The 121,896-nt window shown below is 52.2% G+C and overlaps 9 protein-coding genes across 20 annotated transcripts in view; 4 read left to right on the top strand and 5 right to left on the bottom strand.

Annotated features, from left to right (window-relative positions):
• The first annotated feature begins 7,209 nt into the window (after positions 1-7,209).
• Positions 7,210-19,531, top strand: AARS2 (alanyl-tRNA synthetase 2, mitochondrial). The gene is made up of 22 exons (XM_081140899.1): positions 7,210-7,690; positions 9,016-9,207; positions 9,734-9,879; positions 10,089-10,256; positions 10,801-10,945; positions 12,356-12,501; positions 12,720-12,828; positions 13,214-13,252; positions 13,338-13,449; positions 13,945-14,078; positions 14,537-14,681; positions 14,906-15,078; positions 15,202-15,315; positions 15,415-15,555; positions 16,458-16,595; positions 16,674-16,783; positions 16,909-17,017; positions 17,286-17,408; positions 17,664-17,774; positions 18,347-18,430; positions 18,542-18,652; positions 19,074-19,531. The coding sequence occupies exons 1-22, from the start codon at positions 7,250-7,252 to the stop codon at positions 19,236-19,238; spliced, it is 3,156 nt and encodes a 1,051-aa protein (XP_080997025.1). The 5' UTR covers positions 7,210-7,249; the 3' UTR covers positions 19,239-19,531.
• Positions 19,532-21,811: 2,280 nt separating this feature from the next.
• DRC5 (dynein regulatory complex subunit 5) lies at positions 21,812-38,519 on the top strand. 2 transcript variants are annotated; one of them, XM_081141409.1, is made up of 6 exons: positions 21,889-21,940; positions 25,187-25,270; positions 31,075-31,441; positions 32,443-33,011; positions 35,409-35,858; positions 37,152-38,519. In XM_081141409.1, the coding sequence occupies exons 3-6, from the start codon at positions 31,171-31,173 to the stop codon at positions 37,359-37,361; spliced, it is 1,500 nt and encodes a 499-aa protein (XP_080997535.1). In that variant the 5' UTR covers positions 21,889-21,940; positions 25,187-25,270; positions 31,075-31,170; the 3' UTR covers positions 37,362-38,519. The 2 variants fall into 2 exon arrangements, with proteins under 2 accessions (XP_080997534.1, XP_080997535.1); XM_081141408.1 differs by lacking the exon at positions 25,187-25,270 and having other exon boundaries at positions 21,812-21,940.
• TMEM151B (transmembrane protein 151B) lies at positions 37,832-45,701 on the bottom strand. Its single transcript, XM_081141407.1, has 3 exons — positions 45,519-45,701; positions 42,983-43,423; positions 37,832-41,801 (listed from the first exon to the last, which is right to left on the bottom strand). Exons 1-3 carry the CDS (start codon positions 45,639-45,641, stop codon positions 40,674-40,676), a joined length of 1,692 nt encoding a protein of 563 aa, XP_080997533.1. The 5' UTR covers positions 45,642-45,701; the 3' UTR covers positions 37,832-40,673.
• Positions 45,702-50,429: 4,728 nt separating this feature from the next.
• On the top strand, positions 50,430-57,579 carry NFKBIE (NFKB inhibitor epsilon). Its single transcript, XM_081140832.1, has 6 exons — positions 50,430-51,008; positions 53,641-53,743; positions 54,466-54,688; positions 55,690-55,778; positions 55,941-56,207; positions 56,978-57,579. The coding sequence occupies exons 1-6, from the start codon at positions 50,641-50,643 to the stop codon at positions 57,041-57,043; spliced, it is 1,116 nt and encodes a 371-aa protein (XP_080996958.1). The 5' UTR covers positions 50,430-50,640; the 3' UTR covers positions 57,044-57,579.
• Positions 57,580-58,633: 1,054 nt separating this feature from the next.
• Positions 58,634-62,048, top strand: SLC35B2 (solute carrier family 35 member B2). 3 transcript variants are annotated; one of them, XM_081141541.1, is made up of 4 exons: positions 58,634-58,779; positions 59,280-59,473; positions 59,665-59,819; positions 60,521-62,048. In XM_081141541.1, the coding sequence occupies exons 1-4, from the start codon at positions 58,769-58,771 to the stop codon at positions 61,454-61,456; spliced, it is 1,296 nt and encodes a 431-aa protein (XP_080997667.1). In that variant the 5' UTR covers positions 58,634-58,768; the 3' UTR covers positions 61,457-62,048. The 3 variants fall into 3 exon arrangements, with proteins under 3 accessions (XP_080997667.1, XP_080997668.1, XP_080997669.1); XM_081141542.1 differs by lacking the exon at positions 59,280-59,473 and having other exon boundaries at positions 58,636-58,779; XM_081141543.1 differs by lacking the exons at positions 58,634-58,779; positions 59,665-59,819 and having other exon boundaries at positions 59,314-59,473.
• Positions 62,049-62,137: 89 nt separating this feature from the next.
• On the bottom strand, positions 62,138-68,426 carry HSP90AB1 (heat shock protein 90 alpha family class B member 1). The gene is made up of 12 exons (XM_081141531.1): positions 67,897-68,426; positions 66,423-66,572; positions 65,750-65,956; positions 65,493-65,652; positions 65,204-65,337; positions 64,783-65,091; positions 64,210-64,375; positions 63,825-64,015; positions 63,564-63,711; positions 63,160-63,428; positions 62,573-62,906; positions 62,138-62,483 (listed from the first exon to the last, which is right to left on the bottom strand). Exons 2-12 carry the CDS (start codon positions 66,570-66,572, stop codon positions 62,374-62,376), a joined length of 2,178 nt encoding a protein of 725 aa, XP_080997657.1. The 5' UTR covers positions 67,897-68,426; the 3' UTR covers positions 62,138-62,373.
• Positions 68,427-79,537: 11,111 nt separating this feature from the next.
• Positions 79,538-92,572, bottom strand: SLC29A1 (solute carrier family 29 member 1 (Augustine blood group)). 9 transcript variants are annotated; one of them, XM_081141538.1, is made up of 14 exons: positions 92,433-92,572; positions 87,167-87,286; positions 85,993-86,072; positions 83,926-84,007; positions 83,616-83,818; positions 83,374-83,513; positions 82,917-83,051; positions 82,733-82,830; positions 82,511-82,589; positions 81,955-82,052; positions 81,646-81,754; positions 81,350-81,435; positions 80,564-80,763; positions 79,538-80,178 (listed from the first exon to the last, which is right to left on the bottom strand). In XM_081141538.1, exons 3-14 carry the CDS (start codon positions 86,019-86,021, stop codon positions 80,067-80,069), a joined length of 1,371 nt encoding a protein of 456 aa, XP_080997664.1. In that variant the 5' UTR covers positions 86,022-86,072; positions 87,167-87,286; positions 92,433-92,572; the 3' UTR covers positions 79,538-80,066. The 9 variants fall into 9 exon arrangements, with proteins under 9 accessions (XP_080997664.1, XP_080997661.1, XP_080997662.1 ...); XM_081141535.1 differs by having other exon boundaries at positions 87,177-87,286; positions 92,433-92,566; XM_081141536.1 differs by having other exon boundaries at positions 85,993-86,075; positions 87,177-87,286; positions 92,433-92,536.
• Positions 92,573-93,999: 1,427 nt separating this feature from the next.
• Positions 94,000-94,398, bottom strand: MYMX (myomixer, myoblast fusion factor). The gene has a single exon (XM_081141548.1). It carries the CDS (start codon positions 94,335-94,337, stop codon positions 94,083-94,085), a length of 255 nt encoding a protein of 84 aa, XP_080997674.1. The 5' UTR covers positions 94,338-94,398; the 3' UTR covers positions 94,000-94,082.
• A 21,839-nt stretch (positions 94,399-116,237) lies between these two features.
• Positions 116,238-121,896, bottom strand: part of CAPN11 (calpain 11) — a gene marked incomplete at both ends in the record, with an annotated part of 13,482 nt that continues 7,823 nt past the window's right edge. The window contains 16 exons of the mRNA XM_081140605.1: positions 116,238-116,264; positions 116,423-116,481; positions 116,963-117,079; positions 117,172-117,250; positions 117,679-117,747; positions 118,017-118,081; positions 118,181-118,238; positions 118,318-118,386; positions 118,491-118,530; positions 119,134-119,345; positions 119,640-119,651; positions 120,462-120,634; positions 120,836-120,996; positions 121,155-121,229; positions 121,423-121,508; positions 121,604-121,687. Coding sequence (XP_080996731.1) covers positions 116,238-116,264; positions 116,423-116,481; positions 116,963-117,079; positions 117,172-117,250; positions 117,679-117,747; positions 118,017-118,081; positions 118,181-118,238; positions 118,318-118,386; positions 118,491-118,530; positions 119,134-119,345; positions 119,640-119,651; positions 120,462-120,634; positions 120,836-120,996; positions 121,155-121,229; positions 121,423-121,508; positions 121,604-121,687 — 1,386 coding nt within the window. The remainder of the gene's footprint in view (positions 116,265-116,422; positions 116,482-116,962; positions 117,080-117,171; positions 117,251-117,678; positions 117,748-118,016; positions 118,082-118,180; positions 118,239-118,317; positions 118,387-118,490; positions 118,531-119,133; positions 119,346-119,639; positions 119,652-120,461; positions 120,635-120,835; positions 120,997-121,154; positions 121,230-121,422; positions 121,509-121,603; positions 121,688-121,896) is intronic.

The raw sequence follows: 121,896 nt of genomic DNA, 5'->3' as shown, positions 1-121,896 counted from the left end.
TTAACATAAACAACACGTTTTTATGAAAAATATTTTTTCAAAAAAAATAGTGAGAAGAGAAGCACTGTTTTACATTTTTTGCAAATCTCTTTAATTTCTGGCTTAAAAGACAGATGAATTATCATATCTACTCCTGCATTCAATCTGTTGCGATGTGTTGTTTTGGTTGGTGTATACAAAGAAAAGCAAACCTCATATAGACATGTAATTGGAAAAGGGAGGACCTTGGAGACCTCCTGAATGGGTTCTGGGACACCCCCACAAAGTCCTTGTACCATACTTTGAGAACCACTGTTTTAGGTATTACAGTATACATCTTTAATATTTCAGAGAATAGCTAGAGTAAATATTATACCACTTCATGTAAAATGTAAGAACTTTGCAACTATAAAGTTCCACTTACCATACCCATCCTTTATGATATATTACATAACATAAAGCACAGGAGGAATAAATAGACCTATACAATTGCAAAATTCTTTTGCTTTAAACAGTTCAATATGTTTTAAATAAATTGAGGGGAAATGATAGCTTCTTATGTCATTTCTTGTGTTCTTCATTCACCTAAAGACTCAACTTTCTATCTGGTAGCATTTCCCTTCTGTCTGAAATATTTCCCTGTGGTGCAGTGTGCTGACAATAAAGTCTTAGTTTTTATCTGAAAATTTTGTCTTCATTATTTCTTTTTTTTTTTTTAAGATTGAGGAAGGGAGAGGGAGAGAAACATTGATTCGAGAGCAAAACATCAATCAGCTGCCTCTTGCACAACCCCTGCCAGGAATCAAGCTTGAAACCCAGGCATGTGCCCTGACCCAGCTGCCTCTTGCACAACCCCTCCCAGGAATCAAGCCTGAAACCCAGGTATGTGTCCCATGCACTGAAGGGAATCAAATCAGCAACCCTTCAGTGCATGGGACAACAACAACTGAGCCACACTGGCCAGCGCTGTCTTCATTCTTGAAAGATATTTATGCTGGATAAGAAATCCTGTGTTGACAGCTTTTTTCTTTCAGCACTCTACAGATGCCTTTCCACTGTCTTCTGGTCTCTATTGTTTCTGATGAAAAGTCAGCCAACAAATTTTTCTCTTGCTAAACTAGTGACTATTTCTTGTCTCTTTTCTCCACCTTAATGTAACAAAGCTTCCAAAGGAGGGAGAAAGGGAGAGAGTAGCCACATATTATATATATCATTTATGTTTTAAGATTTGAGTCCTGATGCTAAGGTTATTAAATAAGATGGGCGCCTATATGGATAACATTTAGAACTCAAATACTGAACAAGGTTCAGGACTTGAACCATTTCTCTGCAAATACCCTTACTCATGCCTGCCCTCCTCCATCTATCACTCAGGTGGCAGAACCCCAGATCTAATTACGTCCCATTATCCATCTACTCTGAGCACCTAAGTATGGGTAGCAAAAATCCCACTGTGCTGATTGGTCTCAGTTTAAATCAATGACTTCGGATCTTAAAAGACAGGCCAACACTGTCAGCTAATCCTACTATACTTCCCCAGCAAATCTTCTATCAAGACAGCAATTTCATCTCTTCACCTCACTACATATTTATTTGTTAAGGAATAGATGCATAAGGATGAGTACTCCCTTGCTTTCCCAGCCCTAGGTCCACTGGCCTTCAGCCTTTGTATCCAGATCTCCCTCTCCTATTATAATGAAAGGAGTGTCCCTGCTCCTGACTATGGCTTATTCCCTCTACTTTGTACTGAATTTTTCAATCTCTTCAAATGCTTAAAATCTTTGCTACTGCAATAATCCTCTCATTCTCTTGCTTTATCAGTTTCTTCTAGGTACTGGCTGGATCATATCCATCTGCCTACAAACTAGCCTTAATGTTGCTATTCTTAAAAATGAATAAACATGCTCTCTAGAAACCATAGCTCCTTCCAGCCTCTCTTTTTTTTCTGCTTCTCTTCCCAGCAAAACCCCTCCAGAGTTATCTATATTTCCTGTCTCCACCTTCTCACCTCCCCTTTTCACTCACTCTGATTAGGCTTTCTTCCTACCAGCCCACTGAAACTTCTCCCATCTTGCCCAATCCATTGGTCAGGTTTCTGCTCTCATAACCTCAACCCTTAGCAGCACTTGATACAAATGGCCACTTCTCTTCTCAAACATTATCTTCTCTTCTTGAGACTTTGATGTGACCACACTCTTTCCAGTTTTCCTCCTTACCCCCACTACTTTCTCAAGCTCCCCTGCAGGGTCTCTCTTCCAGCTCCTCAAGATGCAGCCCAGGATCTGACCCTCCTCATTTCTCCTCCATCCCGTGCCTCCACTAGGTGATCTTATCTCAGGACCACCAATGTACTAGTGACTCCCAAATCTATAGCTGCAGCCCTGATCTTGCCTCTGTGCTCCAGACTTTTACATCCAACATCAAGTGACATCTCCACATAGGTGTCTAAACTTTAACTTAATACGTTCAAAGCAAACTCTTGATTCCCTTCCACAGACCTGCCTGCCCCTTTCCCATGTCAGTGAGTGGTACTACCACCACCCAGTTATCAGATGATAAACTAAGAAATTAGTCTTTTCCCTCTTTCCCTGCATCCCGTCCATCAGCATATGTAGCTCTATCTCCACATATAGCCTGAATCCAACCACTTCTTCATATCTCCACTGCTACAGTCCTGGCCATTACCTCTCTCATGGGCAGCAACATCATCCTAATAGGCATTCCTGCTTCCCCTCTTGCCCCATAGTCCATTCTCTCTCAGTGGGATTATCTTTCAAAAGCATAAAGCAGCTCATGTTGCTCCCCTGCTTAAAACCCTCTAATGGAACATTCTGTCTGTAAATATATAGTCTCCTTATCTCTGTCCTCTATAAAAACCTAGAAACAATAACCAGCCCAGTAACAATGAGCATCACTAGGTAGTTCTGAAATATAATTTCCCACTAAAAGTAACCAGAACTTTTGGAAGTGGCTGATTCCAAGTCTAGGGCAAGAAACGTACAAAATGAGCCAGAAATATCTTACCATAACAGAAAATAAGGACCTATCAATGTTTATCAGGGTGACATCAAAAGGACTTGGAAGCTGAATCAAAGAGGTTCCAACTGACCAAAGATGGAACAATTTGAGTTTTAACAGAGATAATGATTGCAATGGATTGAAACCATGAAATATGCTACAACCCAGGAGTTCATAATGATATCGATAAATATAATAATAAGTCACCTTTGAAGCATGATAAGAAACAAATTCATTATCTTAAACCTGGTAACTAAAGAGAGAAGAAGCCAAGCATTTACCCTGCCTTTTCTGTACCTTAACTGTACCACTAGTGAACAAATAATATTAAAGAAAGCGCCTCTTTATAGAAAGGTTCCAACGAATAAATGAAAAAAGATGTAATAGAATTAGAATAGCACCATGTTGCACCCTCCAGTGAATTAACAGATATAGGCACTTTGTATAAGTGGCTGCTAAGGCCATAAAGACAACCAGACATCGCTGTTAAAAGAGCACACTACCATCTTGTCTTGTCAAAGGGATCCAAACCTGTGTCTGATCAAGTCTCTAGATCCAGGCACGAACCTGCGTGAAAGAGAGAAGACAGAGGAACATGCTGAGTGAGGTCAAACCTGCCTGGCCCTGAAGTAGATACACTCTAAGGAAAAGAAGGGGAATAAGAGGGAACCTACAGATTAAAAGACTTAACATGCATATCAAGTAAGCTTTTTAAAATAATAGACAAGACTATAACATCGAAGGGTGGATATCTGAGTGATAAAATTACAAAGGCACGTAAAGTCGTGATTACTGTGAAAGTCAGGGGAGTGGTCACCTTTGCCAGGAGGGAGGTGGTTGGGGTGAGGGTAGATTCCCTGCAGGGCTCCTGAGGCGGTTGCAAAGTTTTTTTTGAGACCTGGATGGTAGATACAAAGATGTTTGCCTTCTAATAATTAAGCCGTTCGTTAGGTTGGTTGACTTTTCTACATCTGTGTTTTATTGTGATTTAGAGAGAAAAAAATTTTTTAACGTCTAATACAGGGGTTGGCAAGCTTTTTCCAATGAGCCAGATAGTACTTATTTTAGGTTTTGCTGGCCAGGAGGCGAAAATCGAGGCTATTGTGTAGGTATTTATTTAACCATTTTAAATGTAACCATTAAGCAATGCATAAGGACAAACCCGAGTATTGCGACCCTCGAGGGCCCACGAATCCTTGAATTTCCGATCCCAGGAGGTTCCCACCCCTGGAGCGTCGCGATCCAGGTCACCCTGCTGTCCCCGGATTCCCGCGAGAGCAGCTCCGCTCTGCAGCCGAGGGCCCGACGACCTCCGCGTCTCTTAGCAACAGGCGGACGCGACCACGCGTCTGTGGACCCAGGGTGGGGCGGGTGGGAGCGAACACGCATGCGCGCGAGGAGTTCTCGGCTCCACCCCCCAGCTCTAGCTAAAAAGGGAGATCCCTGGGGCACCCAAGCCCTGGGAACTGGACGCACACAGAACTCCGTGTCCCGACTCTTCCCGCAAGTCCTCTACCACACCCTTGTCACTCAAGTATGGTCCAGTAGACTAAGTGGCAACAGCATCACCTAGGAGCCTGCTAGAAATACAGAATTTGCACCTAACCCCAGACCTACTGAATCCCTGTCTGTATTTTTAACAAGATCCCCACCCTTATTAACATTTCACAAGTGTTGCTTTTACAATCCAGATAAGGCAAAGCCATAAATAAATACATCACCTCTATAGATTGAACTTTTAACCCTGACACTAAAAGACAGCCTTTATGACTTATAAGAGGAAGTTCCCAAAGCTGAGTTCTCTGTGCTCAGCAAGGGCGAAAATTCCAGGAAAGAATGCATCACTGACCTCAGGTTCCTGCTCCCAAAGCCAGTGGGGGAAACCAGGAAGGACAATTTCCATTCCCTGAGTAAGGGATAACATCGAAAGAGAGGATTCAAAGAATGGGCACCTTGGAACTGCAAAGTAACTAAGTCAAATGGCAACATAGGGGTGATCCCAGACACAGGGAAGGCACCCAGGCCCAGCAAACAGCTCCCAGGAAACAGGCCCCACTTTCATTTTAAACCTCAAAATGAAAATCCTACTAATACTAAATCAGTGGGTAATTACTCCTGAGAGAAGTTCCCAGGTCAATAACTTCCCAGTGTGGTAAATTCTCTCCATATCCATCTATCTTGGGAAACTGCAGACCTTAAGTTTAACTTCCTCATCAGATGACTGGCAAATCAGAATAGAAGCATCCTAGTCCTAGAAGAACCACTTTGCTTCACTGGGAAATATTAAAAAGAAGAAACTTACTTACCAAAGAACACCACAAAGAAAAGAAAATGATCATCTTTTTAAAAATATATATATCTTTATTGATTTCAGAGAGAGGAAGGAAGAGGGGGACAGAGAGAGAAACATCAATGACTGGGATCAAGCCCACAACTCAGGCATGTGCCCTTACTGGTAATCGAACTGTAATCTCCTATATCCTAGGTCAATGCTCAACTGCTAAGCCAAGCCGGGCAAAAATGATCATCTTTTAATAACAAGGACAAAATAGTAAAATGAGAGAAAAAAACCCTCTCCAAACAGAAAACACCTCAAAAAATGCACTTCTAAGAATCCAATGTACATGCTACAATATGGATGAACCTTGAAAACATGCTATGTGAAAGAAGCCAGTCACATAGGACCATATAACGTATGGTTGCATTTATATGAAATGTTCAGAATAGGCAAATTCATAGACAGAGAGTTGATTAACTGGTTGCCTAGTGCTGGGAGGGGTTGGGGGATTAAGTGAATGGCTAAAAGTATGGGGTTTCTTTGGGGAATAATGAAAATGTTCTAAAATTAATTGTGGTGATGGATGACAGCTCTGCGAATGTATTAAAAGCCACTGAACTACACCCTTTAAATGGGTGAATTGTATGGTGCATGAATTATATTTCAATAAAGCTGTTTGGGGAAAAAAATCCATGGCTCCTAGATCCACATTTGTCTAAAAACATCAAGTTCCTACTATAATGCACTACCTTTCTGGGCAAAATCTGTACAGAAAATAAAGTTGACATCAGGACTAGGTAGAGGCCCCAGCTAGATTTCCCTAGCAAAACACTCCCATCTTAGTTTGGGGAAGAATTTCACAGTCTTGTCACAAAATTATCAATCTCATGGAAATCCCCATCTGGCTTTTAGGTTCCTGTTTCAAAAACACTGGAAAAACCAAAACAGGCAAAACACACTTTCAAAACACCTTTAATCTATGTGGGAAAGAGAAGAAACAGGATCATGGGACAGATCAGAAGACAAAGTTAAGAATTCACTATCATTAAAGAAACTCGAAGCAAAAAAAGAACTACACATTTCCCAAGGAAGTTGTGTTTCAAAAGTCCCTAAATAACATAATTCACAAAGAATGGTAGCCAAAAGAACCCACCTGGATGGCTGAGGCCTTGTAAGTGACTACACTGACCTCAGTTCTTCTACCACTATTGGGTTTTCACCTTGGCAAATTATCTTCTCAGCCTGTTAAATTTCCCAAACCAAGAGCAGAGGGAATCATGAGAAGTCCCATGAGGAACCTGGGCTGCATCCACAAAGGCCTGTGTGGGCCTCATGGTCACAGCTGTCACCATCGAGAGACAGACAGAGGGGGAGGTGAAACAGGTATCTCTTACCCTAAAGCAAAACACACAAAACTCTAATGGCGTTGGGATGCTTAGGGAGGGAGAAATCTCTACAGTCATTGGCCAACAGCTTCCCCCTGCCCTGACAAACTGGACTCTCTCTAATCCCCAGGAAAATAAATTAAAAGACCAAATGTTATTAATCAATTAATAATGGAGCAGGTGCTGTTTGGCTTCTGCCTCTCTACTAGACTGCAGTTCTAAAGAGTCTGCTTCAGTCCCTCAGAACAAAATGGCCATTTCCAATGCCAACCACAGGGAACTAGCAAGCGTCTAGAACAGTGCCTGACACATAAATTTGTTGAATGCCTCTTGAATGAATGCTGGATTTTCCTCTTTGGCACTCTTGCCTTCTTTCCTCAGCTTGGAAACACACACACACACACACACACACACAAAGTTCAATCCACGCCTGTTCACTGCAACTCCATTTGTACCCAACTTTGTAAAATTAATAAAATTAACAATTACTGTTACAATATAGATTTCTGGAGGGCAGGGATTTTTGCTAATTTTATTACTAACGTACCTTAAGCTCCTGAAACAATGCCTGGCGCATACTAGGCTCTCAATGAGTATTCGTTTAATGCCGAATGAACTGAGGGCCTACAAGCATCCCCTTCACAATCATTTCCACAATGGCTGCAGAGGCTGTCTTGAGTCCTCCCACCACCAGGGGGCGCTGCAGGAAACGCCCAGCTGCCTTCTCACGCCACCTAATATCCCCGAGGTGCCCTTTGACCCCGTGAAGGCTCTGCCCCCAGTTAAGATGGCGGCGTCGGTGGTAGCTGCAGGTGGCGGACTGCGGCGGGCCCTTCGCAGGTCGCCCTCGTGGCGGGGCCCCAGCCGTCGGCCGCTCTCATCCGAGCCCCCTCCAGCCCCGGCGGCGGCCGTGCGTGACGCCTTCCTGAGCTTCTTTCGGGACCGCCACGGCCACCGCCTCGTGCCGTCCGCTTCCGTGCGGCCCCGCGGCGACCCCAGCTTACTTTTCGTCAACGCCGGCATGAACCAGGTGGGGGCGGGGTTTGTGACCTTCGCGAGAGAAAGGCGCTACGGGATTGGGCCAAAGAAGCAAGGGGCGGAGCTCATAGCTTTGCGGGGAAAGAGGCTATGGTTGGGCCTCAGGGGCTGGGGAAGACTCGGCCTGGGAACTTCTAGGTTTGGAATTGAGTTTTAGGCCCAGAAATGGTGGGTGTGGAGCCCTGTGGGGGCAGGCTGGTGGAGGAAGTCTGGCTTCATTTATTCATTCTTTGAATGAATAAAGATAGCATTCATTACTTGAATGTGGTGTTGAGCACATACTATATGCTAGACTATGTTCTCTAACCTTTGACTTTGAGCACTGATTACCCTCCCTCGACTTGGTTGTGTTCATCTGTAAAATGGGGGGGGGGGGCAGAGGGGGAATTGGCTCACCTTAGAGGCTAAGGTTTAACCAATTTAATAGGGATTTAAGATCCCTATTAAATGCTGACATTGTTAGGCATGCCCAGTGCCCTGTGGTCTCAGTTTTTTTTGTTTTTTACTTGTTTTGTGTGTTTTTTTTTAAATCTATCTTTATTGATTTCAGGAGAGGAAATGAGAGGGGGAGAGAGAGAGAGATAGAAACATCAGTGATGAGAGAGTCGCCATTGATCGGCTGCCTCCTGCACGCCCCTGACTGGGGATCGAGCCCACAACCCGGACATGTGCCCTGACCAGGAATCAAACCCCAGTCGCCTGGATCCTAAGTCAAGGTTCAACCATTGAGCCTTGCCCGGCTGGGCTGTTTTTTGTTTTTTAAATATATCTTTATTAATTTCAGGGAGAGAGAGAGATAGAAACATCAATGATGAGAGAGTCGTCATCGATCGGCTGCCTCCTGCACGCCCCCAGCTGGGAATGGAGCCCGCAACCCGGGTATGTGCCCTGACCGGGAATCGAACCGTGATCTTCTGGATCCTAGGTCGATGCTCAACCGCTGAGCCACTCCCTACTGGGCGTGGTCTCAGTTTTGTACCCTGAAATTATTGGGTGTGGCTGAAGAAGCTGAGATGGAGGATGCAGCCATTCATTGTCCCATTTCCAGCCACCAACCCATTCCTCCTCCTTTTATCTTGCCTGTTACACTAGCAGAGGATCTCTGTTTCATGATTTTTCCCCCCATGTCTGACCTACACACACACTAGAGATGGATGCCCCTGGGCTCCCAGGTTGCCTCCTTGGCCAAGACCACACTGCACATTCAGGGGCACAGTAAGCCTTCAGTCTGAACAGCCATCTCTGACCTCATTCCCCATATTTCTCTTCTAATGAGGGACTGGGATATCCCTCTGCCCACTTCTTCACATGTTCCAGTTCAAGCCAATCTTCCTGGGCACTGTGGATCCACGAAGTGAGATGGCAGGCTTCCGACGTGTGGCCAACAGCCAGAAATGTGTGAGGGCTGGAGGACGCCACAACGACCTAGAGGATGTGGGCCGAGACCTTTCTCACCATACCTTCTTTGAGATGCTTGGCAATTGGGCATTTGGGGGTGAATATTTTAAGGTGAGTCTCCAGGAAGTCCTGAAGTTAGGAAAGGGTCCGAGGTCAACCAAGAAGGGCGTTAAGATTAATCCTCTCACCTCCTAGAGTTGGCCTAGGCAGACGCATACCAGACGCAGAGGCAAAGTGCAGGATGTGTAATAGGAGTGTCTCATCTCCCGAATAGGATTGTAAGCTCCTTGATGGCCAGGACTGTGCCTCCTCCCTAATGACTGGTCAATGATTGTATGAATAAGTAGACAGCAATACTAAAACGCATGAGCTAAAAACCATCCCAGGCAAGAGTGGTTAGAGGATTTCATGGAGAAGGTAGGATTTGAAAGAAAGGCGGATTTAAAACAGGGACGAAGCTTTTCGGGCCGGAAAAACCTCAGAGGAGTGATCATGGCTTGTTTTAGAAACAGGGTGGAAACACAGTGGAAATGGTTTTGTCTTAAGCTGAGAGCTGAGCTCATGTGGCTTGATTGATGCTTCAGTGGGGCTTCTTACCCATCTTCCTCTTCCCTCCCCATGTGGGTTTCCACTGCAGGAGGAGGCTTGCAGCATGGCCTGGGAACTGCTGACTCGGGTCTATGGGATCCCCAAGGACAGGCTATGGGTCTCCTACTTTGGTGGTGACCCCAAGGCAGGGCTGGACCCAGACCTGGAGAGCAGGGACATCTGGCTCAGCTTAGGGTAAGCTCACCCTCCCTAATGTCCACTCCTGGAGGGCAGGAGGCCTGGAAAATAGAGACTACCAGCATGGCCCTCAGCATATCCCAGGAGACTGTGGGGTCAGTCCTGTTCCTCCTCTTGCTCAGCTTGATGGAGAGGCTCTCATGGCAGAGAGGGTCTAGCTTCTGGGTTTGTCTGTCTCCTCAGCACCCAACTGGCTTTCTTTCCAGGGTACCTGCCAGCCGTGTGCTTTCCTTTGGACCACAGGAGAACTTCTGGGAGATGGGGGATACTGGCCCTTGTGGGCCCTGTACTGAGATCCACTATGACCTGGCTGGTGGGGTAGGAGCCCCCCAGCTAGTGGAGCTTTGGAATCTGGTCTTCATGCAGCACAACAGGTAATGGGATGCCAAAGCAGGAGAATCGCTGCTGGAAGTGAGAAAGATAGCAGTCAGGAGACTTTGATCCATTTCTTTTAAAAACACACTTAAATGGCACTTACTACGTGCTAGGCATGTTTCTAAACACTTCAAATAATAACTGATTTAATCCCAGTCTTTGCCCATAACAGTTTAAACTAGTCACAGCTGTCCTCTGGCCTCTGCTGTCTTATCAAATGATGGAGTTAAACTTGATGATCTCTAAAATTTTCTTCCAGCCTTGACATGCCTCTTTCTAAGGGCAAAAAATTCTGTCCCATAAAGGGGATGTCTGGGTCCAGGCAGGGGCCCAAGGGTGGGATGAGGGCAGAGATCACCCTTTATGAGAAAGGACAGGACTTAAGACCATCACTGTCTGTGTTTGAGAGAGGGGTGGGGGGATTATACTGCCTCTAGTTCCTCCCTCTGTCAGACCTCTCCTAATTCCTCAACTCCGCTTGAGCATCTGCCTCACACCTGTAATCCTGTGCGGGGTCTTACCTTGCTCACCTTCCCTGGCCAGAGAGGCAAATGGAAGTCTGCAGCCCCTGCCCCAGCGGCACGTGGACACGGGAATGGGCCTGGAAAGGCTGGTAGCTGTGCTACAAGGCAGACGCTCCACCTACGACACGGACCTCTTTTCCCCGCTGCTCAATGCTATACACCAGGTGAGCCTGCCTCTTCCCTTCCAGAAGCCTCTCTGGCCTGCTCATCACCAGTGCTTTTGGAAACTGGTCTTCATGTAACACAGCAGGTAATGGGGTGCTAAAGCAGGATGATACCCTGGCTGGAAGTGAAAAAGGGAGCAGCTAGGAGAGTGGTGGCAGCTATACTTCTAGGAGTTGGCTGACTGTCAGTTTGGGGCAGTGGAGGTGACCAGGCTATATGTCTGTCATCCTCCAGCAGGCTAGCTTGGACTTGTTCACATCACAACTCAGCAGGGTTCCAAGAAGGAGAGGAGAAGCACACAAGGCCTCTTGAGGCCTAGGCTCAGAACAGTGTCATTTCCACCACATTCTGTTGACCAAAGCAAGTCGCAGGCTGGCCCAGATTCAAGAGATGGAGAAATAGATTCTCTCTCTTGATGGAAAGCAACTGTAAAGTCACATTGCTAAGTGTCATGCACACAGATAGGGAAGGATTGTGGCCATTTTTGCAAACAGTCTATCCCAGAGAGGAAAGCTAGAGTCCAGTCTTACAGAACTAGAAGTCCCAAGTAGGGCTTTTATTCTAATGTGGTGAGCAGGGCTTTAAGTGGGGAGGAGCATGATCTGACTGACACTTTTAAAAGACCACTCCTGTTGCTGTGTGGAGGATGGGCTGGAGGGAGATGAGTAGAAGCTGAGAAACCAATTGGGAGGCTGTTTTATACTCCAGGAAAGAGATGATAGGGCATGGCTTAGGCTAGCAGTAGCGGAAGTAGAGAAAAGTTGATTGATTTGAGAAATCTCATGGCGGTAGAAGCAAAGGCCCCACTGATGGATTGGATGGGGAGGGGAAAGAGAAGGCTGGCTCCCAAGTGTTTGACTTGAGCAATGAGTTGAACTGTAGGACTATTTGTTCAGAGGGGGCAGCTTCAGGAAGAGACAGGTCTGGAGCTGCATGAATCTAGCACTCTGCTCTGGAGCACATGTACACACAGCTTATACCGTCCCTGTCTGCCCCCCATAAAGCCTGTAGAGGCAGGTGTAATGGAGAGCTCCTGGAGTCAGGCAGGCCTGATTCAAAGCTCCAATCTGCTCCCAATGAGTTGTGTGGCACCTAGAGCCTCTGAGCCTCTGTTTCCTCTTAAAACGAGCATAGTAATACCTCCCAGAACAGGATGTTTTGGGGATTCGACATCATGTCATCCAAATACCCATACAGTTCTGATAGTAGAAGTTCAGTAAATGACCACACCTGTGATTATTGTTAGTATGAATGTGGGCCCCTTGCGGGCAGTCACTGACTCCCACTCATCTTTGAAGCGTCTTCAGCCAGGCCATTCCGATGTAGTTGACGTTAGGGGTGATAAAGAGCATCCCACCTGGGCCAGGTCAGGCAGGGCCAGCAGCCATGTCTTCTCTCCTGCTTTCTAGGGTTGTGGGGCACCCCCTTACTTGGGCCGGGTAGGGGCAGCAGATGAAGGCCGCACAGATATGGCATACCGTGTGGTGGCTGATCACATTCGCACACTCAGTGTCTGCATCGCTGATGGCGTCTCCCCTGGAATGTCAGGCGCCCCGTGAGTCTGAAAGGACTGCGGAGAGGGGCAGGAGCAGCTGGGGCTTGCAGGGGAGAGGAGGGAACAGATGAGAGGTGGGTCTGCTTGAGATGGCAGGAGGAGCTGGGGAAGGGAAAGGGCTTCAGGATGGGAGCACACACTGGACCTTGCCCTCCCCACTCCCCATACTGCTGACCAGGGGCTGGTAGGGGTTTATATCTGTCTCTGAACCCCTCTAGGCTGGTTCTTCGTCGGATCCTTCGTCGAGCCGTGCGGTTCTCTACAGAGGTGTTGCGGGCACCACCTGGCTTCCTTGGCAGCCTGGTACCGATAGTGGTGGAGATACTGGTAAGGACAGAGCTTCCTCACGCCTCTGGGCCTCCCTGGGCACTCACGGAGCCTGCCGCTGAGCCCAGGCAGTGCCCCCAGCCTGGGCTTGCCACCCTAAATGTCTACCCCAGTGTCCTATCAGAAGCTGAGAAAGCTGGACTTGCTTACAAAAAGCAGGGAGCCTTCAGGAGGCTTCCTTGCCCAGGCTGTTAAACATTTGACCTTGGAACCCCTTCTGCCTGTGCCCCACCCCACTGGGAAACTGATTCCCATTTGGGTCCCTCCCCTGTCCATCAGCCCTCTGAGCCTCCGGAACAGGTGTCCTCAGAGAGGCCCAGGGTGTGGAGGTGGAGAGCAGACTGGCTGTCTTTCACACCTCCTCAGCCCTCGTTACCTCCTCCAGGGAGACACTTACCCAGAACTGCAGAAGAACTCAGCCCAGGTACTGGATTCGGATGGGGAGGGACGGGCTGACAAGAGAGTAGTGGAGAGGCTCTCGCTGCAGTTCTGTCCCGCCCCTGGTTCAGATCGCTAACCTGGTGTCGGAGGACGAGGCAGCCTTCCTGGCCTCCCTGCAGCGGGGTCGGCGGATCATCGATCGGACTCTGAGGCGCCTGGGACCTTCTGATGTGTTCCCTGGTGAGTGGGGTGCCTTGCCAAGGCATGAGCCCCTCAGGAGAGCCAGGGCAGGTGGAGGAGGGAGCTCTGGGCCAGGCCTGTGCCTCACATCCACCCCCACCTCTCATGTCCCTCTCCCTATACTCTTTGCAACACCCACTTCTCTATGGTGGAAACACCACCCTGCTTCTCCCCATTTCCCCACTTCCTCACTGCCCAGTTGGCCCTGCCTCAGTCTCTGCTTTCTAAGACTGGCTTTATGCCTAGAATGAGCTTCCCTCCTACTCTGAAATGACGGTTGCCAAGGGAGTACCCTGGGCTACCCTCAGCTCTGGTCTTGGAGCATGAAGCCTAAAGGTGATTCCTGTCCTGGGCCAACCCAGTGTGGGGAGAGGGCACTTGTGCTTGGCCCCTGGTGAGGTTAGAAAAGCCCTGGCCCTTCTCCCTCACTTCTCCCCATCCCCACCCCCATCTTGCCCCTCCCCGCTCAAAACCCCTTGTTTTCCTTCCAAAAAGCCGAAGTGGCCTGGTCCTTGTCAATGTCTGGGGACCTGGGGCTCCCCTTGGACCTAGTAGAGCTGATGCTGGAGGAGAAAGGGGTGCAGCTGGACTCTGCTGGGCTGGCACGGCTGGCCCAGGAGGAGGCCCAGGTAACAGGCTGGGGCACCCCCACCAGGGTTCCTTTGGGACAGTCAGCCCATTCCCCACCGCTGAGTTCCTGGGGGAGGATCTGCGGCTATTGAGGAAAACAGGAGGCTGAGCTAGGTCTGTCCTTCACTTCAGGTCCCTCCCACAGCCCATAGAAAGGAACACTAGTGCAGTAGGCTAAACAGAGGAATGGAAGGGGAGAGGCCAGCACAGCATCCTGGGAGGCATCTCCAGGGGCAGAATTTGGTGAGAGAGCCCTGATCCTGAGACCCCGCACAATGGGCGGTTCACCAGCCAACCCAGGGTCTCTAGCAGCCAGCCAAACCCTGAGCGCTTATTCCAGAGGGGCCTGCAGGGTCCACAGAGCAGTGTGGCAGGGGCAGGGCTCTTTGGAGGCTCAAGGCCCCTTGCACTCTCCATGCACCCCTTCTGTACACACACACACATACCCGTCCTGCAGCACCGGACCCAGCAGGCTGAGTCAGTTGAGGAGCAGGGACTAAGGCTTGACATCCATGCGCTGGGGGAGCTACAGCGCCGAGGACTACCCCCAACTGATGACACCCCCAAGTACAACTACTGCCTTCAACCCAGCGGGGGTTATGGTGAGAGGCTGGACTGAGGCCACAGGCTTGCCTGACCGTGATTGGGAGGGATGGGCAGATGGTTGCCCTACGTATTCCCCGTGGGAGCCACCAGGGGTTGCTGTGGCCCTAAGCTGGACTTGCCACTCCCCAGCCAGGTGCCTGTTGGCTTCAAGTAAGGCACAGACCCACCTGTACGTCTCAAACCCCTGCCTAGCACTGACAACCATTATTTGCCTTGGCAGAGTTTGGCACCTGCGAGGCCCAGGTGCTCCAGCTGTACACAGAGGACGGAACGGCCGTTGCCTCCGTGGGGAAAGGCCAGCGCTGTGGCCTCCTCTTAGACAGAACCAACTTCTATGCTGAACAGGGAGGTCAGGCCTCAGACCGAGGCTACCTGGTGCGGGTGGGGCAGCAGGTGAGCCACACACACACACAGGGTAACTTCTGCAGGAGGCAGACCTGAGCGGGAAACGGAGCCAAGGGGAGGGAAAGGCTACAGGTAGTCACTTTTAGCACCTTGGCCCCTGACCTTCCCCAGGATGTGCTGTTCCCAGTGGCTCGGGCCCATGCCTGTGGAGGCTTCATCCTACATGAGGCTGTGGCTCCTGAGTGCCTGAAGGTGGGGGACCGGGTGCAGCTGCATGTGGATAAGGTAAGGACGCCACCCCTGCTGTTCTTGATATCCTGCAACCCCTTTACTCTTTCCACCCCCCACTATCACCCAGAACCCTGGGTGACAAAAGCATTTCAGGCCTGGCGTCTGGGCTGCATGGAGAAGCACACGGCCATCCACCTGCTAAACTGGGCACTGCGGCAGGCCCTGGGCCCTGGCACAGAACAGCGAGGCTCCCATCTCAATCCCGAGCGGCTACGTTTTGACGTGGCCACCCAGGTGAGCAGGGCACAGAAAGGCAGGCTCAAAGTGAAAAAGCCTGGTGGTGTGGGGTGTCTGGCCAGTCTGAGGGCCTGGTCTCCCTGTCATTCAGTCAGTATGGGAACTTGGGTGTGTGTCTTCCCATTAGGCTCTCCTGCACAGCAGGGGATCAGCTAGGCAGTGTCTGGAGTCCTCCCTTCACCCCAGCCACCCATCTTCCTTGTTCCTGCTGTCACCCAAGCCATTCTTGTGCAAAGGAGCTGCTCTTTCCCTTCTCTGCCACCATTTCCCTCCTCTCTATGCATATCTGGCTCAATATTTCCTCTAGGAAGCACTCACTGGCTAAATCCCATTCCACCTGACTACTTCCTGCTCCACCGTCTCCCTCGTCCTGTACTTCTCTTCCATTGGGCTGCCCCTTGTCATAAGCCCCTTGAGTACAGAACCTCCATTTTCTGCTTTAATCCTCACTCGATATGTTTATTGATTTTAGAGGAAGGGGGTGAGAGAGGAAGAGAGAAACGTCGATGTGAGAGAAAAGAGAAACATTCATTGGTTGCCTCCGTACACAGCCCTATGGGGTATCCAACCTGCAACCTAGGTATGTGCCCTGACCCGGAATTGAACCCGCTGACTTTTTTGGTGTATGGGACGATGCTCCAACCAGCTGAGCCACCCGGCCAGGGTTCTCCATCTACTTTTAATGCCTAATGAAAGGCCTGCAGCTTTCAATAGGCCCAACTCCCAGGTAGCTTTCTAAAGAAAAGAATTGTTTGCTCCACAAATGTTTATTGAGCACCTATTAGGTTCTAGCTAGAACCTGGGGGTAGTTCAGTGAACAGTGACTGCTTCTTAATGCGTCAGCTGTAGGCATGGGGCTGACTGCCAATCAGTCTGTCCCTTTCCCTCCCATCTACCAGGCCCCGTTGACCCCAGAGCAGCTCCGGGCAGTGGAGAGCACTGTGCAGGAGGTCGTGAGGCAGGATGAGGCCGTGTACATGGAGGAGGTAGCCCTGGCACGCACTGCCCATGTCCCTGGTCTGCGCTGTCTGGATGAGGTGAGTTGGGGGAGCCCCCTTGGTGGTGATCACCTTCCCCCCACAGGCCTGTTAACAGACCTGTCCTCTCACCCACAGGTGTACCCAGATCCGGTGCGGGTTGTGTCAGTGGGAGTGCCTGTGGCCCATGCACTGGACCCAGCCTCTCAAGCTGCACTGCAGACTTCTGTGGAGCTGTGCTGTGGGACGTGAGTCGCCCCCTTCTGCCTACCTTTGCCTGGGGCTGGATCCTCACCCTTCCTTGATTTGGAGCTCAGGCTGCTCTTTCTCTTCCATAACCCCCTGACTTCTTCCTCCCTGCCTCTGCCCACAGGCACTTGCTGCGCACGGGGGCTGTAGGGGACCTGGTCATCATTGGAGAGCGCCAACTCGCCAAGGGCATCACCCGTCTGCTGGCCATCACTGGGGAGCAGGCCCAGCAGGTTGAGCACTTCAGCAGGGCACAGGAGACTGCTGAGTGTGGATGGGGGCAGGGGCCACATACAGTTGATACTCTCGGGCTGGGGGATGCCCAGCAGCAGAACCAGTGTTCCTACATGTGCACTGCTAGCAGCTGGCAGCTGTTATGTTTATTTGGTGCCTTGATTGGTACTGATTGTTAAATATTTCTAATTTGGCCTTGAGCATCAATAGGTTGAGAGCCTCGAAAGTAAGCCAAGCAGCCCTAACCATCCTGTTCCCTCCCTGCAGGCCCGAGAAGTGGGCCAGAGCCTGGCCCAGGAGGTGGAAGCAGCTGCAGAGCGGCTGAATCGGGGCAGCCAGGATGCGGTGGAGACTCAGCGGCTGTCCAAGGACATGGGAAAACTCATTGATGTGAGGGTCATGCCCACCATGAAGCTGCACACACAAATATGTGTCCTGGTCCTTTGCCCTTCCCCATGCCTCTCTGAACCCTTCCAGTCTCTCCCCAGCATTCCTGTTGGACTCCAGCTGGCCTCAGTGTTTGTTTGTCATTTGTCTGCAGGGTGGGATGTGGTAGGTGTGGTCTCTTCCCTGGCCCTGCTGATCCCTGCCTCAAAGGCTGTGGCTCAGAGAGGGGCAAGGATGATGTGCTACTTCTGGCCATAGGCCGTGGACACCACTGTGATACCCCAGTGGCAACGGCGGGAGCTGCAGGCCACACTGAAGGCACTGCAGCGGCGTGCCAACACTGCTATTCGGAAGCTGGAAATAAGGCAGGTAGGAGGGGATTTGGCTGCACCCATGGGGGCAGATACCAGGCACACGCAACAAGGGTCAGAGACACTCTAGTAGGAACACAGAGGAGCCTCAGGCCTGGTGTGGGGATGGGTGCCAGCTCCCTCTCCTCCCAGCTGGACACCATCACCAGACCCCCACTTTGCCAAACTATCTTCCCAGCTCCGAAGCCTGGTTCAGGCCCTCCCTCCAGGAAGCTGACTGATTACTCCATTCAGCCCTAATTACTCCTTGACTGCATTCTCCTTCCTCCTGCCTCCTCTCATCCATCTGTACTTCTGCCTTAGTCCTTTCACCTTCAGTGACCTATTTGTCATGGCCTGGAGCTAACATGAAAGGGAGGAGGTGAGGAAGGAGAGGAAGGACTCACTGGAACCTAAAAGAAGGATACCATTTCAGGCAGGACCCCTGGCCCCCTCTGCACAAATCTGAAGACCTTTGCTAGGGGGGAGGAGAAAGGGAAAGGGAGGGGGTTCCTGGACTGGGGCTCAGTTCAGAAGTGGGAGCCAGCTGCCTTCTGGCCTGACCCCTATGCTGTCCTCCCTGTCCCACAGGCTGCACAGAAATCACAGGAGCTGCTGCAGCGGCACTCAGAGGGACCCCTGATTGTGGACACAGTTTCCACTGAGTCCCTCTCAGTGAGTATTGGGGTTGGGGGTAGCCACAGGGCCTGGGGAGGGGAAGTCCTGATGGGGAGGAAGCTGGGAGTTGGGGGGCTACAGGATCACCACCTGCCCTCCCTTGCCCAGGTGCTGGTGAAGGTGGTCCGGCAGCTGTGTGAGCAGGTGCCCAGCACGTCCGTGCTGCTACTCAGCCCCCAGCCCCTGGGGCATGTGCTGTGTGCCTGTCAGGTGGCCCAGGTGAGGGAAGTGGGAGAGCAGCCCCCACCCCGCCCATCTCTAGTCCAGCCCTCTGATTCCACTCTTTTTATTCCTCTCAGACAAGGGAGCCAAGGCTGGGTAGAGGCAATCTATGAAGACACCCCAGGACATAGATAGGGCCATCTTCTTGTCCCTTACCACCACACATCCCCACCAGAGAGGGTTCCATGAGATTCCCTGATTACCACCATCCCCCTCCAGGCTGCACATCCCTTGCAAACATGCATCAACTTCCACACACATTCCCAACCCAACCCTCACCTGTCTTCACCCCATTCCCCCATGTGCCTGGCTGGGGAGGGGGCTCTAGTCACCTTGACTCCACTCCCAAGGGTACATTGAGTGGATGGTGGCAGGGACGGCTGCTCTACAGTGCTGCCCCTTCTGTTTCTGTCCCCAGAGTGCCACGCCAGCTTTCACAGCAGAGGCCTGGGCGCTGGCTGTGTGCAGCCATATGGGGGGCAAGGCCTGGGGCTCCCGAGTGGTGGCCCAGGGCACTGGAAACACTACTGATTTGGAAGCTGCCCTCAGTACAGCCCGAGCCTATGCCCTCAACCAGCTCTGACCCAGGGACTCACATAGACTAAAGAGACTAACAGTTACTGGTCAGTTGCTGAATGTTGCAAGAACCAAACAGACAAAACTTCCTGAAGGAGCCCTGAAGGAACCAACAGAACCTCCCTAGAGGCTGAAGCAGAGGACTAGACGCTGGAGGCCCAGCAGCTGAGCTGAAGAGGGCCACCCTGGGCTGGGTCCTGCGTGGACACGGAGAAGTGGGCCCAGAGACACACCCACTAGGTGAATGTGGAAACATGGGCTGTCCTGGCTGTGACTGCTCATTAAAAAGTATTTCCCAGAGGAGAGGAAGTTCCAGAAGGTTTTTTTGCTTAAAAAGAGCAGACTTTCCCATCCTGGCATGGGTGCCCCATCACCAATCTGAGTCCTCACACTGGGCTGAAAGACCACCCAGTATCCACATCAAGGCCATCCTCATTGCCACAATGCTCGGTCAGGCTCTCTATGCCAGCCTGTCCTAGGCATCCAGAAAGGCCTCCTTGGCCACCAGGATCCAGAACTGTCACGTGAAAGTCACTATAGCAGGGCAGATTCTCTCTGTATCACTTAGTTCTTAAACAATAGCTTGTCTTACTGAAGGCCCTGGTGATTTGATGATAAAATGAGTAGCAGGTACTGGTCAGCTCCTGAGAATATAGTGAGAACCAAACGGACAAAACTTCCTGTCTTTGTGGAGCTTACTGCTAATGGGAAACGGGCAATAAAGAGAAAGAAGAGGGTGTCTGTCCATGATGAGGTCTGAAGAAAGCAGACTGGGGATCAGGATGGTGGGGTAGTGGTATTTCCGTGCTGAGAGGTGACACTTGGAAGAGCTGTCCAGGCTGAGGGAACCGCCAGTGCAGAGGCCCTGAGGGGGAGGAGGGCAGCACAGTCAGCTGGGAGAGTGGCAGGTAATGGGGTGAAAAGAGCAGGAACCAGAGGAACACTACTTTTTAAACAAGTTGCACAGCATCTATCCCACACCTGAGCTGAAGCTGAAAATTGGCAGCTCAGAGCAGGAGGAAGCCAAGGGATAAATAGAGGCAGCCCTGTTTCCCTACCAGAATGAATCTATCAAGGACCAAGTCAGATGCTGGAGCTCCACCTCTGTTCCCAAATCCTGAAAGACTTCAGGGAACCCATCTTTAAGTCAAAAACTCCCTGGCTGCCAAGTTCTGGGGCTGTTTAATTAAAAGTATTATAGCAGAGCAGGCCCTGCTAGCATCTTTTCCTGCATGATTTCTACTTTTGAGGCACCAGTGATCTGTTGGTAAATCACTGGTGAGGGCTTCAAAGGGACCTGAATCCCTGGTGCCTGGCCCTGACCACTTACTTGTTCAGCTCTGTGGAGTTGCAAAGCTTTGCCTCCAAATCTTGGCAACTGTAGTAGTAGTGGTGCTGATAAAGGCCCAGCCTTTTACACATGGATGCCAAGATGAGGCATGGTACCCCACTTTATTAATGAGTTAACCGAGTTTCTAAGATGTGAGCTTATCCAGGCTAACCAGCTAGTACTGTTGACCCTTGAACAACCCAGGGTTTGGGGTGCCAACCCCCCATGCAGTTGAAAATCCAGGCATAACTCAGATCAGTCCTGCATGTGCGGGCTCCCAGCCACACATCAAAAAGACATAATCATTAGCACAGCTGAAATTAAAGCTGAACTCCACCTCCTGTGAAATTTCCCACCTCCCTGGTTGCCTCTCCTCTCTTCTTTCTAGCCAACCCCCTGAAGCCAGTCATCCGTGCCCCTCAGGGACACCACATCCTGTCACTCAGGGCTGGGGGGAGGATACCACATCCTGTGACCCAGGGCTGGGGTGGGGGCATTGGCATCAGGCGTAGACTTGTGTGAAGGAGGCTGTGGAGGCTGGAACCTTCCTGCTCGGTGCCAGTCAGCCCGTTCACATCGTAGAGAAAGGTGGGGGTGCCACTCTGCAGGGACGCTGCAGCCCACAGCTCTGCCCCAGGGGAGTTCCAGCGACACCTGCAGGTGCCCTTCCACCCTCATCTTCCAGAAGGGACCCACTGCTAATGCTTCCCCGGGACCGTCCTAACATCCACCACCCCCACGCCCATTTCCACACCAAAGGTACCAGGAAGGAACCGCACTCCAGTCCAGGAGCCCTGCCCGGGCCCCCACTCCTCACCTCCCCCCACAAAAGCCCACCGGTTCCTAAACATGTCCCCCAGAAGCACAAAGCGTGCCCCACAGCCACAGTTTCCTCTGCCCGCACGGCGGCCGCGCACCAGAATGGGCCAGAAACTTCCCGGCATCAGCTCCGCGCCCGGGCGCATAACGACTGTCAGAGGCCAGCCCTGCGGCCGGCGGGGCGCTCCGTGGAGACGCGGGGCGCACGCGGGCGGACGGGCGCTGCGCCGCGGGACCTGACCCGCCCCCTGGAGACGCGGGGCGCACGCGGGCGGACGGGCGCTGCGCCGCGGGACCTGACCCGCCCCCTGGAGACGCGGGGCGCACGCGGGCGAACGGGCGCTGCGCCGCGGGACCTGACCCGCCCCCTGGAGACGCGGGGCGCACGCGGGCGGACGGGCGCTGCGCCGCGGGACCTGACCGCCCCCTGGAGACGCGGGGCGCACGGGCGCTGCGCCGCGGGACCTGACCCGCCCCCTGGAGACGCGGGGCGTCCCTAACGACCGGCGGAGACGACGCGGCAGCCTGCGGAAAGGGGAGCGCTTGGGGCCCCGGAGTCGGTGAGGCGACCTCTGGGAGAGGGGACACTCAACCCTGGGTCTCCCCTGTCTGACTGAACTCTCTCTGCCCCCATTCGCGCCCCCGGGACGCCCTCAGCCCTCGGGGGTCCAAAGCCCATAGACGGCCCCAGCCTTGGCTCCCACATTTCGCTTGACCCGAAAGGGCAGAGGCACCCCACACCCTCCTATTTGAAGTGAGACCCGTGCCCCCTCCCCTGCCACAGTCACTGTCTGCAAACTGGCCCAGAGGCTTAGGGTTTGCAAGTAAGGGGAGGGGGTTACCGTGAGGAGGAGGAAGGGGAAAGTGGGGCGTCGGTAGGGCACGGAGGAGAGCAGTCATAAGGGCCCCAGCCTTCTCGGAAAGGCTGAGCCCCACCCCGGCTCCTGAGGGCCGCAATCCCCCCTGCAGGTCCAGAAGCTTCCGCACCTGCCTGCATCCCACAGCGGGGCTCGTCTCCCTTGGTTACCTGGGGAAACGAGGGCCTCTTCACCCCAGGCGGTTGGGGGAGGGCCTCTCTGACCTTTGGGGCTGAGCTTCCCCCTGGGGTGCCTGAGCCGCTGGCGGGGATGAGCGGTGGGGAGTGAAGCCGCTGGAGTTCTTTTTAAGACAACAGACCTAAGTGGGCAGGAGTGAAAGGAGGCCCAGGGCTGTGGTGAGTGTGCTGTTTCAGGGCCAGAGACCAAGCAGGCTGGGCCTGGGCTCCCTCAGAGAAAAAATTTTGCCCCTCTTTTGTGATGCCACTAATTGGAAACTCCCAAATGGGAATTTGGGAGTGACCTGGCTGAAGTAGGGTCTGACAGGGTGGGATGAGAAAGATCAGGGAAATGTAGACAAAAGCCCAGATGCCTGGGGTGAAGGACAGTCTGGGTTTGATGACAAACAAGAGGCACAGAGGAGTGGGTGGAGCACTGGGGGCCCAATGGGAGCTTGTGTCAGGTAGCCCATCAAAGTGTTCAGGGGTCACAGTGTTCAGGGGCACATAGATGCTCATGGGCCTCTCAGTTCAAAGGAAGAGAGATGAGAGATGAGGTCCAGGGGTGTGATGAGCAGGAAGGGGAGATGGCTTCCTCCAGCATCTTCAGCTTTCCCATTTGGGCCCGTGGGAGGAGCCTCTGCCCAAAGTGTTTAGATTTAACTGGGGACTTCAGAAGGATGGAGATGATCTGAGACCTCCTCTGAGAAAGGGAATGTGCTAGGGATTTAAGCTCTGAATCCTAGGCCTGAGAAGCATGTCAAGGGCAGCATGAGCTTTGGGGCAGGAGAGCACAGTTCTGCAGGATTCTTGTAGAATTCTTGGGGTTGCTTCCTAAATGCCCCAGACTGGTCGTTCACAGCACTTTCCGGTGGGCCTCCCACTTTCCCTGGCTCATGAGTTCTCTCGTCACCATCTTGTCACCAGGTTGGAGTGTGGGGCTCCCCCTTTTGGTGCTGACCTGAGGAGCCCAGGCTCCCCCACCCCCTAAATCACTGTCAGGCACAGGGACTTTCCACAGAACTGGATGGTTGCCTGCATCCTTCAGCCCTTAAGCTGTGAGCGAGCAGTCTAGAGCATTTAGGGAGCAACCCCAACATCTCATTATTTGTTATGCTTTTGTTCATGGAAGTAAGAGGTCTTCAGACACATCAACTTAAATCTTAGCTTCTCCACTTGCTAGCTGTGTGAAGCTAGTAAGCAAGATTTAGCAAGTTACTTAATCTTTCTATGTGTCTGTTTCCTCATTTGTGAAATGGGGATAATGATTATAACAACAATAATAATCCTCAGTAATAAATTCGAAGACTTAATAAACTTGGGTAAGGCATCTAACATCTTCATCATAATATCTAACACGTATCTTGAGTGCTGGCTCTGAGCCCAGCACTATATGAAATGCCTCGCGCGCATTAACTCCATAATCCTCCGAATAAGCCTATGAAGTAGGTACCATTAGTTGCCATCCCCATTTATAGAGGAAGAAATGGAGGCTTAGTGGGGTAAAATGACTGGCCCAAGGTCTCTCGGATGCTGGGGAGCAGAGAGGAGATTTGACCTTAGGCAGTATAACTCCTGAGTCCTTAGCCAGCTGCTACACTGCCTCCTGCTGTGCACATGCTGTTGAGAGCCTCCAAGCCTGTGAATAGCAGTAGCTCTATATAGGCAAGGACATGGTTTCCAGAACACTTGTCTAACAGACACAAGCCGTCAAAAGTGAGGACAACTCTGCCCTCTCACCTCTCTCTCTCCCCACCCTCTCCCTCCCTCTCTCCTCTCTCACTCTCCCTTCCCCTCTCTAAGCATGTCCTTGGGTGAGGTTTAAAAATAAAAATAAAAAGGCCCTGGCCAATGTAGCTCAGTGGTAGAGCATCGGCCTAAACACGGAAGGGTTGGGGGTTCGATTCCCAATCAAGGGCAATTAAACCTGGGTTGCAGGTTTAATCCCTGGTTCCAGTCAGGGAGTGTGGGGAGGCAACCAATCTCCCTCTCCCTCTCCCTCTCCCTCTCCCTCTCCCTCTCCCTCTCCCTCTCTCTCTCTCTCCCCCCCCCTCTCCCCTAGCCTCCCTCCCTCCCTTCCACTCTCTCTAAAAATTAATGGATTACCCAAAAAACAAATCTTTGGGTGAAGATTACCAAAAAAAACAAAAGGACAACCCTGGCCAAACTGGGGCATCTCGTCACTCATATTACCTGCGCCTGCGCATATAGAAAGCAGACCTCAACACCTGACCCTTTGAGGTATGGCCTGAGTGTGATGTCAGGACCCTAGACCCTGGTTGAGGACACAGGGTGGGTACCTGGGGGACGGAGGATTGGCCTTTCTCCAGGGATTGCGGGGCTGGGTTGGATTGATGTTAGAGGCATAGCATGGGAAGCCCAACAGGCCCATGAGACAGGCTCCAGGAGATGAAAGGTCGTTGGGCATGTCCCCACTTCCCCACCCAAGGGCAGGGTCACTGGGCATGTCCCCACTTTCTCCATCCAAGAGCAGGGTGTGCCCTTAAGTGAGAACATCAGATGGTGGCACAAGAGACACTCAGTCCTGGAGGCTCCAACCTTCTCTCTGGAATGTCAGAGACAATTCCTGCCCTGGAGAAGAACCCGAGTCTTGAACACACTTCCAGCCTTCAAACTGTGGGATTCTCTGACTGCCCTGGGTTCCCCAGGGAAAGAAAGCTCTGTCACCTCTGGGGCTATCCTCTATGGGACCTTGGGAACTGTCTGGATGCCCCTGGGCTCCTGGGTAACGCATGTCTACCCATTCCTGCAGGCTTCCAGAGAAGATAGTGCCACCTACTACCACTCTCAGCTGAACACTGGTGATGCCCGGGCCAGATTAGGGCCGCCCTGTGAAGTAGGTGGAGTTATCTCAGGCCTCCTGCACTCTCCTCCTGTGCGCCCTCCCCTGCGTCTCCCCACTCGGTGGTGCATTTTCCTTCCCCACTTTCTAACTTTGGTTTCGGATCTGAAACTCATTCACACTGAGGCGTGGGTGACTGATAAGAGGACGTATACTTTCTGTTCACTTAAACTGTCAGAATCACATATCAAATGACTTCTACATTTTTTAAAGTTTGCAATGTTAGTGTCAGTATATATTTCATAATTTGCTATGTTTGACCCAAAATAATGGGATACATTTTTTAAAAGCAGTTCAAGGTTAACATATGAATATGTGCACATGTATGTAATATTAAGATTTCATTTAATGGAAGCAGGAAGTGGATTTTAATGTAACAGGGATGAAAGCCTTTTGTTAGGGGCCTGAAGTTCCCACAGTGGGGTGCCAAGGCCTGGTTGATCTCTCAGCCTGGGAGGACCTCAAAGTCCCTCTCTGCATGAAGGTAGGACCCCTACCTCCCAGTGAACATGCTTTCTTCTTTCCGAGTGGAGAGCAAAGAAATGTGGGGAAGGGGACACGGCAAGAGATTGTGAAAGAGCAGCGCACAGCGTGAGAGTCAGCAGCCTGCCCTCAGGCCCTGGCCAAAGCCCTCCTAGATGTCCCAGGACCAGTCATTTCCTGGTCTGGTCCTCAGTTTCTTCATCAGCAGAATGGGGCTACGAAGCCTGCCCTGCCTCCACTGTAGAGTGCTTGTAAGACTCAGACGACAGAAGAGTTCTGAAAGGAGCTGGTAACTGTTAAGTGCCAAGCAGATGTTGGTTGCTGATACTGTCCCATGGCTGGAGAGATGAAAGGTAAGACAGGAGGCTCAGGATTTTCATGGGAAGAGGCCACAGGAGTTAGATGTCAGGCCCTGTGTATAATAACCTGGTGCCTTTGGCCCTTTTCGGCCACCCCATTAAAATATTTCATCTACTGATTTCAGATTCCCCATAATTTAAATCACCGAACAGTGAGCCTATCGAAATGGTCAGGACCAGGACTCTTCAGAAAGGGGCAGAACCCAACTCATAGCTTCAGCAAAAGGGACTTTTGAGAAGAACCAAGTTAGAATTTAAGGAATCTCTGAGGACTCAGGCAGTTCTGGGGCCTCAGGGACCAGGGGACTGAAGGCAGCCAGGTGCTGTCTGTTCTGCGCCCACTCGGCTGGTCACCTGGCCTCATTCCTCCTGCTGTGTACAGGTCCTTTCCCCGGGAAAGGAAACAGCTGCCCACAGTAGGGGATCCCTATCCTTCAAGGACATATGTCTCTGTCTACTTCCACTTGGACAAACCCCAAGGAGGACTCTGATTGTCTTGTAGCAGGTGGCCACCCTGAACCATTCGCTCTGACCGATACAGGATACTCCTATTGGCCAGAATCTAATAGCAGAACAGGTGGGGGAGCCCCAAACAACGGCGACCTCACTTAATGCAGACCGGACACTGGCCAGGGACCAGAGATGAAAATGAGTAGCAAGCAGTCCCTGCACCCAGAGGAGCTCCCAGTCTAGCGTGGCTGTGGGGAGAGTGGTCAATCAGATTGCTGAAGTGACACAGGTACTGGGGGTGTGATAAAGGGACTGTTTCGGAGATGGGGGACAAAAAAGGCTGGAAGGCTTCAGAGAGGAAGTGGTGCTTGAGCTCAGACTCAAAAGGAACCCTGCTTCTTAAACTGAGACGGTGGGAAAGGCATTCCAAGCAGAGGGAACAGCATGAGCTAAGGCTGGGCAGCATGAATGAGCCTGAAAGTGTTCCAGATGCCGGGAGCTTCCAGCCGCAGAGTGCCTCCTCTATGGAGCTGAAGAAGCTGAGCTGTGCCCAGTGAGTGGTGGTGAGGCCACCAAAGGGCTCATGCAGAGGCCTGCCATGCAGCTATGGGAAGGCTGGATGACAGACCCAGGTGCCAGGCAGCTGAAGCTATGCTCCAGGCAGACAGTGAGGTCCCGGGCTACGGGTGCTGGGTGGGAGGTAGCACCGAGGGGCTCCAGCAGTAACCAGATGCAGGGGGCCGGAAGGAGAGAGGTGACTCCCTGGAGTCTGGTTCAGGCATCTGGGTGGATCGTGCTGCCCCTGGCCAAGGTTGGGAGCCAGGAGGAGGAGCGGCTTGGGGGAGGCACTGACTCTCTTTCAGGACAGTTGAGTTTGAGGGAGCTGGGAGGCAGGCCAATGGGCCTGAGTCTGGAGCCCAGAGGGGAGTGAGAGCTGCGATCAGGAGTGAGGTAGGGCGACAATGCAGAAGCCTGAGGAACCACAACACCTGAGGAGTGGGCAGAGTGTGAGGGGCCTGCACTGGACACTTTGAGAAAGAGGGATGAGAGAGGAGGGAGGGGAGCCAAGAGGTGGGAGCCTTGTGGTTGAGAGGGCAGGGGTCAGGGTCATGACCTGTCAGGGAGGAGCCACACCTTATATCATTTTTATAACATTAATAACAGGGAGACAAAGAGTTTGTTCATATCCTTTTGCATATACTTCGTTTTTTATTTTAGTTGTTTTTGATAATAGATTTTTTTTAAATCATCTGTAACCAATCATTCTCCTTAGAAGAATCCTGTGTTGGGTAGTAAATTGCTTGCCAAAAATATTTCTGTAATATCTTTTTGTGAAAAATTCAAGAAGTTGTTAAGTGAAAACAATCAACTATAGGATTAATGGTTTCAACATTTGCCTTACAAAGGACATCAGGCCTGGTGCTGTGTGGAGGTTTCTGTAAACATCCCAGGATGGTAGGGGCTCTGTTATACCAGTCATGCCTGCAGAACCTGTGGAGGGATGCTCTGCCTTTTCCTGTCCTGGAGGCAGCTCTGGGCTCTAGGACCAGCCCTCAGGGAGAAATGTTGGGTCCTGAGACAGTGAGGCACCAGTCAGTGAGGCTGGGTCCACTCAGTTCCCCAGGGCACACTCCTGGGCCCAGGTGGGGTTGCCCGACACGTGACCTCCCAGGAGGAAGGATGGCACTGCCTCCCGGGTGGTGAGGCCTGATGTTATGTGAGTGACGCCTGGAGAGCCTGCTCCAGGGCAACACCCGCCAGTCCCCTGGGGCTTCCCCTGCCATGCTGGGCCCTGCTCCCTGGGTGTGCTCTCAGGCTGTCTTGGGATCGCTGGGACTGAGGGGAACGTTGCTGCCAGGACTTGGGGGAGCCCAGGAGCAGAGCCGGCAGGGACAGGGCTAGCCTGCCGCCTGCCCTCTCCTCTTGCCCGGAGGGCAGGCCCCTGCACCCTCCCAACCAGCCCCAAACACAGCTGCTACAACCTTGGCCTTCACACCTCCCCTGGAGACAGGGAACGACCTCACTCAAACATACCCTCTCAGGTTAGCACTCAGGGAGCAGGTGCCCACCGGTTTGCTCAGTGGTTAGAGCGTCAGCCCAAAGACTGAAAGGTCTGGGTTCGATTCCGGCCAAGGGCACTTACCTCAGTCGCAGGCTAAAGGCAACCAGTCAATGTCTCTCTCTCACATCGATGTCTCTCTCTCTCTCTCTCTCTCTCCCACTGTCTCTGAAAAGCAATGGAAAAAACATGCTCAGGTGAGGATTTTAAAAAATAAAAAATAAATAAAAAGAAGCAGGTGTCCAGGGTACCCTGTCTGTAGCCTAGGACCCCCCTGTCCTTCCTAGTGCTTCACCCTCCACACATACCCTTCGGTACCCTTTCCAGATACTATCATACTATTCAAATATTTTAGGAAGACACTGCTATCCCATTTTACAGATAAGGAAACTGAAACTCAGATAGGTTAATGACTTGGCCAAAGTTCACACAGCAAGTCCTGGGCAAAGCCAGAAATGCAAAGTCATCTGTTGCCTCTAAGCAGCACCCCTCCCGGCCACACCCTCCAAGGGGACATTAGTCAGAAAGCACCAGCTGGTTATTCCACAATTCTGGCCCCAATCTGTGACTTTGCATTTGATTTGCATAAGGATGTCACAAATACATAGATGTCTTCCCTACACCCTCTCCCCCCCTTCTCTTTTCCTCTGTCTCACTCATGTACACACACAGAGCCAGGCTCTTCCTCCTTGAGATGCCTGGCTGGCTGGTGAGCACCATCTGGTCTCTTCCATCTGCCAAGGACACCTTTGCTGGTTCAGAGCATTCCTTCCCACCGGTCACTACACAGGGCCCCGAGTCAGGGAGCAAATCTGAGGGGAAGCTGCCTGGAGGAGTTGCTGCGTGCTGGGCAGCCCCATTTCAGTCTACAGTCTCAGGGCAGGAGGCAGGGACGCACAAGTGGGGGGGTCCCCAGCCCCAGATACAGCCTCTGTCTTCTGTCTTCAGCCCCAGATTTAGCTGCCTTTTCACCTCCCACGACTTTCTGCTGCCATCTGGAATGCTGGGAGGCTGAAGAACTAGAAGGAAGGCTGGGCTGGGAGACTGAAGGGAGGGACCCAGAGCTCGAGCCCTCAGAGGGGAGGAGGGAAAGAAGGTGCCGGCACCCAGCTCCTCACTCCTTGCTCTCTCAGCTGCACTGTCCAAAACAGTAGCCACCAGCTACTTCCAAATTTGAAGGCTTTGTATGAAAAAACAAATGTAAAATATCTCAATAAATTTTATTTTGATGACATATTTACATGATAATATTTTGGACATATTGGGTTAAATATAAAATTAATTTCACCTGTCTCTATTTACTTTTTTATTTTATTTTAAATATATCTTTATTGACTTCAGAGAGAGGAAGGGAGAGGCAGAGAGAGACAGAAACATCAATGATGAGAGTCATTGATCGTCTGGCTGCCTCCAACACGCCCCCGACTGAGGATCGAACCCCGATCTCCTGGATCCTAGGTCGATGTTCAACCACTGAGTCACACCTGGCCGGGCTCTCTTTACTTTTTTAATGTGGCTACTAATACACTAAAGTAGTGTATGTGGCTTGCATTACATTTCTATTGGCTAATGCGATTCTCAACCCATCCTCCAGGCCAGGAAGTTGCTGTTCTGTAAAATGCTTTCTGCAGGGAGCTGTTTTAAGCTAAATGGTTCTTTCTTATACCTTGGTCTTTTGGCAATACACACTTCCACCCCTCACCTTCAGAGGAGCAGTACAATGTAGGGGTAAGAATATGAACTTGATAGACTGAGTTTAAATCCATTCTTGTTTTTGTTTTTTTAAATATATCTTTATTGATTTCAGAGAGAGGAAAGGAGAGGGAGAGAGAGATAGAAACATCAATGATGAGAGAGTCATTGATCGGCTGCAGCCCACAACCCGGGCATGTGCCCTGACCGGGAATCAAACCCCGATCGCCTGTATCCTAGGTCGACGCTTAACCGCTGAGCCACGCCCGGCCAGGCCATTCTTGTTATTTTTAAGCTGTGTGACATTGGGCAAGTCAGTTAACCTCCCTGCGCTTCAGTTTCACATCAGAAAAATGGGAATAATACAAGTGCCTATCTCAAAAAGGCTTTTGCAAGGATTAAATGAGTTAATATGCATACTAAAAAGAGTGTCCAGGATACAGCAATTGCGGGTAACTGCCGTGTAGTTATTATCTAAAATGTGAGGCTGTTCCTTGCTACAGTTTCAGGTGTCAAAGTATACTATGCCTCTTTGGGTGCATTCCCTCCGCTCAATCATCTTATTGGGAGGAGGCATCTGAAACTCAGAGAGGTTCAGTAACTTGCCCAAAGCCACACAGCTAGTCAATGGGATTTGCATCTGGATCTGCTCTACTCCAGAGAATGACCCTTAAGAACCACTCTGTGCTACCTCTCTTAATAAATGCCCACCGAGACCCTCCAAAGTAACACCTCTACCTCTCCTCTGGCTCCAGGTTCCCACCAGCATCAAGGACTCACCAGTCTGAGAAACTTCCTGTGACAAGGCCATCACCAAGGGGTCACCTGCCCCTGTATTGCCAGTCACCAGCATGCAGGAGATCTTAACAGCAGCGGCAACTTCAGCTCACAGTCGGTCCTTAATCTCCAACCAGGACCGATCTTCTTCTGCAGCTTTGAGCTCAAGCTTGAAGCCCTCAAAGGTCTCAATTGTCCCACCCTCCTTGAAGTCCAGGGGCCCAAATGCTGGGACCAATTTACGTCGGATGCGCAGGATCATCGCCGAGGATGCTGAGTGGTCACTGGCCATCGTCCCCCTGCTCACAGAGCTCTGCATTCAACACATTGTCAAGAACTTCCAGAGTGAGTCTGTCACTGCCTGGAGCAGGAGGGAGAAGGCCAGGAGCGGGGCAGGGTGGATGGGGACTGCCTGGAGGAGAAGCCTCATAGGTTGGGTCCTGGGCAGCCCCTGCCCTCCCACACAGAGGCTTCATCCCCTCTCAACACTTCCCTTTCCTCCTGCAAGACAGTTTCTCCCACTGTCCCCACTTCCAGGCCCCACTAGACTCCTACCCACAATGTGCCCTCCATGCCTATGCCCTCTCCTCGCCTTTCCCACTCTCTCCAACAAAACCCAGCCCAAACCCTATCTACCCCCTCCTCCAGAAAGTCCTCCCTGGTTGACTGGCCTTTATTCTCTTGGAATCTTCTGTGGCCTGTATAGGTTCTTGGTTTTTTCTGTACTCTGAGCGCTGTAAATGCTAATCCTTTTCAAGGACAAGTTGCCAGCCTCTCCTCCTGGATGGGGAGCTCTCATTTTGAGATGACAGGGCCATCATTTTGTCTGCAGCATCTGTCATCACCTGGCTGACAGCATCTTCACTGGACTTATTTGTTGTCTGCCCCCCTCATGAGAGGGAGTGGCTTCCTCTGTCCCCTTCACTCTTGAACCCTCAGCACTTAGAATAGTGCCTGGCACATAGCAGGTGCTCAAAAAAATTTTTGTTGTTGTTTTGAAATTAATGAATCAAGAGCCTCTGAAGTCAGGGACTGTTGTTTCCAGCGGACTGGCTGATGACTGAGGGTTGGGCCTAAGATTCTACCTCAGACTGGGACTCCCCGTGACCAGATGCTAAGATGCCAGCTTTCAGGCCAAGAAGACCGCAAAGCCAGGGGCTGTGTCTTCCCCCTCAGATTGAAGCCTCCCTCAGAGGACGGTCTGCCTTCCCTCTCAGGCTGGGGCTCCCTGAGGGCGGGGCGGGGGGTCCCCTTTCCTTAGTGCCCCCCAGTCAGGCCCAGCCCAGGGCACCAAGTGGTGGTGTCCCCAACACTGTGATCCTGTTTTCCTTCCTCTGTTACCACAGACAACCCTATCCTGAAGCAGCTGCTCCCAGAGGACCAGCAGAAGGTCCTGAACCACCTGTCCCCTGACCTGCCGCTGGCCGTGACCGCCAACCTGATCGACGACGAGAACTACTGGCACCGCTGCTGCGAGCAGCGCTGGCCCGTGTGCCACTTGGACTGCCGCGGCGGCAGGTGGAAGTGCGCGTTCTTCGAGCGGCACCTGGAGAGCCTGATAAAGCTCTTCATCCCGGGCACCACGGACCCCGCGGTCATCCTCGACCTGCTGCCGCTCTGCGGAAACTACGTGCACAGGATCCGCGTGGACCAGTTCCTGCCACCGGTGCAGCTGCCGCCCCCGCCGCGCGGCGGGGACCAGTCCGACTCTGGCAGCGAGGGAGAGATGGAGGAGCCCACCATGGACCACTACCAGCTGGGTGACCTGGTGGCCGGCCTGAGCGAGCTGGAGGAGCTGGACCTGGTTTACGGCGTCAAGGACTGTGGCATGAACTTCGAGTGGAACCTCTTTCTGTTCACCTACCACGACTGCCACTCCCTGGCGGCTACCATTAAGGCATGCCACACCCTTAAGGTACCCTGTGCCCCTCGGCCTTCCTCCGTGTCCTGTCCTCGGTGGCTCTCTGGTTTCCTCCCGCCCCCTCTTCCTCTCCCTTGGCTTTCCTCATGTTCCTCCTCTCATTTCCTATTCACTGATCGAGTGTCCTTTCGTGCGCCCCGCACCCAGCTGGGCTCTGGAGATGCGGGGATGGGCACCCCACTGCCCTCCCAGGTCACCCGCTGGTTGGTCATTCCCCAAACATCTGCGCTCCAGGCCCTGTCCTAGGTGCTGAAGACTCAGCGTTGAGCAAAATGATACCATTTGTCCCCTCTAGAGTTAACGGTCTGGTGCGGTAAAGAGACACTAATCAGCAATCATGTGAATGTAAAAATGCAACTAGGATATTTGCCACATTTAGAAAAACAAAAAAACAACTACAAAAAAGGGCGTCCAGTTAAATTTGAATTCCAGATACATACTGAATGATTTTTTTTTTTTTTAGTATAAATATGCCCTAGATATTCTGGTTGGAAGAGGGAGAGCCTGACGGGAAATCAGAAAAGGAATGAAAGGGGACAGGGCGTTGTGTCACCAAGCCAGGGGAGGCGTATGCTTCGAGAAGAGGGGGTGAGCAGCAATGGGGCGGGGTGGAGCTGAGGACTGGATTTAGCAAACCTGGAGGTGACTTGGGGCGGGGGAGCCATGTCAGTGGAGTGCCAGGAGCACAGGCCAGATCGGAGTGGTTTATGGAAAGAGTGGGAAGTGAGGAGACTGGATGTCTGTGATCAACTTTTTCAAGAACTTGGCTGTGAAAGGGGAGAAAGGTAGAGTAGAAATAGATGAGGGGTTTGGGTTTTCTTAAGAAGAAACTTGCATGTGTTTAAAAACCAATGTCGATTTCCATCCAATTGCAAGAAATGGGTTGAGTCCAGGACAGAAGCACAGGTTCATTGACTCTGGAAGGTTCCTGAGAAGGCAAGAGGGGTGGGATCCAGGACTGAGGTGGGGCGGTTGGCTCTGGGCAGAGGGGAGAGGTGGTGTGGTGAGATGTTGTGTTTGGTATACAAAAATGAGGGGTTCCCATTCATTGGTTGCGGAGGCAGGAGGAGATTTACCTGCTGAAAGGAGGCTTTAGGGTGGCCCCTGAAATTTCAGGAGGCTGGAGAAGGTTGAAATTGTTGTAGATTATAAGAGAATATGTTGGCCAGAGAAATAGAGTTGAATGAGCACACAGCATTGAGGGCCTATTGGTGGTTCCAGTGACACCAACCAGTTCTGTCACATAGCATTTCCCATCTCGTCAATTGCCTGCGCATAAACATGCAGAAAATAGAGAGTGGGCTGGACCCAGGGTTGGAGCTTTTCCAGAGAGATGCAGTGAAAAGGTGAGAAAGACAAAAGACTCTTAGCTGGCTAAGAGGGACATAAAGATAAAGAAAGGAGAGGACTAGCCCTGCCAGTGTGGCTCAGTGGTTGGAGCATTGGCCCGAGCACCAAAGGGTCTCGGATTTGATTCCTGGTCAAGGGCACGTACCTGGGTTGCGGGTTTGATCTCTGGCCCCAGTCAGGGCACCTACGGGAAGCAACCAATTGACGTGTCTCTCTCACATCGATGTGTGTCTCTCCCTTTCTCTCCTTCGCCCTCCCTCCCTCCCTCCCTTCCACTCTATCTAAAAAATAAAAGGAAAAAATATCCTCGGGTGAGGTGTAACAACGACAACAGAAAGGACTAATGGATAGCGAAGGGGAAAGGACAGCCACTCCGAGGTCTCAAGGGAGAGGAAGTAGTGGAACAAGTCAGTAAGGAGGGAAAGGAAAAAGGTTCCCACCTCCCATATTCATGATGCTAATCCTACGCCCTTTTAAAAATCTTTTTATTTCATCCCATGCATTTCCTGGCTCTCATCCTTCCCACTTTCTCCTGGTTCTCACCCTGGCAATTGCCTTCAAAAAGCTCCTCTCCTTGCCATGGTGGATCTTAGCCAGCTGAGGGGGGTGCAGCGAGGGGCTGCTGGGTCAAACAGACCTGGATTCAAAACCTACCTCCACAGCTTAATCACAGTGTGACTCTGGGCCATTGAAGTGTCCACCCTAAGCCTGCATCTCCTGTCTATAAGGTGGAGATCATTCTGCCTCACTGGGATGCTGAGGGTGAGAGAGAATGGTTGTGACATGTTCTAGCAGCATGCCCAGCACCTAGTAATTTCTTGAGAAATGGTAGCCTTTCCCTCCTACGACCTGCCACCAATTTTGCACCATTCCGCCATGCGAGGTAGGCCTGCCCCACCCAAGAGCCAGCCAGGAGGCCAACACAAGGTGAGCAGAACCTCAGGCCTCCCTGTGGCTCCCCCCCTCTACCTGCAGAAGGTAGGTACTCAGGCAGGTTACCCCTGGCTCCCAGGTGCTATGGGCCCTTTAAACTGCCCACAGATCTTCAGGCTGACCCGAAGCAAGGTGGGTGACGACAAGGCACGCATCCTAATCCGAAGCCTCCTGGACCACCCGGCCCTCGAGGAGCTGGACCTGTCACACAACCATATTGGAGACCGTGGTGCGCGTGCGGCTGCCAAGCTGCTGAGCCACAGCCGCCTGCGTTCGCTCAACCTGGCCAACAACCAAGTGCGTGCCCCTGGTGCCCAGTCGCTGGCTCACGCCCTGGCACACAACACCAACCTCCTTTCCCTCAACCTGCGCCTCAACTGCATCGAGGATGAGGGCGGCCAGGCACTTGCCCATGCCTTGCAGACCAACAAGTGCCTCACCAGGCTGCACCTTGGCGGCAACGAGCTGTCCGAGCCTACGGCCACACTCCTCTCCCAGGTGCTCTCCGTCAACACCACACTCACCAGCATCAACCTGTCCTGCAACCACATAGGACTGGTGAGCCGCAGCTCCTGAGATGGGCAGGAGAGGCCCTGGGGCCTTGGGGGTAGAATCCGGTTGTCTTGGGGTACTTACCAGGTGATTGTTAAGATCACAGCCTTACCTGGTTCAAATCCCAGCTCTGCTATTTAGCACTTTGGAACTCTGTTTTCTCATCCATAAAATGGGGATAATAGTAGTATCTACCTCTAAGTGTTGTTACTAGGACTAAATGAGTTATACTTGTAAAGCAAGCAACCATTGCAGGCACTGGCCAGGTCTCCAGTAATTGCTAGTGTTACTATTACTCAGGGTTATATACTATGCTCAGTACCCAATGTCTACTAGTTTTCCTTTAACCTTCACAGTTATCTAGTAAAATGTTCCTTCTTAACCCCACTTTACAGATGGAAAATTGAGTCTCAGAGACGTTAGTGAGTTGCCTGAGAGCATCCAATCAGCAGAAAGTAGCAGTGCTGTGATTAAGCCCAGGACTGATAGAAAGTTGGGGTCCTTTCCAATGGACAAATGTCTCTCAAATTTTCTTGATCAAGTCACAGAGTAAGAAATGCAGTTTACATGACTGCCTAGGGAACATATACATGAATATCATATAATTGAAACTTGCTGTTACGGCTTGGTATATCTGCTGAGGTTTTCCTTTATAGTCTACTTTATTTTTTAAATAAATGCTTCTGTTTTACATTGACTTTGCCACATGCTATTGGGTCACAACTGTAGAACAGCAGCATTCTGCCTCCTGACATGAAATTCTTTCACATTAGGCCTAGTCTGCCCAACCCCAGAAGGGGCTGAAGCGGTGAGGAGGAGGGGAGGGGGGCCCTCTATGTACTTCAGTTAGGGCCCTTCACCTTCTACCAAACCCCCTGTAGAACAGTCTTGCTCACACTCACTGTCTTTAGAGGGGGTACACTTGGCTACAAGAAACAAAGAGCTTAGTCAGGAATTGGCTTAAGCAAGAGGAATATTCATTATGTCCCATTATCAGAAGCCCCAGGCGGGGGGTTCTGGGGTGGGAAAGTTCCTTGGCTCAGTACCAGCCTGTGCTCTGCCCATCCCAGCCACTTGGCCATGGCCTCTCTGGGCTCCTCCTGTGGCCCCAAGAAGTCTGCTTCAGCTCACAGAGGACAGAACAGAGTAGAAAACGTCAGCGTGCTGCACAAATATGTTAAGTACTGTCTTGTGAAACTTCTGTTCCACTCACATCTCTATATAAATGTGTGTATGAGTGTGTGCGTGATCCTGGGTAGTGATGGAACAAGTGACCCTTTCCTTGTATTCCTCTCCCAGGATGGCGGGAAGCAGCTCCTGGAAGGCTTGTTAGACAACAGGACCCTCCTGGAGTTTGACTTGCGCCTGTCCGATGTAGCCCAGGAGAGCGAATACCTCATTGGCCAAGCCCTGTGTGCCAACCGTGAAGAAGCCCGCCAGCGGGCCCTGAATGCCAGCCACTTCATGTCATCATTCATTGCCAAGGGCCCTGAGAACCTTGTGGGATAAGATAGGGGACAGGGCTGGAGCAATAACCAGACCCGAGTCACTGTCCCATCCCCACCCCTCATTTCATGCCCCACCAGGTATAGGGAGAGGCAGAGAGAACTCTGGGGGACTGTGCCTGCCCAGACTCTCCCACGGGGCCACCTGTCCCTGACCCCCATCCTCACCACTTTCCTCTTTATTGAACAGATCTGTGACCTCTTCACCTACACACACACACACGTCCATTCTCCCTGTCTCCAGTCCTGCTGCAGCAGAACTTTGCCTGGCTCTTCCACCCTCGCTCCAGCAGATGCCACCTCCCTATTACTTGACTCTGCTTAAGTAATCCATTTCTATAGGCCATGACATCCCCTAGCCCTTCCCCACAACCTGGGAAGGGGGAAACAGAGGTGACAGGAAGGACTCAGGCAGGCCTCCCCAGAGAGCTTCTCATGGGAGTGAGAAAGTGGAAGTGCCACGCCGGGAAGGGAAGTCAGTGAGTCATCCGAAACTTTATTTTCCACCGGTTTGATTTGTACAATCTTTGCGCTTGGAAATCCACGACAGAAAGGCCACAGTGTGATGCACCCAATTGACAGAGACCTGTCTTCTCCCCAGCCAGGCCCAGCCCACCCCACAAGCCCTTGTGCCCAGGACACATGGAGCCTTCCAGGTGCCCTCCAGGAGTCCCCATCACTCTGTGGCTGCCCACCCCGGAGCCACGCCCACAGAAATCACATCAACCCATGGGGCCTCAAGAGGACCTAATGGATTCCAGCCAAGCCCCATCACCCACCCTCCTCAGGCTAAGGGGCCCCAGAACCTCCAGATCTGTTTTCAAAGGGTGGGTTGTGGGCTACAATCACAGTCTCAGGGTGCCTGCTCTCTGGGGACTCCTTCCAACAAGCAGGAGCTGAGCAGAGCACCAAAGGGGGCTTGGGAGTGACTGCACCTGTGTGCCTGTCCCAGCAACCTAGAGTCTGTGCCTGACCCCCTCCAACAGTTCCAGAGTGCAGATGCGTAGGTGTGAGGGTGTGTGTGAGTTGTGTGTGTACATGGCCACAGCTGCTAGCAGAGGTTCTAATTAGAGAAACAAGAACATTCAGTGTAAAGTTTAATTTTAGAGATTAATTAATTTTCTGGTTTTCCTTTTCCCTGGCAATCAATAAAGCTACCAGGAAAATAGACAAAAGAATTGGTTTCTAAGTCTGTGCGTGTGTGGGAGGTGAGGCTGTCTGTGTGAGAAGACCTAGGCAGAAATGGTCAATACAGACAAAAGTAATAATAGGGCCCCCCTTTACTTCCTCCCAGCTCAGGCTCTGTCTCAGAAATGAGCCTGAGGGAGGAAGAGCTGAGTTCCTCCCTCCTCGGAGCCAGGAGGTGGCCAGGCTGCCCCCACACAAGGGCAAGACCTGCCAGCTGGCCAAGAACTGGGGCCTGAGGCCACAGCTCACCATCTGTACCTCACAGATGCCTGCTCAGAGGACAGAGGGGTGCTCCAACCGCCAGGCCCCCGAGGAGCACAGACTCAGGGTCCAGGCAGGTTCAGTGCTGGCAGGCAGGTAGGCACTGCTGCCCAGGGAATCATAATGGGCAGTTGTTCCCTCCTGCCCAAGCCTGCCCTTCTCCGGCCTCCTCTCCCTTCCCATTCAGCCATCGCCACAGGAAAATAAAGCTCAACCACAATGGTCCCCACAATCTGTGCCTCCCAAGTTGCCCCCAGGAAAGGAGGGCAAGGGAGCCAGAGATGTTGCATAGGTGGAGGCCGTGCCCTTTGCAGGCACAGGCCTCGCTTGACTGGAGGAAGATAGGAGAGACTGCAGGAGGCAAAGAAGGACCTCTGATGGCTCAGGAGAAGTGAGAAGCATCAGGGGTGAGCAATGTCAGGCTTCCCAAGGGTTACGCTCTCCAGCTTAAAATATGAGCTCAATCCCTAGGCACTAAGTCTGCTGGGAAAACTTTAGCCGGGCGAGTTGGAAGGGGGGCAGGGTTGCACACAGACATGCACACTGAAGCACATCAGGGTGGGAGTGGTGGGGAGTGAAGGTGATGGCCAGAACTTCCAGGGAACAGGATGTGGGGCCAGGGCGCTGTGGTGGTGGCAGGGTGCCCCTTTGAAGACCCTGGGGGACACAGCAGGGCTTCTTCAGGATAGGGTAGGATGAAGGGGTGAGCAAGATTTAGAGAATTCCTGACTCTGACCCTGCCACTGGAATTGAGTTTTTCTCCAACTGCAACTTGTGACAATGTCCTCAGCACTGCAGAGGCAATGTGTGTGGGCTGCCCCCCTCAAAGACACGCCCTCCTTTGCAGGTCCTCTCACTCCACCTTCCACTGCCCTCTCCTCTGTCTCCCATCTGCTTCCAGAGCCCCGCACTGTCACTCAGGTCTCTCAATCTCCCCACTCAGTCATTCACCTTGGCCAGCTTTAAGGAATGCGGATCGGGTGGGATCTCACCCTCTTTGAAGGGGGTGCCCTCCCAGAACCCAGGCGAGGAGGCTGCTGCCCAGAGGACTGAGAAAGGACTGAGATACACTGCCCTGCCCCGCCCCACTGGCAACAGCTCTTCAGAGCCAGGAGCAGGAGGGAGGGAGGAGGGTGATGTCTGTGTGGTAAGCAGTCTCTCTGGGACCCAGGCTCCAGGGGACCAGTGAAATAAACAACAGTGGTGGGAGTGGCAGAAAGGAAACCCCCATCTTCGGGGTACTCTCCAACACGTCCACGGTTTGGAGATGGAGTATTGGTTTTGAGATTGGGGGGCTGACACCTGGCCCCAGCCTCATACCCACTGAATTCATTAGCTGGTTGGAAGCCAGCCCTGCTGTTCACCAAACCACCGCCCCCTCAGTAGAGAGAGGCCCTGGGGAGCCAGGCAGAGGAAGAAGGAAAGCCCCAATTTCCCTTCCCCACAGCTTCTGAACCTCCCCAGCTGCACCGCAAAAGCCTCTCACTCGAGACGAAGCCCAACGCGGGTCCCACAGCACAGTCGCACGTAACAGTCAGAAGACCCGTTGGAAGGCTGAACGGGAAATCTCGAGTGTGCGTGTAGGAAGGGAAGGGGTCCCCTTAGAAACTCAGGAGCTGAGGCGGCTCTGCCCCGGTGGGGTTCTCCAGGAACTGCCAAGCCCCCTCCCACCCATGTCTCTTTATGTACAGGGAAGGCGGGGGTCTCAGCCCCACGGGGCCTGTCCGGCTCCCCCTCGCCTCCCTCAAACCCCCTCCGTGCTCAGCACCGCCTACGTCATCACCGTGACCCCCGCCCTGCTACAGGCGGGGAGCACGGTCCGGCAAGGGGCAGGAGGGAGGACAGGGGGGATGCCGCGAGCCACTGGTCACAGTGAGGTCTCCACGCAGGAGCCGTGGCGGTGCAGAGGCCGGTGGCTGTGGCCCAGGCACCCCTCCTGCCGGTGCACTATGAGGACCGGGAAGTAGAGGGCGTCGTGGTAGGGCGGGGGCGGCCCGGCCTCCTCCTCGTCGTCGTCCTCGTCGTCCCCCATGCTGGCCTGGCTCGACAGCCGCGTCTGCTCCGTGGGGCAGCTCGCCTCGTTGACGCTCCCGCTCCGGCTGCGCCACAGGCAGCTGCGCCGCGAGCCGTAGAGGCGGCCGAGCGAGAAGCGGCTGCCCCCGCAGCCCGGCCCTCCGCCGGGCCCCGGGCCGGCCCGCGGGCTGGCGCAGATGCTCAGGGCGCTGCGCGAGAAGATGGACGAGCTGCTGACGGCGCGCTGGCAGTGCTCGCAGCTGCGCCGGTAGGGGGCCACGCCCGCCGCGCCCGGGCCGCCCACCCCGCCGTAGCGGCACGTGGGCGCGTAGCCGCCGGCCCCGCCCCCGGCGCCGCGCGCCCCCAGCGCCGCCAAGTCCATGAGCACCGCCTCGGAGTAACTGGGCACTAGCTGCTGGTTGGAGCGGATGTGCCACTCGAGCTCCGTGCTGTCCACCGTGTTGACCCGCGGCAGGCGGTGGGTGAGCGGCGGCAGCAGCTCGTCGCTGGGGCTCAGGCCGCCGCCCGCGCTGCTGGCGGAGCCCGGGCCCTCCAGGCCGAAGAGCTTCTCCACGTGGTAGTGCGCGTAGGCCGTGCGGTACTCAGCCAGCACGCGCAGCGGCCACGACAGCGTCAGCAGCGCCGCAGCCCAGAAGGCCGAGGAGCAGGCGTACCACGGCGGCCTGGCCGGGTCCGGGAAGGCCACCATGAACTCGCGGAAGTCCACGTTCTTGAGGTGCATGCCCTCGCGCGCCTCCATGTAGTCATCCAGGCCCTCGTTCTCGGCGAAGAAGCGCGCGCGCTGGCACAGATACGCGTTCTCGGCCTCCACGCTGGCGAAGCTGAAGCACTTGGTGAAGCGCAGCCGCGTGGCTGGCGCGCCCTCCAGACCCACGAGCGCCTTGGATACGTCGCGAACGCCGCAGCGCGCGTAGTCGAACTCGGCCTCGGCCACGTGCGTGTTGACGCGCTCGTGATAGACCTGCGGTGTTGGGGAAGGAGCCGGGAGTCGCTGGTCTGCTCACCCTCCTCCACCCCATCGCTGCTCTTGTTGCCTGGTCAGACCCTAGGCCTGTCCTGGTTTTGATCCTGGTAGGAGCCTGGTAGGATCATCTCATCTGGCTATAGAGAAACTGAGGCCCTCATCTTAATCAGGAGTTAGAGATGAGGGCAGGAATCATCCCTATCTGTGTGTTCTAATTTTAATTAAACTCTGCTTCCTTTGGGGGTCAGGCCGTGGCCTCTGGCTTGCCTGACCCTTTGCCTCTGTTTCCATTGTCCCATACAGCCCCCTCATCACCACTGCCTGCCTGTCTTCCCTTTTACAAGTGTGTTTCCTAATGGGCCCTCCAGAGGAGCTCCCTGTCGAAGGCCTTTTGTCTCTGGTCTCCCTGTTCACACCTTAGCTATCAGCCAGCCTCCCTCCTGATTCTTAAGGTCCCAGGCTTCCTCTGTTTACCAATCCCCAGACTGAGAAGGAAGTCACCCTCATCTGGGAAAATCTCCTCCTCTTCATCCAGGGCTCTCAATATGTCTAATCCTGGAGGGTCTAGAAAGTGCTCATTGACCATCCCCACCACCACAGCTCTCCATGTGTCTCCCATGCCTACCTCCACCTTTTTGCCAGCTGACCCCCACCTCTGGGAGCCTTGGACTTAGGATCCAGGGCCCTGGGTTTGAGTCTAGCACCACTACTTAGAAGTTGCTGACCTTGGGCAAGGACCTGGTAGCAGCCACCTCACTAAATAGGTGAGGGCATGCTGTGAGAGTGTGCATGTGAAGCTGTCTCCAACCATTAAGCACTAAACAGAATAGACTGTAGAGCCAGACTGCCTGGGTTCAAATCCCAACTCCCTCACATACTAGGTGTTTGACTTTGGGCAAGTTACTTAACCTCTCCAAGCCTCGGTTTCCTCATCTGTAAAATGGGGATAATAGTTACCTACCTCATCTGGTTATTATGAGGGTTAAATAAATTAGTTGATGTTTGTAAAGTACTTAGTTTGCCGTTACTACTATGGTTGTTACTGCCCTCCTGTTGCAGTGCCCACAAGAGCTCACTGCTTTCTCTGCTCCACTCCCTGGGGCCAGTCAGGCAGGATGGGAGCAGATGTGCACCCTCCTCCCATCTAGACTGACCTGTGCTCCCCTCCAGCCCCTCACCTGGGTGGTGGTGTAGGCATCTCCGTTGCGGTATCGGGTGACTTGGCGGGTGCGGCGGACATAGTGGTAGCTGATGGCCTTCCACCAGATGCAAGGTGTGGCCTGCTGCATTCGGCCCACACGCTCCCGAACACTGCTTACATCAACACGGTGCTGCAGCTCATGGCGGGCTTGGCAGTGCCAGCACTCCACCAGATAGACCGCATACAGCATGAGCAGGAAGGCCAGGGGGATGTAGACATAGCCGTTGGAGCAGGGGCTGTCATGGTACATGAGGCTGTTGCCCTGATAGGCGCTGCTGAAGGTGAGGCGGGTCACTGTGGTGACGTGGCACCAGGCCACGGCCCCCAGGCAGCCGTACATGAGCAGGGAGAGCAGCAGGCACTTCCAGTGGGACTCACGGCAGAGGGACTTGGTGAAAGAGGGCTGGATAGGACGCTGCTACTCACAGGGACAGGAAGAGCGGCCGAGATGAGAGGGAAGTGAGACAGTGGCAGGACCCAGAACAGAGATGGATGCAGGGATGGAGGGGCAGAGACCAGCATCAGAGATGACAGGCAGAGACCAACAGGGATGTGGAGAGAACATGTAAGACCGAGAGGGGAGTCAAGGAACAGAGATAACACAGAAGTGACCCAGAGTGAGGGGACAGGAAAAGGGAACAAATGCCAATACAGAGAAGTGCAAAGAAACAGACATCCCAAGAAGCAGAAAGGTATCAGCGCCACAGATGGAGAGAGGAGGCCCAGGTGGCAAAGACACAGATGGATAGGATAGCACCCAGAGAAACAGAGTCCAAGGACAGACACAAAGATGGCAATGAAACCGGAGAAAGTGTGGATGGGGAAGACAGGGGAGGACAGACAGGCATCAGCGAAGGCAGGTCTCCAGCCCAGACCCCTTCCAGGTGTCTCACTGACATCACCTTTCCACTTAACAGGTGGGGCCCTTACTTCAGTCTATATTGTGGAGGAGCCACTCCTCTTTAACCCATCCACCTCCGTGTCCCTCACAAACAATTAGCCTCATACCTCCTTCGGAGGGGAGCCCACGTTCTGTACCCCAGGCCCTCTGTGAGTCTCCCTCCGGTACCCTAACATCCTTCCCGTGTTCTAAGATGGGAGGGAGGGAGCTGGTGTCCCTAAACAGAAAGCATTCCAGGAGCAGATATCTAGAAGGGCAGAGGCCTGTGGCAGGGGAGAGGGGATGTGTAACGGGTTCGAGGGTAGAAAGGAAGACATTTGCAGCTCAGCCATTTGTCAAGCGGGAATGATTTTTGGTCCTCTCTGGGGGCCTGTTAGCTTGTTAGAGCACTTGGCGGGTTCTGTCCCACAGTCACCCCAGTGACTTGTTTACATGTCTGGCTCCGCCACTAGACTGAGTGTTCCTGAGGGCAGGGCCCCATCTCTTTGCATCCTAGCTGCCTACCATGGTGCTGGCACTCAATAGCCACTTAATAGATGGGTATTGAGTTGGATTTCTGGTGGTGCCTGGGCTTTCCCACTCCTCCTCCCTGCTGTCTAGCTTTAGGAACCTCACACACACCCTCCTACTGAGATCCTGACATTATTTCAATTCCCAGAACCTGACCTGAAAGCTAGCCAGGAAAAGAAGGGGACAGTAGTAACAGGCAGTGGGCCCTGGATCTGGTGTGAAATCAAAGGAAAGATCTGAAAGTGCAGAGAAGTAGGTGGACTAGGAAATAGCACACAGCATAAACAAACCAGATCAGGGAGTCTTGTCCTTGGGAGGGGGTGTGTGTGCATATGTGCACTTAACTGGGTGTGCACTTGTCCCAATGAGAGCACATCTGAAAGGGGCCCTACCTGCAGGCCCACCTGCCTGTGTGTTTCTGCCCTAGTGCAGGGTGCATGTGTGTGCACAGATGTACATGGGAGATGGGGATGCTCCTGGTACTTTCCTCAGTCTCTTTGTCTGGAGATTCAGAGGACTGAAGAGTAGGCCCCCAAGTAGGGATATGCTTAGTACCAGCACTCTGAAGGATTCCTGGGCTCAGGGCCCCCTGGACGGGGGGCTGCATGGCCAGTGGGAGAGAGAGGTGCACGCCCCCCCCCACACACACTCCTATTGATGAGGGTGGGGGGAAGGGATGGGAGGTTAGATGGGTGTCGTCTCTCTACACATTTGACCTTCTTAGGACCCCAGGTCAGGTAATACTACCATTTTCCCCTGATATTCTCCAGTCTCTGTAGCCCCCACAGGTCGCCCTTCCTGGCCTTCAAAAGAGCATCCCTTCTGTGATATAGGATCCTGGCCACTCTCCCCACCCGGATCCGCCCGGGTCCGAGAGGCTCCGCCCCTAGACCCCGCCCCCTGCCCAGGACCCCCGAGCCCCGCCTCTGGCGCAGCCCCTTCCCCCGCCACCGCGGACAGCTCCCGCCGCCGGGTGGGGACGGCTGCGCGGGACTGCGGCGGCCGCGGCCGGCTCTGCTGCGGCGGAACCGCCGGGGCAGCCGCGGCGGGGGATGGGGCCGGGCTGCGGCCGCGCCCGGGAAGGGGCTCCTCGGGCTCTCACCTCCTCTCGGGCGGGGCCCTCGTCCGCCGCCGCCGCTGCTGTAGGCTCCTCCGGGACCCCGGGGCCGCCACCGCCGCCGCCGCCGCCGGCGCTCTCTCCCGCGGCCGAGCCAGGGGGGGACATGGCGTAGAGGGGGGGCGTCGAGCTCAGGGTCTCCCGGGGGGCTGCCGGGGGCCGGGGGCATCCTGCGCGGGCCCTGGGGAGGGGACGGGAGGGGGCGGGGCCCTCGCTGCTCCCCACCCCCCGCAAAGGGGGGAGGGGACCTGTAAAGGGCACCGGGGGTAAGGGTCTAGGGGCTTGGGGTGGGCAGGCGGGCTGAGGGGCCGGGCTGGGGGGGCCGGGGCCGGGGGCGGGTGTCACCTTGAGGCCCGCGCGGCGCCGCTCCGCCTCCCGCCCGCTCCCGCCGCCGCCTTTTGTCTGAGCCGAGCTGAAGCCAGCGCGCCCCCCCCTTCCTCCCAGCGCAGGAGCCCCGCCCCCAGCCCCCCAAACTCCGCCTTCCCCAAGCCTACCTAATAACCACCCCTAAAGAGCAGAAGCAACAGGGGCTCCCCACACCCCTTCCCCACTCCTGCCCCTGCTAACTGCGCGTGCACGCGCGCGTGCACACACACACACACACACACACACACACACACCAGCATCCTAGGAAGATCTGTGAAAGTGAGTCTTGGCACCCTAGGAAGATACTTGTTCCCAGTTGGGTGGTAAAGGGTTAAGGCAGGAGCCAGATTTAAGAGGCTAGACCCAATTGAACCTGTGTGGAATAGGGCAAAAGGGAAAGGACTGAGCTCTACGTGAGAAAGGACTACCAGAGGGCAGAGAGGACAGTGGAACCAGCCTTCACAGACTATCTTACTTTCCTAGAAGTGCAGCCCCAGAGAAGCAAAGGCGTGTGTACATTGCCCTTTGCTGGAGATCAGGAAACCAGAGTTCTAATTCTTAATCTTGGCTCTTCCACTGACAAGTTGCATGACCTTGGGCAAGTGCCTTTCCTTCTCTGAGCCTTAGTTGCCTCATCTGTGCAGTGAGGAAGTTGACTGGAGAGTCTCTAAGGCTCTGACCTTCTCTGGGTGTAGGAGGCAAAAATCACAGACCACAGGCCAGGCTGAGGGATGCAGGTAGCCTACACCTTTATGCCATCCACCCGCACTTCTTTTCCCCGCCACCCCTAGGACAGGAAGAAAGGAAACTGACATTCATTCATTCCTGGATGCATCCATTCAATAAACAAGTATTGGGTTCCTACTGTGGGCCCTGTTCAGAAATGGAACACACAATGTCCTGCCCTCAAGGAGCCCAGCCTAATGGGGAGGGGGACATGGAAACTAATTTTGCTAGAATAGGATAAAGGCTATGCATGATCAATCTGTGTGCACAGTCACTGTGGAATCCTACTGTGTGTCATGTGCTATCCTGGAGTCTTTGACATATAGTAACTGTTTCCCCATTTACCCTTTTGGAACTGAGGCAGAGGGAGGGTGAGTGACTTACTCAAGGTCACCTGCTAGTACTCACAGAGCTAAAATCCCCATTCAAAAGTCCATGGGGATATTTAGGAGCAGGCAGTTAGTTTGAGGTAAAGCCTGGATATCTGATCTTTGGCGATAGAGAACAAGCACACTTATCTGCTGGGATGGCCCTACCCCTCACTGGGGCAGTAGGGCCACTGCCTCCACTCTCCAAACACTCACCCCCTACTGCTGATCCTGCCTCCGTTTTCTTACTGTTCCCTTACCAGGGGAGGTGAAAGTGACTCTGTCCAACAATTGCTTCAGAACTAACCAGCCTGCATGATCCTCCCCAGATCAGTGAGTCCATCTTCCCTGCCCAAACAGTGGAAGGTGTGCTCCTGAAGAGACAGGGGTTCTCTTGCACTCCAGTGGCAGAAGAGAAATCTCACTTGGTGACTCATTCCAATGTCTCCCACCCATGCTTTTTAGAAAGTCGTGCCTCACAGCTAACTCTGACCCTTCTACTTCTGGTTTCCTCCCCTCCCACCTAATTCAGTCCTCACCGCAGACAGAGAGCAGAGGTCCTAACCCTGACCTTTCCTAACCAGATTTTAAAAAACCAAAAAACCTCACACTCCCCATTTAGTTGTTATAACCTTTCTGGTGTCCCCCACCCCACAGCCTTTACTTTCTCACCTCAGGGGGCTTTGGAAGAGAGATAGCCCAACTCCTTTTGGCCAACCCCAGAGCTCCCAAGAGATAAAAAGAACACCCCCCTTCCATTCACACACATTACTTTTTCTTGAAAGCTCAGGGAAAAGAGGGGTGAAGGGAGGGGGCTTGGAAGGAGCCAGCTGACCAGCTGGTCACCATGGCAGCCGGGCCTGCTTCCAGAAGATGAGCCTGGGGGAGGGGGGGGATGGAGGCTAGGAGTGGCAGAACAACCAAGAGAACTAGAAAACCGACTGGGGAAGTGGGGAAGAATCGGAGGGGCCCAGCCTCAAAGAAGACTGGGGCTGAGGAAATGAAGTCAGGGCCCTGACCACACTGTGGCCTGAGGCAAAGTCCCCTGGCCATGTTTCCAGATGATACTGCATGGTTCTTCTCCCCATTCCTGAAGTTTCCCCAGAAGGGCTCCCTGTCAGAGTGTAGACTAGGTGCAGGAAGCAGTGAGTGACTCAATGCTGACCTCATGTGGCCAGAAGAGGGGCCGCCACACACCTGTTATGGTTCAGAGCCTGGCATGGGGCTGAAAGGAAGTAGGTTTTTCCTTCAACCTCTGTATAAATGAGAGTTGCGGTCACTGAACATTCCTGAGTTCTTGTGTCCTTGCAAAGGGCTCAGATGCCCCAAGCCCTTTAGGCCTTCATAAAGGAAAGAAAATTTACTGAAAAAATTTTAAGTGTTGGATTAGGGACAGGAGAGCCTGGCTCTGCAATTTGTTTGGCCTTAGGAAAGCCAACTCACATCTCTAGGCCTAAGCTCACCAACTTTAAAATGGGGATAATGCCAGATTTTAAACCCAAGTGGCCTGGGTCTGGAGTTTATGACCATACTTTTGCTCCAGCTTTTGAGGATGGGAGAGGAACGTGTCAGGGGAGGAAGTTGAAAACATCTGAAATCACACTGACCCCACGGGAAGGAGATGTCTCAATTTCCTTAGGCTATTCCTTCATGGCTTCTTACTGCCTCATACTCAACACATCCTCCCTCTCTGGTCCTCCAGGGGGATGGAGAGGAGTAGGTCATATCCTCCTGTTTGCCCTTCCCCTCTCTTCTCTTTACTAACCCCCTCCCCCCAAGAGGCTAGGTACTTCTCTTCTCCCCAGACCTCTTTCCTTCCCATTTCCAGTTCAAATGGAAACTTCCCTGTCCCTCATCCCACTGAGTAGTTGGCCCCACTGTATGCTCCCACAACACCCTGTTCTCACTCCTGTCTTACCGCAATCCCTGTGTTGTAATTGCCAGGGTGCTTGGTGGCTATTACTGTTATTGTGACACTTGGTTTTGCTTCCAGCAGAGAGAACAATGTCATACATGTAATAGAAGCTCCACAGCCCTAGCTGATTTGGTCCAGTGGTTAGAGCGTTGGCCCGCAGACTGAAGGGCCCTGGGTTTGATTTCTGCCAAGAGCACGTACCTCGGTTGCAGGTTGGTTTCCCTGCCCTGGTCCGGGTGCTTGCAGGAGGCAACCAATTGATGTGTCTCTCTCACATCAATGTTTCCCCCCCGCACACACACTCTCTACTCTCTCTGAAAAACAATGGAAAAAATATCCTCGTGTGAGGATTAAAAAAAAGATGAAGCTCAACCTATGCCTGTCAAATGGATGAATAAAATGAGGTTGCATGGGGAGGGCAGTAGGGAAGCTGGTTAATAGTTGTCTACACTCACTCGAGCGTTCTTTCCCCAATGCCAGAGATAGAAAAGATGCTCCCTTGGGGATGGTCTTCTAAAGGCATTGTTGGCCCATGGTCGAAGGCACTTTGGGTAGGGGGTAAATCATGGGCACTGGTTTGGGCTCATCATGTGGGTGGGGTTTGCCTATAGCCTCCCTGGGCCCAGGGAAAGCAGGGACAGGGAAGGAGGAAAGATGTGTTGGTGTTGGGCTGGAGCTGGGGCAGTCACCTTAGCAGAGTATGGCCCAGTGTGTCTGGGCCTCCCCATCCTGGCCCCACCATGAGGAACTAATCTTCCCTGACAGATGGGGGTAACCAGATGTTGCAACCACAGAGGCCAGGGTTTCACCCCTGTGAAGAATGACCATTCTGCTTTTTTAGAGAACAAAAAGCATGACCAAACTCCTTCTTTTAGACACCAGTCTGTCTGAGAAAACCCGTTTTTGAAAAACACATCCTCACGCCCAATTCTGTGTGATCTGGCAAGTTGACACAGGAGACCCTCTATCCGGGACCCATACATACAGTGGTTGTCCCCTTTCCCTGCCCCAACTCCTGGGCACTGGTAGATGGGAAAGCAAGAGAAACGGAGAGAAACAGGTAGGACACAGGAAGCAATGCTGCCCATCCCACCAGCCACATGCCCTCACAAGATGCCTCGTTTGTACGATTGATAAATATTTGACAACCAATGAATGAATACGTGAATGAATGGAAACAATGAGTGAAGAAATGGAGGAAGTGAAGGAAGGAAGGATTGCTTGGGATTATGAATGGAAAAGAAGGAAGGGGGAAAAAAGCGAATGCATAAATGAATCGAGGTGATGGGTGGGTGGGTGGGTGGGTGGGTGGATGGGTGGATGGACGGACGGACGGACGGACGGACGGACGGACGGATGATGAATGGGAGAATTAACGCCAGAGTGAGTCAGGACCGGGTAACCCCTGAGTCCCAGCCAACGCAGAGGGGGATTCCGGGGGGCGGGGCCTGTGCCCGGAAGCGCCGGCGGGGGGCGGGCCGAGGGGCGGGCCGAGCGCGCGTCAGACCGGGCATCCCGGCTTCCCCGAGCAACCCCGGCGGCGGACCCTCCAGCGCTCCGCGCCTCTCCCACGCTCCTCGCTGACTCCTCGGACCCCAGCAGCCCGCGAAGGAGGCCGTTCCGGGCCGGGAGCCCGCTCCCCAAGACGGACGTGGAACCCGGAAAGGCGGTGCGGCGGAGCCCGGAGCCGGATCCTGCCTGGACTGGGCCCCCGCGGGCTGGCGCCGCGGGCATGTCGGAGGCGCGCAAGGGGACCGACGAGTCGGACGAGAACCAGTATGATTCGGGCATCGAGTCTCTGCGCTCTCTGCGCTCCCTGCCCGAGACCACCCCGACCTCAGCCTCCGGGCCCCCTGGCGGCAGAGGCCCCCAGTCCTGGACCCATCCTCGGGGAACCGCCAAAGAGCCGCCGGAGAAGGAAGACGCCGACGGGGAGAGGGCGGACTCCACCTATGGCTCCTCGTCGCTCACCGAGCCTTTGACCTTTTGGGGGAGTCCTGAGACCGAAAACCCGTCCCCAGGCTCGCCGCTTCCCCCAGCTGGGCCGCTGAGTCCTCAGCAGCTGGAAGCACTCACTTACATCTCTGAGGACGGAGACACGTGAGTATGGGGGCTAGGCTGGGACGCATTCCTTCCCGCACTGGGGCCTCCCCAGGAGCAGCAGCAGGCCGGGCCCCCCTCGGTGATGATCCCTCAAGGCACCTGCCCTGGAAGCGGCATTCTCCACTCTCTGTTTCAAACTCCAAACTTAACTCTCAGCCCACTTTTGAGCTCTAGACAGGCCCAGACCAGAGGACCTGGAATCATCTCTCTGCCCACCCTTTTGGAGGTAGGCAGAGCATGCAGGGCCCTTATCAGGCACCTGGAACCCCAGTTACCATCTTGGAAACCTAGCAATAACCCACCACTAGGAAAATAAAATTCCCCTGACCAGTCCAGTTTTTTTTTTTCTTCTTCTTCTTTCTTGCTGGGGGAGAGGGCGTCCTTGCTTGCGCAATATCTGGAATTCCCGGCCCCTGACCTCAGAAAGCCCTGTCTCAAGGAACAAGAGGTGCCAGTTACAGATTGTCAGTGGAGGCCAGGAAGCTAGGGGTTGGGGTATTGCCACGGTGCAGAGCTGAGGCTGGCCCTGAGGAGGAGGGGTGAGCCAGGTTGGGGCACTCTTGTTCCTGCAGACTGACAGGCTGACAGGCGGCTGGCTGCCCCAGCCTACTTCCTGCTCTGCTGAGAAAGGGGAAGTGAGGGTTGGAGTCAGCCTTACCAACACCTTCTATCTCCCAAGCCCCCCCAGTCCTCCTCACTGTCCTTTCTGACCACCTTACTTTACAGTTTCTCCCCAGGCCCAGGCAGAGCTTGGTGGGGACTGGGCTAGGAAGCAGTTGAAGTAAGAGGCAGTAGTGCAGAAGGTCCGGCCAGATGAGGATTTGCCCCTTAGGAAGAAAAAACACTGTTAGGAGAGGGGGTGGTTGGGATTTGGGTGTGAGAAACAGAGTGGAGGGAGCTGGAGTCCCAGAAAAGGGATGTTGAACAAGGTAGGGGGGATGTAGAAGGGGCAGGAAATGTCTGTCCTGACCTGCTTTTTTGGAAATGCAAAGGGTCATAATCCTGGGTGACCTCTGACAAAGAGACCCAGTGGGCAGAAAAGGAGTGACCCCAGGCCTTTTGTACTCTGTGTACTCTGTGCCCGGATCACTAGCCCTCAGGCCCAGAACCAAGATTTTGGAGGCTCCATGTGAAATGCTTATGACTGACCTTCGACCCAAAGAGTGGGAGCTCCAGGTGGATACCTATGGCTGACCTTTGACCCAAGGAGTGGGGACTTCTGGTGCTGCCCTCCTTTGTTAGCCTCTCAGCCCAGCTTTTACCACCTCTGGTTAGAGACAGGTGTGTCTAGAATGGGCAGGGGGAGGTGTCAAGACTCCCCAGGGGGTCCCTTCCCTCGGAAGTGTCTGGGCTGTGGGACATATGGAAGTGGGAAGAGGAAGTGGGAGGAGGGGAGACTGAGGGAGAGAGGGAGGTGGCTGCAGGAATGTGACCCAGAGAGCTGGTCCTGGCCGAGGGGATTTCCAGAGTGGTTCCTCCCTCCCTCCGTCACTCTCTCCTGCTGCCTGCTGCCAGCCTGCCCCGATCCTGCCTGAGCAGCCCCCTCCCCAGCCCAGATAGGCCTTTTAGCCAAGCTACCCCAGTCAGTATTGCCCCAAGGCATCTGGCCTGGCCTAGACCCTCCTGCTCTGGCTTTCATTTTCCCCACCTGATGTGGGGAAACCCCAGGACTGGAACTTCCCCTCCCAGCTGCCCTCCCACCCCTAGGTTAAGGCTCTTTGTCCCCCAACAAACACACTTTTTCTGTGCTGCACAGACCTTGCCTTGGTGGTGCACACAGTGGAGGGCTCTGGCCAGACCCACCCAGTCTTTGCTGTCTGAAGAGTGGCCCTCTTTTTTAATTTATTTTTTAATCCTCACTGGAGGATATTTTTCCCATTGCTTTTCAGAGACAGTGGAAGGGAGAGAGAGAGAAACATCGGTGTGACAGAGACACACTGATTGGTTGCCTCCTGCACGAGTCCCAACCGGGGATCGAGCCTGCAACCGAGGTACATGCCCTTGGCCTGAATCAAACCCGGGACCCTTCAGTCTGCAGGCCAATGCTCTAACCACTGAACCAAATCCGCTAGGGCTGAAGAGTGGCCCTCTTGATTCACTTCCCTGTCGGGGACAACAGGACAGGACGTTGCACTCCTCCTTGCTCCTAATCCAAGAGCTTCTGTTTTCTCCCCCTTGGCTTGTGCAACATTGAGGTTTTTTTGGGGGGTGACCCCACTCCTGCCCTCTGTTCTATTGGGGTGGCAGTAAGTGGGGAGCTCAGCCCTGTAAACCACCTCTACACTACCCCGGCAGCTTTCAGTTTGGCTTTAGAGTTACAGCTGGTCTGGTGGGGCCCTGGGTTCCAGAGGGGAGTGGGGTGTGGGACAGGAAGCTCCTTGGCCCATCAGCCTCCTGCCCACACTCCCACTGAGCCAAGGCCCTCCTTGAAGGCCAGAGATGGGAACTTGGAGTCTCCACCCCCAGGATCCTGGCTTCCCACACCAACCCTCACTTCCTGGCCCAAACTCTCACTTCCTGTACCTACCTAATAGGTGGCTTCTTAGAGCTGTGTTACTTCTAACCCCAGGACCCCAGCCCACTCTCTCTGACCTGGGCCCTGACACTAAACCCTGCCCCTGCCCTCTAGGCTGGTCCACCTGGCTGTGATTCACGAGGCTCCAGCTGTGCTGCTCTATTGCCTGAATTTGCTGCCCCAGGAGGTCCTCGACATTCAGAACAACCTTTATCAGGTGGGTGGAAAGGGTGGGCTGTGCCCAGATGCCCATATCTTCCCTGGCAGCCATCCCGAGCAGCCACACAAGTGACCTTAGGTTGCTTCCTCAGGAAACTGTATGCCAGACACTGAGCTAGAAGCTGAGGATACAGACATAAGTAAGACACAGCCTCTGCCCACAAGGTGCTTGAGCCTGGGCTAGGGACTGGTGTCAACATCTAATTACACAGCATGGTGACAAGAGTTGTGATGGAGGCACATACCAGCTGCTGTGGGATCCAGTGTCTGTGGGGAACAGCCAGGGAAGGGTTAATACAGGAGGTGACATCTGCATGGAGCCTTAAAGAGGAGTGTGCTAGGTGTAGACTGCCTGGTGCCTCTGTCTTTCTTCTCTCCAGCCCCTCTCTGTCACCTAGCCCTTGGGGATAAGAGGTCTCCCTAGAGGATGAGAAGGTAGACCCTGTCCCCATCTGTCCTTTCTCCAGGGGCTAAGGGGACCTACAAGAAGAGCAGGGGGCCACCTCCCTCACCCTGCCTCCAGAGCTGGGTCTCGAGCTTGGTGGGGATTGACAGAGGGAAGGGCTTGGTAGTGTGGCCTTGGAAGACCAGGGCCATAGCCTCTATAAGCTGCCCTCAAGGAAGGTGCTGGCAGTTGTCAATTCCTGTGCCCACCTCAGCATGTCCCCAGACATGGGAGTGTGCTGCAGTGGCCCTGTGACCCTCTGTTTGTGCCTACAGACAGCACTCCATCTGGCTGTACATCTGGACCAGCCAGGTACAGTTCGGGCCCTAGTGCTAAAGGGGGCCAGTCGCATGCTACAGGACCGACATGGTGACACAGCCCTGCATGTGGCCTGCCAGCGCCAGCACCTAGCCTGTGCCCGCTGCCTGCTAGAGGGACAGCTAGAGCGAGGCAGAGGACCACCTCACTCCCTGGACCTCCAGCTGCAAAATTGGCAAGGTACAGGCAGCCGCAGGGCATGTAGGATGAGGAGGGGACAAGAGACAGGGATCCCGCTCTCAGGAAAGGGGGGTGATAGCTTGTCAATTGATGCACCTCCAGTTCTAAGCACATAGATACTCAGTACATCTTTGCTGAATGAATGAGTGAATGAATTTGATTTAGAATTTTCTTAGAACCTGCTGTGTGCTAAACAGAGCTAAACCTTGCCCTCAAGCTATTCAGTTTAACAGAGATCATAAATTCATTCAACAAAAATGTACTGAGGGCCTCTATGTGCCAGACACTATTCTAGGAGCTGGGCCTAAATCTGTGAACAAAACCGAGAACGACAGAAAGACAATAAATATAAGTGGGTTCTCTAGTACGTTAAAAGGCAGTAAGTGCTGCGGGAAAGTAGAGCAGAGTGAGAACTGGAATGTGGGGGATGGGCTGTGTGATTTCATGTGATTAAACAGTGGTCAGGGAAAGCCTCATGGAGCAGGGACATTTGAGCAGAATTTTGAGGGAGGGGAGGCATGTGAATCTGCATCTAGTTCTCTAAGCAGAGGGGAATCCAGGCCAGAAAGGAGACAGCAAAAAGGCTAGGGGAACACATGGGAGGAAGGGGCCCTGGGGAGGGGCTGGGGGCATGAGGATCCCAGAGACCTCTGAATAAGTTGGCTTTGGCCAGGGCTTGAAGGCAGGCAAAGTTAGAGTTAAAGAGAATGGGGAGGGGGGAAATTGGGGGAGGGTTCGTGTGTAGGGGGTGTCACTAAGCAACCTGACCCCTGAAGCATGAAAGTTTCAATAACATGACTCTGAAAAGGTGGAAACTTTGCTTTCCTTTCCCCTCAGACTTTTGAGGGGGTTTTTGGGTTTGTGTTTTAACAGCTCTGTGATCAGAGGTATTGAGTGGGCAGTGGGTCCCTTGGGGCGGAGGGGTAGGGAGGTCCCTGAAGATTGGGAGAGACAGAGTTGGTGGATGCAGATTAGCAGCCCCCACGTTCACCCCATCCTAGGTCTGGCCTGTCTCCACATCGCCACTCTGCAGAGGAACCAGCCACTCATGGAACTGCTTCTTGAAAACGGAGCTGACATTGACGTGCAGGTGAGGTGGCCAGTCAGGGTGCTGCCCGGCCCAGGGTCTGCCCCACCACCTGGTCTAGCCCCCAGGTCCACTCCCTGTGTCAAAAGTGGTAGCCCTCACCTGCGCCTGGACCCCGCATGCTTCCTCTTCAGGGCCTTGGCTGACATCTTTATTCCCCTCCAGGAGGGCACGAGTGGGAAGACAGCGCTGCATCTGGCTGTGGAGACCCAGGAGCGGAGTCTGGTGCAGTTCCTGCTCCAGGCTGGGGCCCGGGTAGATGCCCGTATGCTCAACGGGTGCACACCCCTGCACCTTGCTGCAGGCCGGGGCCTCAAGAGCATCTCATCCACTCTGCGCGAGGCGGGTGCTGACTCCCTGCTGCGTAACGTGGAGGATGAGACGCCTCAGGACCTGGCTGAGGATGTGACACCCCAGGACCTGGCTGAGGATGTAAGAGGCACACCCTCAGCTCTGCTCTCCAGGCCTTCCCTCACCCATAGCAGAGACAGGAGCCGTAATGGCTGAAAGGCCCAAGGAATTAGGATCCTGAGGAGCAATCCATAATTCTGCCACTCACCAATTGTGGCACTTTGGGCAAGCTTCTGCCCCTCTCTCAGCCTGTTTTCTTAGTTGGCCATGGTCAGGGGGGCCCAAACTTGGACTCCTACAGGAGCCCTGCAGCTAAAGTGGATCAGTGAAGCAGACCAGATGTAAGACAGTGGGGTTGTGGGGCCCCTGGGAGACCAGAGAGTCTGCCCGAGGGTCACTCTATTCAGGTTTAGCACATAATTGCAGAGAAGGAATATAGGCCCAGTATTTCCAAGTCTTGGGAATATTTTAAGAGAGATGAAACCTAGATGTTCTGTATAATCTCCCGTTTTTAAATGTTCAATGTAAAAAATAATCAAAATACTTGGTGGCTACCCTCCCCCTAACCCCAACCCCCAAAAACCAGACCCATGGGCTGGATCACCTCCTTGGTCCTTCTTATCTGTGACATTCAGGGATTTTCTTAGAGAGTGAGGACTTGCCTAAGGCCTCAGGGCTCTTGCCAGCCCAGAGGGTCACCACTTGGGAGATTAGTAGGAAGACTTGTTCGCTAATGTCCAACTGTCAGTTGATGGGGAGAAAATGGTCCATAGGCCTCCCCAGCTCCCTTCCCTCACTGCTGCCTTTTCCCCCTGTACCCTGACCTTGCTTCTCTCCATTCTCTTTCTCAGCCCTTTACTCTTTTGCCCTTTGATGACCTAAAGATCTCTGGAAAGCCACTGATGTGTGCCGACTGAAGCCAGGGCAGGGTCTGGGGCCCCTGAGGCTTCCCATCTTCCCATCTGGAAGCTGGAGCCACAGTTGTGCAGTTTGGGCCCAGGCAATGTGTGCTTCTGGAGTCCTGGGGACTGCTGCGGCCAGCACAGTCCTGAGCTGAGAGGAGGGATCACAAGTGAGGACGAGCCAGTCTGGAAAGAAGAGCTTCCCAGGTGGACAGAGATTCTTGGAAGAACGTACCCCCTCCCGCCCCTCCAAAGCCCCACGTATCCTGGGTGAAGCCTGTTTACCTCTCTGGAAGATGGCAGTGACTCTTGTTTCTACCCACGTTGGGTCACCCTAAAACTGCCAACAAGTAAGAAAACAAGGACTCTCCTGAGTAAAGAGAGAAACTGAAATATGAGCGAGCAGGGCCCTGAGGGCTTCCATCTCACTGCTATTGAGAACTGTTGTTTAAAGACTTGACACAGAAGGCCCTGGACTGAGCCTTTGGGGAAGGGGAAGTTTCAATAACATGACACTAAAACTGCAAGACTTTTAAAAAGTTTCCCCCACCAGAGTTGTTTTGTGCGAATGCATGTCTGTGTGCATTGGAGATTTTTAGACAAGTCTGCCCTGTGACCTTGTGGGAGAGGCAGAAAGAAGGAAATTCTTATCTTAGCAGGGTAGGACCTTGCTAGGTAGGGTAGGAGGGCTAACAATCCTCAGTCCTCTGTGCAGCACAGACCCTTGTCCTTTCTGTGGAAATGCAGAGGGATGGAGGAAGAGAGATTGAAATAAGAAGACACAGGTGGGAGTCCTCACCAGTGCCTTGGAGGTTGCCATCTGGAGAAGTCTGGGAGGAAGGGCTAGCCTAGGGAGGGTGACACAGGGAGCTGTGGCTTTTTTTTTTTCCCCTCATATTCCACACATGTTTGAGGGCCCTGTTAGGTCAGGCCTATGCTGGGATGAAGAATATGGAAATACCAACACAGTCTCTGGCCACTTGGAGCATGTAGTCTAGTGAGTGAGGTAGCCATTAAAATCACAAATGTGTATTTCCATGTAATATGTAATCACAAGTTGCGATGGATGCTGTGAAGGGAAAAATAGTGGGAAGGAGAACAATGGAGTGGGTGGAGGGCCTCTGAGTGTCATCTCAACTCGGACATAAGGATGAGTAAAGGGATGGGGGGAGAGGCGAATTAGAGGAACTGAGAACAGGCCAGTGGGGCTCTACAGGGGACGGGTGAGTGGGCGAGGTAGACTGGGGCCAGGTCATGCAGAGCCTTGAAAGTCATGGGGAATGGCGGGACAGAAGTGCTCGCCCAACCAAAAAAGGGAGACCTCTTCCTGTCAGAAAACGGTAACATAAGGGGAAGTGCTTGGGTCAGAACCTCCATGTCCCCGGCCCTAAGACGGCGTTGCCTCCCAGGCTGGCTATGGGCGATGACGCAGCAGGGTGAGGCATGGGGCTCGGGACTCCCCACCTCCCCTGTCCAGGGCGGCAAACACCCAGGCACCGAGCCCCGTCTCCCTCCGGGCCGCGTGGGGGCGCTGTGGCCCGGCGGCGGCCCGGGGCGCTGCGTGGTCGCAGCGGGGGGCGGAGGGGCGGCCGCGGGCAGGGAGGGAGGCGGGAAGATCGCCGCACTTCCGCTAGCCGCTGGCTCGCTGGCAGCTTCTGGAGACGACGGCGGGAGCGGAGGGACCGCGCGGCTCGGGGCTTCTCATTCCCCGGCCCCCCTCCGCCCCACGCGGCGCGGACCATGGTTGCCAGGTGGGGGGCTCGGGGCGGCGAGTCCACGTGACCGGGCCCCGGGGCCACGTGACTGCCGCTGCTCAGCCGGGTGGGCCGGGTTGGTTCCCAGCCGCCGGGGCGGTGGGCCCGCTGAGCGCTACGCGGAGCCGGCGTGGGCGCGGCGTGGGCTCGCGCTCTTTGGGGGACTTAGGGACTATGTCAGGCGGAGGAGTGGGGGAACCCCGGCGCTCCGGGAAACTGGAGGCCGGGTTAAGGAGGGGGCGCCGCCTCTGGACGGAGCAGCTGGCAAGCGCTGGAGGGAACAGAGGGAACCTGTGTGGCCGGAGGGGCGGGACCGTCCGCGGGGAGAGCGGGAGCCCTGCCTGGACGGCGCCGGCCCCCCAAGGCGAGAGAGAGGCTCTTTGTCCCGGCTGGGCTGCAGCTAAGGGGGGCGGGGAGGTGACTCCGGCCCCTTCTCTGGGGGACGCAGTGGATGATGAGCTGCACCCTAATCAATCCTATGTCCGGTGTCCCCGCAGGTGGTGGGCAGTGGTGGTGCTGGCTGCGCTCCCCTCCCTGGGGGCAGGTGGGGAGACCCCCGAAGCCCCTCCGGAGTCATGGACCCAGCAATGGTTCTTCCGCTTTTTGGTGAATGCTGCTGGCTATGCCAGCTTTATGGTACCTGGCTACCTGCTGGTGCAATACTTCAAGCGGAGGAACTACCTGGAGACAGGTGTGAGGGGAAAGGGTGGGAAAGTGTGCTGAGTACATATTGAGAGTGTTGGCAAGCTATCCAAACAGGGATGTGGTTTGGAAAGGGTGGGAGGAAGGGGGGGGCCGGCCACAGGGCAGGCTGGCTGCTCTGGAAAAGATGATGAGGTGCTAGGAAGAAGACTGGTACTTGACCTTGTGTGCTTTCTTCAGGCAGGGGTCTCTGCTTCCCTCTGGTGAAAGCTTGTGTATTTGGCAATGAGCCCAAGGCCTCCGATGAGGTTCCCCTGGCTCCCCGGACAGAGCCGGCAGAGACCACTCCTACTTGGCAGGCCCTGAAGCTCCTCTTCTGTGCCGTTGGACTCCAGGTAGGCTCTGCTCTTCCTGTGCTGGGTCCCAGTGGGCAGGGTCTCTGGAACCAAGTTTTCACCCTTCCAGTCCCAACAGTGTGCTAGTTGGTTGTGATGTGTCCCCCTCCTCCTAGGGGCATACTGTACCACCTGGTGATCTTCTTAGAAGTGGTTGGAGGAAATGTCTTTTATTCTCTTTTTTCTGTGATTTCTGCTGTCCTATTATTACACTTTCCCCTCCAGTGATGTTTCATATACTGTAAACCCACTGGTAAGTTGGGGAAGACATTCAGTCTTCCCCCACACTGCATGTGAGAAGGGGTGCCAAGATTTTGACCTCATGGCATTTTTGAGTAGACACTAGTCCAACTCATGTAACATGTTAAACTGATAGGTGTCCCATCTACTCAAGAATTCTTGCCTCCCTGAATTGGTTGGAAATAGGAAAATATTTGGGATGGAGTCAGCTCTAACATACCCTGCTGTGGGGACAGACAGGGTCTGGGCAGTTCTAAAGCATTTGTTGTTTTTCACACTTGATTCCGTACAAGATGAAGCCAGGCTCGAGAGGGAAAGGGAAGCTCCTAGTTACTACAGCTGAACCAAGTTATGTATGCTGTCCTTTAAGTCATTTAAACAGCATCCTGAGGAAGAGGGAGGTTGTTGAGATGCTTTTTTGCCAACCTTTATCTCTTCTGTCTCCACCCTCCCCCACCCAGGTGTCTTACCTGACTTGGGGAGTGCTTCAGGAAAGAGTGATGACCCGCAGCTATGGGGCCACAGCCACATGGGTAGGTGAGCGCTTCACAGACTCTCAGTTCCTGGTGCTAATGAACCGAGTGCTGGCACTAATCGTGGCTGGACTCTACTGCCTCTTCTGCAAACAGCCCCGACATGGGGCACCCATGTACCGGTATTCCTTTGCCAGCCTGTCAAATGTGCTTAGCAGCTGGTGCCAATATGAAGCTCTCAAGTTTGTCAGCTTCCCCACCCAGGTGCTGGCCAAGGCCTCAAAGGTGATCCCTGTCATGCTGATGGGAAAGTTGGTGTCTCGGCGCAGCTACGAACACTGGGAATACCTGACAGCTGGCCTCATCTCCATTGGAGTCAGCATGTTTCTGCTGTCCAGCGGACCAGAGCCCCGAAGCTCCCCAGCCACCACACTCTCGGGGTTGATCCTGTTGGCAGGCTACATTGCCTTTGACAGCTTCACCTCAAACTGGCAGGATGCCCTGTTTGCCTATAAGATGTCATCAGTGCAGATGATGTTTGGGGTCAACTTCTTCTCCTGCCTCTTCACAGTGGGCTCTCTCCTAGAGCAGGGGGCCCTCTTGGAGGGGACCCGCTTCATGGGGAGACACAGTGAGTTTGCTGCACATGCCCTGCTGCTATCAGTGTGCTCCGCATGTGGCCAGCTCTTCATCTTCTACACCATTGGACAATTTGGGGCTGCAGTCTTCACCATTATCATGACCCTCCGCCAGGCCTTTGCCATTCTTCTCTCCTGCCTCCTTTATGGCCACACCATTACTGTGGTCGGGGGCCTGGGGGTGGCTGTGGTCTTTGCTGCCCTTCTGCTCCGAGTGTATGCCCGGGGCCGCTTAAAGCAACGGGGAAAGAAGGCTGTGCCCATTGAGTCCCCTGTGCAGGTTTGAGACCTGAGGAGCAAAGTGAACTAGGACCTTTTCACTATACCTTACTGTTATCCTCTCCTACTGTAACTTCTCACAGGTGGCTCAGTGGCAACACACAGGTGTTTTCTCAGTATCACAAACCAGCTCTGCAGTTAGGGGTAGAGAGGCCAGGAGGCAGCCTTCCCTTTTGCCTTAATTCATCAGTTCTCTAGTAGGCAGGATTGAGCCCCAGGATAGAGAGGACAGTCATCAGTGTGGAGAGGGACTGAGGTAAGCCCCTTCAAATTCCCATAAGTCTTGCCCTGTTGGCTCTGCCACCAACCTCGCCTGTGCTTGTCCCCTAAATACCCACCCCCTTTTACAGATTCCCTCCCAGAGACCTGTATTTCTTACTCTGGTGATTGTAAGGGGAAAGCTGTTTTCCTCGGGTAAATGAAAGACGGTGCTGTGCTAGGGGAGGGGGATGGGAGAGCCCTGCCCAGCAATACCACCCTCTATGCTCCTGGATCCCTAGGCTCTCTACTCAGTGAGCCAGTTGCAGGTTTTGGTACTTTGGAAATGTAACTTTCTGCTCTCATAATTTTATTTTTATTAAACTGCTGCAATGGGCTTGGTCCTGTGTTTTGGTTGATGGGAGTATATGCTTTAAAGAAGGAACGTTGATGTACTATTATGTACCATATAACCTGTACTCCAAAGAACTATATAAAACCACATCATCTTTATTTTGCATACTTTAATTTCAGAACAAAATAAAAAAAAAAAAATACACAACATCTAAACCCAATGAGGCCCTTGTAACCTGCCTTATGCAAAGACAGGAGAGGAAAAAACTTTGCTAACAGTAGAGGAAACCAGGTAGGCTAGGGCCACACAGGGCTGCTGGGGGAGCCATGAAGACACTACACAAAGGACGCAAGGTCTGCAAGTAGAAATTCCTAGTCTACTTCTTCCATGCGAGAAGCATCCTCATCACCCTCAAGTGGGGGGATCTCATCTGGAACAGCAGCACTGGGTTCTTCTGCTGTCACTTCGTCTTCATCAATGCCTAAAGTGGAAAAGAAGGTCAGATTTGATCCAGGTAGCATCAGGTCAAATCTGTCCATGCAAAACCAGTTCCCCAATAGGGGTGCTCACCTAGGCCTAGCTTGATCATGCGGTAGATGCGGTTGGAGTGGGTCTGGGGATCCTCCAGTGAGAAGCCAGAAGACAGCAGCGCAGTTTCAAACAGCAACACCACAAGGTCCTTGACAGCCTTGTCATTCTTGTCCGCCTCCGCCTTCTGTCGCAGAGTCTCCACAATGGGGTGGTCAGGGTTGATCTCCAGGTGCTTTTTGGCCATCATGTAGCCCATTGTAGAGTTATCCCGAAGTGCCTGGGCTTTCATGATCCGCTCCATGTTAGCTGTCCAGCCATAGGTGCTAGTCACAATGCAGCAGGGTGAAGACACAAGCCTATTGGAGATTGTCACCTATAGATAGTCACAAAAACCTTAGGTTTGTATTAAACCAGATTACAACTTTAAGATCAAAGTTATGGTATTTTAAGTTTTGCCAAATTTTATAGTAACAGCAACCTTAAACCTGTTTGCTTGAGAGAACAAGAGATAAGATGGCTCTAAATTAAGTTGCTTAAAACCACTAATTGTGTAGCAACACAAGATGCTGAGGGAAAGAGTCCTGGAGGCATCTATTACAACATGTACCAGTCCCAGAATTTCTTACCTTCTCAACCTTCTTATCTAAGATTTCTTTCATGAGTTTGCAGAGATTCTCAAACTTGGCCTTGCTCTCTTCCATTTTCTTTTTCTCCTCTTCATCCTCTGGTAGCTCCAGGCCCTCCTTCGTAACCGAGACCAAGCTTTTCCCATCAAATTCCTTGAGCTGCTGCACACAGTACTCATCAATAGGTTCCGTCATATATACGACCTCGAAGCCCCGCTTCCGCACTCGCTCCACAAAAGCAGAGTTGGCAACTTGCTCTTTGCTTTCACCTATAGGGTTATTACTAAATGTGATTCTGAGACCAAAAAGCTTCATACCAGTTCCCAGGCATCCCCTGAATGCTCCTGCCCCCAGTCCCTACATCTCTAAGGAGAGGCTCTGACCAGACCCAGGCTCCAACGCACCAGTAATATAATAGATGGACTTCTGGGTCTCTTTCATGCGAGAAACATATTCTGAAAGAGAAGTCATTTCATCTCCAGACTGGGAGGTGTGATAGCGCAAAAGCTCAGAAAGGCGTCGCCGATTAGTTGAGTCTTCATGGATTCCAAGCTTTAAGGGTGGAAAGAAATAAACCAGTCTTAATGGAAATAACCTCTTACTCTCTATGTGAATAATAATTTAAAAAATCCATTATAATGATAAAGCATTTGCTGCCTCCTTACCTTCAGGTTTTTAGAAAATGCCTCATAGAATTTCTTATAGTTCTCCTTGTCTTCCGCCAGCTCAGAGAAGAGCTCAAGGCACTTCTTAACAATGTTTTTACGAATGACCTTCAAGATTTTGCTCTGCTGAAGCATTTCTCGGGAGATGTTCAGGGGCAGGTCCTCAGAGTCAACCACACCGCGGATGAAGTCTGCAACAAAATGGAAGAAAACTTAGTTTAAAAATGCAGATGGACATATCTAGATTCAGAATACACTTTCTAACTGAACCTTCACTTGCTATGTTGCGGAGAATCCTCAATTATCTAAGGTAAAACTAATCCCCCTGAGAGTGCTGAAGGCCTTATAAGACTTTCCAACTACATTAGGTCAAGAGTATACTCACTGAGATACTCTGGGATCAGCTCATCACAGCTGTCCATTATGAACACACGGCGGACATAGAGTTTGATGTTGTTCTTCTTCTTCTTGTTCTCGAAAAGGTCAAAGGGAGCCCGACGGGGGATGAACAGCAATGCCCTGAATTCCAACTGACCTTCTACAGAGAAGTGCTGAAATTCAAGATAAGCCAACAGTACATTTCAAGGTTAAGCATAGCTTTTAGATCCAACACCAAGTTAATCAAACTGTTTGGAACAAAGATCTAAGCATTAGGAGAGTTTTTATAGGGCAGCTGTTGAGAAAATTAAGCCCTAATATCCTAAAATGAACCTAGAATGGTACAAGTTATATATAACCCTTGGGTCAATGAGAATAGTAAAGTTCAAACCCAGGATGTGTAAGGCTACCATGAACACAAAGTGAGGTCATTGGGAGGCTGTCATTTCTTCACCCTATAAGTGTCACCAGTAAGTAAACTCACACGGTTCTGCCTACCAACCAGTTGGGCAAGTTCCATTTGTTTAATACCAGCATCGCCCTTCTACCTGCTCCTATTGAGCCATACAGGGTTTCTCACCTTGACTGCCAAGTGGTCTTCCCAGTCATTGGTAAGGCTCTTATAGAACTCTCCATATTCCTCCTGGGTAATGTCATCAGGGTTTCTGGTCCAAATGGGCTTGGTCTTGTTCAGTTCCTCGTGATCAATATACTTCTCCTTAATCTTCTTTGTTTTCTTTTTCTTATCCTTGGCACTGTCATCCTCCTCATCTGAGCCCACATCTTCAATCTTGGGCTTCTCTTCCTCATCTTTATCTTCCTCCTCTTTCTCCCCTTTCTCTTCCTCTGCTTCATCATCACTGATTTCTTTCTCTCGTTCCTTCTCCAACTGAAAGTAACAAAGACAACAGTTTCAGAGTACAGCACACTAGGGAAAGTGAAAACCAGGGACCATGCAATTCTCTAGAGCAGCAGACGTGAGGTTTCCAGCCTGTACTCACATAAAGGGTGATAGGATAACCTATGAACTGTGAGTGCTTCTTCACTACTTCTTTGACCCGCCGCTCCTCTAAGTACTCTGTCTGGTCTTCTTTAAGATGGAGAATCACTTTGGTACCCCGGCCAATGGGCTCACCTAGAAAAAGGCAATGACAATGGAGTATAAGAAAATGAAGCTATATGCAAAACTATAGTGAAAGTTAACATCTTTACAGATAGAATACTCAAAATATTAAGTACAGCTTTCCCCAGAATTTTAACTCAGAAACCTTTACAGGAAAGCCAGCGTACCATGGTCAGCTCGCACAGTGAAGGAACCCCCAGCAGAAGACTCCCAGGCATACTGCTCATCATCATTGTGCTTTGTGATCACAACCACTTTCTCTGCCACAAGATAGGCAGAATAAAAGCCAACACCAAACTGTCCAATCATGGAGATGTCTGCACCAGCCTGCCAGAAAGTTTTAAAAAGTCAGTTTTGAAAAAATAGCAAGCCAGTTTATTTATATGGATAAATATAGTGTGCACCTAGCTGAAATAGCACATACCTGAAGAGCCTCCATAAAGGCTTTTGTACCAGACTTGGCAATGGTTCCCAGATTATTTATGAGATCAGCTTTGGTCATGCCAATGCCTGTGTCCACCAGAGTCAGGGTGCGTTCCTGGGGGTTGGGGATGATGTCAATTTTCAGCTCTTTACCACTGTCCAACTTGGAAGGGTCAGTCAGGCTCTCATAGCGTATCTTGTCCAAGGCCTGAAAACATAAATTACAATTTCATCTCTTCATTCAAAAAACAAAACAAAGACAAAAAACCTTTTTCCATTTTTACTCCCAAGTAGCCTCAACTGTGATAACCCCTTAACTTGAGGTTTAAAAACCACGTGAACCCCCGGCCAGTGTGGCTCAGTTGGTTGGAGCATTGTTCCATACACCAAAAGGTTGTGGGTTTTGACCACTGGTTGGGGCACATAAGGAGGGCAACCAACCACTGTGCTCTCACACAGATGTTTTTCCCTCTTCCCCCCCCTCTTCAATATCAATAAGCATATTCTCAGGTGAGCATTAAAAAAACAAACAAAAAACACAGTTAGTTGACTACAAATCCCATCTATCCACACAGAGCCAGGCCATCCCCTTCAATAGCAGACCCCACAAAAATGCCAAAAATCCAAACCCAAAATCCCACACCACCACCCATGAAGACCCCTAAAGCACTCACATCAGAAGCATTACTGATCAATTCCCGGAGGAAAATTTCCTTGTTGGAGTAGAAAGTGTTGATGATGAGAGACATGAGTTGGGCAATTTCTGCCTGGAAGGCAAAAGTCTCCACCTCCTCCTCTCCATGGTGCACCACTTCCTCAGGCATCTAAAATGAGAATTATAAAAACACGAGAAGACTTAGTTCAAACTGCTTTGAGCTGGGTGCTACTCATTTCCGAGAGAGATTGAAGAGCCTTTTCTTCAAAGATTTCAGCCTGTAAGCTTAGTCTGAAACCAATTGAGTGGGGAGAAACCTGACACATTCCTCATCAAAATACAAGGTCAGGTTTTTTGGAGGCCAAACGACTATAAGTGGCCCATGGACCAAAAGCTTCAACATCACCTGGCAGCTTGTCGGAAACGCGAAATACTGGCCCCAAGCCCAGTAATCGCGAATACGAATCCCGGGGAATCCACACACGTATTTAAAGGTGGAAATCACTGACTACAGTTCTATTGCCTTTTCTGGTACCAAACTGGGGCGGGGCCCCCAAGGTCACTAGTTTTACGTTGAACCGCAATGACCTGAAACTGCTCCCCGCTTGGGCATGTGCTGCCTCACCCTGTAGGGAAGGATAACCTGAGCTATCAGTGGGATACTCGCCTGGGGAGCTATTAAAACAAAGAACCAATAAAGCAAAAGCTCAATAATGACCCTTCAGCACACGTGACTGAAATACAGGGCCAAACCAAACACAACTAAGATGGTGGGCCTCGGTCGGTCAGGCCGACCCTCCTCACTGCAGGACAACCGTCGCCGGGGAAAACGAGGGGAGGGGCGCCACCGCGCAGCCTCCTTACACGCCCCAGCATCCGGGCACCTGGGCGGGGCGTTGGGCTCCAGAAGCTTCCAGAACAATCTCAGCTCTCGGGGAGGGGAAAGGGAGGTAGGAGTCCATGAATATCCCAGGGCCCGCCCCCTCCTCTCCCCTCCCCCCCGAACTACAAGAAAGATCTGGAAAGGACGATAGGCCAATGGAGGCCCAAAGCGTTCCTAGCCCCGGACCCTCACGAACTTGAGAACCGCGTCCGATAGGAGAGGTGGCAAAGCCAGGGCAGCATCAAACTGCGCTGAGTCACACCGAGCCCGCACATCCTCCACCACTCCTGTGGACCCTCCAGCGCCCCGTAGCCTCGTCCGGAAATTGAGGGGCAAAGATGGCAGCGTCCCAGGCCGGCACGGCCACCACGTGCAGCTGCCCACTCGCGCAAGCCCACTCAGCAGCCCACCCCAGCGAGCGTTAGTTGCCGCTTGGGGGAAACCCAGTCGCTTAAGCACGGAGAGAAAAGCAAGGCGCGGTCGAGAGTCCGCTTCCCCCCAAGAAAGGCTGCCCGGCACAACAAAACCTGGGCTTTGGGAATAAGAAACGAAAGCAACTCTAAAGGGCCCTCAAGACAGAAAAGCCTGAAGGAGAGGGCTGTGGCCTTACCTTGAAGGTGAAGAAATCCAAGTACTAGATAGCAGAGACCAGGGCCGGCTCACAACCTGCAACCAGCGTGCTGGCGGGCGACTCAAGAGAGGGGTTGTGTGCCCCCTAGTCGCTCTATATAAGGCGAAGCACACTCAGCTGCCCGCCCACGGATCCCTCCGCCTTAAAGGAGAACTTGTGAGCCCGGCACCTGCAGCCGCCCGCCCATCTTGACGTCATGGTCCAAATAGGTGAGGAGGCGAGGAAGAGCGGAAGGGGACAGCGTCACTCTCGGCTTCGAGAGCGGACCTACTGGTTTACGTAGCTCCATCTCCGCAATTCCAGGCATGACCCCCACCATAACTAGAAATTGGGGATGCTCAGATGACACGAGCAGTGTATATAGAAGCGATGATCCCACTGACCACCCTAAAAACTTGTGGGTCAGGTGCCTCCATCCATGAGTCCTAGCCTCGAGGGACACCTAAAAGGGGGTAGGGGGGAGGCGTCCAATCACTCCGACCTTCGCTCCCGGGATCGACCTCCCTCCTGGAATGTATTCTACATATTCCTACGCCACATAAGGGTACGGAGCTTTTCTCCAGGGGCCATGCGGAACTCCGGGCCCAACTACTGTCAGCCCCCAGATGCTGGCCCTCCCGAGGGTCGGGGGAAGGACCCGCATTTCGCCGCGGGGCGCGGCCTCGGCTGGGGGTGGGGGGACGACATGTCGGGGCGAGCGAAGGGGGGACGGACGCTGCGGCGTATGGCGGAGCAAAACGGCGGTACTGCGATTACTTCCAGCAGTTTCCAGGCCGGACTAGGAGATTCCGCGCCCGCCCCGCCCACTTCCGCAAGGGTCCGCCCCGCGCGCTGCGGGTGGGCGGGGTCTCTGCGGCAGCCCCGCCCCGCGGCAGGGTCCTGAGGGAGAGGCTGGACTCTAGGAAGCCGCCGGGGGGTCGGACCCTCTTTGCCACTAGCCAGGCCCAGTTATCCTGGCACTTCCTCGGGGGTGGGATGGAGCGTAAAGATAATGACTGATGGGCCCCTTCCTCTCCCCCGTCAATCACACAGCACCCGGCTCTGCGGGCGCCGCCTTCAGCGAGCGGAGATGGGGAACAGGGCTGCTACCAGAGGGACCCCCCTCCCCCCAGTCTCCGCAGCCGCCCGCGTGTGTGGGACGCAGAGACGTGCAACCTTCCTACACCAGCACATGGACCTGTTTCTCAGTCTGGTTTCTTTCTTTTCGTCTTCTCTCCGGCAGCTGCCCAGACCCGGAGAGGAGGGCTGGCAGAGCCTCTCGGAAGCCTCCCGACCGGGCCGGCTGGAGAGCGCCCACTTCAGGCGGCCGGAGCCGAGTGGTTTTCTTCAGCTCTCGCGCCCGAGCCCTCAGACCGTGCGCCTGCCCAGCGAGCTGCAAAACGCCGTCGCTCTCCAGGCTCTGCCATTTTGCGTGCCCTCCGGCTGACACTATATCCGACACATTCCTACGCCACTTAAGGGTAAGGAGTTGCAAGGTCTCATGTTGGAAGCCAGGCGGACCCGTAGCCCCTCCAAGAGAGAATGGCCACCCTCTGTTCTGTGGATGTTCATCACACTCTCCTCCTGGCCCACTCTGTCCGACCCTGGAATGCTGGGGAGGGGGTCCCCCACCGCCACCCGCAGTTCTCCTTCACTAGCCTTGGTGCCCAGTCTCCCTTTCCTCATATTTTCTTTGTTCATGTGTTGAATTCCAAAGAACAAAGGACCCTTGCTTTCCTTACCCCACACTCCAGACCTCATCACCCCTGCCACTAGCAACCCAAGTTCATCTCTCCTTACCCATTTACTTTCCTTCATTATGATCTGTGAGAAGCCTGAGGCGGAGAGATGTCAATGAGTGTGGGAAGGGGCATGGTGCTGAGCCAGGAAGGCCCCAAGATGCTCTGCTTCTGATTCTGGAAATCTCAAACTAGGAGCATCATCCCTCAACACACCCTCTCTCCCTCTGGGCAGAAGGGGCCTAGCTAGTTAGAAATCTGACCCCTATTTTACAAAGAGCATTCACAGTATCTCACAGTCTTGTGAAGAGATAAAAGTGAGTTGCACATTTTATGGACTGGGAAAGAAAGGCTTCAGGGACTACCCCAGGGTTAGTCAGCCCAGAGCCTTTGCTCCACTAACTCCCTTGCACCCTGCTCCAGAAATGTGGGAATGCTGTTTCCCCTCTCATGACCCAGGTCCAAAGCAGAGCAGAAATCAGTCCTGCGGATCAGTGTCAGGACCAGAACTCCTCAGGGATTTCCTAATGGGAAAATCTTAAATCTTGCACCAGCACAGAAATTCTACCTCCTCTCTGGAAGCCTTTCAAGATGACTTCTTCCATTCATTGACACTCACTAAGCCCCACCGGGAGCCTCCTCACCTGGGCATGCAGAGATGCATAAGGACAAGGAGTCCTCAGCCCACTGGAGGCTGCTGAAGGCCAAATGTGAATCATAGCAGTATGGGAGAAAATAGACTCCCAGCTCAGACTAGGGAAGGGAGCAGGCTTAGGGCTATGGCTAGCCAGGCCACAGCATTGGTCTACTCCCAGGAGAGAGGAAGGCATGGCAAGGCACAGCCCTGGCAGAGGAACTGTAGTCAGGACCCCCTGAGGCAGGCAGGAGGAGATGAAAGTGACCCTGCAGGTAGGGGTCAAGTCACAGAGGGCCACAAATGCCATGCTAAGAAGTCCTTACCCTAACTCGAAGTGAGAGAAGCCACTGAAGGCTATTAAATTTGGCTTAAAACCCCCCAGATCTCCAGAAGCCTATCCCCAGCAGCACTTGCAATGCTTGATGTTTCCAAGATACCCATTACTCCTGACCAGGCCTCAAAGACCCAGCCCAACCTTTTGCTCTCGGAGGGCAGTCAGATGAAGCAAGACAAACTATCGCCTGCAGCTGATAGGCCTGTTGCTTGTTTTTGTATGGCCTGTGGATAAGAATAGTTTTTACATTTTTTTAATGGTTGGGAAAAGTTTTTCTAAAAGATAATATTTTGGCATGTGAAAACTATGAACTTTGAATTTGTGTCCATGAAGTTTTACTGAAACATAGCCACACTCAAGCTCACTTGTTTACATGTTGTGTTTAACTGCTTTCATGCAATAACAGTGTGGTTGATAGTTGTGACAGAGGCCACATAGCTTGCAAAGTCTAAATTATTTATTTCTTACCTTTTTCAGAAAAGGTCTGACAACCCCTGATGTAGCTAAAGCTAGGTGAGGTCTTGGAGGGAACATAGAGACTTAGATTGGTCAGAGGCCTCCTGCTGCTGCTCGGACTGGGAGTTCTAGTTGGGCAGCACTATGGGCCTTTCTGGGTCAGGGGTGGAGGTCAGGGAGGCCAATGAGGGGCGCTTTAATAAAGGGCAATGCAGGAACAAAGTATCCCAGGGCATTGGGACCTCAGGGATTATATAATCGTGGGAAGTAGCTCTGGATCCTTAACTCACGGAACTGCCTCCCAAGCTCAACTCCTGCCTGATGTGTCTTGTCAGTTCTGGTCCTTCCCAGTTCCACAGGGCTTACATCTCTGAATTCCACAGGGAATGCCTGAACTGACATTCTCACAAGCCAATAAATAGACTTGACATTCAGATATATTAGACAGTTGACCAGGTCTGCACAGCCAGCCTGGGATCTATTTCTTTGTCCCTGTTTCCACATTCTGCTGGGACGTGAGGAGCCTTTTGCCTACTTTATTGTTGTTATTATTTTGATGCTATGGCAAATGGAAATTTTCCTGCAATTTCTGTTTCCTAGAGAGTTTGAAAAGCAATTGATTTTGTTGACTGATCCTGCAACTTGACAAACTACTTTAATTCTTAATTTGTCTGTCAATTTTTGGTGTTTAGGTACAGTCTATCTGCCATCTGAGAACAATGTCAGTTTGGTTTCTCCCTTTCTAATCCTTGTATTTCTGAGTTCTTGTTATACTGCACCAGCTAGGACCTGCAGAACAGTGATGAGTAGAAACAGGAATTCTGAGTATTCCTCTCATTTCTGATCAGAAAAGGAAAGCTTCCAATACTTCATCATTGAGCATAATATTTACTCTTTCTATTCCTCACTTGTTATAATTCTAATCTAAATAGTATAAAAATTATTTTTCTGCATATATTGAGAATATCATTTTAAAATTTATGTATTTAATTCTTAAATAACTTACTAATAGTAAACTGAAATAATTTATTTCTTTAAGGTTTTGTAGAACTCACCTATAAAACTGCCTGAGTCTATTGCTTTCTGTATGGAAACATTTTAACTAAGGACTCAATTTTTTTTTTAATGGTATAGGAGTATTCAGGTTTTCTCTCCTTTTTTCTAAAATTAAATTTATTGGGGTGACATTGGTTAATATGAACATATAGATTTCAGGTGTGGGTTTCTATGTTACAAGATCTGTATATTGCACTGTGTGCCCACCACCCAAAGTAAAATCTTCTCCCGTCACCATATTCTCTCTCTCCTTAAGTCAATTTTGTGTAATAATTTTTCTGGATGTTTCTTGAAAGCTTTAAATATTATAGCATTCTATTATCTTTCACTGTCTTTTAAATCTCTGTACTATCTAAAGGAAGTCTCCCACTTTTATTCCTAAATTGGTTTTTCATGTCTTATCCCTTTTTTTGTGACATTTCACCAGAGATTTGTTTATTTATATTGATCTTCGTATCTTTGTTTTTCACTTCTTTACTTGTTTTTATACTTTTTTCTTTTAATTTTTTAAATTGATTATTTAGAGGGAGAGGGAGGGAGGAAGAAAGAGGAAGACATTGATCTGTTGTTCCACTTATTTATGCATTCACTGGTTGATTCTTTTATGTGCTCTGACTGGGGATGGAACCCAAAACCTTGGTGTATCTGGATGATGCTCTCTACCCAACTGGGCTACTTTTTAGTTTTTCAATTAGAGTTGACATACAATATTATATTAGTTTCAGGTGTACAACATGGTGATTTTACATTTATATAACTCACAGAGTGATCACCTGATAAATCTAGTACCCATCTGACACCATACATAGTTATTACAATATTATTCATTGTATTCCAAGTACTGCACTTTACATCCCTGTGACTGTTTTTTATAATAGCAGTTTGTACATCTTAATCTTTTCCCTTTTTCACCCATCCCCTTAACCCCCCTCCCATCTGGCAACCATCAAAATGTTTTTTGGCCCTAGCAGGTTTTGCTCAGTGGTTAGAGCATCTGCCTGCAGAAAGGTCCCGGTTCGATTCTAGCCAAGGGCATGTACCTGGGTTGCAGGCTTGATCCCCGGCCCCAGGTCAGGGTGCATGTGGGAAGCAACCAATCACTGTGTCTCTCTCTCATTGATGTTTCTCTCTCTCTCCCCCACCCTCCCTCTCTCCCCTTCTCCCTCTCTCTCCCCTTCCACTCTCTCTGAAAAGCAATGGAAAAAATATGCTTGGGTGAGGATCAAAAAAAATGTTTTGTGTATCTATGAGTTTGTTTCTGTTTTGTTTGTTTATTTTCTTTTATTCTCTATATAAGTGAAATCATAATTATTTTATCTTTCTCTCTCTGACTTATTTCACTTAGCATAATACCCTCTAGGTCCATCCATGTTGTCACAGATAGCAAGATTTCATTCTTTTTTATGGCCAAGTAATATTCCATTGTATATATGTACCATCTCTTCTTTATCTGTTTGTCTATCAATGGACACTGAGGTTGCGTCCATATCTTGGCTATTGTAAATAATGCCGCAGTGAACACAGGGATGCCTATGTCTTTTTAAATTAGTGTTCTGAATTTCTTCAGATAAATACCTAAAAGCGGAATTGCTGGGTCCTTGTCTCTTGTTATAATCTTTGTTTTAAAATCTATCTTGTGTGATACAAGTATTAATGTCCCAGCTTTTTTTTCATTTCCATTTTCATGAAATATCTTTTTCCATCACTTACTTTCAGTCTGTGTGTTTTTCAATCTGAAGTGGGTCTCTTGTAGACAGCATATGCAAGGGCCTTGCATTCGCATCCATTCAGCCACATTTCAGTTGGAGCATTTAATTCATTTACATTTGAAGTAATTATTGATATACATTTAGTTATAGCCATTTTATTATTCATATTTTTAAATCCTTCCCCCCCCCCCCCTTCTTCTTAAAGAAGTCCCTTTAAGATTTCTTCTAATACTGGTTCGGTAGTAATGAACTCCTTTAGCTTTTTCTTGTCTGGGAACTTACTTTCTTTATTTTGAAAATTTCTGCTAAATTTCTATCTCATTATTTCTACTTTATTTCAGTCAATCCTGTTGTTCTTTTTCTATTTTCTGAATTTTAATACTTACCATATTACATTTCAGCCTTTCCCCTTTTCTGATATAAGGAATTAAGGATGCAGATTTCTCAAGTACTGTTTTAGCTGTGTCCCACAAATTTCAATATATATTGTTTTTATTATAATTCAGCTTTAAGAATTTTCTGCTTCTCCTTATGTTATCTTCTTTGATTATCTGAAAGTGTTTTTACACGTTTACAGACCCCCTGACCTAACTAAAGCTCAGAGAGGTCTTGGAGGGAGTGTAGAGACTCAGCCTGGGCAGAAGCCTCCTGCTGCTTCTCAGAATGGGAATTTGCAATTATTTTTTTATATTATCCTTTAATTGTGTTGTAGACATAAAATGTGGTGTGCATAATACTGGCTCTTATGTATTTGAGACTTCTTTCATAACCTAGAATGTGGAAAATATTTATAAATGCACCATGCATGCTTGAGAAAAATATGTATTCTTATTGGGCAAAGGTCTAAATATGTTAAATCTATTAAGTCAAGCCAGATAATTATGTTGTTCAGAACAAACAAATAAAAAACCACTTAGAGATTCCACAGGACATAGCTTGGAGACAGGAGAGGCTGAAGTTGGGGAGATGGGACAGCGTGGGGAAGAAGCACAGTGTACACCTCTTCTGGGATGGAATGATAGAATGTGGGGACTGAGAGGAGGGAGGAGTGCCACTATAGGTTGGAGGAGTTAGGAAGTATGTTTTAGGTACATCGTGGGGCACCAAGGAGAGATGTCTAGGAGGCAGAGGTTGATAGCTAAAGTCATAAGCAAGAACCAAGTCACACAAGGGAGTGTGGTAAGGCCAGAAACTGTGATGTAAGCCATTCTGGAATTGTAAATCGGGTATCTTTGGTAACTTGCTCTATTAATACGCATATGACTATGTCTTGACTTTCCTAGGGCACAGTATCAGTGGCCTAAGGGGTATGACTCAGTCCTGCCTACCTACCATTGTCAGCCCAGCCCAAAAACGTCTATTCTCTTCCTGCCATTCTGCCCACCAGGCGTCCCTTTTTGTCTTGGGTGTTCCATGCCCCCTTTGATAAAGAACCTCAAAATCAGTTCAGCCCAGTGCAGATTATAGGCAGGGGAAAGTGCAGGAGGCACCACAAACAACCCTGACCTACTTAACTGTTCTATCTGCCACCTGTTCAGCCCCATGCACAGGTCTAAACTGACTGGATTTCTGGGTCACTCACTGGGCCCAGTGCCTGCCTAGCCACCTGCACCCAGATAAGGGACTAGTAATGCTACCGGGAGGCACTGAGGTTAGATTTCAGAAGGACTTTGCTGGTTTTACCTGGGAAGGATGACATGGGAGTTCAGGATTCTAGGATGCTTGGGATCCCTGGGGATGTGAAAAGAGAAGATGACTCTTTAGAATGTTTTGGAAGCAGGGGAGAAAGGTGCAGCAAGCCTACTTTATGGTGCCACAGATCACATGAGGCCTTATATCTTTCCATCCCCTCACTGCCTGGGAACTCTCCCATCTGTGTGTGCCTGTGCGTGTGTATCTGACAGGTACAGAGACATATTTGCCTGGTGCTTTGCAGTTTACAAAGTATTTTTCCATCTTTAATCTTTTCAGCCTCGGTTTCTGCAGTGAAATGGACATAGCAATAGTTGGCATTTCATAGGGTCATTGAGAGATTATAGGAGAAAATACATGATTAAGACAGTGAGCAGAGTGATAAGTGAAAGTAATAGTTGTTATTCATTATTTCAGAGGAGTTTCTCCACAGGAGAGGTAAGCAGGGCAAGTGTTTCTACCACTGCTTTACAGATTAGAGTCTCCGAGATGGAAAGTGCCTGGCTCAAGGTCACTCAGATTTAAGGGGCAGTGAATGGAGTGGACCTGATGACACCCAGTCTGGCCTCCCTGGCCAGGGGTCAGACGCAGAGGGCCTCCTGGCTTGGGACTGAGCTCCCGCCAGGGGGCGCGCATGACCGGTGACGTCACCCCCCCCCCCCACTCCTCACGGTAGGCGGGGCAGGACAAGTCTTTGCTGGCCCTGCTGTCCTGTGCCAGACCAAGTGGTGATTTGCCCTGGGAATGGCTGTGGTGGGGGAAATGAGGGTTGATTCTTTAATTTTCCTGGGGCTGGAGGTGCGGGATAGGGGAACGAACCGCGTGTGGGGAGGAGCAAGGAGCCGCTTTGGTGGGGTGCCGGGAGCACTCCAAGCTGAGGTTCATCCTAATGGTCTGAGGCCATGCATCTCTAAGGTCCTCGCTTTCTGTGTCCAGGCTCTACCACCCAGACGCTCTTAATCCCCTTATTAAGTCCACTGATAGGTCACCCGTTTTAAGAACAAGGACCTGGGTCCCAGAGGGCGAGTGATTTGTCCAGGGTCCCACAGCTGGTACCTGGCAGGCCCAAGATGGAATCCTAGACTCTAAATTTGAACCACCCCCCAACGCCATAGAAAGGCCTGGGAGAAAGCAGCCATTATAGGCAGATGCTTCCGCTTTGAGGGGTCCCGCTGACTCACTTAGCACTGGCCCTGCATGCAGTCTGGAGCCAGAATGCCAACTGGCTCACTGACAGAGAGCACCAGAACTGCCCTGGCTGTAGCGGGCTCTGAGTGAGCACCTCCTCTCTCAGAGGGGAACCGCTTGGTAAGCCAAGTCATGCTGAGAGAGCCCAGCTAGGACACAGGCCATTGATGGGTTGGGGGTGGGGCATGGGCTCTGCCTGTCTGAGGTGCCCATCACCACGTTCACTGCCAACTTACCCCAGGAACCAGACGGGCCTCACTGCCAGCCTGGCCTCCCTGTCAGGCCTGCTGGTTGGCTGACCTCCCTCAGACCTCCACTCTTCCAGTCTCAAGATGTTTCTTCCAGGCAGGGCCTGCTGGCTAGAGAGCAGGGCTCTCTTTAAAGTGACTGCATTTCTCTGCTCACATCCATTTTTTTGAACCACTCTCGTAGTTTAACATTCTAATAATTTATGTTCCCAGTAACTGCTTTCCTAGCAAGCCACCCTCCCCCTCATTATCCTCCCCTCACCATCCTCTCCATATTCACCTCCAAGAATAGACACGGACACATTCATCAGTTACACCTGAGGCTGACTGCGCATTTTACTGGGACTCCTGACTTCAATAGTTTAAAGCCCCAGCAGCTCACAATATAAGATTAAAATAGAGGGAAATTTCTGTGTTGCAATAGCAGCCACCCCAGGGAGGACAGCAGCTGAATACGGACTGATACTTCGGGTAGAAATGTCACACAGGAGGTGAGGAGCAGCACAAGTTGTGGCAGAATCAGGGATACCTGGCAGATTCTCAACAGCTCAGGCCTCCCCACCTTCTGGGAAGCAAAATGGGAGGAGGAAAGTGATGAGGCCCAATAAAGTCCACAGGGGTGTTGGGCACAGAGGGCCTACCTGTGGTGGGAGCCATCCCTGCAGTTGAGCAGGCAGGAGACCTGGGTGTTGCTTTTTCTAACTTCTACTCCACCCTGTTTTTCCGGTGAGAAACACTGAGGTCAGGAGACTGGAAATGAGTGACGACCCAAAGTTTTTGTCATTTGCATTAGAAAACCTCCTGGGAGGAGTCTAAGACAGTATTTTTGGGGAAATATTCCAGCAATTTTTTCAAAAGTCAATGTAAGTACATAAGGAAGGAAAATGACTAACCTAATGGTCTTTTCCTCCTTCCAACCATTGCTGGGCTTGAGGAACCTACTTAACACCCATCTCTATCCCATGGGCACAGGCAGTGAAATGAGTGCTACCCCACAGCTGGAGTCGGGTGTGAAGACCACGTGGGTGGGAGGAACAAGCAGATGCATGAAGCAAATGTTTTTGAGTACCTCTGGGAGCCACATGTTGCACTTGTAGTTTAGAGTCAACACATGAATAGAATCCTCTAACCTGAAAAACATGACAGCCTAGTAGCCGGAGTAAGATAAGAACATGGTAAAAGATATGGTGCAAAATTACAACAGTTCTGAGGTGCAGAGGGGGAAGAATTACATAAACTGGCTGTTGCTGATGGTGGTGGAAGACCTGAAAATGCTCGGCCCATTCCGGGGAGAGGGACCAGCATATTACAAAACTTGTTTTCAGATTATCCTGTAGTCACAAGTGGGAAGGGTTTGAAGGAGACCTAGGCAAGAGTCCCAAAGGGCCAGGTAGGAGGTGAAGGGACCCAGGGAAAAAGGACGGGGTCCCCGAAGGGCTGATGGTGCTGAGGAAGGAGACCAATAGGACTCTCAGGTGTGGGTACAGTGGGGGATTCAGGAAGGACTGAGGGAGAGTACGGGTTTATCTCAGCCTGACTCATTGCCAGAGGGCACTGCAAAGATTGGGGAACACACAGGGATCGCCTCACTTTTGAACCTGGTCGGAAAGAAATGCCTTGTTTTCCACCAGCCTCAGATATGTACCCTGGTTTGACATGGAGTGCATGGACTCCAGTGCCCCATACCATAATATACTTAACTGCTCTTTAATGAGGCCTGAAACCTTCAATTCAATTAAACTGAGAAATGAAGCTCTGGCAGAGGTGCCAACTCTGTAGCATCTGCTCGTCAGGGATCAGTGTGCTGTCTGGGCTGTACAGGAATACATCCTGCCCTTCTGAAGGCCACGTTCAGTGAGGTGGGGAAGGGGGGTCCACAGTGCCCAAAGCTCTGGTCCCCCTTTGTCAGGAAGAGTCATTTTTGAGAAGGAGGACCCTGTGTTATGGCCCCCTCCCCTGAGAAATTCTCATGGTCTCACACCATCCCACCCCTCCCTCGGCTAGAGGTTGGGAAGAGAAAGGGATGGCCCAGCTTCAATGAAAGGACACATAGTCCCTTGTTTCCCAGGAAGTCTGAGCTTTGGTGTCGGGGCACAGTGCCAGGTAGGGAACAACCCTCAGGCGCAGCCTGTTCTTGCCCGGAGGTGTGGGAGTACAACCAGGAGCCGGGTTGGGGGAGGCTGGAGGGAGAGAGCTGGCCGGTTTTGCAGAACTCATTCCCAGGACTGAGGAGTGAGGACGGAGGGGAAGGGGTAACGGTGAAGGTTAAAAAAGGTGGGTGCTGTCTCCTCCCCAGTCCTATGGAAGAAGGAATGAAGCATCAGAAAACAATGGCCTTTACTGGTCTCAGCCAGCAGTCTGGGTGTCCTGGCTCCAGGCCTGTCTCTCCTCTGTGGGCCCCAGCAGGGGACACTGCAGCCCCTCTGAGACTAAGAGAACTACCTCTACCCCCATTCCCACAACCTTGGACCCAGGCCTGGTGTTGGCCAAGACCCAGCTGGCTCATGCTCATCCCCACAGACTCAGGCAGCCATCCCTCTACCCCCTCCAGGGCATGAAGCCGTGGCTGGCGGACACAGAGAGCCATGGGGGGGAAATAGTTTATTTAGGCAGCCTCTGAAGGCACCTGGTTTCTGTTGAGTATAAAAAAGGCAGTAAAATAGCAACTGTACAGGGGTACAGGGTACATGATAGACACAAGGCAGGGGAGCAGGGGAGGGACAGGGGGAAGGGAGGGGTGCAATATCAGACTGGACCTTAGAAGAGATAGTCCTGGCCCCTAGCCACCCCTGGTACAGGCAGACAAAATACAGACACACACTCTGAGCCTTGGAGAGGCTCAAGTAGGAATCAGAGCTGAATGTGGGAGGATTCGAGCATATGCAGAGACTGTGTCCCTCTTGACTCTGACCTGCAGGCCCACGATGTCCCCACTGTCCAACTGTCCACCCAGAGGCCCCCTCCTCAGGGCCTGGACACTCAGCCCAGCACAGGCTGTGAGAAAGCAGAATTCGGCTAGAAGAGAAAACCTCCAGCCCACCCCTGCCCATCTCTAAAGGATGAGGAAGGGGCAAGAGCAGGCGTCCAGTGCGGTCCTCTGTCCATCCAGGGTCACACAATTGCCCGGAACAGGAATGAGAAGACAGCCCCCAGTGCCAGGCCCAGAGACAGGAAGAAGGCCATGATGGCTCCCGCTGTCTCCGCCTCGGCAGGCTTCACTTTCCTACAGGAATGAGGCAAGGCTACTTTAGGATGGCCCTACTCCAGCCCTACCTGGAACATCAGGGTGGAGAGGCTTGCCTGAGCACCGAATTCTGCTGACGTACCCCTCTTATGTTCCCAACCCCAATCTGGCTTCTCCCTCTTAGGGGAGCATGTCCTGGGGGGAGTCTTCCTTCTTACCTGAGAGGTCCCTCCCACATCCCCACCTAAGTAAGCCTGGGCACCCCACCCTTGTACTCCTCACCCTGACCCCTTTGACCCAGGTGCCCCCCCCCCGGTCAGCTCCTCTCTCAGCCTTAAGCTCCAGGATCAGGGGGTTTCCTTTTGCCCTTTCTCCCTCTGGTGAGTGTCCCCCACTGGAGTGCTAGACCCTGCCCAACACTCACTTGGGCCCGAAGCACATGCAGAGACTGGCGAGGTAGCCATTGGAGAAGGCGAAGGCGGCCATGAACAAGATGAACCAGGCATCGTGCTCAAAGGCCACAGCCAGGTATCGGCGGGGATGGACGTTGCACAGCAGCAGCAGGGGCACGAACACCAGACGGGCCAGCACTAAGCTTGGCAGCCAGCGGCTGTCCTTCCCAGGCTGTGGGGACCAGGCAGTGCCTCAGCCAGACCAGCCCCCAGGGCACACCCAGGCCCCCGGGGCTCCATGTGGAGCCCCTCGGGATCTTCACTGAAACCTCAAAGCCTGGTTACCTTTAAGGGTACTGATGGGGAGGGGGCAGAGTGAAACCTTCTGGAATACTGGAAATATTCTCCATCTCGACATGGGTGGTGATTATACAGGGGATTCGTATACAGCCATTAAGTTATACACTTAAGATTTGTACACCTGCCCAGCTGAACATGGCTCAGCGCTTGAGCCCCGACCTAGGATCCAGGCGATCGGGGTTCGATTCTCAGTCAGGGCACATGCCCGGGTTGTGGGCTCGATCAATGATTCTCTCATCATTGATGTTTCTATCTATCTCTCTCTCTCCCTCTCCTTTCCTCTCTCTGAAATCAACAAAGATATATTAAAAAAAAAAAAAAAAAAAGACTTGTACACCTAACTATACATAATGTCTTGGTTTTTAAAAAAGCATGGTCCCCTTGTCACCATACTTTCTTGGGTCTCAGGGTGGACTCCTCCCTCTCACAGGGACTTGGTGCCCTCTTCTTCCACTCACCCACATGGATATGGCTGTGAGGCTCCGGCCCAACCAGTCAAAGACATTGAAAGTCAAGAAACAGGACACGGGAATGAAGTAGTGTCCTAGAAAAGGGAGAGTACATTAGGGGGTAGTTATTAGGTCCAGAGGCAGAGTTAGCAACCTTGACCCTCACTGGGCCTGAGTGTCCCAGGGAAGGGCAAGTGGACTAGGAGAATCTAGCTGGGGAGATGCAGCCCAGAGTCTCTTCTCCCCCACTCCCAGTCCTGCTACAGCCCATACAGCCCCATCCTGGGAACCCACGGTGTCCTCACCCCAGGCACTACTGCCTCCAATGCTGGACTTGACCTCAGCGGTAATGGCAGGAAACACCCCAATGGTGACCGTGAAGATGAAGCAGACGGAGAGAGCAGGGACTAAGATCTGGAGGAAAGGGACCCAGGACCCAGTCTTCATGGCAGTCGTGTACACGCGCACACGCACACACACACACGTGCGTGCACGTGGGAATCCAGGAGAGTGGCCAGTCTCAGGTCAGAAAGGGATGGGATGGACTGTGTGGGGGTGAGGACTGAGGAGAGAATGGGTGAGGGTAGAGGGCAGGATACCCATGCTCCACGCACATTTCTGAGGATGGCTCGGATTGAGTGACTTTTGTTGGTGGGCAGAGAGTTGGGGGCTGAAACTCCAGACTCCGCTTTGCCTGCTTTTGGCTCCTCTCCTGGGGGATGACAGGTTGTGGAAGGATCTTCAAATTGTAGGAAGGACAGAGCAACAAGGGAATGATGCAAATTTTCCCCAAAAGGGCTGGCTGGGGTTGGTTGGGGCTGGACACCCCCTTACACCGTGCACAGAAGCATCCTACACATAGACTAGACCTCCTCTAAATCCTCACAGTGCCAGTCCCTGAGTCCTGACCTCTCCCAGGAGCCTCAGCTCATGTTACACATTGTCCAAGAATCTGAAATTGCTTCCCACTGCCCTCAGGCATTCAAGGTCATCTAGGATCTCCCCGTTTTAGTTTCCCCAGCTCTTATTTCCCATTGTCCCCTCACCCCTGGTCCTTCTGGCCTCTGGCTCATCTCTGCCTTTAAACCATGTACCCATTCCTGCCCTCTGTGCTCAGCCGCCCCCCTGCCAGGGAGGCCGTCCTCCACAGCTTCCTCAGGCTATTCAGACCTTTACTAATGAGGTCCAACTTGGTCTCCTGCTCCCCCGGCCCTTCGAGCTTGAGCTGCTGGTAGTAGCGGTAGAATTCCTATCAAGTGAGGGAGACGAAGGTGGGCTCAGAGGCGAGCTCTCTAGAATCCCTGCCTCCCCCAGGTTTCAGCCTCAGAGCACCTGTGGTCAGGAGCCCTGGACTTCCCAGACCCCAAACCCCTGCTTTCTCCTTTTGCTCACCAGACGGGGCAGTCCCAGGTAACAAATGATGGTTACAATGATGACCCCACAGGCTGTGATAAAATAGCCGAAGGCACTTTCTGACAGCTCTGAGCCACCTGGGGTGGAGGGTGTCAGTGGTGAGACAGGGTCCACCCTCTTCTCTCCGCAAAAACCAGACAGGCAGATAGACAGCAAGACTTACTGGCAATGGCGCAGATCATGGCCACTGAGGCGAAGATGCCTGCCAGGCCCTGGCCACTCATGATGGGGGCCGTGTAGCTGGCAGGGAGGAGGCCAGCCAGACCAAACAGACTGCCCTGCAGGATGGCACCAAACGCTGGGGGAATAGGGTGGGCATCAGCAGGGGTGTGGGCAGGGTGGGACTCACTTCTGCTGGGGGTGGTTGGGGCTCATGGGAAAACAGGTTCCTGTAACTCCTATTTTACTTCCAGTGGGTCTTGCTGCTCAGTGGCCCTTCTTTCTGCGCCCACCACTCCCAGCCCTGTCCCTGCCTGCTCAGGCCTCTGAGCCCTCACTGCCCACGGCATCTATTTCCTCGAGGTCAGAATGGGCTCTTCTCTGGCTGACTGTGGGTCTGAAGGAAGGGTGAGGGTATGTGGGAAGGTCTCTGCCCCAAATCCCCTTCCAGCCCAGCTTACAATTAATGAGCATGATCTTGATCATGGTGATGATAAAGAAGGGCAGGGCGTCCAGGTGCACCTTCACCAGGACAGCAGTGATCAGGAACACCAGCAGGATGGCCACCAGGCTGCCCAGGATCCGAACAGACTGGGGGATCCTGTGGGAGAGGCCCAGGTAGCAGAGAAGTGTGGTTAACACAGTGGCTCAGCCCAGGACTTGCAAGAGGCAGCCAGGGGTCTGGCTGTGTCTGGGTGCTCACCTCTGATGCAAGAAGGAGTTGAGGTAGGTAAAGAGCAGCAGGGGCAGCATGGCACACAAGGTCATGACATTGTTGAAGATGGCACTCAGAGAATTCCGCTCTGCAGAGGGTGTTGTAGGGGTGACCGAGGCCTGGATACCCCTGCTCAGTTCAGCAGTGACCAAGGACACATTCTGGGACTGGTCCAAGCGGTTTGTGAAATACTGTGGGGGATGCAGAGAGGAGTGTTAGAACCTCTCTCCCTGCGCCCATGAGTACAGATCCAGGCCCTACATGCCCAGTGGACATGCCCCCTAGAGCCCAGTCTCACCTGAGTAGCTGTCATGAAAAAATTCCAGGGGAGCAGGGTCCCCAGACCCAGCATGAAGAAGATAAGCCAGACGGCTTTGTACCTGGGGATGGGAGAGGAAAGAGGAGCCAAGTGACCCACCATCCCACCCTCCTTTCCCAGATCAAACCTAGGGAAGCCCATCGTTCCCTGACCTTCAGTCTCTCTAGCTATCCCAGGGCGCAGGGCGTCTGTGTGTGTGTCCATGTGCATGTGTCCTCCTATGGGTGTATGTGGGGGGGGAGGTGTCCTGGGACAGGGAAAAGGGCCCAGCTGTGTCCAGAGAGAGAGGAGGACCAGGGACACAAGGCTGAAGGACAAGGCCACAGGACGGTGGTTCTCAGCCCCCAAAAACTCAGGGGACCCTGCAGGCGTGGGAACCAGTATGACCCACACATCTGGAGGTGGTTTGGGAAATCCCGCTGTGAAGGCTGGGGGTGGCAAATGAGTGAGAAAACAAACAGCAAATGTCTTCTTCCCCCGCCCACCAGGCAGGCTGGAAGTGATTTGGCAGTCTGGGCAGGGACTGTGTGGCTCCCCAAAGAGAATTCTGAGGTCAAGAAACTCCCAGACCATTCTGGACCTAGTGGGGCAGGCAGGCGAGGTGCCTTGGGGCAGCTGGGGAATGAGGGAGCTGTTTTTTCCAAGCCCAGACAGAACCGGCTTTGTAGGTCACACCACCCAGGGTAGGCCAGAAGGTATCCGGCCACTGGACGTCATCTGGGCCCCAGATTGTAAATAAGTACCGCCCCAGCTTTTGCCCTTGCATGGCCCCAAGCCCTGCACCTCAGAGCCTGTCTGGGATGGGCCAGCTTCCCCCAGGCAGCCCTGGATCCTTCCACTATGGTCTCCAAATGTGTCTGCCATATCCTCCCGACAGCCAACATCTGCTTCTTCACAGAGATAGCAGGCACAAAGCCCAAGGCAGTGAGGACAGGGCTGGCCAGAGTGCAGTGCCTGAGTGAGCGCCCCAACTGGGCAGCTCTGAGTCATTACAACTACAGTCTCCCAACTCCCTCATATACCTACCCCCCCACACACACACCCCTTGAAATAGAGAGCTAAGGGCTTGATTCAGAGACCCAGGATGAAGGGAGAAACTCCCAGTCAAGGTCACACAGGAGAGGGTCGGAGTGGCACTGGACGAATACAACAGGTAATGGAGATGGAGAGAGGGTCAGAGAGCTGCTGGGAGTGATGAGGCTGGGAAGGGGCAAGCAGGCGGCCTGGGAGGAGGGACGAGGGAGGGAGCCAACCTGGGCCTATACTTACTGTCTCCTTAAATTCTCTCCCATCCAAATAAACCTCACCTCTATTTTACAGGTGGGAAATGGTCCCAGTGAGATCAAGCTAAGTGCCCAAAGTCTGACACCTAGAAATGGTCTACTTCTGTGACCTTTGGCACAGGAGGACAACAGAAAGGGCAGGGAGAGGTGATGGGTTGACGAGCTTTGGACCTGAGGCATGACTTCATCAACTTTCTTGGGTCCTAGACTCCTGGAAAACTTGAATCAAGCTATAGCCTCTTCCCCCAAAACACATGTGCACGATCACATGTGCAGGTCTAACTTGAGGGAGCTCATAGGCTCCAGAGGTGCAGAAGCGAGAGAAAGGTCAGATCAAGGACTGGGGTTGGGCAAGGTCATATGAGATAGAGGCAACCCTCAGGGAGGGGCAGTTATGTCAGATGTGCTCTGGAATGAAGGATGCTGCCAAATGTCTCCCCACAGTTGTGGCAGGAGGAGCGGGAAGCCACTGGTGGCTGGAGAGCAGCAGTGGAAAAACTAACAGGCCAGGCACCCACCAAGGCATGCGTAGTGGGAGGATCCAGGCTGCCGTGCACCCACCAAGGCCCTCCCTACAGACACCCCAGCCAGCACCCAGCCAAGGCATGCATGGCCCCTGCCCCTGGTACAGACCTGACACTCATAGCTACCTGGCTGGAAGGCCAGTCAGCAGTGACAACCCGAAATTCCAAAGGACAATGCACCCAGCCCCCTGGAAACCCATTTCCAAGCCCCTGGGTCCCCAGCCCAGGTCTCCCAGTACCTGTCCTGCGGCTGGTGACTGGTTGTCATGGTGATGGCGATCTTGGTTTTGCCTGGCTGAGGACTCTCTCCCTCTGAGGTCTGCTTGGGGCAGAAGAAGTGTGAGGCCTTGTGTCACCCTGTTTCTCCACAGGCCTCTTCAGACTCTTGGGGTGTAGGAGGGGGCAGAGCAGACAGAACTGGCAAGCCCCGGAGTCCAGCAGGACCCCTAGCCCTGCCTCTCAGGACTGCTCAGCCTGACCTCTCTGCCAGTCCTGTTGGGCTCCCCTGCCTGCTCAGGCCCTACCTGGCAGCAGGCCTGGCCTGGCTGCTGCCACCGCTATTTTTACCTTTTTACCCAGCAGCGAAGCGGTTTATAAGCTGGGAAAACAGAGGGTGGAGAGCAGGAAGGAAGGAGGGGAACGTCTGATTGAGAGGGAGGGAAAAGACAGGCAAAGGCAGAGAAGAGGAAGAGATGGGTCAGGGACAGCGACAACAATGAAAGGAGGGACAGGAGGAGGGAAACATAGGGAGATAGAGAGGGGAGGGGGGGGCACAAAACTGACATCTGCAGGAGCAGCAGCCTCAGGGATGATGGCTGAGGCCAAGCCAGAGAGGCCTCCCCCACCAGGTCCTCTCTGTTAAGTCTGACCTCCTCACCCTTCTGGGGAGCCCCTAGACTCATGGCTAGGAGGGCTCTGGAGAACCTGCCCCCTCCTGGAGACACCCCAGATTCCAGCCTCTCTGCTGGTGGCACCTTAACCTTCCTTTCCAGCCACTGCCCAGAGACTTCCTAGTTCCTGGTCAGTTTTCCAGGAAAACACTTTCCTAAGGGTATGGGAAAGCATTTCCACAACCTAGCCTGACCCCTCCCCAGTCCTGGCCCCAGAGTCACCCATCCCCCCCCCTTTGGTTTCTCTCTCGTTGCTCGGCCCCCGTGCTCTTCCCCTTTCTGAGAGCAAACTTGAAGATTGGGGGTTGGGGGCACAGGCCTAACTGCATATAACCTCCCCACTCAGTGCCCCTCTCCTGCTCCCCCCATTATGTTATTTCTGTAGCCAGGACCTCTTTGGCACCAGGAGATAAATCGCTTTCCCTTTGGATGGCATGGAAAGCCAGGCAGGTGCATTCTGGTGCGTCCCCCAAGTGAGGGCCTAGAGGGTCTGGAGCCAGGACTGACTTCCCTCATCGCCCACCTGGACTTACTGGGTGCCCAGACTTGTCAGCAGAAGGGTCCAAGCAGCGGAGGCCTGGGCAGTCCCTGGGAGGTGGTCCTAGTTCCGGCTCAGGCAGTAGGTCTTGTCCATGGGCTCCTCCTGGGTAAGGGTCCAGAATGAAGACAGAGGCACAAGGCATATGAGAGAAGCCCCCAGTCCTTGCTGTGGGAGGAAGCTGCCCCATTCTGAGAAGCCTCACATACACACCCTCGACCAACGAGATAAAAAACAAACTCTGCAGCTTGGGAGATAAGAGACTCAAGAGTCTCAGCAGGGGAGCTGAGGGAGTGGGGGTGGGTCAACTCACAGGTACAGCCAGTGCTCTAGGTCCCAGCCCAAAACGAACAGACACCTTCAGGGACCCCATACTCTCAATGGGCTTTTCTACCCAGCCCAGTAAGTCACCTACACCTGGGTTGTAGGTCAGGGAGAGGAGGAGGAGACCTACATGTCTCCATCTGGAGGTAAAGGGCTTCTTTCATTCAGCCTTTCAACAAATATTTACCAAGGACCTTTGCCGGCCAGCCAGGCACTGTTCTAGGCACTGGGGACAGAGTGAACAATTTTTTACATTTTCTAGATGGATGAGGGCAAGAGGGCACTACCCCGGTGGAGGGGAGAATGGACAGAGGAGGCTCAGGACTCAAGTTTTCCTTTAGGTGGCAGGGAGGGAAACCCCCAGCTTTTCACCTCAGCAAACCCTGTGCTCTTCCCCCACCCCCACAGGCAAGGTTCCTGGCAGTGCAGTTTCAAAGCAGACGAGAGACTGGTTTCCTTAGTGAGACGTGCCTTAGGCTCAAAGGAGTATTAATTTCTGCTTTCTCCCTCAGCTACATCCCAGTTCTGTTCTCAGTAAACCCACCCCAGCCCTGGGCACCATTCAACGCTAGGGGCAGTCCCTCCCCCTGTCCACATCCTGACGCTCAGCAGGCCTGTCCAGGTGTTTTATTCTTGTCTGCTTTTGCCCAGGAGCAAACAGGGATTTGATACCAGCTCAGAGCATCTGGTGTACCTCCAGCCATGCCTTGGCCTGCCTAGATGGGGGCCCGGAAAGCAGCCACCAAACTCACTCTCCCAATGCTTCTCATGCACCCCAGCTTCTAACCACTCCCTTGTGATAGCATCAAATTCACTCCCCGGGGTGCCACACGGGGCCAGCCTGCAGATACCCCATCTTTCCCTCATAACCACCTGTAAGCTAGTTCTAAACTGTCTCCATTAAACAGAGGGGGGCATCTAAGGTTCAGAGAGGTTGAGTCTCGTGTCTAAGGTAACAGAGCTAGTGAATGGGTGAGCTGGAATTCAAACTCAAGGTGTAGCTTACTCTAGGCTCCTTCTGGAGTGGGGAGGGACCTATGAAGGTTGCTTCCCAGCTACTCCTGTACACTGGGAGGTGGGGGTGCTCTACTCCAACTAAGGGGGGAAAGTAAGGGGGGGCCAAGGTCACCTCCAGCCTGACCTGAGTGTCAGGTGCAAGGCACCCCCCCACCCCCCATTACACACACATCCAGGCAAGGAGAGCTCAACACCGGCAGGAGGACAAGGGGGAGGGTCGAAGGGTTACCAGAGAAATAGCAGAGGGGCCGCCCCAAGAGGGGTAGGATGGGACCAGCTCTCTCCTGGGAAGAAAACCTTGGGGTGTCCTTTCCTTCCTCTGAGTGAAGGAGGGGTCCTCTCTCTGGGAGTCAATGAGGACGCATCCAGCAAGGGGAGGCCAGGGACACGAGATCGGTCAATAAAAGGCGGGGTTAAAGAGGCAGCTCCTGGGTTCCGGGGCCCTGAGCCCCGTCTCCTCACCCTGCATAGCTGGAAGCCCGGCGCCTCCTCTCTATCAACAAGATTAATCGAGATGAACCATCTGCCCCCCCCCCCTTTGCAAAGGTCAGCTCCGCAACAGCCCGTTTTAGTCCCAGGAGCCAGGTCACCCCCGCCCTGCTCGGGCCCGCCGCCCACGCCGCTGTCTCCCGCACGGCGCCCGCTCCCTTTCCTCCCGCACCCCTGCCTTTGCACGCCACGTGCTGCGCTGCGGGCACACTCCACGCCTGGGGCCCCACCGGGCGTCCCCTCCGCCGGCTGGGTAGCGGCCAGCCCCCGCCTACCTGCCCTCTCGGCAGGCGGACAGCGGTGCCCTTCGCCCCTTCGGTCCCCGGACCCCAGCCCCCGCACCCCGGACCCCAGCCCCGGGCGGCACCTGCAGTGAAGGAGTCCTCCCGCGCTGAGATGCGCGCGCGCGCGCTCTCTTTCCCGCCCGCGCCCCGGCATATTCAAACCCGCCTTCCGCTCCCCGCCCCGCCCCGCCCCGCCCTCACCCCCTTCCCCCTTCGCTTTCCCCCTTTTCCCCCTTCTTCCCCTCCCCCCGCTCCCCGCTTCGCTACCCCCCGCCCCCCCTTCCCCCTCCCCACGCGGCCACTTCCCCGACCGCGCCTGCCAGGCGCACAGCGGCTCCCGACCCCAACAGGCCCCATCCCGAGACCTTCGCCCCCCAGGGACCCCTGGCCCGCACCTCGCCTTAGTTCTGTGGTTCGCACCTCTCTGGGTCCCGCCCCACCAGACCCTGCCCCATCGAGGAGCACGCGGCGCCGGAGGGTACAGCCCCACGCGGGTTCCCCCAGTCTCCTGGGCGCTGGGGCTACACAAATCCTACAGAACACAACCCAGGGCTCTCCCACCGACAAACCTGCCAGACGGGCCCGGGCGCCCCCACGTCCACACTGTCTCGGAGGTGCGGTTATCACGCCCCAAAACCCTCCCACACTGCTCCTTTCTGCTTTCCAGCGACCCCTCTCTTTTCAGTGCCACTTTCTGCCTTTCAGCCCTGATCTGCTCTTTGCTCTTCCGCCGTGGACCCTCCCCCCCAGGCCTTGGAATCCCTCCCACGCAGTCAGTATACTCCGTGACCTGCGTGGTGGGTTTTCCCCCCTCTGGCTCACACAGACCAGACATCTGCACAGACGCGCCACCCACCACCCTGCCTCCGAGAGCTACGTGTGCGGGAGGTGGGCCCGGGCACCGCCCCGCAGCGCCCTCATGATTCACCCTTTCTTTCTTTTTTTTTTTTTTTTTTTTAATATATCAGAGAGAGGAAAAGAGAGGGAGAGAGAGAGATAGAAACATCAATGATGAGAGAGTCATTGATCGATCCCGCAACCCGGGCATGTGCCCTGACCGGGAATGGAACCCCCATCGCCTGGATCCTCGGTGGTCGCGCAACCGCTGAGCCGCGCCCTGCCGGGCTCACCCTTTCTAGATTCAGAACTTTGGAAAGACGGCGGATGCGGATGGGAAGAGAAATAGCCGTACATCCTGAGTGAATCCTCTTGTCCCGACAGAGGCAGGGGCCCAAGCTGGCAGAGCCTGAGCCCCACATGCCCCACCGTGGGAGGGGGAGAGGGTGGGCGAGCTGAGGAGGGGTCAGCCCTTCTTGCACCTCCAAGGAGGGGGAAGGGATTCCCTCGGTTTTTGTAGGTTAGTGAATTGGGTGGAGGGGGAATCATTGCCCTTACAGCAGCCCTCAGTGCTGGAGGGCAATCCAAAGGCTGGAGAGGTGCTGAAGAGAGAAAATCCAATTCAGCCCCCAGCCCCATCCCCACTACCCAAGAGGCCCGTCCCCTGGAGAAGCCACAGACACTAATTAACAATCAGGGGTACTAACATCATAGGGACAAGGCAGAGGCACATCCTCTCTCCAGCATCAGACTGGGCCCTGAAGAGAGGAGTAGCCTTGCTATATTTAGCATCAGAGGACACCCTCCAAACTACTCCAGAAAGGGGTGTCCCCAGCCTTCTGGTTCTTTGTCCTACAGAGACATGACACACCGTCATCCACAAACTTTAACCAAACAGAGGACAGGAAAAGCAGTATCAGTGGTATTTTTCTAGGCACAGCACCATGGCTTAAGAGCAGCTGCACGTCCGGGTGTGTGCCCCCATGCCTACCCTGTTTGTTCCGTCTCTCCTTCTTCCTCTCCTGGCCCTCCTCTCCCCTCTTTCTTGGCCCCTCTCCCCACCTATGTTGACCAGCTTTGGGCCTGTGGGGGTGGCGGTCTTAGTGGTCAGACAGATCCGCCAGGCATGGCTAGGCTGGTGGCCAATGGTTGTTGTTGTGTGCAAAGGGGGCTGGAAGTGGAAAGAAACTGGAGGGAAGTGGTGAGGGTCCTAGCCCAGACAGGGAGAGGCGGGTTCCTCCCTCCACCCCCGCTTGCTCCCTAGATGGCAACGGCCAGGGCTGTTATTGCTGGAGAGAAGCCCACCTGGCACTAACCCTGCCTGGGCCTCCAGCCAGCACCCACACCCCTCCAGAGCCACGATTCCAGGCCCTCTCCTGGCAGCCTCAGAGCCCAGCTCACCCTGGCCTTTGCCTGGAGTTTTTCCAGCCAGGCCAAGGCAGTCTTTGTCACCCTCTGCCCAGTCCTATGGCTCTCTCCCTTCCTAGGCTCATTCAGGTCCCTGCCATAGGAGTGGGGTGGGAAGGGCTGATTCAGTGCCCCGCCCCCACCCGATTTGAAACTGTGGTTTGCCCCAGACTCCCTCCTCCCCCATCCAGACCTGCCTCACCACCTCACAGTCCTATCTCCCTCTAGCCTGTGTCCATCTGTGTTGGCTGGAAATGTGTTTGCTCAGCCTGGCCTTTGTCACCAGCGCATGTCTCGTGACTGTTTATTCTCAGTTGCGTTTGTGACCACATCTCCATGGCTGGGCTTGGACTAGGGCTAGGCCAGTGAAGTACTTGCCTGAGATGCAAAATTTTGGGGGGGAATTCCAAAAAATTCAGGAATCGAGATGAATAATACTTTAATTAAATTTTTTTCTTTTTTAAATCAAAGCTAATGAAAAATATCCGTGAACAAAATATCAACATTTAAAATAAAGACAGGCTCTGGCCCTCTCAGGTGCAGGCTCACCTCGCCTTTCTTGAGAGTGGACAGGGGCTCTGTTCACTAGGTCTGGGCTGGCCCTTTCTAGCCTAATTTCTCAGACTTTTGCCCTTTCCCTCTGCTCTGGTGGGTTTCTGACCTTGCGTGATCTGTGTGTGTGTTTGGGGCGGGGCGGGGGAGCAGTCATCTAACTGCAGCCTTCAAAGTCCCAGAAAAGTATGCCCCCGGCCAGAACCCGCAGATTCCCACGCCAGTGACATGCCCACCTCAACCAGGGACCTGGGGGCTCCTCTCTCCGCCTCCAGGGCCTCGTGGGAACAGCGCGGACCCCACCCCAGCCCCCGCTGCCCCCGCCTCTGCTCCGCGCACACCTGTGGGGACTTTGGAGTGGCTCCCTGCGTTGGGGAGGGGGTGGGCAGGAAATTCTCCGCCGGCGGGGCCCTGCTCGCCCTCCTGGCCTCCTCTCCTCCGGATTGGGGCCCTGCCGGAAATCGCAGCCCGCGCCGGGTCTGACTGGCCTCTGCCGCGGGGCAGCAGAGAGGCTGCAACCGGCGCCCCGGCGCCCTCCCCCGCCCCGCGCAGCTCCGCAGCCCGGAGCTTCGGGGGAGCGGGCGGCCCGGGAGGCCAGCTGAAAGGAGGCCGGGAACGGGGCCTGGAGCGCGGCGGGGGGGTGGAAAGCTGCCTGTGACCTGGGAGGGGAGCAGGGTTAGGGGACCAGAGGCGCACCCCCCTTCACTCCGCTCCTCCCCCCACGGCTGCCTTCTGGAGACGGGCGAGCAGGTGCGCGGGCCTCTGAGGACTCCAGAAGGAAGCAGGTGGCCGAGCGGCGGGACGGCAGGCGCCCGGCGGAAAGCCCCACAAGGCTGGCCTGGGGCGCACAGCTGGCCCCAGCTTCTCACGGGTGTGGGGACGGAATGAGGGTCCTGTAAGATGCCTGTATTCCTTACCGTGTCCCTCAGACCCTAGAGCTGGTGGAAGGAGGGAGGGAGGGAGGGAGGACTCTGCGGGAAGATCCTAAACAAAGTATCCGGAGGCTGAAATGCAAATACATCTGACAACCCTTAATGACCCCCGAGGGCCCTCCCATTGGGGAGGAGGGAATGGAGCGGTAAATTCCTTAGGTTATGCCCCCTCCCCCACCAGCACCATCTCTGCCCCCGCAGAATGCCCCTCAGTTGCATGCATTTCTGCCCTGCTCCCCCCGAGCGGCCGCCCACAGCGCCCCTTCGCCAACACGTCTCCCCCTTCCCACTAGCTGAGTCGAGGCTCCAAACGCAGTCAAGGGCGTTTGCCTCCTTACCCTGAGCTGGACAACTAAACTCTCTCCAAGAGAGGCCAGGACTGCTGGGTCCGAGTGTGGCAGGCTGAAGGGAGACAAGAGAAACAGCTTGCAGGAGGTGAGGGCTGACAGGCGCAATGCAATGGGGATCCCACCGAGCCTTGGGTTGTTCCCCACCCTTACCCCCTGGCCGGGTGAGACTGTCTAGCAGCTCAGGCAGGAGTGTGGCTGACAAGAATTTCAAAGGCACCCCAGGAATTCAAAAATATTTATTGAGCACCTGTTGCATGCTGAGCTTTGGGGACGGAACTGATGGAGGAGGGGGGGTCAAGGTCCTATGCTTTTAAGGTAAATCCTGAGTCTGAAAGACACTCTGGATTAAAATCTTGCCTCTCCATTAAATGGTCAGTTGTCCCTGGGTTAAGCATTGTCCCTCACTAGACCTCATGTCCCCATTTGTCCGGACGTAGGGAGGGGGGAAGAGTCACTTTCTCTCCTTGCTGAGGCCGCGGATGATTAGGAAAAGTCTTGAGGAATGCAGAGAGGATGGTAAGGATCAGTTTTCTGCATGGTTCCAGTCATTCCTGCGGGAGCCCGGAGGCATAGCTGGTTCAGAACCCCTCATGCTCAGTCCTGAACCATGTCTAAGGCCCATTGGGCAGGCTTCGGTCAGCGACGGTGCTAGGACTGTCTCACTCCAAAAGAGAGCGCTTCATTCCTGCTGCTACCAGGATTCATGGCCTCACTTTTGTGGGGCCAGCCTCTCCCTCCTCTCCTGGCGGGCCACTCTGGAGGCCTCCCCAGTGTCTGGTGGGTGTCTCTGACTGAGGATGAACAACAGACAGCTCAGCAAAGCCTCTCGCAAGTCCTGGGAGCCCAGGCGGCGGGCCAGTCGACGCAGCAGGGGCAGGAGGAGCTGGCGGGCCAGGCGGGCGGCGGGTTGCAGCAGGCGGGACAGCAGGACACGGAGCAGCAGCGGGAGCAGCGGCAGGGGCATGGCCGGCTCAGCGACTTCTAAGGCAATCCAGAGGCTGGGCTTGCCTTTCCTGCTCCCTCCTCACCTGCAAAGACACGGGGCGGTGGGCAGAATTCCCACCCTCTTCAGTTTCCACCACCCCGAGCCCCAGATGGCAATTCATGAGTCACTTTTGCTTTCCTGAAGCCCTTTCTCTTGGCCAGGTAGCTGGGGCAGGAGAGTCCTCCCTGTAGAGTGAGGCTGAGACTAGGGCCTGCAGCCTGCCATTCCCAGCTTCCAGGGGCTCCTACACCCTTCCCTCCTCTGGTCACCCCCTCCTCTTGCACACACTCTCCTGACATTCTCCATCTCTTCTACCTCAATCCAGCAGAAGTTCCTCCCCAGGCAATTCTAAGTTTTCTATTGTGGGCCCTTGATCCACCCTGACTCTCCCGACCACCCACTCCCATGGGCAACAACTCTCACCAGTCAGAATCCCTGCTCAGAAGCAATCTCTGGCTGAATTTGCTATGGGGATACAGCCTCACAGGACACTCAATACACAGGGCCGCCCCACCCAGCTCAACCCCACCCAGGACAGCTTGCCAGGGTGGGGGGATCAAGGAAGAGACAGCTGTGTGCTGGCACCTGGTATCTAGAGATCAGGGGACAGCTGGGCTGCAGGAAGTGTAAGGAACAGATGCAGGAATTCTCCCTGCTGGGTTCAGGCCTCAGAGTTGGAACCCAGATTGCACTTCCTAATGATGTGACTGTATGCACACTGATTCTTTGGGGCCCCAGCCCCCTTCTCAGTTATCTTAGTACCTGGGGGTAGCTGGGAGGAGTAACTAGCATGGGACTGTGTATGAGACCCACTTGCCCAAATCTCAGAAGCAGTAAGACTGCAGCCCAGACCCACCAGGCATGCTCAGAATGGCAGAGACAGGGAGAACAGCACCTGGGCAGGCATTCGTGGGCCCTCCCCTGGGGAGGAGTGGGGTAGAGGAGTGGGGTCACGGTCCATCTCACAGCTGAGCCTGTTGGAAAGAGCTGGGCACCACTCCAGCAGAGGAACAGGATGAGGAATACCCACCTCAAGACCCTCTTCTCCACATCCATGCCCCCCACCCCAAGATTAAATTAAATTCCATGCGGTAGCAAGATGTACAGATAGCCTGGGTTTGTTTTGATTTAAAATACGTACCGCATTCTCCTACTTCATAAAATGGATATAATTTCTGCCTTGCTGAACTCAGATGAGATGATGGCCACAAGACTTATTTTATTTTATTTCATTTTATTTTTTAAAAATATATCTTTATTGATTTCAGAGAGAGGAAGGAAGAGGGAGAGAGGGAGAGAAACATCAATGATGAGAGAGAGTCATTGATCGGCTGCCTCTTGCACGCCCCCCACTGGGGAATCACGCCCAAAACCCAGGCATGTGCCTTGACCGGGAAGAATTGAACTGCAATCTCCTGGATCCTAGGTTGATGCTCAACCACTGAGCCACACCCAGCCAGGCTGAAAGTGTTTTATTTAAAATCTATTTTATTTTTATTTATTTATTTATTTATTTTAAAATATATCTTTATTGAATTCAGAGAGAGGAAGGGAGAGGGAGAGAGAGAGAGGGAGAGAGAGAGAGAAACATCAATGATGAGAGAGTCATTGATCGGCTGCCTCCTGCACGCCCCCCACTGGGGATCAAGCCCACAACCCTGGGCAAGAATGGAATCACGATCTCCTGGATCATAGGTCAATGCTCAACTGCTGAGCCACGCCAGCTGGGCATGAAGGTGTTTTATAAACTTCAACCTATCTTGGGAATGTGACACATACCACCGTTTCACCAGCAGCCTCCACTGGCATCATCACATCTCCAAAACCATTGAAGACATTGAAGAAAGAAAACTATCTGAAAGGCCTGTTCACTTCCACCTGGAGGAAGCAGGAGCTAGAGCATAGATTTATAGGCATTGTATTCCTCTCCTTCCAGTTTCTTCCTGAAGATTTATGATGGCCACGTGTCATCCCTGAGCCGTGAGCAGGATGTGTATTGAGTACACACATATGCCACGCCTGTGAGTTCATGATCTCTCTCAGTTCTCACCACCACTCTGCAAGGGGTATAACCATTGTACAGATGAGGAAACTGAGGTTCAGAGTGGTTAAGCAACTTACCTAGAATCACACAGCAGATGGGTGGCCTGATCTTTCTACCAAACCTGTCCCTCCCTAAGGCTTTCCCATCTCTGTAAGTGACAGCTGTACCTTTCTAGTTACTCTGGCCAAAATCCTCGACTTCTGTCTTCTTATCACAGTTCACTACTCACATTCATAAATCCAGGTAGCTCTACTTTCTTTTTTTCTTTCATTCTGGAATATAAACCTCTTTTTATTAAAAGTATAGTTGACATACCATGTTATATTAATTTCAGGTGTAAACATAGTGATTTGACATTTATATACCTTACCAGATAGACGGTCTGGTAACCACCTGTAACCTTACAAAGGTATTGAGATATTATTGGCTGTATTTCCCCTGCTGTACTTTACATCCCTGTGACTTATTTATAATCCCCTTCACCTTTTTGCCCATCTCCTCACTGCTCAACCCCCTGGCAACTATCAGTTTGTTCTCTGTATCTATGAGTCTGTTTGTTTGTTCATTTGTTTAGTTTCTTAGGTTCCACATATAAGTGAAATGATAAAGTAGTTGTCGCTCTCTAACTTATTTCACTCAGCGTAATACCCTCTAGGTCCATCCATGTTGTCTCAAATGGCAGGATTTCATTATTTTCTATGGCTGAGTAATATTCTATTATATATACCACATCATCTCTATCCATTTATCTACTGATGGACACCTAGGTGGCTTCTATATTGTGGCTATTGTAAATAATGCTACAATAAGCATAGAGGTGCATATATATTTTCAAATTGGTGTTTTCATTTTCTTCAAATAAATGCCCAGAAGTGGAGTTGCTGGGTCCTTCTTTGTCTTTTGTTATAGCCTTTGTTTTAAAGTCTGTTTTGTCCGGTATAAGTATTGCTACCCCAATTTTTTTTTTTTTTTCCATTTTCATGAAATATGTTTTCCCATCACTTTACTTTTAGTCTGTGTAAGTCTTTTGATCTGAAGTGAATATCTTGTAGGCAGCATATGTAAGGGGCTTGTTTTTTAAATCCATTTAGCAGGTGTACTTTCAAAATATTCAGAATCTCACCACTTCTCACCAACACCACCACGACTACCCTTGTCCAAGCATTACCTCTTGCCTGAATTATTGTAATGGCCTCCTAACTGGTGTTCCTGGTTTTCTTTTCCACACAGTACCAGAATGCTCTTTATAAAACATGAATCAGATTCTGTTCTTTTTTTGCTCAAACTATCCAATAACTCCAGTTCACTCAGAGTTAAAGCCAAAGGCTTAAATTAGGACCTACCAGGCCCTGGCCTAGATGGTCTGACTGATTCAACTTATACTCCTTGCCTCTGACTCTGCTCCAGCCCCACTGGCCTCCTTGCAGCTCCTTAACTGTGTCAGGCATATTTCTGCCTCAGGGCCTTTGCACCCACTATTGCTCCTGCCTACAAGGCTCTTTCTGCAGGTATCCACATGGCTCCATCTCTAATCTCCTTCAAGTTTTTGTCCAAATGTTATGCACCCATCCTATTTAAAAGTATACTCCTTCCTCCCCATCTCCTGCTGCCCCCTCTCCATCCCTCCTCTGCTTTGTCTCCATAACAAATCATGTCTGATACACTATATATTTAATTTTACTTATCTTATTGCTATCTACCTCCCCCACCCCCAGTATGTAAACTCCTTGAGAGTAGGGACTTACCTCTATTTTGTCAGCTGCTGTGTCCCCAGGGTTTGGCAGTAAACATTTGATGTAAGAATAAATAAATGAAAGTTCTGTGACAGGATCTGCTTGCCCTAGAGACTGTGCCTCTAAGCCCCAGGACTACATTGATCTGAACACACTTCTAGGACATGTGTGAGAATCCTGCAAGCCACACACAGCTGGAGAGAGCCGCTTGGAGGAGAGGAACTGACCACACTGAACCAAAGAAAAGGGAAGTCAGGCCTTGAGGTTCCCACGGATCCTCCAAAGGGTGTAATTTCGAGGGTACCATGGAGGCCTGACCAAGTGCTGGCCTAGATCTGAGGTTGCTGTCACATTGGGTAAGTCATGCCTCATTCCTCCCAGCCTAGCTCTCATAACTGTGGGGTCTTCCAGCTGTGAGAACCTTGGACTTGGCCTGGGGCCAGATGCCTGAATCATCCTAGCCCCTGTAAGCAGAGTGAGGGGATGCAGGGGCCTGGGAGAGTAAGGCAAGTAAAGGAAACAGGATGTTGCCTCTGGTAACAATGGGGAGCCCTGGAGGAGGCTGGCAAGGGAGGTAGAGAGGGAGGTGGGGAGGGGCAGCGGCTGGGTCCAGGACAGGGATCTAGTCACAGTTGATTCCCCCATTCCCCCATTCCCTCCTGAGATTACCTCCCCTTTCCAACTCAGTGCCACCCTCACCTGGGAACCCCACCCACCCCCCTCAGCCTGCCCCACATTTTCTCCAAGGCAGAAAACCAAGGGCTTCGCTAAAGATTTCCTCAGCCTTCCTGGAAAGATAACCATCCTCTCTGGCAACAAAACTGCCAGAGGCAGTTCCTTCTAGTTCCTGATTTTGTCTCATGAAATGGGCCCTGATTCCACAGCCCTGACCTCTGCCCCTCATCCTCTGCTGGCCAAGGAGGGGCCAGGCAACTTTGAGTCTCCTGTTTTTATAAGTCAATTGCAAAAAAAGAAAAAAGGCCCTGGCAGGGTGACTCAGTTGGTTGGAATGTCATCCCATTCACCAAAAGTTTGGGCATTCAATTCCAGGTCAGGGTCAGGTACAGGAGGCAACGGAGCAATGTTTCTCTCTTCCTTCCTCTTTCTTTGAAGTCAATGAACATATGCTCCGGTGAGAATAAAAAAAAAAAAAAGTGTCTGGGGGCCAACTTGTGAAGTGGAGGCCCGTAGGCTGGGCCCTAATTGACCCCTGGGGTCCTCATCCCTGGTCCTCTCCCCAGATCCTCAGGGTCTTCTAGAAGCATCCTGGAGACCCCTACCACTCCACACATAGATATCAGTTAATTGGGCCATTCATGTCAACAGCAAGCATTGAGGGCCTACTGTGTGCCAGGCCTGTGCAAGGCACCGAGGACAGGTCACGGACACACCAAGAGTTGGCAGGATGACAGACAAGCAAATAGGGAAACGCGGGATGGGGTGGTGAGAGTTGTAATAGAGCCGATGGGTTCTTTCAAGACCCGGGAGTACGGGGCCTCCCGATCCTCCCGCCCTTCCTGCTTGTGCCCACCCAGGGCTCCGAACCACTCCACAATCTGGCCACTGTCTCTGCTCTGACCCGCACAGGGAGGCGAAGGGCACTTGTGCTTTGCTCACTCAGATCTGGATTCGCCTGCTGGCTCTGGGACGCTGTCTCAGGGCCGCTCTGGCAGATTGTACACTGCACGACCCTATGCGACAGTGACACCCTCTGAAATTGTGCTGTGTGTGGCCCCCTTCCCTAAAAGGGAATGATCGTAAGGATGGGAGGAGACTAGGTCCCGAGCTTGGCCCCTAGAAGGTGTCCAATAAACAAGTTTCCCTCCTTCCATCCTTCTGGGTTTTCCCTCCCAGTGTATTCTGCATCTAAGGCCTGCCACGAGGCACCTGATGCTCATGAGCAGCCACCCAGAGTGGATGCTGGGGCTCAGTTAATGTTTTAAGAATCAATGGAGGCCTGGGTCCCCTCGAGGCCCTGGTCTCTGGCTCTGTCATGTTTCACTGTCCTGTTATCTCTTCCAGGGCATCAGCACCGGCCTGGAGCCCTTCCAGATTGTGGGAGGTTGAGGGCAGTGCTGACCCCCAAACAAGGAGGTCTTGCAAAGGCCGGGGAGGCTCCACGGGGGGCAGGGAGTCCTGAGAAGCGCAGGTGCCCAGGAGAAGGCTGGTCAGGTATAGGAAGTGTCGGCAGGGTAAGGGCAGAACGCCAGCTGGAACTGGGCGTTCAGCCCTGCCACCTGGGGCAGCACTTCTCTGCTTGTGGCAGTAGCCCTGAAACCATCTACCTGAGCGGGCTGTTGGGAGGATCTGAGGCCTGAATGTGGTGACAACTGAGAGAACACTGTGTGAACCCTAGCTCCTCAAGGTAAGAGATTATGCCCCCGAGAGGGACGGTCCCTTAGCCATGACCCCCACTCCTCTACCTGTTGTGAGTGGCCGAACGGCACCAGGTGGTAGACTGGTGGGGTCAGACTGGACCTGGGTTCAGCAACCTCGGTACTTGAGCTCTTGCTAGGAAAGAGTCCAGAGCCAAGACTCAGACTATAAGAGAACATTTATTTAGAAAATCACAGAGAGAGAAGTAATTCGTAGAAGACATGGGCTGGGCTGAGGAAAGTGACAGAGGCAAAGGAAGGGCCTTAGGAGCTTGAGAGTGAGGAAGGAAATGGTAATGTGGGGGTGGGGGGCAAGGGCAAGGGGAAGGCGCAGGCGTGCTCCCAGGAGGAAGAGCGCACTGGGTCCTCTATCCTAAGGGTTTTAAGAATGGAGATTTAGACTTTAGGAGAGGTCCCAGGGGAATATCTCAACAGAATATTCAGCTGCTTTCCAAGTGTGTCCTTTCAGGGTTGTGGTCTCCACTGATTGATTGGCGGACGCCAGGGCAGGGGGCCGTTACCCAGTGCGGCTGGGCCTGAGGCAGCTGTGGCATTGCTTGCCTGGGTTTACTGCTTTTCTGGGCCTGGAGGTGAAATACAACTGAGGCCTAAACGTTCTCTCTAGGAACAAAAGGTCAGGGGGTCCAAACTGCATGACCAGGGATATGCTGGGGGAGGAAAGGCCACCCTGGGGGCGAGGTCCTGCCCTACAATTGTCCTTTGCTAGGCAACTGGGGCTTTCTGCCCTGGTGACCTCTGTACCTGGCCCATCCATCGTCCTTGCTCTGCTCATGCCTGTCTAACTGCCTGCCACATACCCACCAATGCTAGGTAATGCTGGGCCCACGAACAGGCCATTGGGCAGCGCGACACACACTAGACAGCTCGCAAGAGACGAAGAAAGTGGGTCAGGGACTTAGATGTTGTCTGAAAGAGTAACTAGAGCTGACAGGTGGGCTGACCCGATCCACAGGAACAGTTGCTCTGGCCAGGGAGGGAGCTGTATAGAATGCAGCCCATTGTCCCCACTGACAACTGTCACTCTCCCCGGGACTCAGCTGACAGAACTCAAGGTGGGGGTGTGAGCCCAACCCCCCTGGCAAGGCCTCTCAGGAAGAGTCAGCTGTTGGAGCGAGCCAGCTGCTCCTTGGACAGTGGGAGGGAGGGGCATGGACCAGGGGCTGGAGGGAGGGTGAGGAATGACATGCTTGGCATATTTGATGGGGGGATGGACGGCAGCAAAACCCACAGGCCCCAGGAATGAACCTAACAAAGATTGAGCAAGACCTTCATGGAGAAAATAAACAACGTTTTTACCAAAAAGAAGACCTAAAAGGACATGGTCGGGAAAGCATCATGATATAAAGATGTCAGTTCTCCCCCAAATTAATCTGAAAGTTCAATGAGATTCCAATCAAGAACTCAATAGTTGTTATTTTTTCCCTTTTTGGAATTGGGTAAGCTAATCATAAAATTTATACGGAAGGAAAAAGGGGCTGAGAATAGCTCAGTCAATCTGAAGAAGAAAAAGAAGACGGTGTAGAAACCTGGCCCCACAGAGAGCAGTCTGGAGAGTCTGGTCATACGGGAAGGAAAGAGTGTGGCAAGGGGCAAGAAGGCACAGTGACCGAGGAATAAAACAGAGAGTTTAGAAACAAGTGCAAGAATACTTGGGGCAGGGGTGGACTTTCCCGTTAGAAGATGAAGAACACATGGGGTCAAAGTAGGGTTGGGACAGTTGACCATCCACGAGGGAAAGACAAGATCTGATCCTCTGACACACCAACTACAAAAATAAATTCCAGTGGCATTAGAGACCAGAGTGTGGAAAGTAAAACTATAAAATACAGAAGCTGATCTTTAGGAATTTGGGATAGTAGAGAATTATTTGTTTTATAAATTTATACAACTTTTTGTTATGGTAATTTTCAAAATTACACAAAGGGCTGGGCGTGGCTCAGCAGTTGAGCATTGACCTAGGATCCAGAAGATCGAGGTTCGATTCCCGGTCAGGGCACATGCCCGGGTTGCGGGCTCGATCCCCAGCCGGGGGCAGGCAGGAGGCAGCCGATCAATGGCTCTCCCATCTTTGATGTTTCTCTCTCTCTCCCTCTCCCTTCCTCTCTCTGAAATCAATAAAGATATATTTTTTAAAAACCAATGGAAAAAATATCTTCCAGTGAAGATAAACAAACAAACAAAAATTACACAAAAATAAAGATAAAAGTATAACGAACCCCCATGCATCAATTGTTCACTTTCAATAATTACTCAAAAACTTTCAATTGACAAAAGACACTACAAGTGAAAAGACAGCCCCTCACAGACTGGGAGAAGAAATCTGCAATACACATAACTGAAAAAGATATATAGTATTGTAAATACTATATCTTAAATAAATTAAGTATTTATATAATCAATAAGAAAGGACAGCCCCCGGGGCCCCAAATGAACAAAGGATATGAGCCAGTGACCTCTTAAAGAGGAAATAGGAATGGTCCATAAATGTGAAAAGTTACTTACCCACACCAAGGTGAGGGAAAGGCTACACAATATCCAGAAAGAGCTACCCCCAGGCCGGGGCAGGGTGCCCTTTCATGCTTTTGGTAACAACAACAAAACTAGAAACAACTTAAATGTCCACCAACAGGAGAAAAGAAAACTTAGTCATAAAATGAAACATTATACAGCCGACAAAAGGAATGCACTAACTCTCATGTATCAACAGGGGTAAGTATAAAAACATGATGCTGAGTAAGATGCAATCAAGTGGCAAAGGATATGAGCCAAATGGGACCCTTTATGCAAAAATGTAAACCACGTGCTCCATAGAATGTATATAGGGTGTCCCCAAAAATGTATACACACACTTTGAATAATTATAAAGGCAGTGTTTATTTAAATACATTTCATTTTCACCCTAGGTTTGGCTCAGGGGTTAGAGCATCAGACTGCAGACTGAAGGGTCCCGGGTTTGATTCCGGCCAAGGGCACGTTCCTCGGTTTCACGCTCAATCCCTGGCCCTGGTCGGGGCACGTGTGGGAAGCAACCAATTGATGTTTCTCTCTCTCTCACTCTCTCTCTCCCTTCCAGCCTCTGAAAAGCATTGGAAAAAATATGCTCGGGTCAGGATTAAATAAAGAAAGAAAGAAGTACATTTCATTTTCAAAATTGAGTTGTCAGCTGTTAAAGTGTGTGTACATTTTTTGGAGCACCCTGTACTTGTGGATGTATACCCATGTAATAAGGTAGGAACACAGATGGGACTTCAGGAGAATGGTTTTCTGTAAGGAAGGGCAGATGACATGATGGTCCACAGGTGGGGGAGGGGATTATAGCTATGTCTGTAATGTATTATCCTGTTAAAGCCAATGAAGAAAGCGAAAGGAAATAGGACAAAATATTAACACTGTTTAATCTTGGTGGTGAATACACGGATATATTAGTATATTATTTGCTGTATTTCTTTGTATTTTATTATTATTCTGCATATCATTCATTTAAGAGTTGAATATGTATTGATCTCCCTGACCTCTTACCCTTTTTCTTTGGCCCTCCCTAACTCTCTTCCATCTTTCCCCCTGTCTTTCCCTTCCTGCCTCCCACAAGTTTCTGGCCCCCAGCAGTAAAGGCAGTGTGGTCTGGCAGTTAGGGAGTGTGGTGCTGGGAGGCAGGCCTCTAGCTTCTAGTTGTCCCTTGGGGGACATCCTCCTTTCTATCCTCAGTCTCTCCTTGGGTGTCCAGAGCTAGCCCCTTTCTGCCCACCCTGCCTTCTCCCACCCCCAAAGGCAGGAGTTGGTGCTTTGTGCCAGGGGTGAGGCTGGCGTCAGGGGAATGGGAACAGGACAGGCAAAATAGGGAGGCCAAGGGACTCTACACCACCCCCATGGCAACCCAGGGGATCACAGGCTGCTCCCTGAGCCACAGACCAGGACTGCTGGTGCCCTTCGAACCTCTGCTTCTCTCTCTTCTCCTGCCCCTTGTGAATCCAAGTGGAGACCCCACCCAGGCTGTCCTCTCCCCACCCTCCCCTTACCGCCTTCTCTCTCTTGGTGAGGGAATTCTGAAAATATGACCGAAGGGACTGGACACCTCACCCTAAGAGCGCTTGGTGGACCTGGAATGGTGGATTTGGGGAATATACATCTGTCAAGACCACTGACAGTAAGTCCCTGTCAATTGTGACAAAACAGATGCCGTTAAAGTTCTCTGCATTTAGTTGAACTGATGAATATCCTATTTGAATCTGATAACACAAATGTCGAATAACAAAATACGGGCCTGGTTCTTTCTAAAGAGCTACATTTTGAACATGTCTTCATTCCTGGGATAAATAAATGGTCATCTACACAAAAATCTACCTACGGAATTACCTTGGGGCTAGAATCACACAACCCAATTAATTAATTAATTTGAGAGAGCAGCTCTCAGACCAAATAATACTTCATTTATCCCATTGCCATTTCCAAAGTATATGTCTCATTTGGTCCTTGTGATTTTCCCCTGAGTATCCTAGTCTCTAGGCATATGAAAAAAACTGAGGCTCAGAGAGGACCTGAGTGACGGTCAGAGAGGGTGGAAGGAAGACAGTTGAGGTAGAGAAGTTTGCATATTTGACCCAAGAGGGTTCCATTTCCAGCAGGGACGCTTTGGCCAATATATGATCAGTAGGGGAGACAGAGGAGTAAACAGAAGGTGACAATACACAGATAAATGCTCTGCCAGGAAAAGTGCCTGGTACCATAGGAGTCCCAGGCTCCTGGCCAGCATGGGGCCTGGGGGGGGGGTGGTCTGTGCACATGAAACTTTTCAGAAAAGGCCTCCTGGAGGCTGGAGCTTCAAAGCTGAGCTTGAAGGAGCACTCAGGAGGAAGGGGGTGCGCTGGGGGCAGAGGATGGGAAGACCCCAGGACACACAGTTGTGGGGAGACCTGCTGCAGGGTGGGGGACAGAGCCCAGGCGAGGAAGATCGTGAATAAAACCGGGAGGCCGAACGGAGTGGAGAGAATTCAGGAAATGTTTGGTGCGCAGTGCATATAGGTACAGGCCAGAAACAACGCTTGGGCAAGCCTTGGACATTCTTCTTGGCTGGTGTCACTGAGAGAGAGCTGGAAACCAGGATCATCTGCGCGGGGGTGATGGATTGATGAACCCAGGTTTGCAACAAAGTGGCTCTGAAGACCTGATGAGACATTGAGCCTGAGGTGTCTGGCAGGAGTGTGGGCTTGGAAGGGGCTGGAAGGGGCTGGGGGGAGGGGCGGCGGGAGAAATGTGGGCCGGGGTCCAGGAGACAGAAGGCAGCCCCTGAGGGGATGGGCAGGAAGGAAAACTTCCAACTCACATCAGCACCTTGAGTTCATATCCTTGCAGAGGCAGAATAAACACAAAGAGCCATCCAAGAGGTAGGAAAAGGAAGTTACAGACTCGACTTCCAAAGGGGCTGGGTACAAGTAAGAAATTTATTTTGTAAATAAGCAAGCACACACTTACAGACACACGTAGCCGCTGACAGGCAGGAAGGGGTTATCCCGGGAGGTGGAATAAAAGGCGAAGTGTGGTTTTCTTCTGTGTGTTTTTCTGTGTTTTCCACATTCCAATTAGAATGTGAGCCCCCCCAAAATCAGATAAGGGCACAATAAATGCTATTTACACACAAGAGGAGTCTCCAGGATGGAGTCAAATGTCCCCAGGAGGAATGAGGAGCCAGCAGGGCTTTGGGATGTGGCTTCAAGAGGGGACAGGAGGCCTGGAAAGGGCAGTTCTCTGGATGAAGGAGCAGAGTCCATGTGGCAGACATTAAAAACCTAGTGGAAGGACAAATGACAAACAGAAATATTTGCAGCCTCTATGCAAAGGTCAAATCTTCTGCCCAGCCGGGCGTGGCTCCGCGGTTGAGCATCGACCAAGGATCCAGGAGATCGCGGTTCGATTCCCGGTCAGGGCACATGCCCGTGTTGCGGGCTCCGTCCCCAGCAGGGGGCGTGCAGGAGGCAACCGATCAATGACTCTCATCATTGATGTTTCTCTCTCTCTCCCTTCCTCTCTCTGAAATCAATAAAGACATATATATTTTTAAAAAATATATCTTTATTGATTTCAGGGAGAGAGAGAAAGAGAGATTGGCAGAGCAAGGCATATTATTTAAAAAAAAAAGTTAAATCTTCTTGAAGTGTAAATAACTCCTGGAATTTTATAGGAAAAAACACAAAAAGCCTGTATAAAAATGGGCAAAGAATATAAAGAGACAGTTCACAGGAAAGGAAATGCAAGCAAAAGATGAATATTTGCTCAATTTCACTTGCAGTAACAGAAATGCAAACTATATGGACACTGAGAAAACATTTTTCTTTGATCAGACTAGAAATATGGAAAAGTCTGACCACACACCCTATTGATGAGGCTATGGGGAAATCTGTACTCTCTTATATTGCTGGGGGGAGAATAAATTGGTACCACCTTTATGGAAGGGAATTTAATATTTATCTGAATTACTGATATGTATACTCTTTAGCTCAATATCCTCCCTTTAGAAATGTATCCTATAGAAATATCCTGTATAAAATGACATGTAAAGTGTTATTCATTGTAGTATTGTTTATAATAATGGAAACAATTGAAAAGAATCCTTAATAAATAGTTAAAAAATAAATGGTGAAACTTCACTACAGTGGAATTCTATGCAGCTGTAAAAATCATAAGGAAGCTCTCTATACACTAATAGAAAAATATCTTCAAGCTATATGTTTTAATTACTTTTATTTTAGAATAGTTTTAGATTTACAGAAAAATTGTGATAGTACAGAGAATTTCTGTATACCCCATACCCAATTTTCCCTATAATTAACATCTTACCTTAGTAAAGTATATTTGTTAAGGAATCAATATTGATCTGTTAGTATTAACTAAAGTCCGTATGTTATTCAGATCTCCTTAGTTTTTATGTACTGTCCCTTTCCTGGGCCAGGACCCCTTCCAGGATAGCACATCACACTTAGCTGTCTGATCACCTCAGGCTCCTCTTGGCTGTGACAATTCTCAGAATGTCCTTGTTTTTGATGATCTTGTCAGTTTTGAGTACTGATCCAATGTTTTGTAAAATGTTCCTCAAGTGGGATTTGTCTGATGTTTTTCCTTATAATTAGACTGGGGTTTTGGAGAAGGAAACCACAAAAGTAAATATCACTCTCACCACATCACATCAAGGGTACATTCTAATGACATGGCTCATCACTGTTGATGTTGATTCTTTTAAAAAAAATTTTAGCCCAGCCGGGCGTGGCTCAGCGGTTGAGCATCGACCTAGGATCCAGGAGATCGTGGTTTGATTTCCTGTCAGGACACATGCCCCGGCTTCGGGCTCGATTCCCAGTCGGGGGCGTGCAGGAGGCAGCCGATCAATGACTCTCTCATCATTGATGTTTCTATCTCTTCCTCTCCCTCTCCCTTCCTCTCTCTGAAATCGATGAAGATATATTTTAAAAAATAATAAATAATTTATTGATTTTAGAGAGAGAGAGGAAGAGAGAGAGAGAAACATGAGTTGGTTGTTCCACTTACTTATTCATTGGTTGATTCTTGTAAGTGCGCTGACCAGGGATCAAACCTGCAACCTTGGCATATAGGGACAACGCTCTAACCAACTGAACTACCTAGCCAGGGCTGTCGATGTTGATTTTATTTTTAATTTGTCTTTATTGTTGGAAGTATTACAGATGCCCCCCTTTTCCCCACCATTGATCCCCTCTACCCTGCATCTGTGCCCCACCCCCCCAGGCCTTCACCACACTATTGTCTGTGTCCATGGGTTATGCATAGATGCATATAAGCTCTTTCATTAATCTCTCCTCCCCACTCCCCCACCCCCACCTTCCCTCTGAGATCCCTCAGTCTGTTCCATGCTTCTATGTCTCTGGATCTATTTTGTTCATCAGTTTATTTTGTTCCTTAGATTGCACATGTGAGTGAGATCATGTGGCACTTGTCTTTCCCTGACTGGCTTGTTTCACTTAGCATAATCCTCCCCAGTTCCCTCCATGCTTGTTGGTGCTGATCTTGAACACCCGCCTGAAGTGGTGTTTGTCATGTTTCTCAAGTATAAAGTTACTCATTTCTCCCACTTTCCATACTGTCCTCTTTGGAAGGAAGTCACCACATGCAGCCCACACTCAAGAGGCGGAGAATTCAAGAATGCACTTTGTACTATAAGGGCTCTTCAGACTGTACATTCAGGGATCATTTTTATAGTTTGTTATTATAAGGACTCTTAACTTTTCTTTCTTTTTGGGACCACTTCTGGGTTTTTGCCTACTATGTTTTCAGTTTGCAAACCCTAAGACCCTTGAATAAATCTTTATCATTTATTTCTAGCTAAAGCCTCCAGACTTTTTTGAGTTTGTTCCAAATACTATACCAAGCAGGATAAGGGAGAGAGAGTGATGAGGTTACTATGTTAAGATGGTTGGTGAGCGCCCTGGCCAGTGTGGCTCCGTTGGTCGGGCGTCGGCCCACGCACTGAAAGATTGCTAGTGGCCGGTTTGATTCCTGGTCAGGGCACATGCCCGGGTTTGGGGCTCGATCCCCAGCAGGCGGCGTGCAGGAGTCAGTGGATCGATGTTTCTCTCTCCCCTTCTCCCTCCCTCTCTCTCTAATAAGCAATTTTTAAAAATCTTAAGAAAGAGAGATGATTGGTGAGGAAAGGCCCTAAGAAATGAGAGTGTAAGCAACATGGAAATCTGGGGAAGAGCAAGCAGAAAGCCACGAATGTGTGTGGGATGTTTGAAGGTCAACTGGATCTGAGTGAGCGAGTGAGTGAGGGAGAGGGCAGATGCTGGAGATGAAGTCACAGGGGACGAGCCAGATCACATGGGGCCTCCTAGGACGGAGTAAGACCTTGGGCTTCTAGTTTCCGTGAGATGCAAAGTTGTTGGAGGAGGTTAGATTTTGAAAGGCTCTATATGCCTGCGGAATAGAGAGCACAGGACGCAAGGCAAAGCAGTTAGACGTCCCATGAACAGTGCAGAGGAAAGATGATGGCAGCTTGGCTCCAATGATGCCTGAACGTAGTGAGAAGCGGTCATCACCTGGATATATTTGGATGATAAATCTAGGTTTTATAGGACCTAGTTTTTCTTATACACTTTAAATGTATGTAGCTGGTTGTATATCAGTTATACCTCAAAATCTGATGAAAGTACACTGGGGACGCATGTGCAGGTTTTGAAAGTCAGGCTAAAGAGTTTTGCAAGTTTTTGAAAAGGAGGTGAAATGATTGGGTTGTAAGGTTCAGAATTCAACACTAGATAAAGTTCAAGCCAGTGTTGACTAGAACATAGTTACTCAATATGTGGGACAAAGTCTGGGGCAGAATTGAGAGTAAACGTTTGGAGACTTTTTAAGGCATTTAACAGAATAGTTTTATGTTTGTTGTATATAAAAATAAAATCTAATAACATACAAATCTAATCATAAAAAGTTTAAAACTGTAAAAAAAAAAAAAGGTGGAGAATTATGCTCTCCCTTTGACACCCCCATCATTGCATTTTGGTTTTGCTATTTTTTGAGCATTTCCTGACTTTCTGGCACTATAGGATGCCCTGGGCTCATCTTGTATATTTCCTGCCCTTAGAATCAGACATTTCTCTAAGAAGCCTTGGTTATAATTATTGAGGAATAGTATTAAAAACCAAGTGCTGGGCACCAGGTATGCTTGTTGCTACAAGGGTGGTGTTTTCTGGGACTCTCAGCTGACGGAGTAGGAGACACATGAGTGCATACTAACCCTGTATATACACATATCTGTAACTATATTTTATAACTATATTTCATGCAACCATCTCTATATTAAGCTAAACATGAATTCATAATCTATTACCACCTGAATCATTCTAGTCTCTCCCCCTTGCTTATCTGGAATCTCCCCAAGATAAGTGAAAAAAGGAGGGTGCAGAGTGATGTGATAATATATTTCCTCTTGTGCAAACAGGGTGGAGAGATAAGAGTATATATATATATATATTTGTATTTGCAAAGAAAAACTCTAGAAAGATGTATACAAATCTACCAGGAGAATACAAAATGTATGTTCCCACAAAAACTTGTACACAATGTTCATAGCAGCATTAGTCAAATAGAGTTAGTGATGGTTACACAACAGTGTGAATATACTAATGCCACTGAAGTGACCACTTAAAAGTGGTTAAGATGCCCCGCTGGTGTGATTCAGCGGTTGAGCATCAACCTAGGATCCAGGAGAGCGCAGTTCGATTCCCGGTCAGCGCACATGCCTGGGTTGCGGGCTCCATCCCCAGCAGGGGGCGTGCAGGAGGCAGCCCATCAGTGACTTGTCACTGATGTTTCTATCTCTCTCTCCCTCTCCCTTCCTCTCTCTGAAATTTAAAAAAAAAAAAAAAAAAAGTTAAGATGGTACCCTGGTGGAGTAGCTCAGTTGGTTGGAGCATCGTTTTGATACGCCAAGGTTGCAGGTTTGATCCCAAGTCAGGGCACATACAAGAATCAACCAGTGGACGCATAATATATGTGGTTAAGATGGTAATTTTTAAAAAAAATCCTCACCCAAGGATATTTTTCCATTGATTTTCAGAGAGAGTGGAAAGGAGGGGGGAGGGCGAGAGAGAGAGAAACATCAATGTGAGAGAGAAACATGGATAGGTTGCCTCCTGAGCACCTCCTGCTGGGGATTAAGCCCAAAATCCAGGCATGTGCCCCAACTGGGAATCCAACAGGTGACCTTTTGGTACACCATACAATGCTCATCCAACTGAGCCACACCAGCCAGGGCCCAACTTTTTGTTTTTTATTAAGCACAGTACAAAGTTGTCATAAATAATATCTGTACAATTTAAGTTTCAATAACTGTTCAGACACAAATTCATTTCAGACAGACAATTGGCAAACATAATTAATTACAAGTTAGAATTAGACTATCCCAGTGCTTCAAAACATTAATATAGCAGTAATTTACAGTTGCTTAATTATGGTTGGCAAAATAAAGTCCAGAGGGTGGCTGGGAATTCCAGAAAGCCAGAATCCCTTGGGTGCAGGGTGCCCTGCTATAGTTTAGTAGGCACAATTCAAAGGTTGTGTGCATAGTCAAAGGCCATGACCTCCTAAGGAACAAGAACTTTTATATTAAACCTGCAACAACAGCAACAAAAACAGTTGATTCCTTCAGAATTGCCTCCTCCCCTTCCCTCCCCCATCCCTGGTGATTTCCTAACCAGCTTGCTAGTAGAGATTAAGATGAAGAGGCCCTGGCCTGGTAGCTTTGGTGATTAGAGTGTCGTCCAGATACGCCCAGGTTGCAGGTTCCATCCCTGGTCAGGACACATACAAGAATCAACCAAATGGCCCGGTCAGCGGTTGAGCATCGACCTATGATCCAGGAGATTGCAGTTTGATTCCCGGTCAGGACACATGCCTGGGTCTGGGCTCCATCCCAGTCGGGGGTGTGCAGGAGGCAGCCAACCAATGACTCTCTCATCCTTGATGTTTCTCTCTCTCTCTCCCTCTCCCTTCCTCTCTCTGAAATCAATAAAGATATATTTAAAAAAAAAAAAAGAATCAACCAGTGAATGCATAAATAAGTGGAACAACAAATCGATGTTTTTTTCTCTCCTTTCCTCTCTCTCTAAAATAAATAAATAAAAATTTTAAAAAAAGATGTAAGATGAAGAATGGTAAAAGTTACATCACTTTCACAACATCTACTTTATGAATGAAGGCTTATGTTTTTACACTTTGAGACAACTTCTCAAAAATAGAAATTAATTTAGAAACGGGAGAGGGAAGGATGTATTTTTCTAAAAAAGAAAAAAGCCAAACCAACCCAATAAACAAATTACATCAAAACAGAGCCCAGGGACCTTACGTTAGTAGTACAGTATGTTTCCACAGAAGTGGCTTCATTAACAGGAGGCTCTTATTAGTCCTTTAAAATGTTATTGACATTCCTTGATCTTTGGAAACAATGTCAAAGGGGCAAATCAAAACCCAATATTGAACAAGGGAAGGGAGTGCCAACTAGATGCCAAAGTCCTTTCTGTGCATGGTCAGCATGACAGTGGGAGCTTTGAGAACCTGCTGGAGCCACAGCAGATACATCGACCCTGGCATGATTTAATATTTGTATGTATTGAGAAATGATCACCATGATGAGCCTCGTTACCATTCATCACCATACATAGTAACAAATGTTTTTCTTGTGATGAAAACTTTTAAGATCTACTCTTAGCAACTTTCAAATATGCAATACAGTATTGTTAACTATAGTCACCGTGCTCTACATTACATTCCCATGACTTATTTATTTTATAACTGGAAGTCTGTACCTTTTGACCACATTCACCCATTTCGTCCACTCCCCGCCCCTGCCTCTGGCAATCAGCAATTTGCTCTCTGTGTATATTGTTAGATGGGTCGGGTACAGAAACTCGGGTACGGAGACTCACCAGGGCAGGAAGCCCCTGATGCCTAGCAAGGGGCGAAACTGGGAAAACAAGAACCTTGTCCCCCGGGGTAACCTCTCCTCCCCCAGCATATTGCTGGTCATCTGGTTTGGACCCCCTGAGCGTTTCCTCCCTGAAGATAACATCTAAGCCTCAGTTGTATTTCAGCTGCAGGCCCGGATAAGCAGTGAAACCAGACAGATGGAGCTGTGGCTGCCTCAGGACCAGGTACATTGACTAATGAGCCCCTGCTGTGGCACCCACCAGTCAGTGGAGAACATGATCCTGAAAGAGCACCCCTGAAAACCTGATGAATATTCTATTATTTAACCTGTTCTACCCTCCCCTGAGACCTCCCCTAAGATTCCCACCTGCAAGAAAGAGATAAATAGGCTCAGGACAAAGGACCCAGTGCAAGCTCCGTGGGGAGCACTCCAGCGCCATCTCCATCCCCCTTCTTCCCTCTGAGGGTACCACACACGACTTGTAACCAGGGGAGCAATCAATGGTCAGACTTGCAACCAGGGGAGCAATCAATGGGCAGCGTCAGCTTGTCCGGGGGTTACCCCCTGAACCTGTCTCCAAGATCCCTGCAACAGCCCAGCCTCGGCTCTCCTGTTTCTTCTTCCATGCACCTTTCATTTCTCTGTCCTAAACATATTTTTACCGCCATCATGGACCCAACACCCTTTGGCTCAGTGTTGCGTAGCCCTTCCCTTTGGATATCCCCACCCCCATCCCCTTTTCCTTCAATAAATTCAATTTTCCTTTATTCACCGTCTATTTAGCCTGCCCGCACACCTCAGACCTTAACCTTTCATGTATGTTTATTTGGATTTCACATATAAGTGAGATCATATGGTATTTATCTTTGTCTAACTTATTTCACTCAGCATTGTGCTTTCAAGGTCCATCCATGTTGTGGCAAGTGGCAAGATTTTGAGCACATTTTAGATCCCACTTTCTGAGAGACCAGAGGATGAAGCTATGGGTCAGAGAAATCAGGTTGAGGCTGTTCCTCTGATGTGGCCTCATCTTTGCAGTAAAATTGGAGGCTGTGGAGAGGATCTGGAGGAAGTGGGGGCAGCAGCTCTGGAGGGTGGCAGTTAGTCAAGAGATGAAATCTAGATTGCCACGTGGCCTCAGCTGAGGTCACCCCAGCATGGGCTGTGCAAGGTGCAGGCACGGCGGTTTAGTGCCCCTCCCTAGCAGAACCGGGCGCCATGCAGCCTTCCTGGAGCTTGTCGGGTTTAACGTGTGGCCCCCTTTTCCACCCACAGTGCCAAACACTGAGCTTCACTTTCATTATCTCACTTGTCCCCACAGCACACTTCTGAGATAGGCACGGACACCCCTAATTGACAGATGAGAAAAAGGACTGATCCCGTTAGGGACGGAAAATAACTTGTTTGAGGCCACCCAGCCAGAAGTGGGCATTATCTTGCCCCAGGGCAAGGAGCAAAAGCCAGGCTCCCCAGAACCAACCAGGGCTGCCTGGGGCCTCTCAAGACCTCAGAGGACCTGCTAGTTTTCGGGCCTCCCCCAAATGATCATTGTTTCCACCACCAAGACCTGCGTTCCTTAGAGAGCAGCTCTGTGGACAAAAGGTGGCAGAAGATAGTGGAGTTAACTCAGTCCTTAGGAGACTCCTTAACAGGGTGTGACCTCTCTCAGACCAGACTGCAGCGGGGAGAGGAAGGGGAGGGGCGGGGGCGGCAGGCTGGAAGTGATTCTTTAGGAGGCAGTGGGGGTGGTGATGGTGGGAGGGGGCGGCTGACACAGTTTAGTCTTTGAAATGGAAAAGCAGGCTGGGTGGGGCTGGAGAGTGGGGGTAGGGCTGGTGCAGAGCCAAGGGAGATTGGAATCCCACCCTGCAACTAAGCTTTCGCCAGGAGGGTGGGTTAGTGCACACGAGGTGGGGGGTGAGGGGGGAGACTCTCAGCACTTCTGCGTGAGGAAGCGGGGAAACTCCTGGGAAGCTAGAAGTGTACACAGACCAGGGAGGGGGTTAGACTCATTTGGGGTGACAGGTCCCTAATAGAAGGGAATGTGGATGCTGTCCCTATCCAAGAGGCTGAAAAGCTCTCCTTCCCAGGCCCCAGCCTGGGCTAGAGGGACCAGAGCTCTGGAAGCCATGGAGAGATCTGAAGGCCTGGAGAGGTGCCCTTGAGAGGCTGCTGCAGGAGGTCTCTGTCTTCTCACTGCCGCAGGAGGCTGGAGCTGGGGGGGAGGGGCGTCTGGGCAGAGACTCCGAGGTCAAGAACTGGTGGACTGAGGATCCCCTGATGCTTCCTGTGGGGCACTAGTTTGGCAGGAGCAATTTTCTAACATTAATAATTTGAATCTGAACACCTTTAGGGCAGGAGTGAACTGACCTGTTGCCACAGTTCTCACCCCTTTCAGCCTCAAACTCAGGAGGGCCAGTTCGTTTCTGGCCTGCTGGTGTTTGCATCTGTTGGATTTTTGACCTTTGAGGCACCTGCAATGCCACCTTTGGAGACCCCAGTTTGAGGGGTGAGATGAGAGAGGAGGCTCAGGGCCCTGTGGAGCCTTAACTTTGCCCAGCTCTAGCAGGAGGCTTGGTTGGCCCCGGCTCAGACCTCCCCTCGGATACTGCTCCATGATACAGTGCTCCATACAGTTCACAGGCCCTGCGGTGCAAGAAGCATCCCAGGCATTGCCCATAAGCGCCCTCTAGCGTCGGTGACAACCACTCATTTTAAACGTTCCTTGGAGGCAGGTGGTACGACACTGAGAGCTACTGGGGCTCCTCTTTGGTGCTGGGGAAGTGATTTCAGCCCCACCAGCCTTTTCTTGGCATGGAAACGCAGAGACACAGAAGCCAGTGGCATGTTATATTCATGCCCCTGAGTGAGAAAGGAGAGGCTATGCCAGGAGGGTTGGTCAGCAGGCAGGTGTGGGCAGGAAGAAAGTGTGGGGAGACTCCCCAGCCAGGGGACACTGGGAAAGTATCACTTAGTCTTTAATAAAATATACTGAGAAGGAGAGAGGCTGTGGGGTAAACCCAGTCACCAGAAGCCTGGCTGGGGAAAAACAGAAACACTGAGCTGGGAGGCTGAACATGGAGGTCATCTGATGGAGTAAGCATGGGATCTGGCACCCAGGGTGCTGCTCCCTGGAGCCCATTCCACCAACAGAGACTGCAGAGCTGAGAGGGCAGAGAGTACCTGCCCTCCTGGGCCAGAATGCTGGTGGGTTGTTGGTGGTGGGTGGTGGTAGATAGCCAGGCTCCTGCAGCCCCTCTATCCCCACATGGTTATCTGCAGCCACTGTAGGGAAAGAAGAAACAGACCTGAGGGTGGGGGTGGGGGAGAGAAGAAACAGATCTGGGGGGGGGCAGGGGGGGGCGACGGGGGGGAGGGGGAGCAGAGGGCAGGTGGAGCGGGGGGGGGGGGGGGGGGTGTACCGGAAGATCCCTTCCATGTACCTGGTTCAAGTTCAAGCTAATATGGCCAGTATTCTTGGGGTCCAGGGTTAGAAAGTGTGCTGTTTCGGAGAGAGGGAAAAGGGAGAGGGTTGAGAGCTGAGTCAGTAGATGCATCTGAAAGACCCGCTCCAAACCAGGGAGGATGCCAGACGGGGTGTAAGAAACGGTCCCTCGCTGCTTCCCCAGCTAACCTCCGCGCCCAGCGGGGGATTAATGGTAACAGCTCCTAGGGCCTTGCTCTGAGCCAGGCGCAGTTCTGAGTGCTCTCCATGCACATACCAGCTCATTTAATCTGTACTCCCATCCTAGAAGGGCAGGGCCATTATTAGCCCCATTTTATAGGCAAGGCCATGAAGGCATAAGAGATAAAGTGACTTGCTCAAGGCACAGAGTCAGCAATTGGGGGAGCTGGGATTTGAACCCAGATCATCTGTGCCCTGTAAGGGGCAGTGGCTTTGGAGTAGCTTTCCACATGTGGGTATGTGGGAGAAGGCTGGTGACCCAGGCCTAGGGTGGGGGGTGGGCAGGTGCCTGACTCACTGAACATGGCCTTCAGCCTCAGGAAACAACAGATGAAGCTGTCAAAGTCCATGATCATGTTGTCATTTGCATACCTGGCCACCAGCACCTGCGCCACCTTGTTATTTACCTTGATGCCTGGGAGAGAGAGGTGCGCAGAGGAGAGTCCAGTCCTCTGCCCGCGGCCTCCCTCCTCCCTGTCCCAAAGCCCCCTCCTGACCCCTGGCCACCTGCTTTCTCAATTGCCAAGCGCAACTCGTAGGAGTTCAAGGTGCCTGAGTTGTCCTGGTCACATTCTCGGAAGATGTTCTGAAGGGACACCCACGTTAGGTAAGGCCGTGTGCATGGCATGGTGGTTGAAATAATGAAATACTTCAGTATTGTTGACTCACAACTGCTACCCAAGACCCCAGGGGGCTCCTGCCCTGGCCCATCCCCTGAGCTCCCACTACTCCTGTCATTTGGTGACTGCAGGGTGAATCCCGGGCCTAGCAGGGGGCTTCTGGCACCCTGCCAGGGCTCCCTGCCTGTATCCCGCCTGCCGTCTGATACCTGAACTACGCTGCTCATTAAATATTTTGACTGGCTAATTCAACACTTCAGCAGCCCCTGGCCCGTTGAGTGTGCATGTGTGTGTCCAACCAGGGGCTCCACTTCCAGCTTCATCATTACTAGTCTCCATCCCCCTTGAGCGCCTCCTTTCTCACCCCGTGAACTGCCCTCTCGATGCCCTTTACCGTCCATTTCTTGATTTTTTTCCACAGGACCTGGAACTCCAGAAGCCCTAGCTTGCCAGAGCCATCTTTCTGGGGGGTGGTCAAGGATATCAGGGAAGGGATTGAGGGGGGCGTCCTGGGGCCAGGGAAGCAGAAGGGCTTACAGAAGGGGGCATAAGACTAGGAGGGGGTCCCGTATGGTAACTATGGTACAGCCAGAAGAGCTGGCATCATTTGCTACCCATCAGGAAGGAGGACATGGCTGGCCAGAGAGGTGGCCACGTGGGGACCAGGCTGAGGGGTAGGGGGACAGGGGCAAGAGAGCACTGGACAGGACCGCCCACTGGACAGGAAGATACATCCATGATGTTGACCATACAGCGGCACACGTCCAGGCCAAAGCCCTTGCTCTTGAAGTTTTTGACTGTGACGGGGGAAGGGGCAGGAAGAGGAGTGAGTGGGGGGTTGTGGGGGGGGCAGTGCTGCGGGGAGGGGCTGGGAGTGGTGGGGCTGGAAGACTCACGTTTGGTGATCACTTTGTTGAGCAGTCTTTGGAGCTCATACATGCCTATCTCCTTGTCCTAGGAAGGGGGGCTGTCAACCCCTGCACAGCCTGCCGCCCCCAGTGCCTCCACTCAGCTCCCAGCCCGAAGCTCTCACCTCGCCTCCTGACACTATTGTAAACAGACGTTTGAAGTCCGGGTCTAGGTCATTTTCAGAGATTTTCTCCTGGAGGGAAAGGAATGGGAAAGGGGCCCAGTCCAGAAAGTTCCTTCACCCTCCCCCCACCCAGAGGCTTCCTCCGATCCCCCAACCCCAGAGCCCCCCCTCACCTCTTGGAGAATCTCCAAATAGTTGGCTTCATCCAGTTCCCTGGGCGAGAGTGAAGGAAGCTCGGGGTTACCAAGGGTCAGGGAGACAGGGATTTCAGTGAGGGCGTGGGGGATGTGGCGGGGAGTCAGGTCATGTATCTGAAGCAATTCGGCATCTGGGTTCTACTCTGGTTCTGCTGTTAACTGGGACTTCCCCTCCTCGTGCCTCAGTCTCCCTGACTGTAAAACAGGGACAAGGCGTGTCCCTGTGTGGGGGGGGACCAGGGGACTGCTCCCTGAGCTTGACATCTTACAGGGTTTTTGTTATTGTTAATTCTCACCCGAGGATATTTTTTCCATTGATTTTTAGAGAGACTAGAAGCGAGGGAGGGAGGAGGAAAGAGACAGAGAGAGAGAAAGAGAGAGAGAGAGAGAGAGAGAGAGATAGATGTGAAAGAAACACATCGATTGGTTGCCTCCCCCACGTGCCCGGACCGGGGCCGGGGATCGAACCTGCAACCCAGGTAAGTGCCTTGGGCCAGGAGTGGAACCCGACAGTCTTTGGTGCGGGGCGGAGGCTCTAGCCGCTGAGTCACAGTGGCCAGGGCACATATCCTACAGCCCTGGAGCGGGTGGTCTTGGAGCGGTGAGGCGGGCCCCTCACCAAGACTCGCTGTGCTTCTCGGTGAAGATCCGGAGCAGGAAGTCGGCATCCTTGTGCTGCTCAAACGTGGAGGGTATGAGGATATATTCCCCTGGAGGCAGCTGGAGATGGCTGCTCACCTCCCGCGAGTTGGTGAAGATCTCGGAGAAGCCATGGTCATGATACTTCATGAAGAACTCCTTCTTCAGGTGCATATTCTGGATGTTCTGCAACTACATGTGCCCTGGAGGTGGGTGCGGGGCTGGCCTGGGAGCACCAGGAGCGAGGGACCTCCAAGGTAAAGCCTGGCTGGGCAGGGTTTCGGGGAAGGCATCTCCGCCAACTGACCAGTTCCGGACACCACCCAACTGGCGGTGACCCTGGTGTGATCTCTTCTTTCCCTGACTTCCATCCAGGGCCCAAGGGGGCTGGGATCCTAACCCAGTGGCCCCCAGAGCCCTTTGCTGAATTCCACCCTCTGCTCATCCACATGCATCCTGGCAGGGTCAAGCCCAGGTTGTCCGTACCTCCTTTGGGACCTGGGAAAGGAAAAGACAGGAGGGTCAGATCCCCAGGACGATGAAGGGCTCAGGCCTGGGGAAGCCATGCGAGAGATGTGCACAGTGTGTGCCATGTGTGTGTGCGCATGTGTGTGCACGTGTGTTGGCAGGGGCGTGTGGGAGAATAGACTTTCCTGGAAGGAATGTATCTACCCTTGGAAATGTCTTGACTTGAGGTGTGTCTGTTAATCTGGTGGACTCGCAGCCTAGGAGGAGGACCTGGCTTGTATCTGTTTTTTTTTTCACTATTGAGCTACTGGAGACCAGATTGGGGCCCAGCATACAGTAGGTGTCCCATAAATACTTGTTGAATATAAAAGTGAATGAATAAATGGCAATTTCTAGGATCTTGCAAGGCGTGGTTTGGGAAGCACTTGTCAGGGTTTTCTCTGGTCGCTGGAGTCAGTGCTCCCGGTGGGGCATCTGGGGCAGGCGTGGGGAGCTTGTGCAGAAGTCTCCAAGTGCCTGGGAATTCAGGACACAGGTTCTGCTGCTGACGTTTGGGTAAGTGACCTCCCCTCTCTGGCTCTCAGTCCCCTTCCTCTTCATAAAAGCTGTTCCTATTCATAAGGCCTTTGGAAGGATGCCTGTCACAAAGGAAGTGCTACCTAAGTGTTTTAGATGAAAACATCTGTTAAAAGGAAACAGCTGGCCCTGTCTGAAAAGCACAGGGCGAGCCAGGGCTGTGGGGCCTGTTGGAGAGGGTCCCACTCCTGGGTGCACAGTGGCCCCGCGGATGAGGCCCGGGGAGGGAACTAGAGTGGCTGGAGGACCAACTGGGGTGCCCACCGTGTAGAGAACAAAGCCAATGGTATGCAGCTGGGCTCCCTGGGGCCGTGTCTTCCGCCAGTTCTTCTGCATCAGGGCTATCATGCAGGTGCAGATGACTTCGTCGTCGTCTTCGGGGTCATCGTCCTCCTCGGGGAGACAGATCTTAAACTGGGGGTTGGTCCAGAATGTGTCTGTGGGGGAAGTAGGTCAGGATGGCTCTGCCCTTCCCAGGGTGCCCTGGCTTCCCAGCCACACGCCTGCCTCCTCAAAAGAGCCAGTGGGATCTGATGGGCCCCTGACCTCGTGGTGGATCCCAACCCTCGTGGTGACCCCGGGTCCCAGGCAGGGTTGTGTGGTGAGCCGGTGGCCCCTCCCGGGCTCCCTGGACCCACCGGGGTGGTTCCTGCAGCCCCCCGCTGTGCTGCCCCGCCGCCAGCTGCCCTCGTAGAAGGTGGTGTGCCAATAGCTCTTGTAGTCCCCCAAGAGCGCATCGGGGTTCAGGCTGCAGATCTCCAGGGATGTGAAATTCTTCAGGAAATCTTGGTAGGACATCCTGGGGTGGAGAGGGCGAGTGCTACAGCCCATCGGCGGCACACCCACACCCATGGGACCCCTTTCCCAGGAGCTGCCACATCCACCACACAGGTGGGAGGGTGGGGACAGATAAGTGGGTGGGGGTGGGGAGAAAAAGGGTCACCAGGCCCAACTGACCAGAACTCCCCGTCCTCCATCTTGTGCAGCAGCTTCCTCTGGGTGTCTGGGGACACCTCTTCCCACTCACTGGCACTGGAGCAGAGACAGGCAGTGAGGGGGGCAGGGGGCAGGAGGTGCCTTCTTTCCCCCAGGACGCGCCCTCACCCCTGAATGCCTGCCTACTGGGGTCCTGAGTTATCTGGAGAATCTAGAGGGAGGGGTGCACCTTGGTGCGCCCGTGGGTGCCTCTGCCCCTTACCTGAGAGCGCCGCTCAAGGGCACCTACTTGTCACTCCAGGCTCCATTCCACTCGACTCGGCCCCAGGGATTCCGGACCCGAATCAGGGTTTCTGTCTTGCCTCGGTACCAGATCTGGGCGGGGCGCGGGTAAAGGTCAGGGGCGTGGGGCAGGAGGAGGTTCCGTTTCTCCCCGTGCCCCTCCGGCAGGGCGCAGCGGTCACACTCACATCCTGAAGGCCGGTCATTGAGTAAGCGTGTCCTCTCACCAGCATCGTCTCGGTCATGGTTTCCAGCTCACTCTCGCTGGTGATCTAAAGAACAGCGAGGAAGAAAAGGGATCAGGATCCGGGCAGAGAACCTGGGGAACTGAATACAGGGGTTAATTTCTTTAAGATTAAATCTGTCTTTTCAAACGATTGAATATTCATTCAGGTGCAGTTGTGAGACAATACAGAAAGATCTCGTGCTCCCACCGTCAGTTTCCCCTGCTCATAACATTTAGCAAAGCTACAGCTCAATA

Source organism: Miniopterus schreibersii (assembly GCF_964146895.1).
Source record: "Miniopterus schreibersii genome assembly, chromosome: 6".
Classification (NCBI taxonomy): domain Eukaryota; kingdom Metazoa; phylum Chordata; class Mammalia; order Chiroptera; family Miniopteridae; genus Miniopterus; species Miniopterus schreibersii.
Note: the sequence above shows the minus strand (reverse complement) of the source record. Positions and strands in the feature narration are given on the sequence as shown.

Excerpts from the sequence above, each read along its gene's own strand:
- TMEM151B (XM_081141407.1), bottom strand. The coding sequence starts at position 45,641 with ATGTCCCCCCCTGGCTCGGCCGCGGGAGAGAGCGCCGGCGGCGGCGGC. Across the intron at positions 43,424-45,518 it reads AGGGCCCCGCCCGAGAGGAG|CAGCGTCCTATCCAGCCCTC; the intron begins GTGAGAGCCCGA and ends CCCTGTGAGTAG. Across the intron at positions 41,802-42,982 it reads ATGCCTACACCACCACCCAG|GTCTATCACGAGCGCGTCAA; the intron begins GTGAGGGGCTGG and ends CCAACACCGCAG.
- MYMX (XM_081141548.1), bottom strand. The coding sequence starts at position 94,337 with ATGCCCCTGCCGCTGCTCCCGCTGCTGCTCCGTGTCCTGCTGTCCCGC.
- HSP90AB1 (XM_081141531.1), bottom strand. The coding sequence starts at position 66,572 with ATGCCTGAGGAAGTGGTGCACCATGGAGAGGAGGAGGTGGAGACTTTT. Across the intron at positions 64,376-64,782 it reads AAGACCACTTGGCAGTCAAG|CACTTCTCTGTAGAAGGTCA; the intron begins GTGAGAAACCCT and ends CTTGAATTTCAG. Across the intron at positions 64,016-64,209 it reads GCTGATCCCAGAGTATCTCA|ACTTCATCCGCGGTGTGGTT; the intron begins GTGAGTATACTC and ends ATTTTGTTGCAG.
- SLC35B2 (XM_081141541.1), top strand. Across the intron at positions 59,474-59,664 it reads GAGGAACTACCTGGAGACAG|GCAGGGGTCTCTGCTTCCCT; the intron begins GTGTGAGGGGAA and ends TGCTTTCTTCAG. Across the intron at positions 59,820-60,520 it reads TCTGTGCCGTTGGACTCCAG|GTGTCTTACCTGACTTGGGG; the intron begins GTAGGCTCTGCT and ends TCCCCCACCCAG.
- DRC5 (XM_081141408.1), top strand. The coding sequence starts at position 31,171 with ATGCAGGAGATCTTAACAGCAGCGGCAACTTCAGCTCACAGTCGGTCC. Across the intron at positions 31,442-32,442 it reads CATTGTCAAGAACTTCCAGA|ACAACCCTATCCTGAAGCAG; the intron begins GTGAGTCTGTCA and ends CTGTTACCACAG. Across the intron at positions 35,859-37,151 it reads CCTGCAACCACATAGGACTG|GATGGCGGGAAGCAGCTCCT; the intron begins GTGAGCCGCAGC and ends TTCCTCTCCCAG.
- NFKBIE (XM_081140832.1), top strand. The coding sequence starts at position 50,641 with ATGTCGGAGGCGCGCAAGGGGACCGACGAGTCGGACGAGAACCAGTAT. Across the intron at positions 53,744-54,465 it reads TTCAGAACAACCTTTATCAG|ACAGCACTCCATCTGGCTGT; the intron begins GTGGGTGGAAAG and ends TTGTGCCTACAG. Across the intron at positions 55,779-55,940 it reads GAGCTGACATTGACGTGCAG|GAGGGCACGAGTGGGAAGAC; the intron begins GTGAGGTGGCCA and ends ATTCCCCTCCAG.
- AARS2 (XM_081140899.1), top strand. The coding sequence starts at position 7,250 with ATGAGTATTCGTTTAATGCCGAATGAACTGAGGGCCTACAAGCATCCC. Across the intron at positions 14,079-14,536 it reads TGGCCCAGGAGGAGGCCCAG|CACCGGACCCAGCAGGCTGA; the intron begins GTAACAGGCTGG and ends CCCGTCCTGCAG. Across the intron at positions 15,316-15,414 it reads TGCAGCTGCATGTGGATAAG|GCCTGGCGTCTGGGCTGCAT; the intron begins GTAAGGACGCCA and ends AAAGCATTTCAG.
- SLC29A1 (XM_081141538.1), bottom strand. The coding sequence starts at position 86,021 with ATGACAACCAGTCACCAGCCGCAGGACAG. Across the intron at positions 81,755-81,954 it reads TCCGAGCCATCCTCAGAAAT|ATCTTAGTCCCTGCTCTCTC; the intron begins GTGCGTGGAGCA and ends CCTTTCCTCCAG. Across the intron at positions 81,436-81,645 it reads TGGAGGCAGTAGTGCCTGGG|GACACTACTTCATTCCCGTG; the intron begins GTGAGGACACCG and ends TCCCTTTTCTAG.